Here is a 139,045-nt window from a genome sequence, read left to right as displayed (position 1 = left end):
TAACTACGTATACTTCTTTATTTATAGCAATAGCATATTAAACTAAAAACTTTAATATTTGACCATTCAAATAAACTTGACTTTTCAAATATTGGATCTATATTTTGAAATTTTCCACTAAAGAATGTGTTATGACTTGACACCCGTCGGGATTTGATTATGAAGTTTTTTTTTTTTTTTTTTAAGGAGATTTGTTTAATTATCAAGTTGATTTTTGGTTTTGGTGTCTCCAACTTTTTAGAGGTGGAAAGCTTTTATTCCTCTTTTTCTCGCTGTAGAAAAACAAGAGGGCTACATTAAAGGCAATATTTGGGGTAATGCAAGCTGCATTTTGAAAGGTTGACTTATTCGAAAATCTACAAAGCCAAAGCTTATTTTCATCTCTTCAAAGCATTTATATTGGCACAAATCTGAACCACTAACATTTTCAATAGAGTAAACCGTCGCCTTTCAATCCCCTGACTAACTCTACCATAGACGCCAATAATAGGCTATAACTCTCTCCCTAACATAGCTTACAACTTTTATTGCCGCACTCCTAAAAGTCTGATTGAATCATAGCTTAACTCAACCCTATCAGAACATTAATAAGACATAGGCAGCTAAAAAAATAAAAATAAAAAACCGCAGCTGCACATTTTTTGTGAGCCGCAATGGCAGGCACTTTCAAAATCACATCAGCTCCACCATCGCACTGCCACTACAGTTGCGCAAGACATCTTTTTTCATTTCTTGGACTCGCATCGCATGTGCAAGATGGCTCTACCACTGAACTATCATAAACAGCTTGTTAGCCAGATAATAAGATTGAGTGAAACTGTGTCCTACTCCAACTCAGCAATCTGGTCAAGTAGATTTCAAGGCATAAATGATGGTTTGTCCAAAAAAGGCATGCTACCCATATCCCTTTGTCCAAACAGGTACAGAGTATATCAATGTCCCCAAGCCGAAAGAGCTGCAAATGGTAATCCAGGCATATGCATATGCCCTCCAAGGGTGCGTGCTTTCTCTCATTGCATTGAACTCGGCAATGAAGGTAGAAACAGTACTCAGACAGCCCAAGAATCCAAGTTGTATGCCAGAGGCTACAGTATCACAAGTCTGGGTATTCACCTATACCAAAATAAACCAAGATTTTGCTCATCATCTATTCAAGGCATGTTTGTATAAAAAACGGACATTGAGACATGTAAATTGACCTCATCAAAACCCGTGTCATGTTTGAACTTGTGTTAGACACTAGAAAGTGAAAAAAAAGTGCAACACCTTACCGCTTTCTTCACAGTAGACAGTGCTGCCATGATACAAGCTGCGGACACATTGGCGATTAGAGTCCCAATCGGTACCCATTTAAACAATCCGGACCTTCCTAACCCACGCCCGTTGAGTCGGGCTAAGAACCACCTGATCCACACACCTGGAGGTCCAACAATGCAAGCCAACCATAGTTGAGCACCACTGCCGCCACTGCTAAACTGTTCCTTCAATAGCTCTCCACTTAAACCCCATAACAAGACTAGCATTAAAATCAACACCACCATGACTGCCAAGTGACGCCTGCTGCTATCAACCCTCCAGTTGCTGCTAGAGCTACGGATGCCACTTCCCGAACTTCCGTTTTGTCTTGTTAGAAGCCACTTAAAACCCTTGGCCGTTTCAACACCAACAATAACAGAATAGGCCGCAAGAAACAAGCCTGCGAAGAATTGTAAGGATTAAAAGATCATCTTGCTCTTTAAGTGCACAGAGGCAGGCTGGAGACTGTTTGTTGTTAAGTTTTGAATAGGCTCAAGCAGGAGTCCTGCCTGAAGCAATTAAAATCAAATCTGTTACGCGTCTAATGAACCAAACAATCCGTACATCTATTGTAATATTGTTCTTACCTAAAAGAAAACCAAGCACAGTAAACACCCAGTGGCCATCAACACTAAGCTCAAGCATTTTCTGATTCCAACCACTGAAAGTTGTAAGACTACCTAAATAACCAGTCGTCAATCCGATCGCTAGATAGTCTGAAATGCGGGATATGTCTGCTTTGAAAACGACACCCCACCATCCCATCAAGAAAGAACCAACCTAGAAAAGTGCATAAACCAATTTGAATGAGAAGATCTTCTAATTGAAGTCTTTAATGGAGACATATATATACATATATAAAAGAGGGAGAGGAAGGCAAAAAAGATGGGAATCTCAAAGCTCTTAACCCCAACATCAAGTACGGAAGTTCTATCACGCAGCCTTTACCAGAGCAAAGGCATCACTACGAAGTTCTAATTTCTGAATTGTGACAGGCCACTATAATACATTCCAGTGATAGGTTGAGGTGTTTATTCAGAGCTAGAAAAAACTCGCTTAAACACTCTCATAACCTCATCCATAAATTGTGTGCACATGCATTTGAGAGAGAGAGAGAGAGAGAGAGAGAGAGAGAGACCATATTAGAAGGAAGGTCTAGGTACAGAATGTTTTCATTGTTGGTCAAGCCAACAACTCCAGGGCCGAACAATTTTTGCAGTAAATACCTTGTTAAAACCTGCACATTGTGGCATGTTACATATTAGAATCTCGCTAAGTACATCTATTAACTGGAAATTTACAATTAATGAAATGTAGAAGTGAAAATTCTAGAATCCAGAGAAGACAGAAGTTCCAAGCAGCCCAAGCCAAAAAATAAAAAAAATCTATGATAATGTTGGTTCCAAATATTTGATACAAAATAGAGGGGTAATACGTCAATGTTATATGACATGAAGTTGAGCCCTCTCCCACTATTGTCAAAAATTAAGTTTTATTTTCTAAGGACCTTCGGACTTCTTTAAATGATCAAGAAAACTGTTATTTCCATGAGGTTGCCAGGTTGGGTTGCTCAAAACTCCTGTCCTATGCTCTTCATCTGGGTTTGTCAATCTTTGATAACTTATTGACAAGATGCTCTTAGGAAACTTCCTATTTTGTTGTGAGATATTATATCCTTTGCTCTTGAAACATTAGGTTAAAGAATGTAGTTTCTAAACATATATTATTGGGCAACACAAACAAGAATCCCCATGAGAATTACTCTAGAAAGAGTACAAAATACCACACTTGAAAAAAAAAAAAGAAAAAAAAGGTAGCTCAATGGCATTACAAACTACAGGTGTATTGCAGTTTAAAACCTAAATAAAAATCAAAACTAAAATGGATGAGAATATATATCTCTATATCACATCAAAAAAAAAAAAATTTTAAAAAAAAGGCAATTCTTATGACTGATAGAGATAAGGATGGCATATTACCCCAAGAATCCCAAAAACAGCTAAATGAATGAGACATAAAACATAATCCCATAGCTTTGGCAACTCTTCCTGCATATAAAAAAATGAATATGTTTTCATTGTTTGTCAACAAACAAACTACATAAGTTAAGGAATTTCTGTTAACAATGACAACTAAATGAGAAACTATTAACTGAAGGCTCACTTGCTTTTTGTCTTTAGAGAACACCATTGCATCCACGGAAAGGGGAGATATAGTTTCCTCTGGCAACGGAGACACTGGAGAGATTGTATTCAATGCTGGATCACGAGACCAATATCCATAAGGGTGCAACAGAGTATCCAGGGAAGTGGGGGCAGCTACTCCATTCTGTGATGCATGATCAATAGAAAAGCACAGGCTAGCATCCTCACTGTGCCTGTTGCTCTGAAGAGCCCGATCCCCAATATCTCCTGCCTCCGAAACAGTCTCACTTTCAATTTCATCATCTATATGAAAGGGTACAGCTGCTGAAAAACTTATAGAGCGCCTTCTACATGAAGAACTGGCACTTCCCGTGTGACTAAATGATCCACTTCGTCTGGGTTCAGAGTCAGTAGTTCCATGATCCATGACTTCCCCACCAGAACTTCAAGCCTCGATACCTCTTGGAATAACTTCAAAAGCCACATTAATAAATGAGGATGTTGATTCAGGGATCAAAATTATATGAAAGTAAAAATAATCTAGCTGCTGCTGACAATGATGATATCGTTATATTTCTAATTTCTGTAAGCAAATCCAACTACTCTACCTTTGAGAAAACTAATTTATGTGCACATAGGAACAATTGATGGGACTCATTTTAGCTCGTCCTACAAAAAGTCAAACTGAAATGTATTTACTAAAAATAAATCCATTCATATCTTTTTGCATCTAAGTTCTGCTAGTCATGACATCACAGAGATAAAAAATAAATAAATAAAAAATAAAAAAACAAAAGTAATTACATATGACCGTCCAAACGTTTCAATTTTTTGAATACTATAGAGTATACCTTCTCCCTCAAACAACTCCACTCAGACCAATATCTAAATTTTTTATTTTTTATTTTTATTGGTAAGTTTCACATGCACTCGGCGGGACATGAACCCACAACCTCACCCTCCACCTTGCTACAAAGGGAGGAAGTACCATCTGAGCTAATGCGCATTGGTCAAACCAATATCTAAATACTTATGCATTAAGATCATGGACTTGATAAATAATGTCTTTGATTTTAATTTCAAAACAATTTGGAACATCTAAACTGTCTGCTCTATCAGGTCCATCACAAAGTTATTGCGCATGATTGCCATAAGGTTAAGACATAAGAATCTTCTAGCACCTGCCATAATTTAAAGTTTTCTTTCAATACACAGTAAAGAAAAAAAAAATAGATAAAGCACCCACTGCAAGCAAATAGAAGTCACAAATAAGTTGCTATTCTGCTAGGGAGCAAAGTAACATGAGATTATGCCACTGATACTGATTTCTAAGCGCTGAAGCAGGGTTAGAGAAAACAAATGACAATATGCTAAACTTTTTCAGCAGGACTTCTGAATTAGATCTAAAGCTCGCCAAGACCATGAATGATATTTTATTTTCTTATGTAAAACAGTTATATTTAAGCAATAAATAAATTAAATAAAAGTAATAACAAAAAGAATAGGTAACATAGAAACAGAATAAAAATGACCTTCCTGTCACTTGACAAGAACCCTAAGGCTGACAATTGGAAAAGGCTCCAGGAAATTTGTTAGAACTAAGAGCAGATAAAAAGATTTAGTCACTCCAAGTGAGGCTCAGCAATCACTTGTACCAACTAGGAGGAATTTAGAGTCCCTTCTAAGAGCAGGAATGGCCAAATAATGGTAAATAATGGTAAGTGTTAGTTATTCGAGGAACATTGTACAACCATAACATGTGCATTAACTGGATCTCCCTGCACTCTGAAAATGATCAAATCTAAAGATACAACGTCTAAAAATGGTGCGTGTAAAAGGCAACACCAATTTTCCTAGTTTTTGATGCAATCTAACAGACTCGGCAGATTGCAAACCGATCCAACCATCAAGAATTGCAAAAAATCACTAATTAGCATAATATTGTACTAATTTTAAAAACAGAAATCTTTTTATTATCCGCTTCACAATAGGAGGGATAGTTACGGCCAAATGGGTCTTCATAATTTCATAGATTTGAGACAAAAGGTGCAGCTGAATATTATATCAACCAACTGATCACAACTAAATTAGAAAATTCTTGCTCCACAACTAATGACTGATGTTTCAAATGAACTGGATCAAGTGGATCCCATCTCCAAGAACAATTAATTAATTGTTTAGGAACAAACTCAAACGTTAACAGGCAATTTCATCATATTTCTCAGAGCCCCTAGTAACTGGATGTGAAAGATATTTGTGCAATCAAACATGTGAACAATTAGCAATGAAAATAGTAATAAAATAACAAAATGAAAAGCTGAACAGGAAGAACCAGAAAGTGAAATTACATTGTAAAAAAACTTTAACTTTTTCAGTCTTTTTTATGTAAAATATAATGCACGAATTTACATATATACGAAAAAAAAAAAAATACAAAGAAAGTAGAGGGAGATAGAAGTACCAGGAACATTAAGAGTCCTGTGAAAAGTACAAAGGCTAAAGAGATTCAAACCCAGACCAACATGTCTAAAAAGTCTTCCCAAAATTTCATCTTCAAACCACCAGCACAGGGAAGATATGTGAACGATAAGACTTTTTGGGTTCCCTAAGCTGTAAATACGACTGGAGTTTCAAGTTCAAGACATAACGAAAAGCGAAGTTATGAATACAACAGGACTAAACTGTAAATATTAGGCGTTTCTAACTTTCTATATATATAACAAAAAGTCAAGACTATAAATTTTACGAAAAAATATAAAATTAGTAATAATTGTTTCCATCTAATATCAGTATAATTGATTATTCACACGTCATTTTCTAACACTGTCACCGTGTCACGTATTACCTTAGCCCTCATAATATATTCCATTGAAACCACATGGGAATAGGGAAGCTGTAGTCGGTGATCATCAGGTGGTGGAGCCATCTAATTCTAACACGACATAAATATAGTTTAATTATGCCTTAGCTCACTGGTGCACGTAAGATAACAACTACATTTTCTCTTTTTAAATCATCTTTAGGATTATCTCACCTGTTACTCTGTCAGATCCCAGCAGCCTGCAATACAAATTTAACCCTCTAGTACTGCTAATATGACATAATTAAGTAACCCATTTTTACCAATTTATAAAAACTAAATCAAATCAAATCAACTGAATTTCCTCTTGCCACCAACACTAGGAACTAAGGACGCTCACGGCCACAAAAGGGTTTTCATAATATCATGGATTGAAATACAAAGCAGGGACAGAATATGTACAAGTGACAATTTGTGCTCTCGTGTTCGGTTTAGGTCGTGTCGAGATAGGAATATAAGACTATATAAGTTAATCTTAATTTGAATCGTTTAATTAAACAAATAAGACCCCTCAACCATAATTTGCTAATTTCATTTTTGGTTCGTATCGAGTTTGCGGGTCGTATAAAAAAAATATCAACCCTATATGTCACGTGTCAGGTTTGAGTCGTATCGAGGCATGGACATAATACTATAAGTTAATCCTAATTCGATTTAATTAATTAAATGGGTTAAACTCTCAAACTCTAACCTTCTAATTCCGTCTTGAGTTCATATCGAGTTTACGCGTTGTGTTAAACATTGTTAACCCTAATTACATGGTGGCAATCAAAATTTTATTCCGCTAATAGAATAGTTTGAATAGACTGCACCACAATAAAACGAATCCCATGTCTAAGCACAGTTTGTAAAATTCTTCAGCTCAAATCGCTTAATGGCATTCCAATCATGTACTCAAATTAAAGAGCTTAAAGATGTGTCCTCCACTAACAGATCATAAATAAAGAAAAGCAACACAAACCCCCCCACTTGAAGTCTACTGGACGTGAGGTAAATTTCCTAAAATTAAATTTTTGGCACAAATAAGCCAAAGTGAACCTTTTCAGTGCCTTTTATAAATTAGGCCATGCATCATGCATGCATTTCAAGTAATTGGGCGTGAACAATAATCGACTAGTCAAATCATGTGAACGACGAGCACAGAAAAGTAACGAAGGAAACAACATGAAAAGCTGAACAGAAACAATAAAAAAGTAATTGCACTGTTAAAGCTGAGCAACTTTACAGCCCATTTTAGTAATACGCTAAACATAATCTAAGTTTAATATACTCTAGAAAAATATATAAAATTATATGCGAGAGAGACCAAGAAAAGGTCGAGAGGGATACCAGGAAAGTAGCGAAGGCGGCCGAGGAAAGTCAAACCCGAACAACTGGCCCGTCAAAATTCTTCTCTAATTTCTCGTTCAACACGCCGAGGAGTTTCAGAGGGAGAAAATGGTGGTGAAGATATGCCAATGGAAGAGAAGCGGATGTTTGAATCGCCAAGCAATGAAGAGAATCGACGGACGGGCTGAGCCTCCTTGAAAAACCGGGTCGACAAACGGGCGGGGATGGGCTGGGCTGGGCTTTGGGTGATTGACTGGAGGTGGTAGCCTTGTAGGGAGGTTTGGGGATGAAAGAGAGTAAGAGAATGATGGCTATGGGCCTATGGCGGTTTGATGGTGAAGCTCTCAAACTGACCAACCGTCTTCTATACGACACCGAGAGAGAGAGAGAGAGAATTGATTCATAAAGGATGACCTCAAATTTATAGCACCATGAAATAAAATGAGTCGGAAATTTTATTGTCTTTCTACACTTATATATATATATATATATATATATTTATATATTTTACCCAGGTACACTTTGAAGGGGATGCAAAATCTGTGATAGATTCTGTGAACACGGAGGAGAAGGATTGTAGCTGGATGAGGCATATCATTGAAGATATAAAATTGAAATCGGGTGTTTCAACAGTGGCAGCTAACTTTTATTAGGAAGGAAGGGCATTTACTAGCAAAATATGCGGTGGAACATGCCCATAGTTTTTGTTGGAGAGATATTCCCCCTATTGTATTCGTGACGCTTTATTACTTGAGCAATTTGCTATAGTTTCTTGAATTATAATCAGAAGTCTTTTTCTTATATATATATATATATATATATATAACAGTCGTTTAATACTTATGTGAGGCCGTTAAGGTATAGAATAAATCTTTTGACATAATTGGGTTCTTTAAATATATAACACTTTTTTGGATGGTGTGTTTTTGTTTTTTTAGTTTAAAAAAAAAAAAGATTATTTTGATGTCATATAAAATAAAAATAACTCCAAATGTTTTATAAATGAAAAATATTTGTTTTTCATCTTTTATTAATCTTTTGTTTATTTTTGGAGGGCTGCAAGGTGTTCCAAAATCCTTCACAAAATTCTTCTCTAATGAAGTGGAAAACATTATTTTAGGAAGGAGCGGAAAACAAAAGAGAGAAAATGAGAATTTTTTAGGGAAAATAATGCATGCCACATCATTTGGGAACAGTACAAGAGATTGGCAAATTCATAATTAAATATATTTATTTCACAAATTGATATGAACAATAGGCGTGTTTTGTTTAAAGTTGTTTCAAAATATTTTGTACTTTTGTTAAAGAAGCAAAAGAAACTTCACCAAAAGATATTATCAAACATGCCAATGTAACTTTTTGTTTACATTTCTTCGGGTTGTGTAATGATTAACTTTTTACATGTAAATGGGTTGATTTCTTAACTCAAACCTTCATATTAATGCATAAGAGTAGAGAAATAGTCAAATTTAAAAAAGTAAATATAGATTAATCGATATTCACGTAGTTATTATGGGAAGGATTGCTTGTGCATATTCCCATTCCCAATGGGTTGTAACATTGATTAGAGTACAGAGTACTCACTTGCATCACTTTTATGCAGTCCAATCCTAATATCACTTTTTAAAAAGTAAAGGTTCATTATTAACTTTAGCCATTAATCGTTTTCCCTAATCTACTTTAGATTTCAATCAATAATAAAAAGCAAAGAAACCCATTGGAGCACTCCAATGAAAAGCCCGCTGCGTTTGATAGATGCACGAGCGGTTGGAGAGGAAGCGTAGAAGGCCAAAAGCTGAACCGCGAAATCTCTTAGCATGATAGGCTGTATACGCATGTGACGCACGTCATCTCAATATATTGCGCGACATTGACCAGGCGAAAAGACAACGCTCAACTCCAACGCCAACCATCCCCTGTGTTGGAGGTGGAAAAGAACCATACATAAGTTACGGCATCCACTCGTGGAGCAACGTGTGGTGATTAGCATAGGAAGAAAAATAAAAAGGTAAAGACATTACTCATTGACCCAAGGGATTGGCTTGTGTTGTAGGTCACTTCGGTGAAAACTCCAGCTTCACCTGATTAAAGTGGATATGTTTTGCATGATGTCCTACAAATTTAGTCGGGTGAAGCTTTGAATATCTCAATTTTATAAAACAATAACACAAAGGGTGAAGTAAAAGAGAACGGCATGCCAGCAAATTTTTTTTTTTTTAATATTAAAAAATTAAAAAAAAAAAAAATGGTCTGACGTGCTAAGCACGCTAGCGTGGCGTGCTTAGAATCACGGTCCTAAAACAAATGATTTAGAGGTATATCGAGGTGAGTTGGGAGGATATCTCCAATGCCTCTCTCTCTCTCTCTCTCTCTCTCTATATATATATATATATATATATATATTGCATTAATCATTTATAGCACCAAGGAGGACCTAAAATCACTAATGAAGCGGAATGTCTTCAATACCAAAGTCAATAAATAGCTTGGAAAAAGCCATTCTCCCTCCAAAAAGAGAGTTCTTGAATTTGTGTGTGTTTTAATGAATAAATTGCTTCCGCCCCTTTTGATTCTTTTTCCCACAAGTCAAATGCCATTTATTCATTGTACTACTCTACCATGTGTTGTCTTTTGCCTAGCCGCCTATGTTGTGTGTGGTTAGTCTACGAATCAAGATTATTGGCTATGGCCGGGCAAGTGGTATCCCCATTCCCCAATAACCCTCCATTTATGTGTTTTAATGAATAAATTGCTTCCTTCCCCTTTCTTTTTCTCATTTATGTCAATTGTCCGAGAAAGACAACGGGAATTGAATCATCTCAAGTTCAAATAAACTAGATAATATACGATTAGTTATATTTGAAAGGTATTTTTATTATTTCACTTTTTGATGGAACAAAAATACTTATCAAATATAACTAACGGAATATTCTATAATTCAAATGAACTAAAGAGGGTCATAATTCAAGACAACGTGGGTTCTAAAAAAAGCTACTGACAAGTTTAAGCCAACTTAAATAAAAATAGTGATTTAAAACATGTTTAAGATTACGTTACAGGCCTTAAAAAGTAGTGTCAAACAAAAGTTTGCATGTTTGGTAAAAAATTGCAAAAATATTTTTTTGACTTTTTTATTCTAAAAATGGTCAAAACACATTTTTGTCAAAAGCTAAAAAATGAATCTTTTGTCAAAAAGCGATTTTTGACTTAAAAACTTTATTTTTCAAACATAATCTCAAACATGCATGCTTTTAGTGGTTTGCAATCTAGTGTAATTATTTCTGCCGCAGTTAAAATAATATTGTTAAGAGCATGCTTGAGATTGTGTTTTAAAATAAAAGAAAAGGTCAAATAAGTACTTTTAAAATTGTTTAACCAAACATGTCAGTTTTTGTTTGACACAACTTTTTAAATGCTAAAATTACTTTTAAAGCTATCAAACACAATCTCAAACATGTTTTTAGTGGTTTGCAATTTAGTGTAACTCTTTCTACCGCAGCTAAAATAATACTGGTAAGCCAATCTACATCTGGGCTGGTCAGCACCCAAAATGAACTGCAGGCCCAAGGCCAGAGCAATAGAATGAATCCACACGCATCCTTTTACCCCGTTTGGTCTGATAATAGTAGACACCTTCCAAATCTTGAGAAAGAAGAAAAAGACGAAAAGTGAGTGGGCTTAGGCCGTCTGCCACGACAACAGCCTAAGATGTTACAAACGGAGACCCATTGAACATGGTCCAGTGAGTTTCCAAAGTGTTCAAATGAGTAAAGGGCCTACTGATGACTAGCTACAACTATTAATTATTACTAAAATCACTTGCAAGCATGGACCTGCATTGGGGTACCTTTAAAATTATGATTTTGTAAGAATAATTTATGTTTTTAAAAGATATTGTAAAATGTAAGGTATTTGACATTATCATTTAAAAACACTTAATTTAAAATTGAAAAAAAAAAATCTATGCTTTCTATAAACAGGTTAAGAGTACTTATTTTAAAAAAGTGTGAATTTGAACCAAAATTACGATTTCTCATAACAAATATTTAATAAAAAGTAATTTTTAATATATTTTATCAAACGTCTTTACGATTTTAAAAAGTAACAATTTCAAAAACATAATTTTTAAATACTAAATTTTTAAGATCACACTTATTGAAATTACAATCTCAAATTGACCCTTAACCTCACCCGGGTGTCAAGCTAATACATTGGGCTTTCTCTGTTTTAACTGAAAGTATTGCGTCTTTTGCGGTTATAAGTGGATAATATTTTTTGAGTGATGATATTACGCACGCCAATGTAAGTGCACAGTGCCACACATTGGTGTGAACAATAACAAAAAGTTATTATTTCAACATTTTTTAAATATTTTTTAGTTACTGCATGTTCATACCAACGTGAGGTACTGTACACTCACACTAACATGCGTGACGGTTAGATTATAAAAAATCAATAAATTGTAGACGATATTTACAAGTTATCAATATCACAATTTGGTGTTTCAAATATATATATATATATATATATATATATAAAAGATTGATTTGCAGGGGTACGTACCACGAAAAAAAAAAAAAAAAGACAAAATCAAAGAAGTGGTGAAAACTCACTCATCCAAAAGAAAGCAAACACGTGGTCTTGCTGCCGACCAATTCTGCAAAGTATATGACGTGGCAAGAAAATGCCTGAGTGGATAAGAAAGTTTGTTGTTTGGAACCTTTGTACCATAGATACGATCCAACAGTAAAGCAGATAGCCCACTCTCGACCGTCCGATCCCTACCCGTCGGGTCCCACCCGATAAATGCTATTCAAACTATGACGCAATGACGCCCAAGGAAGACTTGTTGAGAGCTGAGCAAGCAGAACGCGAAGTCTGGCACACACTCACATTTCCTCGATGGCAAACCGGTGCTAATAGAAGCTTCTAGAAAGAGAAGGGACTTCTTCTAGAAGATTCTAGATCATTTGCGAATGGCCCAGACCAAGCGATCCACGGGTACGGTGAAGTGGTTCAGCTCGCAGAAGGGGTTCGGGTTCATAGCCCCGGACCAGGGTGGCGAGGATCTCTTCGTCCACCAGACCTCGATCCGTTCCGACGGGTTCCGGACCCTGTCGGAGGGTCAGCCCGTGGAGTTCTCCGTCGACTACGGAGAGGATGGGCGCGCCAAGGCCGTCGATGTTGCCGACATCGGTAGATCTCTTCGCCCGGGGCCTGGAGGGAGGGGCAGAGGTGGTAGTTTTGGCAGATATGGTGGTGGTGGACCTGGTGGTGTCGGTGGTTATGGAAGGTTTGGTGGGCAGAGAGGTGGAAGGAGTGGTGGAGGCTATGGCGGTGGTGTTGAGTGTTACAATTGTGGGCGAGTTGGTCATTTGGCTAGGGACTGTTATCGACAAGGTAGTGGCGGCGGAGGCGGAGGCGGTGGTATGAACCGGAGATATGGCGGTGGTGGCCGTGGATACGGTGGTGGCGGCGGTGGCGGTGGAGGGTGTTTCAATTGTGGGGAGGAAGGGCATTTTGCGAGGGACTGCCCTAACGTTTAGGATTTTGTGAATGTGAATTGGGTGTTCCTCGGTAAATTGGGTTTGTTAAAATTTTATATTTTTGGGTGCTTGGAATCTGGAGCTTGTTCTTGGGTGTCGCCAATTATTGCTCGTTGTTGGGTTTTTGGGATAAGCTTGTTTAGCAAGGTTTGGTAAATGTGATTAATTGTTCTCATAAGATATAATTTTTTTCTTCTTCCCTTGTTGGGTTTTCATCGTTTCATAACCTTTACATGTTCATTATGGGATTACTGAAATGTATTTTTGTTGATTCTTCTTGTGTTCACCATTTGTTTTTGGCTTTTTGGGCTATTTCAGTCATTGTTCAGTGTTCTTTTTCATTGATGTTATCAATGTTGATCAGCCATTGTTGGTCCTTGTAGATTTTAGATTTGGGGTTCTGGAATTTGCTATCAAAACCCAAAAAACTTGTTTTTGTATCTCCGGATAAAATTGGGTCCAATTTTTTTGAAAGAGATGTGTGTAGTGCTTTGGACTTTCTCAATTTTCTGGTTTTGTGTGTGGATAGAAAGATGGTACTTGCAATCTTATCTTAAAGAAAGATTGTGGATGTTGTTTTTTCCAGTGCATCGATGTATGTTAAGTGTTAACTACATACTCTGTTTACTACATTCAAAAGTTCACGTCCAATCACAATGACTTGTATGTTTCTAATGGAGCTTGTCATCTCATACACCTTATCCTTTTCTGTAGCCAGTGGGAGGTTTGTGTACTTTGGTTTTAAGATTGCATTCCACCGAAAGGTCTGGGAACTTGGCCTTATCTTTTGGCTTCTTTTTGTTTGCCATATTCAATCTTCTTCTTCATTGTCTCTGTTCCTGATATTTTTGTTGTCTCGTCGAAGTTCAATAATAAGTTGTTGACAAGAGAAACGGAGTCAATCATACAATAGTGTATGTTTATCATAAAAACAGGGGAAGATTATGCGTTAAATCATGTGTGGCCGATATCATCTTAAGTATTGGTTGAAACTGTCGTACTAGTAAAGTGGCATAAAAGTCTAGTGTATTAAAAATGACATAAAAGTGTGGTGTATAAATGAACTATATATTTATTTGTATGATTATGATCATAATTAAAGAGCCTTTTAATGCGGAAGCTATCTTTGCTCAATTTGAGAGGTTCTATGATTTGCTGTATTTAATTATCCGAATTGTTAACAATTTAGATAGCTTTACATAATAGGGGATTGCAAGATTCACTTGTTTGGGTTTCTTTTTAGGGCAAGTGGAGACTGCACTAGATAAGTGAGTCTCGCAACCCTTTTCTTTACGAAGATTCGGATTTTGGATCCATTTTACGGTTTTAACCAAGGATGTTTGAACGATTAAATTCAATTAACTCCTTGTTCGCTATTGTCGAGTTGGAGTATTTCTTGGAGTCCCACTTTTAATCTCGCCTTGGTTATTTTTGTTGGTGCATCAAATGACACTGAGAAGTAGCTCTTGTTGCTATCTTTCTTGAGGAAAACAGAAAGCTTTAATACTCTAAAAGTAATATGTTTCTCTTTGGAAATCACTATTACGTGAGGAATCAGTAAGTTGTATGAAGTGACGCTTAAAGCATAGGAGAATTTGTTTGAAGAAACTGGGCTGATACCAGTTGTTTACACTTTACAGCATAACAGAATTGGGCAGTCATGGGATGGCCCAAAACCAACCCATAGGCCATATCCATATTTCTAATCTCATTGGGCCCTAGCTTACACATGCAGCATAAAAAGGAGATCCTTTATCTTGTTCTTCCTATAGTTGCGTGCAAGCATGCCAATGATAGGGATTTGGGCTTTATTTGACAAACCATTTTTCTTAGATACCGTAGTTGAAGTAAATTGATTTGAAAAAAAAAGTAAAAAGTAGTATAAAAAAGTAAAAAAATTTTGTTTTGTAGTAATTTTTTATTTATTTAAATAATAATAAAAAGTTAATGATGTGATGTAAAAAGTGAAAAAAGAGTGTTTTGATGTTAATTTTTTTGAAAAATTGTGATAAACAGTAACAAATGAAAAAAAAAGGCTATGCCAAACGAAGTCATGGATTTGGTATTATTGTGTCGAGTGCAATACTTATTATTTGGATCATAAAATGAACGATTCAAATAACGACACTTACGTGCCACACCTAATGGGGATTGGTATGGCCGAACCACCACGTATTGATTTACCAATACTCCGTACTTAACCGTCTAGTGCGAATTAACACTGTACAGTGTAAAGGGTGTAAACATTTTGACTTGAGGGCAGGTCCTGAAGAAGAAGAACCAGTTTTAGCTTTAGAAATAGCAGCCTTATGCTTTGAAAGAAATTTCTATCTATGGACCATGTGACTTTTGACCAACAACCCCACCACCCTTAGGGTCACCTTTTCTCTCTCCATCCCCTTGATTGAGTCCATTGAGCCACTGAGGGGAACAAAAAAAAGGGGGGGTATGGTATGGGCATTTGGGTGTCTTTTTGCGAGTTGGAGGCTCTTTTTCAGTCTTCATGAAGGGTATGTCAAATCGCATATGATACTTGCTTTTCTTGGCCAGTTATCGAATATTGTCACTTCACAGCGTTGTGGTAAGGTGGTTTACCAAATGAATGAGAGAGAGAGAGGTTTCAATAATTTCTTATGTGGTCCAATTTTAAAAAATCTTGAAAGGAAAGATTGATAGGTGTATTTGTTAGCGTTTGTTAGAAGTCTTTTTGTTTTTGGTTTTAAAAAATATCATGATGTCTGGAAAACTCCAAGCACGTGTAGACACATAATAGCCTCACATCACACGGATTGTGTCAGACCGTCCAAGTAACATTAAGACCCACACACGTGTGCCTAATCGAAGCTGTAGATTAGGCCGACCTTTGGTCAAGATATAAAGGATTATGAATGTGTATACAAGATTATGGTCTCTGTAAGAGTCCGCATGGTGGCATTCCTGGTATTTTATTTATTTTTGGAGAAAATACATTTTAGCTTTTGAATTATTCATTTATTTGTATTTTTAACTCTAATGTTTAAAAATGACACTTTATTCACCCAAACTTTCAAATTATTACAATTCGACTTCCTTTTTTTTTTCTTTTTTTTTTTTTAAATGCCTCAATCCCAAGTTAAAAAAAAAAAAAAATTAAAAACTAAAAACTAAAAATTTAAAAAAAAAAATTTAAAAAAAAAATTAAGGGGTGGCCGACCTAGGGGTGGCTTCGGCCACCCCTTAATTTAAAATTTTTATTTTTTATTTTTTAACTTGGGATTGGGACATTTTGGAAAAAAAAAAAAAAAAAAAAAAAAAAAAGAAGTTAGAATGGTCGAATTGTAATAATTTGGAAGTTTTTTGGGGGGCGGGGGGAGATAAAGTGTTACTTTTTAAACATTTTGATTAAAATTACAAATGGGTGGATAGTTCATGGGGTAACGTGTATTTTCCCTTTTTTTTTATGATCTTAAATGTATGTAAAGGATTCTGTTAAGCGTTGTAAAAAAAATTAATATAATTTTTTTAAAAAAAATAATTAAGATTTAATTTTAGGGAAATACTTGATTTCATTAAAAAATCCATCTTTAATTTTAATATTTTAAGAAATAGATCTTGGCTTGTGGATTTTAAATATTTAATGATAAATTTGAAAAACATATGGGTGTAGTATGGAGATAGGTGGAAGAATGCAAGGAGATGGAGGGATAATATTTATTTTTAATTAAATATTCAACGTACAATAAGGAGTTCGAGCCTACAAGCTAGGTGAGTGTTGGAATATTAATTACATATTTTATATTTGCTTAAATTTGTTGGACAAGTGATGATTTATAACAAAAACGAAAACTAATATTATAAATGAAATCAAGATCACGTCATAATCCTAAAAATCTATAGGATCGTAACATGATTTTGATATTATAATTTATATCTTGTTTGGTCCACAAAATTCTTATCCTAATTAAACACCACATATTTCAAGAGTGTAATTTGATTAACAATAAAATTCTTTTTTTTTTTTTTTTTTTTGTCATTTGACATAAATACAACTTCTTTTCCTATCATATAAACTGCTTATAAATGATCATCTTTTATGGTCTTCTTGAGTTTTTTAATATAGCAATTTTATTGGCTATCTCCATCCATACTGCAGAATCCATGTGAGCCTCATTTATGCCAATATTTAGTGGGATCAGGGATGCATGTTCTTGTGGTCACATAAGCTATGAGCCTATGAGTCATGGCTTTTTACCCTACTCCAATAGATGGATTTGAGAGCTATCTATTTTAACATTATCTTTATCATCTATTTTTCAAGTGCAAAGTTTCCGCGTGTGAGAGAAATTTTCTCAAATTCAATATAAATTACAATCATTTTGAATATAATACATTAAATTTGAAACTTCGTAAAGGATTCCTAAATTACTATACGATTTGAAAAGATTTTCAAATTTTAAAACCTTTTAATTTTATCTCTCCGAACTTTCAATTTAACACAATTTACCCCCTCCGTCATGTTTAAAGTGATAAAATGACTGTTATACTCCTAAAACTTTTATAAAATTACAAATTTACCCTTAATTTCAAATTTCAAATTAAAAAAAAAAAAAATGAAGAGTAATTTGATCTTTTTAGTGGTTTCCGTTAGGGTTTAACGGCAAAAATTGACAGAATGAATCAATTGAGTCTTCCTAAAACAGACGGTAGTTCACAAATCCGAAGTGAAATTATTTTATTTTATTTTATTTTTTCTTTCTTTCTTTCTTTTTTTTGAGTTTACCCTTTAGCAAAGAAAGATGGGAGTTGCGTTGGGTCCTATAAATCTAAGAAGATCAATAATAGGTGGTCAAAAGTATTTCTCTTTGGCAGATTCATTGATCTTGGAAAGCACAAGAAAATCATTGAAAAATTCCACGAGAATGACTGAACAGTCCCCCTTTTTTGTTGGGCTAAATATCCAGACAGCCCTGATAATGGAAAGTTCTTAAGAGAATGAAATGGTGCCCACCAAAAGACTGGACCATCATTGGTCAAAGTATGGCAGTCGGTAAGAGACGATGATATCAAACACAAACTTTTCCCCGTCACCCTTCACATTCAATCATATCCGTTGAATTGCCTTTTCCTTTTTTCTGGGTTAGGTGTACATGTTCTTCTGCTTTTCTGAGTTTCATAGGTGTAGTGTCCATCAATGTTGTCTGCTTTCCTGCATTTTTCTCCATGTTCTGACCCTTTTTTCTTTATCAGATTGAATGTCACTTTACTCCACAAACAAGGAAGTCATAATCTAAGCCCACCAAGCCCATGGATCCTATTTTCTGCACCGACTAACCCAACTGTTTTTTTTAGAGCTTGCTATATGGGCTTGGGCCTACAGGATTGCTTAATACTTGTCTCTTTCTCACACAGGAACACCAATAATTAATCTTCGACAAATTTTTTTCTAGATGAAAATTTTTAGACGTGGTTTAATTTTATAGAATTTTTTCTCACCCAATTTGAACGGAACTTTTTAGTGTTGGGGTTTGGTTTTCCATACCAACTACTTCAAGCAAACGATAAATATCTGAGTTTGCAATTTGGTCATTTTGTTTGTCGTTTAAGACAAGTCCAAGAAAGCACATCAAATTAGGCAAATAGTCCAATATGAGTTATGCGAAAAGAACCAAAAGTACGTCAAATGACCAATGTTAGATTAGCTACCCAAATAATTCGTTCCCTACATGCATCATTGGGTTCAAAAAAATACATCACCCTTTATAGCTACACTTTTCACAGCTGCCAACGATAGATGGGTGGTGTGGCATTCTTTTCGTTATCAAATACCAACTACACAAATCATTTCATATAAGAGTTTTTATTTGTGATCGCGTGTTGGGTTTGAGTAGTGTCAAGATATAGATATAAGATTATATAAGTCAATTATAATCTGATCAAATTATAAACTTTAACGCTCTAATTTTGTGTTGGGTTCGCAGGTCATGCCAAAATTGTTAGCCATTATATTGTGTATCGGGTTCGGATCATGTTGAAACATTGGTATAAGATTATATAGGTCAATCATAACCCGGCCAATTTAAATAAACAAGTCAAACTTTACAACCCTAAGTTTCTAACCCTTTAATTTCATGATGAATTAATGTCAAATTTACGAATTGTGTCCAAAATTTCCGGCACTAGTTTCACATCATATGAATCCTTTTTAATCACTCAGACACATAGGATGTTTGATGAATCCTTTTAATCACTAAGACACACAGGATGTTTGGTGTTTGGTGTTTGGCGGTGTGAATACGATAAGAACCTAACGCCTAATGGGCATGTGGAAAATTGAGGGTGAAGTTAAAGTCCTTCGGCGCTTGTACGTGGACCATTTCATGCGATGTCCAAATCAATTAGGCAAAAGAATGGTATAGAGAAGACCACGGCGAGATGGTGTAAAAACGACAAGATATTCAAGTAATCACCTCCATCTTTTACTCCAATCATGAAAATAAGTGTAAAGTTTAGGTATCCCACATGTTGCAGCCACACAAAAAAAAAAAAAATGGAAAAGAGGCAGAAGAGTTGCTTGGGTTGAATTAACCAGCTGATTTAGACAAGAAAGATATGGTATTAATTTTTTTTTGCTTACCCTTCATTATATATAGAGAATACAAGAGGATAGGGAAAAAAAATAAAAAAAAATTGAGCAAATACTACAAGGGTTTATAAAAATAAAATCATCCCACCAAAAAAGGAAAACCAAAAGGGAGTTGCATGCATTTAAAGAAGAAAAAAAATTAATCAGCACACAAGTTACAATTGTAGGTCTGTATAGGGGTGGCCATGATGGCCATCACACCTCTTCGGCTCTTCTGAAATCCATCGCTTTTACAAGGAGAGAGAAATGGAAGGAAAAGAAGAAAAGGTTTCAAGTGCCAATCTCTTTACACGCTTACATATATATATATATATATGTAACTTAATTTGTAAAACCTTTTCAAAAGTAGGGAATCTACTCATCAAGCCTTGTGGGGGGGGCACTGATAGCACTTGGTGAATAGACCAAAGGTGTCAACTTGGCGTATGAAATTGAGCATGCTTGCCCATCCTCCAAACCCAAATCCTACAATCAAAACCCACACCACTACAAAGATGTTCATGGTGTATAATCCTGCCCATCCTCCTAAGCATGATGGTGGCCTCTCCACTGCATTCTGCGAAAAGAACAAAAGAGGAATTATATAAGTAATCAATTTTTTGTATATTAAAAGTACTTTTTAAAGACGAAATTAGTAGAACTTATTTTAATCGAGACCGAACCTCTCGAGCCGGCGCGGACGCGAAGGTGACCATGTGTGCTAGTGCAGGAATTATGTAAACGGTGAAGCTGACCAGAAGAGATCCAACGGTTGAGTTGATTGGGCCAAAGAAAGGGAAAATGATTGCAAGGAACCATATTGGGATCACCACAGGAAGCCTAGCAAGAGCTCTCTTTAACATGCTCTTCGTTTCATGCATCCTAAGGAATTTCTCCCACACAAAGTACAGAGGGGTGCAAGCAAATCCAAATGTTATGAACTGCAACAACAACAAAAAACCGAAAAATCAGTCATTAATTAATTAATTTATATTTATTCATATATACATATATATGAATATGATGTTTAATAATTAACCTGGTGAATAAGCATAAGGACGACAGCAGTGTCTCTGTAGCGAGTCCTTGGGAGCAAAGAGAGAGCATTGGAATGGGTAAGAAGCATGTCGCCAAAAGCCCAATAAACAGCAGAAGCTGAAGGTAAAGTTAGGGTGAGCACATAGAGTGTGGCTATCAAGTATATGAGCTTGAACTTCTGTGGCTTCCACATCGCATGCATAATCTCCCTGCAAGATAAAATTAAATTAAAATTTCAGTTTCTCAGGAAAAAAAATGTTTGAGATTTGTTAATTAATGTAACGATATATATATATATATCTCTCCTTAATGAACCCTCACACTGTGACAGCATGTCCGCCAAAGGTGTAGAGAATGTTGGTGGCCCCAGTGAAGTAGAGAACTATTTTGGTTGGTCCTGAGTGCTTCACTCCCTCAACCTTCAATCCCATAGAAAATTAAACTAAGAAAATTAAAATTACAAAAGAATATTAATTTTACATTTTACAGTATGGTTAAGTTTACCTGGCCATGGATAAGGGAAGCAATGGTGAGATACCATGCAGTGTAAGTAGTCATAATAAGGCCCAAGAATGACCAAATTCTGTAATTATGGAATGAGGGGATGAAGACAGTTGTTGCACAGCAAGCGCCAAAGATATAAGTCCAAGTTCTCTTGTCAAGATTGTCGTTTATGTAGTATATATTACTGCAAACCAATAATATATATTTTAATTAAGTTACAATATTGAAAGCAATATTAATTGTTTAAATTTTAATTTAATTTATTATGTATATATATACCTTGCACAGGCAATTAGTTGAATTACAGATCCAAACATAAGAAAAGTGCAGTTGAAAAAGAGGCCTGCATTCCTCCAATGTTTCCCCAACAGTCCATCAAGGACCTCAAACCACTGCAAATTAACAATCAAAATTAAGTAAGAAAATTGGAAAAAGAAAAGGAAAAAGGATATATAAGAAGAACCCAATAGAGAGAGAGAGAGAGATTATAACCTGAATAACATGATTCCTGAAATCAACTTTTTCTCTTTCTTTTCTGGTTCTGTACTCAACATAAAGTACGCTGATAAGGTAAGCAGTCCAGCTTCCCATCAACCCATAAAAAAGCTGAAAAAGGATTCCAGAAAGCATCCCCAGTTGTGAAAATGAGTACGGCAGCGTGAGAAGCACTTGTGCAACCTACATTTCATGAGGAAAATAGATGTAAATAGCATAATTACAAATATGAGTCCAGAAACAATGAAGATAATAATTAATGATCTATGATCAACAGCAAAGTGCCTGCCTGGTTAGAAGCACAGCTAAACCACGCGTCATAGACGGAGCCACCATGCCACAACAGCCTTGATAATTTGCTCTTGCCCATCTTGGGATCGCCTTCTTCCCTCTCCATTTCCACGTAGTTTCCTGCAACAACAGTCTCAACCTTCTCGGAAGCCATTGTTACAGCTAGCTTTGTGATGTTGGGAGAAGCAATGGACTACTACTGGACTAGTTTGGCGTCCTATAAATAGATAAAACTGCTTTTCACTCTTCGCTGCTACTTCTTTTCTTTCCCTTTTAAAAAGACTAATTAACCTTTTTTTATGAGCAATAATTGAATCACCCTACTGAGAGCCTATCTGGGTCACCCTCAAGAATGTGATTGCAAATTTAGTGCGTGTAAAATCTGATTTTTACACTCCACTTTTTCAATAAAAAAAAAAAAGAAAAAAGCAGGGGTGAAGTATTTGTTAATGTATTTTGAAGGGTAATTTTTGTTCTTTATTTTAGAAAATGTTCTAACTTGATCATATAAAAAGTAAATTTTTTTTTTTTGGTGTGTTTTTTATGAATGTTTTGTATTTTGAGTTATTCGTTTTAGTTACTAAAAAATTATCATTTTCTACTTTACCTATTTCTTTTTAAATACAAATTTCAACAATTTTTTTTTTTATTGCATTGGCTATATATATATATATATATATATATATATATATATATATTATTTTCATTTTTTTTTATTGTTTTCATAAACTAGGAGTGTCAATCCGGTCAGTAATAACTGTCCACCAACTAGTCACCGGCCAACGGGTTGAAAAAAACCGGTAATCGGGTATCCCAGTCCGGTTTCTAGTTTTTGTATTTTCATACATCTGGTTATAACCAGTAATCAGGAGTGTATATATATATATATATATATAGTGTTAATGAGTTATTTTTATTATAAGAGGTTATTTCTTTTGGTTGTTGGTTTGTAGACATTTTTTTTTTTTTTTTCTTTGGGGTTTTAGGACACGTTTAAAATGTATTATGAAAACAAAGAACAACCATAACTAAGCCTAGCTTATTGGGCTAAAAAAATCATAATTATTTTTTAAAATGCCAAAATTAAGCCCAAAATAGGCTCAATGTCCAAAATGCATAATTTTTTGAAAACCCAGTTACCGGTTGGGATAACTAGGTACCAGCCGGTTATTACATATTCGGGTAACCGGTAGCCAGTTATTAGTTCCAGTTTTCTAAATTTAATAACCGGGTACCCCGGTTACGGTTACCGATTTTAGCCAATAACTAATAGTCGGAACCGGGTTGACGAGATAAACCACCAAGACAAGCTATTGAAGAAATAAATTTTTTTATTGTAAAAAAAAAAAAAATGAGAGAGAAAAATGATTAAAAAATAATACACAAGCTTAAAAAATGTTAATTAAAAAAAAAAAAAAAACTATTGTACATAATTTTTGCCTCGTATTAACTAAAATATACATAATGGGGAGGTTTTAGAGCATCCGTTGAAAAATGATTTTATATATAAATTTTTTTAAAAAAAAACAAACATAACCTCCAGCTTCATAGGCCGGTGGTACAGCTATGTCCACTCTAGGTAACACACACAGTCTACTTATTCTATACATTTTCGTTTTCTTTTGTACGATTAGTTGCATGTTAATTAAATAGTTAAATTTTAATTGGTGGGCTTGAATGGGCCCGGGGTAGCATGCACTGCACGAGCGGGATGGCCCCCCATGGGCATTTTTTTCAAAGAGAAAGAGCCTAAGATACACAGTGATGCCGATGGATCATGAAGGGGAGGGGGGGTTGGGGGGGGGGGAGAGGATAGAGGGAAAAAAGAACTTTTTTTATAGTGAGAAGGAGATTGGAAAAGGTGCATTGGTGTGAGTGAGATGGAGTGAATGATTACATTGTGGTGGGCTTTGGTGCTAAACATGATCAATAACACACGTGTGCCAACCGGCTTTACAAAAGATGTATCTCTATCTATTTAACCTTTTTTAAGGTCTTGGGCCATGGATTTGGCACCCCTAATCATTATCCTAAGTGCCTCCTTAACTCATTATTCGGTGGCAAATTCGTCAAATTTTGGGATTGGGCCGACATGCCCAAATTAAAAAATTCCAAAATTATATTAACGGTGAAAACATGGTCTACGACTTTCCTACATCTCTATCTCACCTCTATTTTATTGGGTTGATGAGTCGGTGTTCATCAATCTCTTTTTTTATTTTTTTAATTGATGGATTAGAACGAGGGTGTAGTATGTAAATTACTCATCTTTTTGGAGGTGCTATTAGGAGTATTATAATTTGAGCAATACTACATGCTATACCCTTATCTCATTAGGCTAATGTGACAATACCCATCAACCCTTTGATCAATCATTGTTAAAAAAAAAAGAAGTCGAAAAACTAATAGGCACTGTTACATTAACCCAGTAGAATAGGAGTGGAATATGGGTGTAATATTTACTGTTTAGATTTTAGCATTTCAAAGTAATGCTATAAACTACAATTTTATTCCACCATTATTTCATCCTGCTAACGTGGCAGTATTAATTAGTCCATAGATTAGCTTAAAAAACAAAACAAAACAATGGCTATAAGATAATTGCCCATTGTCCATCTCCGTACAAGAAATGTACAAATCTACCATTAAACATGTGGATTCCACAGATTCAATAGTAGGTTTCTAAAAAAAGATGGACATGAGATGTGTAGTAGAATGATGCCAAACATGGTTCAAATGATAAAAATTATTCTCTCAACCATCTCTATATAGTGAATAGATGAATATACCATTAAATTTTTGTAGGACTCACCTCAAATCCAATGCTAAATTCATTATATTTGCAAAAAAAAAATGGTTAAAAAAAAAAATTGAGAGAATGATGTGTTGCATATGTAGCATGCCTCTTTATAATTTTACTCCAATTTTTATTATAAATTAACGTGACAAACACTTATCATATCAACTATTAAACAATTAAATTTGTATAGCACATAAATTTATAAAAGGTTGTTGAAAAAGTTGGCGGGAGGCAAACATCTCCCTTTCTTTTGATAAGTGAACCATTATTTCTTAATCTACACTATTAAATCGCTAAAGTTGAATGAGAGAAGAAGTTGAAAACAAAATAATATTCTGGGTAGTTAAATTTTGTTTAAGATAAGCTTACACCAGCAATGGCCTAACTACCTGCCCAATAGGCCTTGATATTTGTGCCATGGGCTTCATTTGAGTTGACTTTTCTAGATTTTCTTCCCATTCTCGAATTTCTAACTCGCAGGCTCCATCCAATTCATTTATCATCAGTCGAGACTCTGGGAGGGGATGACTTTAATTAGTTGAGTAGATATTTTCTTTAAATTACCTTCTTTTTTCTGGTTTTATTTTTTATTTTTTTCTTTTAGAAAATGCTCGTAAGCACCTTGTTGGGCTTTTCGTGGTGGCAAAAAACTCAAGAAAAAAAAAAAAAAACATGTTTTTCAAAAAAAACTTTTCCTAAACTCAAAATATTTTTAAAAACATAAAACACAACATTTTAAAATAATAATAATAATAATAATAATAAAAGTGTTGTGTGGTGACTGGTGAGTGGCCTCCAATCAAATCTAGACTTCTAGTACTTTGCAGCCACCGCGAAACATTACAAAAGTGGCGGCATGTCACTGCAGTGCAACACTCTCTAAATTTTTTATTTTAATTCTTACAAAACACTCTTTTAAAATTTTATCAAACTAATTTTTAACTTTTATAAAAATTAAAATTCACAATACTTCTCATAAAAGTATGATGGTTTTCAACATCTCTCGTGCTATGATCCATATAAAATGGGCATTGAGTGACTCAAAGACCAACCCCATTTGTAAAATTGATATGAACAAATTACATTTGCTTTCTCACAGATTCTAGATAGGCCTTACAATACAAACAATATCACATCTCACCAAAAGTAATGCAAATGATGGATAGATAAATCGAAGTCTTTTTCCTACCATGTAGCCTGATTTTGACTCTAGATGATAATTGATAGCCTACTCGTTACCAGTCCAAATGGGTAAAGACCAAGGACGTAGGGTCTCACCCCACCTTGCATGTGCAAAGTAATGGAAAATTGAAAAATGATATACCCAATTTCAATGGGGGGCCAAGAAGCCACCAAAAGGATCAAAACCCAATGAAATACCCCACTTTGACTCCCCATATTTATTACCCATCCATCATTTTCTCAAGTTTCTAATGATCAATTGATGATTTTCAATGTTTGATTGGTGAGCAAAGCTATTCTAATCTACAATAAGAAGTAGGAAATTGAGATGAAATCACCATTTGTTTTGGGATAGATCAGTTATTCAGTATTCTCTCATTTTGTCAAGCTCCAGCGTAATACTCTCGCTCAAACTCTTCTCAAAATATCAAGTTCGGTCGATCGATGGTGCAACCTGCTAGAAGATCATGCCAAGCAGTTTCCTTACACCTTACAGGTTTACTAGCCCGTTGTTTCGTACACAAGCCAGACTCTTTGGTACTATAGAGAAGGTCGGCAAGGACCAAGCTAAATTTAGGCCTTAACCCACCCATCCCAAACTGATTTACCGGCCGATCGATGCACAATAGATGAGCTTGCCAAATTTCAATCATGGGCGTCTTTCAATAAGCAGTTAAGCACACATTTTGGGCTCTAAACCAGATACCCAAGATTTCAGGCCATATGCCAATTACCCAAAGTTTGAACTAGGCTGTTCGAAGTCCCCATAGAGTCGGTGGGCTAGTGGCTTTTAATTATTGGAATTTTTTTTCCAGCACATACCTTTGTTTGCATATGATGTTTCAACTACATGTTTGGGTGAAATTGATTTTATATATATATATTGGTTGTTTCTTGGAAGAATTTTTGGCCTTGTGGCAAAAGTTGGGTTAGGAACAAAGATAATTTTTCTTACCCATTTGATGTGATAAATATATGTTGATGTGGTATATGTAAATATGGAGTAATGCTCGAAGTCACTTTTGTATTTTTTTTGTGTCACTTTAAAAATGATGTGAATTTTAAAATCATTATTGCATGGACTTGTAAATGATCATTATTGAAAATTTGAGAAATGCTATGGGTCAATAAGTTTTCCATGTTTTGCCTATATTCTGCTATAAATTCAATAGATAAACTATTAGATTTGTGGGGTTTACCATTGACTTATGTTGGGTCGACATAAGTTCATAAATCTAATGATTAATTTATAATATGAGATGGGCCAAATATGAGAAAAATATTGACTCTTAGCATTTCTCTTAGTTGAAATTAACTGGTAACAATAACATCCAATATGAAAATTATTAGGATCGTTAAGGTTAAAAAGTTATCGATGTCCAGAAGCCCCTTTACAAGAGTGAGAAGCCATGTGAGGACTAATGAGATGTCCATATGAGTGATTGGTTGGGCTTGTATTGACCCAGTCCATATATCCCTCCACAAGACTCAGAAGCCGTCAGAACCTCAAAGGAGTACTTCATATCATAACCCATTTGAAAGGTTAGCTTTATCCGCGACGTGTCTTCAACTCAAAACACCATTTGTGGGAAAACTTTAACCTTGAGATGTGCTTCACGTACTCGGGCATCAAGGGACACTCGCTACTATTGGCCAACAAAGATACATTTCTATTAGAGCATGCCAAAGTACCAAAGAAGTTGAGAATTTGTCATAGGCGTTGTCAAAAATAAACCTACAAAAAGATTTTCTTGTAGATTTCTTGGAGGTCAATTATGTCCGGCTTCAGCCTCTAAAGTGTCGAGGGTAGAATTAGGTATACCCCGTCTTCGTTGGAAGAGGATGTATTGTCTTGGTCTTGTCACATGTTATTAAATTACTAATTATTTTAAAAAGCTTAAACTAATATAAAATAATAAATTTAATCATGTAATTAATATAACTCACAAATTTTGTTATGATATCATATTAAATTCTCAGTTTTCAAAAAAAAAAAAAAAAAAAAAAAGGGCTTTCACCCACACCTCTAAATTTCGTTGGAAACAAAATGAATCTTTACCTTTGTTCTTGCTTTGCTGTTGAAAAATAGTCTTACATTGTCGGTAGACAAGATATTAGGCATGTTTATAAGGAATGAACAACCTTCTCTTATTAAACCGGTTCTATGAGATGAGTTAAGTCTGCACATGAAGAAGGGTGTTGATGAATGATCTCACATTGCCTGTGGATAAGATCTTGAGTATGTTTATAAAGAATGTGCAACTTTTTTATTGAACCGTTTTTATGAGATAAGTTAGGCCCACAAATTTCTTCACCTGTAACCCACGGGTGAAAAGCAAGTTGATTATTGAAATCTTTGTGGCCTCCACGGCTCTTAAGAATAAATAAACTTTAATCCATGATATATCCCCCAAGGGTTTTATCCAATCAATGTCTCAACCCCTATAAATTAAGTTCTCTGCTTTAAAGTAGGTCTTCTGACGGCAGTTTAAAGCCTGTACGTTCACTACAACGTAGGAAAACTGGTTGTACTGTATTGTAGAAATAGGAAGTTACCTCTTGCCAGCCACAAGGGAAACTGAGATACAGGCAGCCACGTGGCCGACACTGTCGGCCCACTGTGACATTATATATAGAGCAACAAAAGGTTGGAGGAAAAGAATGGAACCCGAATAAACTTGCATCGGTGGATGAGGGAAAGAATCCTCCAAGTCTTTTGCCGAAAAGTTTTCCTGGAAATAGACAAGTGATCGATTCACTGCTATTCCTCCCTTCACACGTATTCCTACTCTTCTCCCCTGGCCTACCTTTTATATAAACACCCATCTGCGCCGCTCTTCCCACACCTTTCTTTCTCTACGTACCCCACAAATAGAGGAAATCATATGGCGCCATTTCATATTAATCTCCCTCTGCCAGTTCTTTGGATTCTAATTATTATTTCATCAGGTATTTATTTCTCTTAGTTTCCTTAATTTTCCTCTTTTATCCATGTATTACTATGTACATTATATCACGTTTTGCTTTCTTTTATTTAATTAGGATGGCATTTAGTGGTTTCTTTTCCCTGCTTGAACAGTGAGTATAATCTTAAACGTTGGAGTAGGATTTCTTGGGATTTTCTAGAATTCGGGCAGTGTTAAAATGTAAGAGATGGTTCCATAATAGGGATAATAACCTTATAGGCTTATTGTAATCAAGTTGGATATTATATTTATCTTGGGTAAAGTTCACATACTCCCATCAAACTTTTAATTGTGACAATATCTTCCAAAACTATCATTAACTTTACTTATATCCAAATTTCTACAAATAATACAAGCAATATGTAGCCCTTTTAGACTCTTATGTGGTGGGCGTATGTTTTTACACTGAATCATTCGTAAATTTATGTCTATGTTTTATTTCTTTATTTTGATTTTCTATTTAATTTTCATTTTATTGTAACTTTCTTCAAAGAGAGAACCCAAAGTCACCTTTCTCATTTTTTTGCCCGAATTCTTGGACAAATAATTGAAGGAAATTCAAATTCGATTTTGATTTTCCATGCAGGAGTTTCCTAGATGAATTTTCAGACAAAGAATTTAAGGGAATCTAAATACGAACTTGTTCTCTAACATATTCATTGTTTCTTTACACTTATAATTGCAGGGGCCAACATAGGCGAGTCCGCAAGAGTTTTTACCCTAATAAATAATTGCAAAGAGACAGTATGGCCGGGAGTTACCCCAGGTGAGAACTTTAACGGTGGCGGTTTTACACTAAAACCCGGGCAGTCCATCGAATTTACTGCACCAACGGCTTGGTCGGGCCGTATCTGGGGTCGAACCGGGTGCAACTTTGACAAGAATGGGCTTGGGCAATGCCAAACCGGGGCATGTGGTGACACCCTCAAATGCGGAGCCTCAGGAAAGACCCCAGCTTCACTTGCCGAATTTACCCTTGCATCGCCTGACTTTTACGATGTTAGCCTTGTGGACGGTTTTAACTTGCCAATAGCTGTGAAACCCCTCCACGGTACCGGAAACTGCAGCGTTGCTGGTTGTGACGGGGACTTGAGGCTCAATTGCCCCAAAGAGCTCGCCGTCAATGCCAACGGTAAGGTTATTGCTTGCCGGAGTGCATGCGATGTGTTCGACACCGACGAGTACTGTTGCCGAGGAGTTCATGGGAACCCCTCTACATGTCAACCGACATATTATTCCAAGAAGTTCAAGGAGGCTTGCCCAACTGCCTACAGTTATGCATACGATGATCCCACCAGCATATTTACGTGCTCAGGGACGGATTACGTGGTCACTTTTTGCTCCTCCAGGTAAATCCCGCCACCTTAATTTTATGAAATATTTGTGTACGATGTTAATTTGGAAAATAAACATTTAACCAATTTTCTTGTAATATTAGCAACTGACCAAAAACCTCTTGCTGTACTTTAGGAACCAACCGGTGTGCACGTATCATAACAACAAGCTCGTCTGCAGCGATTCGAACGGTGGGTTAAAGTCTCTGGTTGGAAGATGGTGGGCTTGGAGCGTTGGAGCTTTTACGTTGTATATAGTACATGTAAATATGGGATACATTTATTCGTTTATTTAATTATTTCATCTATATATTCAAGGGAAATTCTCAAGGCAACAAGGGAAAGACCGAGCAACGAATTACTTTTAGATTAGAATTATTTAAAGATAATTGGAAGGGTTAAAATATTAATTAAATGATTAAATTTATATTTTTTAATCAATTCAAGTTTTTTGGATAACATACATGTATTTTAATATGGTATAATTAGAGCATTCTTGAGTTCGAACCCAATCTCTATATTTCACCGTACATTTTAACTAAATATTTTACCTATTAAGTAACACTTAATAAGAGAAGGATCATCTCTATTTCATAGTGAGAATTACATTTTTTTTTTTGGTAAGATAATGATATATATATATATATATATATATATATATTATTAAAAAATTTAATAATGTACCGTTAAATCTTCAAATATTCCGTGAGGGTGACACAGTGCCGCACCATACTAAAAGAAAGCAACGGTTGGCGGTTGGGTTCATTTTGGGCCAATATAGGCCTCGACAGAACCTCCCAAGATACAAGTCTCAGTGTACGGTTCTGGGATTGCCATGTGTGAGACTGGGCTAGCACCCAAAATAAAAACCTGGCCCTGCGTTACTGTTCCAGTCCAAAATCTATATCAATTATTTTCCTTTTTTAGAGCAATTTCCTTTTTCTTTTTCTTGGACCAACCAAAACGAGTTATTAGATCCCAAGAGTAATATTATAAGTTTCTCGTGTTTTTCTTGTATCACTCAAAAATAAGGTGACTTTAATGATTATTTAATCAAAATTTAATAATAATCAATTACGAGCTCTATAATATAAAAATCATATCATTTTTAAAATGACACAATATGAATTTCTAGCATTATTCTAAACTCCACAAATCTAATAATAACTTTGAGCAAAAGAATGACGATGGAAGGAAAGGAATAATTTATCTTTTATTTTTGAGTTTAGTTTATTGGTTTAAGTAAATTTTAGGTTTTCTAAAGTTAAATTTATTATTGATTTTATTTTATAGTTTAATTTTAATCATTGAAATTATGATTTGTCATCAATACAATCGTACCTATGTATTATTTTAGTTTGTAAACTTTCAGTTTGTTAGGGCAGCGTTTGACAAAATTGCGATTTAACTTTTTAAATCACTATTTAGCCTAGTTAATACTAAGAAATAGTGGATCAATACATTGGCCTCAAGCTCGACTTCAGAGTAGGACCTGGAGAAAGTAGGAGGAAAAGGGTTAGAGAGAGTCGTTGGAGGTGTTCCGACGAGCTCGCTCCAACACCTTAGTTAGTGGTTTTGTAGTAGAGTGGTCCGAGAGTAAAATGCAATAGAGTTTCGGGTAGAGGATGAATTGTGTGTACCTTTTCTACAGTGTCAATGCTGTCTTTTTATAGCGTGGGGGTATGGGATGTTCTGATGACAAAATGGCGGCCCTCCTAGTAATCTTGGGTCGTTATTTTGTCATCTTGTTGTTTTGTGTGACCTGGCAGGGGAGGCCATACATGAGGCAGAGAAAGTGGCCGTCCCCAGGTCTTTGGCTTGGGCTAGCAATTTCGATCCCCCAACCCAAGTGGCCGTCCCTTGAGTCTTGGGCTGAGAGCGGCAACTCTGGTCGTTCAAAGCCTTTAAAAATAGCAATTTCAAATAATTTATTTTATGCAATTTAATTTAAAATCACACTATTTATCGCCAAACGCACCTTATTTAGCTAAACAACATCGATCACAATTTAGTGAAAAATGGTTATTGAATTTTTATATAAAATTATAAATAGAAATTTCAAAGATTCAAAGAATAAATTTTTAATTTAAAAATTAAATGGAATACAAGCTCAAAATCCATAGGCAATATTACCATTGAGCCTAAATATACAAACCAATTGCGTTATAAATAGGCGAAATAAGCACCGGTCTCGCTGGCGCTTCATACGAAGAACGAACAAAGCGCTTAGTGATAGTAGACTATTCGGTTAAGCTCACAGAAATGGCGAGCGGCGGTGGCGATGGTGGTGGTGGTGGAGGAAAGGTCTCCTTCAAAGTGACGCTCACCTCCGATCCAAAGCTCCCGTTCAAACTGTTCGTAAAACTAAACCAAACCAAACCCTTCTTCATGTTTCCTTCTTCTTCTTGTACTCTCTGATTCTGATTCGCCGATTCTCTCAATGTTTCTCGCAAATCTCTCAGGTTTAGCGTTCCGGAGGCAGCCCCTTTCACCGCTGTTCTCAAATTCGCCGCCGAAGAGTTCAAAGTGCCTCCCCAGACCAGCGCTATCATCACCAACGGTTATTCCATTTCCCTCTTTAGTCTTTATCTAGGGTTTGCCTTGCATGTTCTTTTAGAGATTTATTTTTAGTGATTACTTATAAAATTGTAATTTACACGATGAAATTTGGAGCTATAGGTGTCGTTTAGATATGATATATCATATATATGTTGCGAAAGATCATGAATTATTTATCTGTAGTAAAAAGACAAAATCTATAGAAGAAAGTTACAATTTGTTTATTTGTTGACATTTTTTTTATATGACGGGTAACCTCGATATGGCCCACCCCTCAATGGTAAAGCGTGCACCGCACTTTTGCTAGTTTTCCTACACGGATCAGGCTAGATTTTACATCGGGGTGTGCCCTAAGGGGTGTTTGCACCTAGCAAATCTTGAACTTGGGATCTAAGGGGTGATACTCCCCAAGACCACAAGCCTCAACCACCTTATGATATACTTAGTGAATATGTACTACCTTGAACAATATGTTACAATTTGCTTCTTGAAAAGAATGTCATCTTCTGGTGTTTCAAGTGGGATATCTCAAAATCCAAACTTTTGCAAATTTTGATCATTTTCTATTTTTCTCTGAAACTCTGGTTCTTCTTTCGTAAGATATGAGAGGGATTTCTTGGCATACTAGTCCATTGTATTGGAATTGAAAAAGATTGTTTGTTTAGTGTGATTGTTTCCTGACCCTCCAGACATTAAGTGACACCTACACAGTGATGAGGCTGAAAATGCACTGTTTTATTAATAGATTGTAGCCATGTGGTATTTGGTAGGAATTCAATGCAATTATCTATGATACCAAAGTCTGCCAATATCTTTGGTCTAAATTTTTCTGTGATGCTTCCAACATCCGTGTTGCTGTTCCAAAGAGTATTTGACTTTCTAAGGCGAATTGCAAAGGGGATTCCATTCCATTACACATGGGTATGGGACATCTTAGATTTTTGGAGCCACATAGTTGCATCTAAATCCTGGCACACTTTAATGGATTAAAAAAATACATATATATTTTTTATTGTATTTGACAATTTGCACAAATGCAATAAATTTGTTTGGATACTTTTGTTACTTTGGGTTTTGGCGGTTCTAGAATTTTTATGAGGAAAACTGAACAGTGTGATGATGTGACTGAGGGAAAATGGCTAAATTGCCATTTGGTGGCAAACTTCAAACTACAAGTCTACATGTAAAGGCTAAATTGCAGTTATGCTAATTAGGGTGTATGCATGTTATGCATGCCTGTGAGATGACATTTTTTAGTTTTTTTTTTTTTTTAAACATTCCCAGGGAATCACCATAGCCATTTTCAATGAGGGATTTCTATTGTGTACAATGCCCATTACCCAGTATCTTGCCTTCATAGGAAAACAAACCTTGTCCGCTTACTCATATGATTGTGCTTTTATCCTCTTTAAGATCCAATGGAAGAGTGTCTGATATTTTTCCATCTATGTGCCACAAGTCCGTTTGACCTCTTTCCTATTCTTCTCTCCTTTTAATGCCGAATTTCATTTTAGGAGAGAGAAAAAGGTATCCAGGGGCACTGCCTGCCCGCCCTTTTTTGACCCTTCTCATTTTGACTGCCAGTACTACCATCTATGCTTGCCTTGGCATTCAACAGGGTTGGCTTCCAATTTTGCTGAACAGAAAGGGATTAAGAAGTAAAACTAAAAATAGTGTAACGAACGAACGTTACAGAATTATAGATGGCAGCATTTTTAAGTCTTCCTCACTTTAGCCTGTTAATAAACCGTTTGAAGTTGAAAACATTCAGTATTACGCTTGCTCATTTACTTTTTCAGTATAGGAAATTCGCTCCTTTAACTGGTTAAGTCTCAATTAACAAGATATTATTAGATTTAGAGTTGCTACAGTCTTAGATAGACTTGCCTATTCATCCTGTATCATTATTTCTCACTTTTTGTTCTTTGCATGTTTACATCTTGATATTTAATGCGTGCAGATGGTGTTGGAATTAATCCTCAACAAAGTGCAGGTATGCCAATGCTTTCTCTTTTGCTCAGTTTTGGTTCTTCCTGTCAATTGCTGTTCTTGTATTGTTCATTCTTGCATGTTATAGTTCTAAGCGACAGTATTTGTTTTCTCACTCTGTCGTAGTTGATTGAATTAGAAGCATGCATTGTTAGAATTACAACTCCATCAGTGTCATGCTCAGTCCTTTACATTTTGATGTAGAGCACTCCCAAGCAAGATTGGATATTAGGCCCAATTATAATCAAAATGCTTTTCTTAACTTTCTTAACTTCATTATGCATTACAATCCAGCAGTTATTTTATTTAATTCAGTTGTGTCTATTACTCAGTTTATGCTCCCTTCTTGTTCACTGACTGCTTTTTTGACGTAACATGAAGAAGTGCCCTTTTATGCTTCTGGAATCTAATAGTGTGATTTTAATAAAAGTTATTTGTTGAAAAAAAAAAAAAAAAGAAAGAACAAGAAGAAAAAGAAAAAGAAAAAAGGAATAGTACAAGAAATTAAAAATCATGTTGCAATGTTTATGTGCCCGTGACAAGCTGTTGGAAAATGTTATTGTGATCATTATGATGATGATTTGAGCATTATAAATTTGGATTGGTTGTTTACAATATAGATCTTGTTGTAAAATTTAAGCACTACATCATGTTGCAATATTCATGTGCCAGCCCCCCTGACAGTTGTGAAATTGTTATCATGATAACGACTATTGGCTTGGGCACAATATAGATCTTGTTGTAAAATTTAAGCACTACATCATGTTGCAATATTCATGTGCCAGCCCCCCAGACAGTTGTGAAATTGTTATCATGATAACGACTATTGGCTTGGGCACCATAATTTGCATATATTTGCAATTTAGATTCATTAATCTATTTAAAAAAATGTGTCTTTCTTTGTAGGCAATGTCTTCCTCAAACATGGTTCTGAACTACGCCTCATACCTCGTGATAGGGTTGGAGCTTCTGGGATGTGAAATCTGCATTATCATGGCCTATCCTCTCTGGTTAATTTGGGTTCACTTGAGTTTTTTTTTCAGTTTTCTTAATGAGTTGGGAGGAATTTTACACTTCAGCGCTTCATACTAGTGTAACTTGCATAAACTTTATTTATAGAGAAGTATGGTGTCTACAATAAATGGTCTTAAATAATTGTGGAAGGATTTAAAAGATGTCAAGCATGAATAAATACAAAGAATTAGCAGCCTGGGCCTGGCAATGTCATCAGAGACCCATGTGCCAGTATAGTTGCTGTTTCAATGAGTTGCCCCATCCAGCTTCGAGCTATGACCAATGCTGCCATTTGTGGTAATCTAGCAGATGGATATCTTGAACACTTAAGGTTCACTTGCCCTACTTTGCTTTTCTCGTGGGTCATAGAGAAAGCGTTGATAAATGCTTATAATCAATTGACTTTAGTACTGTCACCATAGCGTCCTAGGCAAAATTCCTTCCGCTGTAAAATGTGTAAGAGAAGTGGGGGCTTACAGTCAATCTCACTTCATTGGACACATCACTTGAAGTATAAACATGAGATGATTAAGCCCCTCTTCCTCATTTTATTAGGAAAAAAAAAACGTGAGATGGGTCAGATATGACAGATCCTCCACGTAAACTGGCAGCCATGTCAATTGAACTCCGGCATCATAAAATGCAGAACCAACCCCACCTCTATCTTTCCTCCAAAAGCAAGCAATGGAGCAAGCTTTACATAAAGATGTTGATTCGCCTGAAGTCCATGCAATTCCAACAAAGTGGGGATGCCAGCCAAAACATTTGAGTCCTCTGTCACTTGTTTCAAGTCATGTGGCTATGAGATGCCATGGCACATGAAGTACGGCAGGCGGTCATCAAAACTATATGACATGTCATTGATTTCTAGCCGATTAATAAGATAGCTGGTGTAATGAGGTGGAGGTAAGGGAAAGTGACTACAAACGCACCTAGATTCCGTATCTTACAAAAATGGCTCTTTAATTGAATGTTGGAGTTGAATCTCACTAAACTGGCCCCATCACATTTACTGTCACCCCAACAACCGTTCTTCTTCCATTGCTAATGGGTGGTGGGTGGCAGCCCCATCCTCTCTCCCAAGCTACTTTGAGTTCATTGACATGTTCTCGAGTCCTCGATCATTGATGAGCGTCAGTTTTTTTCCTGAAGTGGGGTTTTGTGGTATCTTTGATCCAATGCAGGTATGTGAGTTAGCTGGGAGGGCGTGTTGGATTGAGATCTGGCTTGTATTGCCCATTAGTGGGCCTCATAATGGGACCTCTCACAATTAATTCTCTGGATTGCTGCTAACAATCTGGTTCATCAGCAATCCGAACAGCTAATTATTGAAAATCTGAATCCATGTTGCTTATAAGATTGAAGTATTTTCTGGTTGAAATTGGTGATAAATTGGGTGATCAATTGTCCAAAGATCAGAGTAAATTTTTCAATAACACAAGGCCAGATCCAGAGATCTTTGTAACAACCTTAATATAAAACCCAAACGCAATCCTCCGACAAGATGAGATGAAATTTAAACTTGGTCTGCCTCCTGGAGTCCTGGGGGTTATTTAGGGCCAACTTTTGCATGAGTGTGATGAGCACATAAGGCAACAGTCATAGGTTCACACATAAAGCAAGGAATAAAGTCTTAAAATCAATACGAACTCAAACTTAAACAAACAAGTTATCAAAACAATGAAATTAATCGATTAGAATACAGGCTTCTTTTTCTTTGGGGAAAAACAAAAGCATAAGGGCTCAAGTACATATTTTTCCAAAGGCTCAAGTAACGTTGATTGACTATCATTCTTCTTCATTCAGTTCTTCACATGGTATCATAGCATCATTTTCAGGCCAAATTCCATTCTTCATTCAGTTCTTCACATGGTATCAAAGCATCATTCTCTGGCTAAATTCATGTAGGCTCTACAATAACTCAATTACTCCAAAGATTATTTCTCAACAACTTTCTATTATTTCTCAACCACCTTCCATTATCTTTCAACCATTATCTGAATGTGGACAACCCATGATCTATCAACTACCTCTATTATCTCTAAACTACCTCTCACTATCCATCAATCACCAGAAGATAGAAGGTGGAACATAGAGAGAACAGTTATATGTAATCCAATAAAAGGGATGCAACAATGGAAGGAAAGGGATCGAAAAATCATTTTAAAAAATCCTTAGTGTCTGCTATATTTTGACTCCACATAAGAGTACTAACTTAAGTATTGAGAGTCTCTGGACAAGGCCGAGATCCTTTGAGGCTCTTGTTATTTTGCAGGTAATCGATCGTAGCTCAAGCCGTACCAAAAACTACATCAAGACTATGATTGATTGAGATTCAACCTATTTCCTTCTTTGAATCCCAGATGGCACAATGGATCCTTCTCACCCCTATTATATTCATCATTCAGATCACTTGAGGATGCTTCAATGGTGATCATTACAGTACTTGAGTCGTGCTATGAGTTTATCCCTTCATTGATGGTTCAATCCAAAAACCATCAGAATATGCGTTTTGGAAGAGATGCAACCACACAATTTTGTCTTGGGTTCTCAATTCCCTAGAAGCTCATCTCGCCAATAGCGTTATTTACGCAGAATCTGTGTTTGAGATCTGGACAGACCTCCATGAACGATTCTCTCAAATCAATGCTCCAAGAATTTTCCAAATTGCGAGAGCTATAGATGCAATTCTGGGATGAATTGGCTTCCTGCAACGATCTCCTTACCTGCACGTGTTGTGCAATCAGTGCACACACTGACGGAGAACAAGGTGAGAAAGGAATGGGATTCCCGCCGTTTAAATTGCTGGGTAATTATTGCGAGAGAGGTGACTATTCAAATAAATTTTGAAAAAAAAAAATGTAAAATTAATTTACGATGATTATCTGATTCATAATTAGTTCCCAACTCAGAAGTTTTTGAAATATGTTAAAAAAACAACTTACTGCATATGTTAAATTTTTTTACGTCATGCAGGTGGAAATGGGCACTAAAATGGGCACTTCCGTAAATGTGAACAGCTGAAATGGAAAGCCCGCATGTCTCGGAAAGATTTCGGCACCCTTTTTTATTGGTCCCTTTTTCCCGGCGTGATGGCATGCCACCGCCTGTTTTTCTTGTCACATTTGACCATTTTGCCCCTCCGTAGTCCGTACTACGAGGAAGGAGCGTGCCAAGGCAATGTGCGGCGGAGTCCTCACCCTCGTTTTGCCACATGCGAGACTCGCTTGGTGAAATTGGGAAATCCATTTTTTTGATACAAAAGAAGATACTTAGAAAAATTATTAAATTTATTAATGAAGTTTAGGTTTGTATCAAATTCGATACATAGCTTATTCTGGTAAATTTTGTTGTATTTTGTCCATTTTTTATGGAATCATTGTAAAATTACAATTTTATATCTGAATAAAAAAAAAAATACAAAATGAAATTTTTTTTTTTTTTTTATTAAGGGAAAAATACATTTTACTCCTCGAACTATTAACTCATTTGCACTTTTAATCCCAATGTTTAAAAAAATGATACTTTACCTCTCCAAACTTTCAAATTGTTGCAATTCGACAATTCGAACCTTTTTTTGTTTTTTTTCCTCAAAATGCCCCTATCCCAAGTTTTAAAAAAAAAATTTAAAAATTAAAAAGTAAAGGGTTGCCGGTCTGGGGTGGCTTCGTCCAACTGGGGTGGCCGGCCACCCCTTAATTTTTATTTTTAATTTTTTTTTAACGTGGGATGGGGGCATTTTGGAGAAAAAAAAGTTAGAATTGTCGAATTGCAATAATTTAGAAGTTTGGGGGCGTAAAATGCAACTTTTTAAACATTTGAGTTAAAAGTGCAAATGAGTTGATAGCTCATGAGTAAAATATATTTTTTCCTTTTACTAAAGAGGACGAGGTGCGTCCTGCCTCGCATTATTGACGAGGAGTAGCCTCTCTTTTTTTGTAATGATAAAATTAAAATTCCACAAGGACTCCATTAAAGAAAAAAAAAATAGAAAGAATTAAACAAAATCATCAATTTGATACAAAATGCTTATCACAAAGAGCATTAAGATTTTTCATTCTTACCCATTTTCTTGAAGTGCTTTATAATCCATCTCTCCAAAGAAGTGGAAAATAAGAAATTGTAAAAAAGTTATGAGAAGATACTCTCTACTCAAGCACGGGAGGTCTTGCCCGAGCAGGAAGGAGTTTCGAGTGGGCCTTTGCTCGAAAAGAAAAGCTCACTCTCACATATTCTTGTCCATTTCTTTACGTGTGTTAGCATTCGTAATTAGGAGTCCCGAGTGAGCCTCTTCCCAAAACAGAAAAGCTCTTTCTCACATATCCATATCGATTTCTTTAGGTGTGATAGTATTTGTGATTGGGAGTTTGTATCAACAACTGAAGACAGACGACAAGGTTGTAGCAGTCCACCTACAGCTATCTTCCAATGTATGAGTTGGTTGGAACCAAATGGTCGGCATCAGTGAGAATTTGACAGACACAGATAATTAGAGTGACATAAATTAATTTCTTCTTCAGCTGTCTACTCAAAATCAAAATTATTGGCATGTCCTCTTTGTTCTATTCATAGATTAAAGATAAATGGTCCCCTAAGAAGATTCTTATTTTGGCTAGTGGCCCTTTCTTATGATTTGTTTCGTTCTGATTTCATCTGTTTTTTTTCTTCTTTTTTTTTTTTTGGGTGGTTTTTTTGGTTTTTTATGAGCAATATATAGGACGGGGGAAAAGGGGTTAATTTCATAGGTTAAAAAGAATAAAACCTAACCTATTTCGTAGTTCCACTGTTTGATTCCCCGTATGTCTTTCATAGCTATTAATATCTAGCTTGTTCCTCGAGTTAGGGAGGAAATGACATTTAATTAGATATGGACATAGTCACATAGGATTTGGGTGGGAGAAAGAGATGTGATTTAGGCTTTAGGCTTTGTTTATTTTGATATAAATGTTTTTCCTCGAAAAATATTTTTAGTGAAATTATTTTTTACTCATATGAAAAAATGAGTAAAGGTGAAAAATGGTCGGTGACTTTCGGCGAAGGTCTAGTGAATTCTTGTAGTGGTCTGGCATTTGTCTAGCAGTACAAACTTCAAAGGAAAGAAACTCAAACACAAAATTTGTTTTACGAAATTTAGAAACGAAAACCATTTTTCAAAACTAAAGAAGCTTTTTTGGTTAAACTAAAAATGTTTTCGGTCGCACTAAACACCGAAAAATACAAAAAATATTTGAAAAAATATATATAGTTTAAGCCGAAACAAACGAAGCCTTAATTAGACATGGATAAAGATTTTTTAAAAATTGAGTTGTCTATAAAATTATAATATATTTCTTAATATGTGAGAAGCATGTATCTTTTAACTCAAATAGCACAATATAGTGATTTTTAAATTTTCTAGTTGAATTTAGAGAAAAACTCAATTCTTAGGATAATTGTTTCAAGTCTATGTGAGTGGCGCACATTACGTATTCACGCCAATGTAATACGTATATATTTTTTTTTTCAAATTTTAAAGTAATTGTTAAAATTAATATTATTTTGGGAAAGTTCACATACCCTTTTAAATTACCCTTCAATTAATAATGTTCTCTCAAATTTTCAATTGTGACAATGTCTCTCAAACTATAAAAAATTCTCAAAGTTCTCTCCAATAACGAAACTACCCTTAATAAAATAAAAACAAAAAATACTAAAACTTCTAGAAAAAACCTAAAATAAATAAAAAAATCCAAAGGGTGTCAAATTAAATTTTTTTTTTTAAAAAAAAAAACCCTTTGTATAAGAAAAAAAATTAAAAAATTTGCGATGAAATTTTTTTTTTAAATAACTTTTTAAATAAAAATTTATGTTTTACAAAAATTAACAATTTTCGTTTAGGAAAATAAAAAATTTTGTTCTCCTAGAACATTTTTTTTAAAATGATTCTTTTAAATAAAAATTTCTTTAAATAAAATTAAAATTTTCATTTAAAAAAAATATTATTATTATTATTATTATTATTTTAATTTATAGGGATACGTTTGTCTTATTGAGAAATATATAGGGACATTTTTATCTTTTTGCTAGCCTTAGGAGGAACATTAACAATATTTTAATAATTTAAAAGAGACATTGTCACAATTAAAAATTTAAAAAATATTATCAATTAGATTATAGTTTAAGAGCATTCCCAATGGAAGAGCCATATTTTTATGTAAAATAGCTCTTTAAAACTCACTTTTATCTAGTTTAGCTAAGCCATTTTTAAGTGTCTCCACATTCGATTAGCTATATTTTTAAAAAGAAGGTGGGAAAAGATTTGAGAAAAAGATAAAGTAGGAGAGAGAAACACTAAAAAATAAAATGGCTCCCTTAAAAAGTGCTGCTACATTTAACTTTTTTTTTAGCTCTTCTAATCAAATATCTATTTTACATATATTTTTGGCTCATCCAATGTAAGAGGTTTTTTGAACATTTGAAGAGCTATTCTAGATAAAAGTAACATTTGGCTCTTCCATTGGGAATGCTCTAAGTATGACATGTGAATTTTACCCTATTATTTTTTATATTTATTTATCACACTCGTTTTGGAATCTTGGATCCTCTAATGGTATGTTTTAGATGACTTTTAATGTTACTTAAAAAATGTACTTTAAAACACACCACAAAAATCAATGTAAAATAAAATAAATGATAAATAAATGCAAAGAATAACCTATCTCAAATACCTTAAAAATCTAGTTCTTAAAAATGTTGTGTTCAACTGATAAAACGTGAAGGGTATAAAAGTCACATCGATCTAAATAAAAATTTTAAGGGGAAACTTCACTAAGGCCCCCTGAACTTCCGGCCGATTTTACAGACCCCCCCTGAACTTCAAAAACTCTCATTTTGGACCCTTAAACTTCTATTTTCTCTCACTTTGGACCCTTTTAACATTAAACTACGTCGTTTTGGATGTTTTATACCCATTTTACCCTTCCCCAAAACTACGTCGTTTTGTGTCCTAAAATTACAACACCTACCCAGCCCAAAACGACGTCGTTTTATGCATTAATTTTTTTTTTTTTTTTAAAAAAAAAAAAAGAAAAGCAAAATAAATAAATTAAAAAAAAAAAAAAAAAAAAAAAGAAAGAAAAAGAAATCGGGGGTGGCTTCAGCCACCCCCTTGGCCAAAATGGGGTGGCCGGACCACCCCATTTTTGGCCAAGGGGGTGGCTGGAGCCACCCCCTGGCCGATCTGGGGGTGGTTCGACCACCCCCATGGCCAAGGGGGTGGTTCGGCCACCCCCGTGGCCCAAAAAAAAAAAAAAAAAAAGGGGATCGGGGTGCTTTGGGGGTGGCCGGACCACCCCCAAGGGGCTGGGGTGGTTTCGACCACCCCATACCGGCCGTATGGGGTGGCCGAAACCACCCCCAGCCCCTTGGGGGTGGTCCGGCCACCCCCACGATCCCCCCCCCCCCCCCCCCCCCCCCGCGTTTTTTTTTTTCGGCCTTTTGGGGGTGGCCGGACCACCCCCATGGCCAAGGGGGTGGTCCGGCCACCCCCAGACCAGCCAGGGGTGGCTGAGCGACCCCCTTGGCCAAAAATGGGGTGGTCCGGCCACCCCATTTTGGCCAAGGGGGTGGCTGAAGCCACCCCCGATTTCTTTTTCTTTTCTTTTTTTTTTAATTATTTTTTTTAATTTATTTTATTTATTATTATTTTTTTAATATTAATGACCAAAACGACGTCGTTTTGGGTTGGGTGGTGATGTAGTTCTGAAGCTCAAAACGGTGTAGTTTTGGAGTAAAAACGACGTAGTTTTGTTTAAGTCCAAAACGGCGTAGTTTTAGTCGAGGGTAAAATGGGTATAAAAAGTTTAAAGGGTCCAAAGTGAGAGAAAATAGAAGTTTAAGGGTCCAAAATGAGAGTTTTTGAAGTTCAGGGGGGTCTATAAAATCGGCCGGAAGTTCAGGGAGCCTTAGTGAAGTTTCCCCAAATTTTAAATTTATGCTCCAATAACAAAGCCCGAGGCGACGCAGTTGCTGACTTGCTGTAACTCGGTATACCTCTGATCTGTCCAACTCGCTATCACATTCCAGACCACCAGCACCGTTCAACACCTTTATTTAATATTCTTCTTATTAAATTATTATTTTTTTTTTTTTTTGAAGTGTCTTACTAAATTAATTCACTTACTCATGTAGTTTTTCAAAATTTTATAGATACTTTGAAATTAAACAATTTAAATGTTAAAATCTTAATATCTAATACCCATAATTTCGTTTGTTAATTCATTATATCCTTTTTAATTAGAGCAAAATGATATTGTAAAATTTGAACCATTCAATTGTATTATGATTGTTAAAAGTTTGGGAAAAATATATTTTACCTCCATGAATTATCCATCTATGTGCACTTTGACCTCAAATGTTTAAAAAGTGACACTTGATCCTACAAACTTTCAAATTGTTGCAATTCGATTATTCTGACTTTTTTTTTTTCAAAATGCTTCCATCTCAAGTTAAAAAAAAAAAAATTAAGGGGTGGCCGGCCACCCCAGTTGGGCCTAGAGGTGGCTTTGGCCACTCCAGACCAGACACCCCTTAATTTTAATTTTAATTTAATTTAATTTTTTATTTTTTTTAACTTGGGATGGAGGTATTTTGAGAAAAGAAAAAGAAGTTAGAATGGTTGAATTGCAACAATTTGAAAGTTTGGGAAAGGTTAAATGTCATTTTTTAAATATTATAGGTCAAAATGCAAATAAGTAAATAGTTCAATGAGTAAAATGTATTTTTCCCTAAAAATTTAATTTTACTGCTAAATTACCTTATTGAAATTTGAGATGGGGGTAATTAATTCAAACTTGTTGACTTTTCTTTCTTTACTAATATATGCATAGAATTATTATTTATTTTGAAATGATATGCATAGAATTATATGATTATATCATGTTTGTTGGATCGAATATCATCTATTACCATGTCTTATTAGCTATAAAAATTCAAGACACAATCTAGGGTGAACCTGCATGGGGCCGTAGCTATGACCCCCCAAAGACCTAATTATCTTAAAAGACAAAAATACAAAAATTTGGATTTTTTTTTTTTTAAATGTTTTTGTAATGATGCCTCCAAAATTCCAGTCCAATTTATATTCCAATAAAACAAATTAAAACGGCTGTAACTAATATTCCTTAACTTCCCCTGTTTACGTGACAAACCTATTATTATTTAACATTAACAATAATTTACTACTTCTTTGTCTAAAGACTCATTAATGCCCCCAGTTTCCATAAGCTTTTCTTTTCACATCACGTGAGGTCATGAATCATCATCTTTTCCCCGATAAGGAAAGAAAACAGACGACATTATATTTAATGATATAACGAGAATTATAATTATTTATATTTTTCTTAAATTATAATTAAAATTTAAAATAGTTATTATTAAATTTTAATTTATCAGTAATTTTAAAAGTCATATCACATTTATATACACTAATCGCAAACCTCTCTAGGGGAGGATTATCTTCTTCTTTCATCCCCTCTCCTCCCTTTTTTTTTCATTGCCATCAGGCCCATCACAGTGGATTTGATTGGGTTTTAGATCTATTTTCTTCAAAATCAGATATAGTTTTCTCTATCAGTTTGGTCTATCCACGTTACCGCTCACTAGCCACCATTCTTCCAACCACCGACCTTCATGCATCAATCTACCCGCCACGCGCCGGTGTGTCAACGATGTCGTCACTAGTACAGCTTTAGTCTGTCAGATCTGCGCCTTCACAGTCCTACCCGCTCGGCACCAATCGCCAATCCAGCTTCTATGTCACCAATGAGAGTGGAGTGTTTTACGGCTTTTGTTTTTGTTTATGTATTTTCGTTTTTGCTTCTAACCTTTGAGCTAAGAATGAATAGTTTCGATATGAGGGGTTATCTCTTACGGCCGGTAAAATAAAGTTTTAAGAAAATTTGAACTATCAATGTCACAGATCTAGTATGTTTTTGAAAGTCGGAGCAGATGTGTTCCATAAGATAAGTTATGCATGGATTAGTGGAGTATGCTGTCATAGATAATTTTTTATTGCGATATTTTAATGATTGTATCCAATTTTTTTTAAAACATATAACAAAATTTTCATCATTTAATTTTAGAATAATAATTAAAATTTTTAAAATTCACTCCATAGACACATCCAAGTTTTTTTAAAACATATTATGCCAAATGGTTTGATTTGCGAAAATATTTTTTACATTTTGACGTTCATCTCCAGAATGAAAAAAAAAAAAAAAAAAAAACAAGAAAAAAGAAAAAAACATTTCCGTTCGACATGATTTATGGTAATTCTGTAGAGAATTACCGGGATATTCACGACCCTGGGGACGCTAATGTCTGTTGTTAGCGCGGGAATCCCAAAACGCTTTAACTAATTCCCTTTTCTTTCTAATATTATAACTCCCAAAAAATAAAAAGCCACAAAAGACGAACCCACTGTCACTGTCATCGGCTCCAGCCCATTCTCAAAATCTCTCTCTATTCTTACCAAAAAAAAAAATCTCTCTCTATTGACTGTAACTGTGTCAGTGTCTGTGTGTGTGATTTATATCAGACCGTACAGTCGGATACAGCACTAACTTTTCAGCACAAAAGATCTCTCTCTCTCTCTCTCTCTCTCTCTCTCTCTCACTCTCACACGCACACACGCACTGAGACGGTGAAAGATGGCAATGAAGCCCAAGAGCCACGCTCACGACGGCAATGGCAACGCAAGCGACGCCAGCGGGAACAGCAGCTCGCCGAGCCCGCCTCCATCGCCGCGCCGGCACGCCAGCATCTCCCAGTGCCGGCGGCGAGTGCGGTCCAAGGCGCAGTACGCTCAGTCCCTGAAGGAGAGCTTCGGCGGCGGCATTCTGTTGCGGCGGAACCTGCGGTACCTGCTGGTGCTGCCGCTGCTCTACGTGTGCGGGCTGCTCATGTGCGTAGTTGGGCCCTTCTCGGCTCTCGTCGGCGGGCCCGCTCCTCCTGGCTCGGTCTACCTTAGCCACGAGATGTTTCGGAGGCTCTGGCGTGACATTCAGGCTGATAATTCCTCGGCTCTTGAGGTTCGCTTTACCCCGTCGTTTTTTCCTTTTTCTTTGAGGGTTTTCCGTTCCGCTTCGGAGAAAATACAGGAAAAGTTAAGGAAAATAAATATTTAAAGTTTTACTAAGTTTAAGTTTTGACAAACCCAGGGAATAAATACTTTTTTGTTTGTTTGTTTTGTTTTCCCTGTTTTTGGAAGATATGCTTGTCGATCTATAGTCCAAAAGTAAAGCAAATTACTTCCTTCTGATCTTGTGATTGTTGGAGTATACACACTTTGAGTGTGATTGGTTGACTAGTCGCAAGAATATATGGTTGATATTAAATAACTGGTCCCGAACCTAAAAAATTGAGTTCTGACATCTTAACAAGTCCTATTTGTGTATGGATTCGTCATTGGCAGTCTTCTTTTGAAAAGTGTAAGATATTACTGTTTCTAGGAATGGATCATCATATGGGTACTTAATTAGGGTAAATGTAAGCAAGATCGGGTGTTCAGAATTTTGGATTTGACTGCCGCCACTTATCGCCATTAGCATCCTCTTATTTTGCTTCTTTTATTGCACTACATAACAAGCTGCCTTTTTATTTGTTTGATTATTACTAGTTTTTCGTTCGGCTAGAATTAAACTGCAACATTGCAAAGCAATCGTTTTGGTTTGTGTTCTTTAAATGTATTCATAATATATGAATTTTGCGTGATCAGGCAAGATGAAAACGTTGTTTTCCTGTTGCAGTTATCCTCTGTTTGGAAATACAAAAGGAGGCAAAAAGAGCAGAGACCTTGTTCAAATTCAACTGCTGGCCGACGTTTTGGTATTTATGAAGTTAGCATGTTTACTTATTAAGACAGTTTACTTCTGTAGTTCTCCAGTTTTTGTTGTGGGATATATTACAATTGTGGTAACCTGAGAATTACACATGTATTAAGAGTACATTAGTATACATATTTGAACACCACCTTAATCTAAAAGTTTAAGCTAATGGGCTTAAGTCCATTTAGGTATATTAACTCCTCACTTTATTTATTTTTTCTCAATGTGAAAAACAACACTGATGTGCACTCACAACACACATATATTCTGGTCTATGGACCAATTAGTACACCGGAATATATATACATTAATACACACACATATATGTGTGTGTATTAATGTATATATATTCCGGTGTACTAATTGGTCCATAGACCAGAATACTGCCTTCCTCCTTTCACCTTCAAATGCCTTTAGTCCTTCATTCTTTTTCTTTTTAGCGTGACTGAGAAGGAATTGCATTAAACTGACATTTCTCTTTGAATTTCAGAGTCCTCTGGCCCTGGCCCTAGTGGTTACTTGATTGTGGAGGCTAATGGTGGTCTGAACCAACAACGCTCTGCGGTGGGTTTAATTTTTTAAATTCTTAACCAGCTCTCTTCTTTAGTACTATTTTCTGATTTTCTAGTATTTGCAGAAACTTGAAAAAACCTAAGCCCTCCACACCCAAACCAAAAAAGGAAGCAGAAACTAAGAAAGGCATTGACCAAAGAAAAGGATTTATTTTATTTTATTTTATTTTATTTTTTTAAGAAAACAAAATTATATGCAGCACTAAGGCATGCTAGTTATCAATAGTGTGACAAGTTGGTACCCTTGTATCTTCTCTTTTTCGCATATAAAATTTGTTCTTAATCTTTTATCATTTTTTTGGTAGATCTGCAATGCAGTGGCTGTAGCTGGACTTTTGAATGCGATACTAGTTATTCCTCGATTTCATTTCCATAGTGTCTGGAAGGATCCTAGGTGAGTAAATAATTACTTGCTTATAACATCTTACCATAGAGGTCCTCCAGCAATCTTTCAACGACATACCTCGTCACTAATATCTTGAGTGTCTACTGTTGGTGTAAAGATGAAACTTTACCTTTATTGAAGACTGGATATTAGCGTTTAAAAAACGTTATTACTCAGATATTGTAGAGCTATATCTAGGTTTCAGATGCCATTGGAGTTCCAGCTTAGTGGTACTCTGGTAGATTTATAGGTGGGCTGGGGTCTTAGATTTAGTAGGGGACGCTTCATAGATGGAGTGGGGTATTATATTTCACTTTTAGTACTGGCTGAAAAAGTAAATGCTACAGCACACAACATGATTACATTCTGTATCTATATACTGCAGGTGTTCTCTCTGTTGTCTTCAATTATTTCTTATGTGAATTTCCTTTGTAGTAATAAAATTGCCCAGCGAAGTGTTTTTCCTTTGTGGCTTTCTAGAGACATAAGCTAGTTTTTTGTAATTATATCTCTATCAGATGATTGAAGCTGTAAGGCCACTTGCTGTGGGCTCCTCTGTGCTCTATACATAATTTAATTACACGTCTAGTTTGTTATTTAACAAATTAATATGGACCTGTGTGTGCTCTACGATCAAGTTTGAAGTGTTGGAATATCTGTTAAGCATGTATAAATGCCTAGTACTGTGCTTGGAGCTGAAATTGAAGTTGTATGGGTTGCATATGGACAATCAAATGGCTTAGAGCATATGTCAAAATGCATGCCAGAAATGCACTATGTCAATGTAGAACTTATACAGCATAATGAGGGTGCTGGGTGCCTGTTGAGGCCTCTTCATTGCCTTAACAGTAAATATTTTCTCTTTTTTCAAATGTACTGTTGTGTGCATTCTCTCACCAAATTTGACAATATAATGATATGTTTTGCAGTGAGTTTGGTGACATATATGATGAAGATCATTTCATATCCACCCTTGAGGGCTATGTGAAAGTGGTTAAAAAGCTACCTGAGGCACTGATGGAAAGCTATGATTACAACATTACTGACGTACCAACCTTCCATGTCCAAGCTTGGGCTTCTGTCAGTTATTACTTGGGAGAAGTTTACCCTGTCTTACAGAAGCAAGGGTATGTGTCAAACCATCACATCTTTTCATTATGTACTCTATCAAATGGAAACTTTGAAAACTCTTCTATGTGATAGTCAATGGTATTGACAAACTGAACTATAGCACACCAGTTTTTTTATAAGCCCTTGTAAATGTGATGAAAATCTGATTTCTTGAAACTTATAGGGTTTTTTGGCTTGATTATCTTTCTGATGCAGGGTTATTCGCATAGCCCCCTTTGCTAATAGATTGGCAATGAATGTCCCACCTCATATTCAATCTCTAAGATGCCTGACCAACTATGAAGCATTGAGGTTCTCTTCTCCTATTTCAATTCTTGCCAAGAAACTGGTAAACAGAATGATCGAGAAGAGCTCCAGAACTGGTGGGAAGTATGTCTCCATCCACCTCCGTTTTGAAGAGGTACTATTGCTTATTTTCCATTATATTCTGAGCAAGTATTTGATTCTTCTAATGTTAAGTAGTTAAGAAAAATTAAGCCATGTGTAATTGTCTTCTACCTGTAGGACATGGTGGCATTTTCTTGCTGTGTGTATGATGGAGGAGAGGCCGAAAAAGTTGAAATGGATTCAATTCGTGAAAAAGGGTGGAGGGGGAAGTTTAAACAAAAAGATCGTCTCATCCAACCTGGTCCCAATCGAATCAATGGAAAATGCCCACTATCTCCCTTGGAGGTACCTCAAACACAAGCTACTTTTTATTTCTTTTTGGACCTTAAAACTTGAAATTTGAGCTTTTCCTTATAATTTGACATTTCACGTTCAGTTTTTTATTTTAGCATTAAGTGCTATTTAGAACTAGTTCTATTAAGTTTTTTCCATCTCGTCTTCCCTTGCAGCTTCAACCCCACTTGTTTTGGACCTTCATCTATTCCTTGTAGCACATTCAATAGTATTTGGTTAAAGTTAGAACTGCAACTGCTACAGGGCTAGGAGAGTGCCAAACAAAATTTGGGCTGGGTTTGCAAGAAAGAACATAATGGAATATGTTTGAGGTTAAAAGAAAAGAAAAAAAAAAATCAAAGGTTCTTTGAACTCTGAAAACATCTTAAATTTACCTAACATAATCGTCTAAGTTGGTCATAATCTTTTTTCTTGTTGGTGTAGGTTGGGATGATGCTACGTGGTATGGGTTTCGGTAATGACACTTCAATTTATGTGGCCTCAGGGAAAATATACCAGGCAGAAAGACATTTAGCTCCTCTGCTAAAGATGTTTCCCTATCTTTATACAAAGGAGTCTCTTGCAACCGCAAATGAGCTTGCGCCTTTCAAGGTAACTCTTTTACAGTGTGTGATCAAGTCTTTTGCAATTAGTAGTCCTGGTGACTTGGCAAATGTTCAACACCTTTAAATCACAAATTTTGATTTTATATGATGGTAGTGATATTTTCAGGGAGAAAATTGTGGCAATGGCCAATTACTATTGCAATGGTGTTGTGTTAGCCTCTGATTGCATAAATTTCAACGACCTTGCTCTAAAACCTGTTTTCTTGTTTGGTAGGGATACTCTTCAAGATTGGCAGCTTTGGACTACACAGTATGCCTATTTAGTGAGGTTTTTGTGACAACTCAGGGCGGAAACTTCCCGCATTTTCTGATGGGTCACCGGAGATTCCTCTATGGTGGACATGCTAAGACCATTATGCCTGATAAACGAAAGCTTGTTGTTCTACTGCAGGACATGGGTCTCAGGTAATCTCCATACCATTATTTGCTGATTTCTCTTTACTCCATTGATGTATCTGACCACATTTTTAGGAATATCCTAACAAGAATGTGATATAGTATTTGTAGAATTTATGCCTGAATCAGCTCTGGTTGTGTTTGGGTTATATATAAACTGTGTTTTTTATACTGTTTTTGCAGTTGGAAAGCTTTCGAGGATGAGATGGAAGAAATGCTGAATGAAAGTGACCGCAAGGGGGTGATGGTTCCCAGGGTGAAAAAATTCAACAGAAAAACTTCCGTTTACACATTCCCTTTACCGGAATGCAGATGCATTCAGAAATCGCATAAAAACCTAAACAATCCTAATTCTACATTCTTCAGTTACCAGCCGAGATCCATGAGATAACAAATCGACATCTCTTTAGCAGTTTCTCTCTCATTTGTGCAGCTGCCAAACATATGACTTTCTAGTATATTCTTGGTTTTTGGTTATTTTCTTCTGTAGTTTTTCTATAAGCTCATTGCAGTTCTTCAGGCGTGATAAAGGGTTTTCCAATTTGATTACACGAAGAATTCCTCCTTCCATGTCGTTCATTTGCCTTCCCTGATCTCTTTCTTTGGTACCGGCATGTCGATAATTGCTTTGGCTGGGTCTCTTCCCGTGGCAAGATATTCAGGGCTAAAGGTTGGCACGATCCTTTTGCAGTTTGATATATATGTATTTGTTGACCTAAAAGAGTATAGGAATGAAGTGTTAATTGCATTACGTTTTTCCCTGGCATCACAGGTTTGGCGATGAAAATTTTGATGCAACAAGAGGACCTCTATACGACATCGTTCTCTGCATGAAGTGTCAATAACATGACATGTTAGTCCTATATGCAGAACATCTGATTGTACCAATTTCGTAATTCTCCATCCTCTTAAGTCTTATCATAACTCTTATATGTTGATCGTAAAATTTTACTTATTGAATTTAGTGAGGAAACATATCCAATGTATACAAGATTTGCTTGTTAGATGATAGAGCCCCTCTGACTGGATGTGCAAGGACAATAAGATTAGATGGTTTAACCTCCAATAAGGAAAAAGTAAGCTTTCACCTTTAGACAACACCTTCGGTGGTAATTATTAGGGTACCTTCTTATTGCCCACGCGAGTGCCTAGTGGGCCTATGTGCTTGGACAAAAACCATAAAGTAGCTAGAGGATTTGCGCACTAGTTCGGTGGTATCTTCTATAAGCAATGCTAAATATCACGTAAACACCCACTAACATTTGATTAAGTTGATGTAACAGCAGCTCTAGGATTTTTTTTTTTTTTTAATGGAAGACTAAAGATACAGAAAATTTTAAAGGATTTTATTGGATTTTGTCTTATCGGGACCAACCCAATAACCATTAGATCTTATCGGATTTTGTCTCATTAGGGTAGAAATTTAATGGAAGACTAAAGATACAGAAAAATCTATTACGTTATGACTCCTACGTTCTGTTTTTCCACACATACGTCGAACTTATCACATTTCATGGGGATGATTGAGTGTGGGGATGACCACACCAATTATGGTGTGATCATCCCTACATCTTCAACGTCAACTTTGTGAAATATTTATGTGAAATGTAGCATTATTTATCTTTTATTGGATGATCAATTCACGGGAAGAGGAATGTTATTCTTTACACTCATTTTTCATTGATTAATATGATGCATTTTAGGTGGTTTTTTTTTTTTTTTTTTTTTTTATTTTTATAAAGTGATTGATATGAGAAGTTACTTAAAATATATCATGTCAACCAGTGTGAACTAAATTTATGCTACCCTTCACAAGAAAGTTTTATGTGGGTCGTGAGATTTATCTGTTTAGGCATAAATAATGCTAGAAATTAACTATATTTTTATTCACAACTTTCTCACAATGTTGAGTCTCAATTAACCCTCGAAAAAAATATGTTACATTTATCAAAAATTTTCCCCAAAAGTTGGTTCTCACATTTTTTTAAATAATAGATCATGCATCAGTGACATCACTTTGTAACAAATTTATGGAACTTTGTTTTTGGTAAGTGCAAGGTTTTTTTAGACATTATTAACGAACACTGTTGACATGACATGATTTAGGCATTCTTCTGTGGAAAACTTGTTTGGAGACGTCAAATTGGGATCCCCAATAATAGTTGGGAAATTTTCCAAGATTTTTTTTTTTGTTAATCTCAACCTTCTAATGTTATCCAACATGCCATGTGTCCCACCAAAAAGAAAATAATAAAATATTATTTAAATTTAAAAAATAAACATAAACTAAAATAATAAACAAATAAAAAATAGAAAATAAATTATTAGGGAAAACTTCAAAAAGCCTCCCTGAACTTCCAGCCGTTTTGACGTACTCCCATGAATTTCCAAAACTCTCATTTAGGCCCCCTGAACTTTGGTTTTCTCTCACTTTGGACCATTTTAACGTTAAAGTCAACAATTTGACTTTTTATACCTATTTTACCCTCCCCCAAAACTACGTCGTTTTGTGTCTTAAAACTACAACACCTACCCAGCTTAAAATGACGTCGTTTTAGGCATTAATTTTTTTTTTTTTAAAAAAAAAGAAATGCGAAATAAATAAATAATTTTTTTTTTTTTTTTTTTTTAAAAAAAGGGGGATTGGGGTGCTTTGGGGGTGGCCAGACCACCCCCATGGCCAAGGGGGTGGTTCGGCCACCCCTAGACCAGCCAGGGGGTGGCTGAGCCACTCCCGATTTAGTTGTTGTTTTTTTTAAAAAAAAAAAAAATATATTATGCTCAAAACGACGTCGTTTTGGGTTGGGTGGTGATGTAGTTTTGAAGCCTAAAATGGTGTAGTTTTGGAGTCGAAAACGACGTAGTTTTAGATGAGGGTAAAATATGTATAAAAAGTTAAAAAGGTCCAAAGTGAGAGAAAATCAAAGTTCAGGGGGCCTAAGTGAGAGTTTTGAAAATTTAGGGGGAGTATATCAAAATGGCTGGAAGTTCAGGAAGATTTTCTGAAGTTTCCCCAAATTATTAAAAAACCCATCTTAGCCTAGGAGGTGGCCGAAGCCACCCCCATGGTCTTAGGGAACCACCCCCTAGGCCAAACCCCAAAAAAAAAAAATTGGGTTTGGCCCTTCGGCCACCCCCAATGGCCGGTTGGGGATGGCCGAAGCCACCCTCACGGCCAGCCACCCCCTAGGGCTAAATCTAAATTTTGTTTTTTGAGGTTTGGCCCTAGGCCACCCCTTAGGCTGAGATGGGGTGGCTGGCCACCCCTAATGGGGTGGTTCGGCCACTCCATCCTTTTTAATAATTTATTTATTATTTTAGTTTATATTTATTTTTTAAATTTCAATAATATTTTATTATTTTTTAGTGAAACAAGTGGCAAGTTGGAAGCGGTTGAATAACATTCGACAGTTGAGATTAAAAAAAAAGGGGGAAACTTTACTAAGGACCCCCAAACTTCCACCCGTTTTGAAATATCTCTCCTGAATTTCAAAATCTCTCAATTTAGTCTCCTGAACTTTCAATTGCTTTCAATTTGGACCCCTCAGTCAGATTTTAAATGTCACATGATGTTATAACTTGTAAAACGTTTTTTTTATTTAAAAACAAAAAACAAAAATCATGGATATTTTGGTTTTTTTTTTTGAATTTTTAACGGCTAAAATTAACGGAAGTGTCCAAATTAAGAGCAATTGAAAGTTCAGGGGACTAAATTGAGAGATTTTGGAGTTTAAGAGAGGATATTTCAAAACGGGTGAAAGTTTGGGAGTCCTTAATGAAATTTTCCAAAAAAAAAAAAAAAAAAAAAAAAAAAAACATGGGAAATTCCCCAGCTATTGGTGGGGATCCCGATCCGGAGACGTCGTGGTATATGCTTGGCACGTGTTACCTCTGAGCGCCAACTGCAGAGGGCACGCAGCTAGAAATTGCTGACAGTCAAAGTGCCCGCCGAAAGTTTGAGCTCTCTAGTCGGTAATCCCACACTTTTTGCAGATCCAAGACATGGCAATCAAGGGCATTTTGTAAAAGTTCAACCTTCCATGGTGAATCATGGATTTAAATCGTATTGTAATCGCTTTGCGCCAATGTGGAAGAGTTCAAGCTTCTAATCATGGGAGAACACTTCACTCTAACTTGATCAAACTTGGGGTTTTGAACAGCGTGTTCCTTGCCAACAATTTGATTGCCATGTATGTGGACTTTTGTCATCTGAAAGATGCACACAAGGTGTTCGATGAGATGCATGAGAGAAACGTGGTAACGTGGACCACTATGGCTTCTGCGTATACTAATAGCGGAAGACCTCACGAAAAAGCTCTCAGAATATACACCCAGATGTTGCAGTTTGGTTCAGAGGAACCCAATGGTTTTATGTACTCTGTGGCCCTTAAAGCGTGTGGTCTAGTGGGTGACCTTGAATTGGGTAGATCAATTCATAAAAGAATTTCTGGAGGTGGATTCCAGTTTGACATTGTTTTGATGAATACCCTTTTGGACATGTATGTCAAATGTGGGAATTTGAGGTGTGCCAGGAATGTTTTCGATGAGATTTTGTGCAAGAATGCAACTACATGGAACACAATCATTTCGGGTTACTGTAAAGAAGGTTTAATGGAAGAGGCAGTGGAGTTGTTTTGTCAAATGCCAGAACCGAATGTTGTATCCTGGAACAGCATCATTGCTGGTTTTGCGGATAGTGGACGCCTGCAGGCATTAGACTTTGTGCATGTGATGCACCGAGAAGGCCTTAAGCTTGATGGATTCACATTCCCTTGTGCTCTTAAATCCTGTGCTTGTCATGGTTTCTTAACTACCGGGAAACAAATCCACTGCTATGTTGTTAAGTCCGGTTATGAGTCTAACTGTTTTACTGTATCAGCTCTCGTTGATATGTACTCAAATTGCAATGCATTAAATGAGGCAATAAAGCTATTTAATCTATATTCTAGGTGTAGTGCTTCTGTTTGTGATAGCTTGGCACTTTGGAATTCCATGCTTTCTGGATATGTTGTCAATGAACACTACGGAGTGGCTTTGAATCTGGTTTCACAAATCCATCGGTCAGGTGTATATTTTGATTCTTACACTTTCAGTGGCGTTTTAAAGGTCTGCATCAACTTACTTAATTTCAGACTTGGGCATCAAGTACATGGTTTGGTTGTCACCTGTGGGTATGGGTTAGATAATGTTGTTGGAAGTATTCTGATTGATCTATACGCAAAGCATGGAAATGTTAAGGATGCATTAGGATTGTTTCATAGGCTTCAGAAAAAAGATATCATAGCTTTGTCTGGTTTGATCACAGAGTATACAAGAATGGGATTAAGCTCATTAGTCTTTTCCCTCTTTAAAGATATGATTAATATGGATCTTGAAGTAGATCATTTTGTTATTACAAATGTTTTAAAGGTCTGTTCAAGTTTAGGATCTATTAGAAGTGGCAAACAGGCTCACGCTTTCTGTGTTAAGAGTGGATATGACACAGAGGAGGTTACAGTTACAGCTCTCATTGACATGTATGCAAAATGTGGTGAAATTGAGGATGGGTTAGCTTTGTTTGATTGTATGCCAGAAAAAGATTCTGTATGTTGGACTGGGATCATTGTGGGGTGTGGACATAATGGAAGGGCAATGGAAGCAATTAAATTTTTCTATGAGATGGTAGAATTGGGTTTAAAGCCAAATGAAATTACCTTTACAGGTGTTCTTTCTGCCTGTAGACATGCTGGTTTGGTGGAAGAGGCGTGGACCATATTTACGTCCATGAAAACTGAACATGGAGTGGAACCTCAATTGGAGCACTATAATTGCATGGTTGATCTTCTTGGCCAAGCTGGACGCTTCAAAGAGGCAGAAAAATTGATTGCTGACATGCCGTTTGAGCCAAACAGAACTATATGGTGCTCGTTGCTTGGGGCCTGTGGAACTCACAAGAATATTGAACTGGTTAATATTATTACCGAACACCTTCTTGCATCCTCACCAAAGGACCCTTCAGTATATGTGACACTTGCAAATGTTTATGCAACATTGGGAATGTGGGATAGTTTAAGCAAGCTGAGGGAAGCAGTCAAGGAAGTGGGCATGAAAGAAGCTGGAAAAAGCTGGATTGAGATCTCAGGTTAAGTAATCCTGCTTCACTGCTTGGTGCAACTGGTTTGTCTTATACTTGAACTAAGTGTTTCCACCTTGGTGTGTGATGGAACAGAGTCCATCTGAACTTAAGACCCCTATATGTGGCAAACACTGAATCACATTAACGAGATTCAGAAACATCACGATGTATGCAACTTTCATAAGGATCTTGAAAAGGAGATAATGCTTGGCAGCAAGTTTTACAGAGATGTTGCATTTCAGTTAATGGGTATGTTGAATCACTTCCTCTTCATAATTAAACCCACAGCTCAATAGATGTGCTTTCTATCTCTATCATTAAGTTTGGATCCCAGCCAATCTGTTTCCAGTTCTTACTCTTTGATATTCTTAACTTTCTTAATTATTTGATGTTTCTGTTCTCTGCAGGTGATTGATATGATTGGCTACACTACGTGTGCCATGGCTGCTTTAAATTATAGGTACCCAGACACTTATCTCTACTCTCAATGTATAGCTGGGTAGTACCTTGTTATCGCTATATTCTATTTTCCACAAGTAAATGAAACATCATTTTGGCATATCAATTTCTGAGACAAAGTTATGCTTTCTGCTTGCTGAAGTAATTTTCATAGATTTCTCAATACAAATATAGCTTTAGATGATATTACCTTGAAACATGCTGGAGTACCAGCCTGTTTTAGGCTTTTCTATGGATTAGCAGCAGCTCGAATTTAGAAGAATGTATTTCCAATTGGCTTACTATTACCATGCTTTTGGTTATCTATTCAATGTTATTGGGGCAAGTCATTGCATCTTTTTATGGCATTATACAACGAATCAACCCCTAGTTATGCATTATAAACCAGTTTTTCATCCCAGCCCGCTAATCAGGTCATTTAACTTGAAGCAAAAAATGTAAACCTTGCTTGTAATTGTCTCTCCACGTTAGTATAAAGTGGGTGGAAGACTGCACTGATAAGGGCTAAAAGGTTGGAATAAGTTATCAAATGTCTGACTTGACCAACACGACAAAGGAAAAAAAAAGGATGACTTGATATGTTCATGTTTGCTATCCTGAATGTGAACTGTTCCCAAACATATAGATAGGGTCAGCCAAGTCCAACTCAAAAATTTCAACTATAGTCATCTATAGTTGTCTTTTCTAAGAATTGTCTAATTTGTCTTATTAATGCTGTATCATGCTTAAGAACTTGTAGAGTAAAAGTTGATGGATTTGAATACCGACAACGCAGCACATGAATAAACTGTGATCTGGTTCAGCCCCTGTTGTTGCTCAGAGTTTCTTTTCATAACATCAGAGTTGAGTTTCATAACTTCAGAATCTTTTCTGGTCAGGGATCTGTGATGGTGAAGCTTGAAGGGTTGTGGGCAAGAATAATTATTAAGAGAAGATTTCTGGAATTGAGGGCCAAGAGAACAGGAGGTTAAAGAAGAGAATCAGGGGAAAATGGTTAGTTCTTCTCTGGTGCTTTTACTTAGTTGATTCGCATGATCCATTTACATCCAGCATAATTTGAAACTACTTTATGAAGGCTAGATGTTATTCCTTAGTTACTGTCATTGCTTTATTGTTTCCAGAGATTTGGCTTCATAATATTCATCTGGTTATCTACTATCATCAGTGCTAGTCTTTTAGACCTCCTAACTTCCTGTTCATTGATTTGCTTATTCATCTTTCCCTCACTTCATCTGATATCATGGTATTATCATTAGAAAATGGTCGCACAGTGGTTCAGCAGGTTGACCATTCTGATGTTCGTATTGAAAACTTGCCTTAAAAAATTTTGTTTGAAGAGATCATAGAGGGAAAGAAGGAAAAGCAACAATGGCTTCAATTTGCTGATGGCAAAATAACAATCAATAAGATAGATAAAAAATTATAGTAAATTATTTGAGTGAAGCTCTCCACTAATTCTTATAGAATTCAAGCCTTGAGTAACTTTACTAAAGACATAATCAATAATTTTCTTTTTTCAAATATCTCAAGTCTGTCGTTTTCTTTTGCTTTCTTTCCTTCTTTCCGGAAGAGAGGAAAGAATGCCTAGGCTGCTGCTTGGTGGCACTTCAGTTTGGTCAGCCAATTTTTACTCTCGTTTAGCAAGCACCAATAGGCCCTTTAAGTCCTCCCAATCTCTATCCTGTAATACAGTTAATATGGTTGAGAAAAATTATTTCTCGTGTCCCAAACAAGAAAGGTCCTTGAGGAAAAAGATATTAAGATAAGCTGGTCCTAGCAATTAAAGCCCCAGTCCAGCTAATTGAGCCCGACCCAACAACACAATTCAGCAAAAAGGAAGAGATAACATGGTGGGTCCCACCAGGGGTCACACTGCTGTCGCCAATCCCTTGCTGTCCAAGTCCTCCACCATATGCTATTTACTTGCGCCATTGTAGTGGCAGCTGGCTGTTTTTGATGCATCTCTTTCTTGCATGCTACGTTGCTTTCTTCTTCAATCATTTCACTGGCTGTGTCTCCCTCTTCAATCTTGGTCATAAGAGTGAGTTTCTATTTGTTTCAAGCATCAAATGGTTTATTCTTTCCTCGCACCATTTTCAACGACTAGAAATCTAAAACACTCTGCAAAAGCTGCAAATAAACCCCCTTTGGCCCATTAAGCTGGCACCAAACTTGACTCGACCTAAGATCTACCAAATCAAATAATAGCCACTTTTTCAGTTTTCATTACGTGGCGTAACATGGCTAAGTGCGAGGCGGCTATGGGTGCTTACAAGTTACAATTGTGAGATATTCTTGATGGAGCCTACTTGCATGCTTAGGTATTATTTGGGCAAATGTATCTCGTATGTTACTTTTCACAATTGTCTGCCTGATTGTCGGAGTAAGTGATTGCAAGGAATTTTTAAAGGGAAATGCTATGTATTCTTTTCTTAGTGTTCTCTTGGATGGGTATTATTTTTTAAAAAATCGGGTAAAAGAAATAAGAGTCACTTTTTTTTAAAAAAATAATATCCACCTAAAACTAAGAGAATACCCAAAAACACCTATCGATCCCTATTTTTAAACCATTAGCAAAGAAAAAGAAGGTGTTAGAAGGGTTATAGGAGAATCTTTGGTGTCTCCACTCCCAAGAGTTGGTGCTCGATCATTGCTATTTAAAATAGTTTTGGTGGAAGAATTTTATTGTTTCTAATTATGTAGATTGTAAGTGCTAGTTAAGTTAAGCCCATGCCGGGCTGCTGAACTGTTGTATTTTTTAATGATCAAGAAAACTCTCAGATCATGAGGCAGTGAGCGAGTACAAAACAAGAGTCAAAAATCAGTAAAACTAGGTCGGAAACGTACCACATAAAACCAACTCCTCACGCCCGACCGTTAATTCAGGCTAAAAAACAAGACTAGAGAACAAATTGCTGACGCACACTGTACCAAAGAAGGCGGCCACGACGAGAGGCGCCAATTTAAACCGTTAGGTCTAGGGACATGTCATTGTTGTGTGCTTGAGCCTTGAGGCCCGAGGGAATCGCGGGTCAAAACTCAAAATTTTAAAAGTTTATAGAAAATGGTAGATTTTATATTTAAATTATATTTTAATATTCTTCTTGATGTGTAGGTTCAATTTTTTTTTTAAACAAGTGAAAATTTAACACGTAATTTTTTTAATTGAAATGAGCGGTGAATAATAGATAATGTTAAAACTCAACAAATTTGATTGTTACTTATCCAAAAGAAAAAAAAAATAAATAAAATTAAGTAATAAAAAGGAAAATAACTTCTATAAGGTCTTGGCACAAATCAAGCCTTTTATGCCCTCCACTGAAAGATTGACAAGTTAGCTTGGAACAAAAAAAAAAACTGTTACCAAAACACACGATTATATCAAATCTACTATAAAAAAAAACCCTTCATTAACCTTTTATTATATCTCACCTCTCTTCAAACAATTTCATAAAAAAAACCCCTACTACCTGAAATCACCACCGCCATTGCCACCCCCACCCCTCCTCCACCTTGTAGATAAACGAAAACGCAACTTTACGGTGTCATACCTTGTAAAATTACTTGTTGTCTCTGGAAAAAGGCTATTTTTGCATCAAAAAGCCACATTTTGAAACCCTTGAGAGAGCAGACTTGGTTGATGATCTTCTCAAGAATTATGGATTCACCAATGCCTAGATCTCTAAACTTGTCATGAGAGGGCCTCTGTTGCTTAGGATTATGGAGCAGAGTTTTTATTTGAGGATTATAGAGCAAAGTGAATGATAGCACTTCCTTTCCTTACCAAAAGACCTCACGAGAGTCCCCAATGGGTAGCTCAATCGGTTATGGACCACGCCTAATTAAGCGGAGGTCACTAGTTCGAATCCCCCCTCCCCCTTCCCTTGTGTAGACATGTCAAAAAAAAAGACCTCACGAGAACTCATAGCAAAATCTTTTGCTGGGTGTTGAGTCTCTTTGAAGGGGCAGCGGCAGAGTTGTGGGGGCGGAGGAGAAACAACAATGATTTTCTATTTTTCTTTTGGCTTATTTAATGTGTGATCCACTGCTTCTATTTTAAATTTTCTTACTGCTTTAAGCTGATGTGGTCTATTGTTATTGGATGGCATAAAAAACTTGATTTGTGCCAAGACCTTATAAAAGTTATTCTCAATAGAAAGTGGTTGACGTATTAATTTAAGGACATAAATTTCTTCCAAACCAGTCTGGAGGAATTATCCTCCAACACATGTAAAATAATGCCAAGTGTCTATAAACATTTAAAATGTACATTAAATTCTTAATCTCATTAATAGTAGTTTACTAACTTAGACTAAATTTAATGTGCCTTTTTAATATTTAGATATTTAGTACTATTTTATATGAGTTGAAGAATATTTTCCCAAATTAGTTTGGAGGAAATTTCTGTCCTTAATTGTAGGAAGCATAAAATAAGTAAACTTGCAAATTAAATATGTGCAGGTCAATGACTCCTCTTGTCCCGCACGTGAAAAGGGATAAGATGGTCCTAGCAAGTAGATGGATCTGTGACATCTGTCTCAACACCTAGACTTAATGCAATTCCCTTAAAAATTTAAAAAAAATTAAAAAAAAAAAAACAAAAAAAAAGAAAGTACATTAATTAATGCCTCACCATGAAAAATTTATTACTTGTTCGTCAAATTCAAAACTGCCTAGACTTTAAAAAATTGTACAAATTTTTGATATTTATGATGAATTAATATATTGTGTTTAATCACATTACTTATTCCTACATATTAATTAACTCACAAAGCATTTTTAGGGTAAATTTGTAAGTTCATGATAATGACCTTATTGAAACAATATTCAGAATTTATTATACATAAGTAATTATTTGTTACAACTTCAAACCACAATTTTTTGAGCAATTTTACATCTTGTATGTATAATATTACAAATGGTGGGGAAAAAAAAATACATTATCCTTTATTTAATAAATAAATAGACATTGTGATAAATAATGATAGTACTGTGTTATGTGCATGTGTATTTCCCGCTAAAACGCTCTTTCTCGTGCTTTCTTTCTACCCTTCTATCGTTTCACCATCTCTCTGCCTCTCTCTCTCTCTCTCTCTGTGCGTGTGCAGAGTTATGATGAAGCTTGCTTTGCTTTGCTTTGCTTTGGGGGTCCTTCTTTTAAGCATGTGCATGTGGTGTGATGTCTTTTTACTGTTTTCAAGGTCTAAAGCCATAGAAAAAGGCCTCTGTAAAAGTCACTGAAACCTTATAATATGTGGGAGAGAGTCAGCATTTCCGATGACTCACTTGTTTGGCGCCAAAATTAACTCTACTCATGAGGAACCTGCTGGGTTGGTTGGTTATGTGTCTTCATCTTCACCCTTTACTCGCCCATTATCCTTTTATTTGGTTTTATATATATATATATTTCAAAAATTCGCATCCAAATTTAAAAGTGCAAATTCCATAGGTTCAGGTGTCATTGTATAAATCCCACTTTAAAACATAATTAGTTGCCACCATAATTCGGAAATATCACTATCCCTATATATCATGATTGTTATTATGGCCACCACATTCACCAATATCACCACTATTATCCTCTCCATATCATTACCATTGCCAAGGCCTATTGCCCGATTCCAAGCCAATCCGCCATTTCCAAACACACAAGCTAACTAGTTGACTCCCAACATGTGTTGACTCTGTATCTATAATGATTTTGAAATTTCAACTCGCCCTAAAGGAATCATTTTCCATTCATTCTTTTTTGTAAATTCAATAGTAGATTTACATATTTATTGTACGGAGATGAGTGAAAGATGGGATAAAGAAAATTTTTTATCATTTTTCTTTTTCTATTCTTTCACACCATTCTCGACCATGCTGGTCCTCTAATCTTTAGAGCCACCAATCAACACCCTATTAAAGACGATCCGTCATGTTTTTTTCTTTTATGTGCTCCACTTCCATATATATATATATATATATATATATATATATATATATATATAATTTCTCTTCATTTTTTATGTTTGTATACATTTTTTGGTTAGTCCAGGCCATTCTCTTCTTCATGGATCGATCATTTGTTGACACATCGAGGGTGTCTATTTATTGAGTCCTCCCTTTCCTCCCTTTTTCTCTCTCAAAAGATTTATGACCTTTGTCTTCTATGTTGTCATTCTCTTCAATAGTTGTTTTCCATTTTGCTTGTTTTGTTGTCTTTAGCTATGTTTGGTTTTGGGGAAAGCAAAGGGAAAAAAAAAAAAAAATTGGAAAAATTGAATTCCAAACCGAGCCAGCCCCCTTCGGCTCGACTCGAAACACCAAATACCTAAATTCAACTTAGAATCGATTTTTCATTTCCAACCCCAGGTCGGAATTTAGAAACACCAAAATTCCAACAGGATCCTATGGGTACCCAACCCTATTGCCCTTAGAGCATTTTTTTTTTCCCCTAAACACACTCAAACAGATTCTTTATTCTGTTGTGTACTTTTTTTAAAATATTATTTTCCCTTCCTTTTTTATTATATTCCTCCCCCTATTGGACATTGCGAGAGAGAAAGAGAGAGGAAGAGAAAAGATGAAAGAGAAACAATAAAATAATTTAACATTGTGATACAGATAAATTGCTAGAGGTTGCTATTTACTGTAGCAAAAATTCTATTTTACCTAGTCTGTGTCTATGGCTAATCTGTTGGAGAGCAAAAACTCCTCATATTAGCTAATGAGGAGTTTAACTATACTGTTGAACAATGAAGTTGCTTCCTCTCTCCACGGTCGCCATTATTTTCACAACCATCATTTTTCTTCATGTTATCTTTATCATTTTCACCACCCTCACAATTACCATTTCTTCCTGCTACCTTTATTTTTTGCCATTGTTGTTCTCCATGCCACCATTATCATAGCTATCTTTGTCGCCTTTTATCACTGTTATTAACACCAGAATATCACACAACCACAATCATCATCATCATAATCATCTTATTATCATTATGATCACTCATTGTCACTACTAGTATTTTAATTTGTCATTTTTTTAATATACTCATCAAACAATCAAATACTAGTTTAATAACATTAATGTGAATTCCAGATGGAACTGAAAGTGGCAGTCGAGTAGCTACATGTACCTAAATATCAAGATTCCCCACGTGCATACAAATCTGTGTGCATGTGGACACCTCACCTAAACATTAATTTTCCAACTCAAAAAAAAAAAAAAAAAAAAAAACCCTTAATTTTCGGCCATTGAAATCCGATACAGAAAGATGCGATCGTAAGAATCGAGAAAAAAAAGGTGCCGAGACGGTGAGACCATTGTGAGAATGAATGAATGTGATTGGGGTAGATGACCTTCACCCACTTCCAGAGGCTCCCCAGGATCTTGGTGCCCAAAAACGCAATAAAAATGTTCAGTATTTTTTTTACAATTTTTTCTTGAAGAAGTGCGTACTGATAAAGCCCATACCGAGTTGCTTAAGCTTTTCACCCAAATACCAAGTAAATGCAAATCATTAAGGCAATGAGTACAAAACAAGAGTCAAATGATTGTAGAAGTGGGATGAAACTTGCCCGAAATTCAAGAATCCACGCCCAACTCGGTTCAGGATTTCCGGTAAGTAGTTCGTTTCAGGCTACAAAAGAAGATCCGGGAACAAATGCTGAAGATTTTAATCTCTACGCCACAATATTTTTTTTTTTTGGCATAAATATACCAACAAATCACTTCGAAATTTGAAGAGAGCCCAAGATCCATTAATATTTAATGGTCCATCAAACCAGGTTTAACATTAACCATGAATGTTCATGGGAGAAAAAGAGTTAGGCTAAAAACTACATTTTTATTTCATTGTTATTTTACAATGCTGATGTGATAGGTTCGCTTCAATTAACCATTAAATCAGTCATTGTTAAAAAAAAAAAAAAAAATTAATAGTTAGTTAAGATTATCATAAGCATTGTGAAATATGTGCACACTACAGATAGGAAGAAGTGAAGAATTTTGGCAACCACATTCCTTGCATCTAACATTGTCATAACCTAGATGGATCTGATCCATTTCAGTGATTTCACTTCAAATGGTGATAAATTATTTCATAACTCAAATTAGATTATATAGATTTAGAGGTGTATATGTTGTCACGTGTTGAATATGTTATTATAAACACCATTAAATGCATCAAAACAAAATCTAAACTATAAAACAATTGATATTCATTTAAAGTTAGACTGCCATCAAAATTTAAAGCTTTAAATGGGCTATTCATTCAAATTCCAAACAAATGAACCCCACATATCAAGGTACAATTCAGCCCCAAATGTGCTATTAATGCTCAAGTACTATTTGTCCCAAATCTTCTTCTCAAAGTAAGGACAAAGTTTTTCTCCAAGTTGAATTAGAAGAATTTCTTTTTAACTCCTTATATCAAATTGATATATGGCAATATATAAACTTGGCGTTACAAGAATTTTCTTTAGAAAAACTTCGTCCTCCAAGCAATATTTACCAAGTTCTTGAGTAATTCCTTTTAATTTTTATTTATCTCTTGCCCTAAATTCACATCTCACACTTCCAAACGAGCGCCAACAGAGCGCGGAGGATCTTTTCCCACCAAAAACCACATATATTAAAGCAAAGACCCGAACGATTTCCCAGATATTAATAAAGCAAGAAAAGATAACCCCAGGCCCAGGCAACAGTGTTAAATAAAGTTACATTTAGAATCCTCTGTAGATGACGACAAAACAAGGCAAAATAGCCTTGGGATTAAACACATACAGCTCATCCAAATTGGAATAGAGCCCCGCAGCCCCAGCAACCGAATCGTACTCTTCCATGCTCCCCTCCATGTTCTTCTTCACTCTGCCGGCAATCACCCGGCAAACCAGCATTGCCCGCCTGTCGTTGTTGTCCTCCGCCGCCGACACTCCAGCTTTGTCGTGCGCCTTCCCACTCGTCGCAGTTGTCAAAATTCCCTTCTCAGCAACTCCTCCGGCTGATTCTCCGGCGACCCTGAAGCCATTCTTGATGATGCTGCATACACTGCATTGTGGGGTCGAGTTGCAGAGGTTGGAGGACCCGTTTAGGCCCAGCGAGCAGACAAAGTTGGTGCAGTGGAATCTGAGGAGCTCGTTGCCGTCTGCTATGCAGCGTGGGTGCTTCTTGGGGAGCTTAGTGGCTTTGGCTTTGATGGAGTCTCTGTATTCCTCAAACTTGGAGATGGTCTTCTGGGTGTTGTGGATTTTCAGGATGCGGTCAATTTTGCAGATGGGTGTTTCTTTGTTTAGCCAGCTTGACTGGAATATGATTTCCACTATGTTTTTGCTGGTGTCTTCAGGACCCAGTTCAGATACTGTGGATTTTGATACCCAGAGAGAGATATTGAGAAATCGGCAGCAATGTGCATTTATTTGGGTAATGGGGAATGAAATGAGACATAAACAGTAATGGTGCATGCAGAAAAGTAACCAAAATGAACATTATGTGAGAGAGAGAACTTGAAATTTGATGGCTGAGAGCATTCTATTAACTCAGAATTAAAGGGTGTCGGATCAGGAAATCAAAATGAAAATTTGACAAACAAATCAAATACAGATTTGGACAGGAAGAGTACAATAACAACAATTACTAATTCCAAGGATCACATTAATCAAATTCGAACTTTATGGGTCAAATTAGCAATAAATTAAGACATTAACGGACCAAAATGAATTTTTGCCTAAAAAAAAAAAAGAACAGTGAAAATACCTGCATGCCTTACAGCCTGATGGAGCTCCAAATTTTCAGCTTTCATGAAGATCTCACCACATTCAGGGCAAGAACAGATGCTACTCCTGAGAGAAGGGTCTCTGGTGAAACCAAGTACAGGATCTATCACCATTCTACACTCATAGCAGCCAGAGAATCTCCTGAAAGGCATTCCTCTAAAAGATCCACCAGTGGACGAATTAGATGATGCAGAGAATGAGGAAGCAGAGGAAACAACTCCATTGAGTTCCTGCAGAGGAGCTTTCATGGATCTGCTAGAAGTATCATTGCTGCTTGAACCCATTGAGGCCTTTTTCTTGTGGACTTCCGGGGATCCCGTTTCAGGTCTATGCATGACCTTGGTGTTGCTACAGAGTGAGCCAGAGCACTTAATTTTCTTGCATTTCTTGGCATTCTCCTCCACGGCTTGCTCATGCTGTTGCTTTTGATGCTCCTTTTGTTGCTGTCGCTTTTGTTGCTGCTTTTGTTGTTGTTGGTGTTGTTGTTTTTGTTGCATTTGGAGATCTTTACAGGTCAATAGCCCTCTTAAAACTGACCAAGAGGGTGCTTTCTCAGATTTTATGGGCTGCTGGTTTTGGTCTTGGTGGATTTGCTTGGTAGGTTTTGTTTGGTTTTTGGGTTTAGCCATTGAAAATGAGATCTAAAAAAGGTACGTATGAGTTAAACAAATGGTGAGTCTCTGGGGTAGAGTTTCTGTCTTCCAGAATATCACATCAGATGCTTTATAGACATGAACCGAAGAAGAAGCTGGTGGGGGAAGTGCGAGGTGCAGAGGAGTTCCCTTGTGGGGCACTTTGACGTCTTCATGTTTTGATTTATATATTTTTGGCTGTTTGCAAGGGCATTGTTAATGATGTGCATCTGACGGTTGAAATTGCGAAGAGAGATTCAGAGATTGTTGTATCGACCGTAGGAGAAGAAATCCATATGGGTCCCCCACCCATTAAAATTACCCAGTGGATTGTCTTTATTGCCCGGTAACATACGTGATGACTGTCAGGATAGAGCGCTAAAAATTGTATGCATCCGATGGTTGTGATCTATTTTAAAAGGAGTCAACTTTTGGTCTTAATTTTTGGGTCAGCCTGGGTGTCATTTTGTAACTCGTCCTTCTTTTAAGGGGTCAATTTATTTTCTTTCTTTCTTTTTATTTTTTTATTTTTTTATTTTTGTCATGGATGTTAGAAAATTAATAATTAATAATTGATTTGATTTAATATATTATTGGGATATCATTTAGGTTTAGGCTGGCGAAATGGTAAGTGAATCTTTGCATTATCAAAATTTAGGCTGGCGGAATTGGGTCTAGAGTTCCAAGTACCCAACCTTTCACCTAATGGATCCGATAACCGGATTGGAATCCATCTCCTAAGCCTAATTGGGCCATAATAAGCCCATCCCCTCTCTCTCTCTCTCCCCTTTTTTTTTTTTTTTTAACAATTATTTAATATAACTGTTATTATTATTATTATTTTTTTGACATGAACTGTTATTTATAAACGTTGATAAATTTGACATTTTTATTCATATACCTAGTTCAGTTAAATATGGGACTGAGAGTTTCTCAAAAAAAAAAATATGGGATTGAGAGAGAGGAAAAAGAATCCTCTCCATTTTAAATTTTTTCCATTTCATCTAGTTAGTACATATAGAAAGGTAGTGTTGTTCAAAAATTTGAACCTCAAAAAAATTTGGACAATTTTGTCATTTTAAATGCACTAACCGGAGGAAATGAAGGTCTCCAAGAAGTAGTTTAATTGGCTGGAATCATGTCTAATGAAGTGGAGGTCACTAATTCGAATCTCCTTCTCTCATCTTGTGCGGGCATGTTACACAAAAAAAAAAAAAAAAAAAGCAAATGAAGGAAATTTGAAAGGAAGATGATACTTTTCTAGGAGGGAGAGATGGGAAATTTTAATGACTTACTTTTCTTTTTTCTCTGTCAAATGTACAAGTTGATAGGATTTCTGATTGGTGAATAACATTCTCCCTTCCTTTCATTTTTTTTTTTTTTTTTTTTTTTAACTTCAGTTAATTTTCCATTTGATTTGAAAAAAAAAAAAAAAATTCCACGAAAGCCTCTCTTACCTAGTTTTGATAAAAGTAATATTAACAAACCTCACTTTTATCTTCCTTGTCTCATCTATATAAAAGTACCAATCATCTCTTGAATATTGAGATCCATTGCAGCACTGCACTGCACAGTACATGCAACTGAAGTTATTTTATAGTCGCAATTTTTTTTTTTTTAATATATATATATAATTTTTGGGTGGGTGGGGGGAAACATTACTCTCGAACTCCAACAGCAATTAATGGTGAAGTGGGTTAGCAGAGAAAGCAGGGCTGTAATCGAAGGTGGGGGGGTTTTGGGCTGAGCGCAGGGCACAAACATTAAGGTACACACTAATTGCGCCATAATGGTGCCTCTTATGGGTAAAAGCTGCCTGGTTGATTCCTTTTGCCTCAAAATCAGATTCTCTGTGGAATAAAGCTTCTACTTTAAGAAGCACAAAAATTCACACTTATCCCACTAAGTTGGTGGATATTAATTCACCATTTGAAGTTAATTACTTTTCATATTCTAACCCATGCACAAAAGTTAACAGAAACATGTTTCTTGGTTACCGTTACTCAGTGATGTGTATGTATGTGTAGTAGAAGTTGAGATCAGAGTGACTGGGATAGGAATTCAAATACCAATTGAAAATAAAGGAAAAAGTATTAAAGATTAATGCACTTTGGAATTTCTTTGTTAAAAAATGCTTTCAGAGAGGCATTAGGAAAGAATATATCGGTTACTATGATATAAACAATGGGTGTATCAGAAACAGTGAGCACTAGCTTTACATATTTGAATTCAAATGATCTTATGCAATCCATAAGCTGTACTTTTTTACAATATATATTTCAAAATGATGGAAGAGAAAAAAAAAAAAAAATTGTTACTGTCAACTGCCTATCAATGCGATCATCTAGTTAGGAGCTCAATTCCAATTTTTAGTTTGGGCAATCTAATGGTATTAGAAGTGCCACATAAGTTGTTGAAAATTTGAAAGTAATTTTAGTTTTCAACGTGCGAACTCACTTGCCTCGATAATACATAAATTTTTGCATTTATTTGCACGGTTAGTGTTCCGTCCAAATATTATAGTTAATGTTCCGTGTGTCGTATTTATGACATTGGCAAGGCTTTTAGGTTAACCAGCCTAATCCTAGCGGGTTGGGGTGTTATAACCATGGTCCCCCGAACGCAATATTTAGCTAAGAGTGGTCTAGGGCTTATCGAAAATGGGCTTGTGGTTATATGTGGCTATGACTATGAGCTATCAGATGGTGTTTTAGCCCAGAGTCCTTGTGGAAGGGAAATGGGCCGAAGCCTATACAGCATGTCAGGCCTTGTTCTTCCTCCTTCGCCCATTTTAAACTTCAACAAGAAAAAGAGTAGGAAACTTTGAATTTTGTCCTCCTCCATCGGGATCCGGGTCCTTTCCGGTCCAAAATAGACGGGAGAAATTCAAAGGCCACAAGTGAGTTTAAAGTTAAAAAATATTTTTTCTTTTCTCTTTTCTTGCTCTTCTTGCCAAGAGATATATGCTTTTTCACTAGCAAATGGCAAGGTACATGAAAGCACTGCGTGTTATCATTTTATTCTTATTTTTTGCATTAATTCAAGAGAAAGCATACCCATGTCATACTGATTGACGTGTCATGTTATTAAATTGATATGTATAGCCACTTAAAACATGCTGCATTAGTCAATGTGACATGAGTGTTGTAAGTGAGTGTGAATAGTAACATTACTCTACGGAAAATGTAACATGGATTAGCTTTAAGGCGTACTGCTACTTTTTACACAAATGTACTACACTCATGCCACTGGCTAACATAATGTGTTTTGAAGGGGACATACTTTTTGTGTGAACATTCAAAAAAAAAAAGTGGTTGATTACTCTAAAAGACCTGCAACATGGACCAATATTAAATATTAATGTTACTATTTACATTTATTTCACACCGGTTGATATAATAAGTTATTTAAAATACGTCATGTTAGTGGATGTCAAATGAATATGCATTACTCAATTTTAAAATAGAAAATGGGCCTAATATCACCCTTTGATCGGAGAAGAAAGAGGTCCACTTAGAGATTGTTGTTAACAGGCTCCTGGATGGGTCCAATAAAATAGAATAGAGAAAAAGCCCAACGAAAGGCCCAATGCTAGCAAAGCGTAGGCACCAGGAGGAGCGGCAATAGGCCGTTCAAAATTTTCACGCTCTCCCTCTCTGACACACTCATCAGTGAGTGGCGTGAGTGTCACCGAGAGACCCATCGGCGAGAATCACCCTCAACCTGATTCCGAAAACCCTCATGCCCATGGGGCACCTTCGAGGCCTAATCTGAACCCCTTCCCGCCAGTTGTATCTCATATATTATTTTCCTGTATCCCAATAGAAATGCCGTTGAGATCCTGCCATGGATGGGGAGGCTAACCTTCCGGTCCGACCAGCGTCGGAGAGGATTCTGATCCGTCCAAACACCGTGAAGCCACAGGATACGACGACGTCGTCCTCATCGTCTTCTTCGCCAGACTTCCTCCGCAATGTCCAGGCCGCCTTCAAGCGCCACCGCCCTATTGGTCTCTCTCTCTCTCTCTCTCTCTCAAGGTCTAATTGTTCCTAAAATGTGAAACACTTGGCCTTTTTTTTAGGTCGATAAGTTGAAAGCTGAATTTAGGGTTTCTTCTGCCTTTTTTTTTTTTCCTGTATTTGCGTTAGTATCATTCACTGAAAAGTTAAAACTTAGGGTTTATTTGGGTGGGTTTCTCATCAATTTCGCTATAAATTAACTATCTGTTTAGTTTTATTGCTGAAAAGTCTGTTAAGTAAGTGTCTGCGATTTATTTTGGGCGGTGAGTTTTTCAATGAAATATGAACTCAAAATTGGGAGTTCTCTTAATGTTTCCTGTATCTGCATTTAGAGATAGACAGGTGTGGGGTTCTTCAATGATTTAGAGTTAAGAATTTGCCGTCTTTTTGAAGCAGCCTCCGAGTTTGATTTACTTCAATTGAACCTTTTTCTTTTCTTTAAGTAAAGTATATGTACTGAAAGCTTTGCTTGTTACTATATGATGTTTAGTAATGTTAATCACTGTATTTTCTCCAGTAGCTTTTGTGAAATGCTATTTCTTTTGGCTTTCTGTCTGAAGACAAATGAGGATTTTGCGGTTTAATTAAATTCATTTATATGATTGTTTAACCTTTGGCCATCACTTCTGATCCTTTTGATTCTATGCATGAACGAAAATGACATTTTTGTAATGTTCATTTCTGAGGAAATTTCAGGCCCAGCGCAGTCCAATATTTTAAGGCCTAGGCGGATGTTGGTTCCCCAACGGGAAGTGTCAAGAACTTCAGATTCTAGCGTGGGTCCTATGGTAGATGCCAAGAAGTCTCAAGATGTGGTTTCACTGAGACAGGGTCACATGGCGAAGGGTTCAATTGTAGCGACTAAGAGTGCAGCCACTGTTCTTGGGGAAACTCAAGATGATGCATCAATTACTCCACCTTCCATTTCAGGCACTATTACCAAAACCTTTGATGAGAGCTTCAATCAATTTGATGTGCAGAGAGATCAACCTAAATTCGTTACTGGTTGTAAGGATGACAGAGCGATGCCTTTGTTGCATGGAGAATCTCAAAACACTGATGGTCACAAAAAGGTCCAGCTTTCCATTGGAAGCAATGCTGTTTCCCAGGGTAATATTCAGTCCCTTCTCTTTTAAAGTGCTAGGAATCCAGTTTCTGTTTTTTAGTGCATTTGTGGCAGCTTTCCAGGTGACATAGTGAATTTGGTAATGCTGTAGAATTCCTGAGTTTGTCACTATGCTCCACAATATATTTTTCTCCTCTTTCAACATGCAGGGGCCGATGATGGAATGGCCACTGGATTGGAGAAATTATCATCTCATATGGGTTCACTTGCATTGACAGAAATGGAATGGATTGCAAGCAATCAAATTGAGGCATCAACAGTTGTTAACGATGACCCGAAGCACCGGAGCTTTCATAATACAGATTCCGAAAGGTCTGCTGCTGGGATTACTTCTTTGTTGGCAAAGAGAACCACAGATGTCCAGGATCAGCTGCACCAGCTTAGAAACTTCTTAAGCCAGCCTGCTACTCAATCTTCAGTTGTTGGGCCATCATGTGCTACCACAACATCTGTCCACTCAACTTCAGCACCCATGCTGAATTTAACAACCTGTAGCTCTCATCTGCATCGAGATAACAGTTCTCACGTGGCAGTAGAACCTTTGGTAGATATTAATATTAATTCCCAATGTAAAGGTCAGGGAAATGTGGTCCAGCTTTCAAATCCTTCACCAAAGGATGTTGGTGAAATGATAATTGATGAGAAAGCTATCGCGGGCAAGGCTTCTAACTCTGCTATTGATACCCATGTGAAAGTGAAGCAACATGACCTTTCTAAGGAGCAACAGGGCAGAGTGCCAAAGGAAATTGACATTCCTGAAAATCCATCTCTTCATGACAATAAGTCAACTAAGGGGAAAGGATATGCTGGTGATGTTACCAATGTGCAATCTCAAGGTCCCTTGTCCAAAAACTCATCTTCAGATGTGAAGTTGGAACCTTCTAAATCAGAAAGACAAGAGAGGGCTGCAAGTGGGAAAGGGGCATCAGCTCCTCGTAAAAGGAGTTATGACCCTGACTTGTTCTTCAAAGTTAAAGGCAAGCTTTATCAGAGGCTTGGAAAGATAGGTAGTGGGGGAAGCAGTGAGGTCCACAAGGTTATTTCATCAGACTGTGCGATCTATGCACTTAAAAAAATCAAGCTCAAAGGTCGTGATTATGCCACTGCATATGGGTTCTGTCAAGAAATTCAATATTTAAAAAAGTTGAAAGGGAAGAACAACATTATACAGCTTATTGACTTTGAGGTACTCACTTTCAACTTAAAATTATTAATTACAATAATATGCAAGTCATTGCTTTCAGATAATTTCTTTATTTAGTCTACTTTAGGGCATCTATTATCATGTGTACAGAAAAACATGCTACTTAAATTTTGACATAGCTGTTTCTAAGAGAGAACCCAATATGATTCCAAAGTGTAGTTGAAATGTCTTTAACTTGCCAGCTTAGTCTTCTGCAGTAAGGTTTTGATGGTTAGATGGCACTTAAGCAGCCAGACAAACAATTGGTCTTAGAGGGATGCTTTTTAGGATACCCTGATATTTAAATGAGTCAAGTTTGTTTAAATTGTCCAACCAAGCTGCCTCAAAAAGTCCAGCAAGGGGGCTTCAGATGTCAAAACTGTGGTCTACAGAAGGGCATGAGTGAGCCAAAACTATTTAAAGATGAGGTTGAGTTTCTGGCCAGACATTCAAAACAGTCAAAACTCAGATGGGGTTGAGTATTATTATGTTTTTTTTTCTTTGTATTTGTCATATAATTTAGGTTATTATTAGAAATGCTTTTTACAGTCTAATTTGTCTTTCTTATATACTTGAGTGAATCTAAACCCAATCTTGCTCTTAGGTGACAGATGAGGCTTTGCTCCAGGAAGTCATGAACGGCTCCATGAGTAATAAAGATGGCAGAGTCAAGGATGATGGATATATATACATGGTACTCGAATATGGGGAAATTGATTTGGCACACATGCTATCCCAAAAGTGGAAGGAAATGGATGGCTCCAATCAGACCATAGACGAGAACTGGCTCCGCTTCTACTGGCAGGTACTCAAGCTATACCTTTCTGTGATTGGTACTCCCTCCCCAAAATAGATGAAAGTTTAAAAATAACATGTATTTTAATGAAACAAATACTCTTTTTTCTAAAATGTTCTTGGGCCAAGAAATCACATTTGAAAATGGATAATTGCTTTTTTTTTTTGTTTTTTGTTTTTTTTGAGTTTTTGTTTTTGTTTTCTTCTTTTTCTCCTTAATATGGGGTTTCTTTTGTATACTTCCTATGTAGTAGGGTTGCGCCCCTTTTGCACTACTCTAATGAGATTACATTACTTATAAAAAAATGTTTTTATTTTTGGAAACTTTTATCTATTTAAGACAACAGAAAAAAGAAAGTACTTCATCTATTATGGGACAGAGGAAACAATTGCTAGTTTATCTATTGCTTTGTATCTGTATTTGTGCTTACAATTGCGATTGCCTAATAGTTGCATTTGTTTGCAAATTGTTTAGAAGTTTGGTAGTTCTTGGCTCTTTGTTTAGTGTTATTGTTTTGTGATAGTCCACAAATCCACAAATATCTTCTTCTACTTGCCCATAGTGAAAAATTTAAAAATTGTTTTGTTATGTTCCACAAATATCTTCATTGCCCAAGAGAAAAAATTAAACTGATGTAAACTTTTTAGATAAGTTGAATATCATTTTTTTAATTTTAGACCCATAGAGAATCAACCCCCCCGGCGTGTGTTCCTTGAAGAAATTTGCAAGATCTTACTTTTTCATTTGTTAAATAACTCCTGGACTACCATGTTTTCCAAGTGGGAAGTTGAATATCTGATTGAAGTTCAACCAATTCATTATGTTGATCTGAAATTTTGCAATTTTTTTTTCCCTGAGTATTTGTATCTTTAAATATATTTTCTGTAACATGTCTTAAAGCAAGGGTATGTTGTGGTTAAAGGTGATTATGGTGTCAATTTCCTTATTTGAGTTCCAAATTGTCAAACCCACAATTGACTAGTTCACTTGGCATTGTACAAGTGAAATACCTTCATTTGCTTTGACTTCTCTTGCACTTGTTGCCACTTTTCTCCATATTGTGCTGCTGTACAATTCAAGGGACCAGGATCTGGATTACTGTTTTTGCACTATGCTTGAAAGATGTGCCAAGGTACTGAGGCATGTGCTCCCTCAGTATAAGAGTATTTGTGCCCTAGTGTGTACACGAACTAGTTCACTTTAGTTGCGACAAGGTAACCTTGCTGATTGTTTTATATATGGAAACTGAAATTATGCTGTTGAAAAACTTGGCAGCAAATTCTTCACGCTGTCAGCACAATACATGAGGAACGGATAGTGCACTCAGATTTAAAGCCAGCTAATTTCCTTCTTGTCAAGGGTTCCCTAAAGCTAATTGATTTTGGCATTGCCAAAGCTATAATGAGTGATACCACTAACATCCAAAGGGATTCACAGGTAATTTTTATTTATGCCCACAAATAGGTTATATATATATATCATTTAGTTTGTGTTCCTCTCTGGTGACCGATCATATGTAGCCACATTTAGAAGGATGAGTGTCTTCTTGCTTTTCATGCTGCGGAAGTGCAATAATTGGTGGATTGCAAGTTTATAATTATGGTTGTTTCTTTTTGCTCCTAGCTAACTGCTTTCTCTTATATACTTTATGTGTACTTAAGGGCGCCTTTACACTTTTAATGATATTTGCTGATTACTTATATAAAAAAAATGATAATAATAAAAAAAAATTATTGTTGAACACAGTGCATATTAGTCAATATATGTATTGGCATTGGTCCTCCAAGGTACTGACTATGGCTCCTTTAGCTGAATTCAAATATTACCAAGTAGGTCTGTAGAAGTTCTCTACCATTCTATATGCTTTTACTTTGCTTCTGACCCTACTCGATTTTTAGTATAAATATGAAAATTTTGAGGTCATTTAGTGTTACTAATAATTTATGTTCTTGTTAATTTTTTTTTTTTTTATAGTTATATTATTTGAGTTAATTTGGGACTTTTGATAGGAAATTTTATTGAGAACGTTATTCCCAAGCTCCATTGTTTATTATAGAATTATTTTTGTTTAGTGATATAGGATTTTGAGTATTCAAGAATCAGACAAATGTGAGGTTATACATTACTCCAACACGGGTAATTGTATTTCTACGATTAGGTTAACATTATAATATGATTTCAATTTTTTAATATCATTTTTCTTACTGTTTGTTCAGAACCTTTTGCTTTAATCATCAAAACATCCTTGACTTTGTCTGCATCCACAACTGACATTGGTATATGCTGTACTGTTTAATCACCTGATAAACCAGAGTGCTTGGCATAAATGAATAATTGTTATGTCGTACTTTTGCTTAGTTCTCATATTTTGAGCACCGCAGGTGGGTACACTGAGCTACATGTCTCCAGAGGCATTTATGTGCAATGAAAACGATGCAAATGGAAACATCATAAAGTGTGGTCGGCCATCAGACATATGGTCCCTTGGCTGCATTCTTTATCAAATGGTATATGGAAGGACCCCCTTTGCAGAGTACAAGACATTTTGGGCCAAGTTCAAAGTTATAACAGATCCAAACCATGAGATTACGTATGAGCCAGTTCCTAACCCCTGGCTTCTTGATCTTATGAAGAAGTGTCTCGCATGGGACCGTAATGAAAGGTGGAGGATCCCTCAGCTGCTTCAACACCCTTTTCTTGTTCCCCCGGTTCCGCCGGAACCTCGGCTATCTTCCTCTCAAGACCAAAGCTGTAAACTGCTCCAACTTATTGCTGAAACTTGTGCCGGTGACCGGGAAGCTTCAGCTCTATGCTGTCAGCTTGAAGAACTGCTCAAGGACCCAGTTCAGAAAATAACATCTCCATTATTAACATCACGAGACCAACAATGCAAGTTGCTTTCCCAGATGTCAAAACTTTGCTTTCAGCTCCAGGAACGTTTAACAAACTCAGAGAATTAAGTGAAGATCCGGGAATGTATTTCAGTATATGTATGTATTGAGTGTTTCGACCTTGGTCAGTTCTTTTCGCCCTGAAAGAAAATCATGATCGGCTATATATGCTTCTTCATCTTTTGAAATATGTAATCAGCCTTGTTGTGTTGTTGTGTTCTCTTAATAGGAGAAAACTAATATATGCTATCAGCCTATCAGGCATCCATAATTCACTCGTATTGATTTCTGCAGTGTTGATCATAGCATAGCAGGACAAGAAATTTAATTTAATTTCTGTAAACAATTCTGTACAGTGAGATTGTATTCAGTCCATTTTCAGATTTAACCAAGCTGGCAAATCTGATATCATGGTCTTATGATGGAAAAATCTTGAATCATCCCTTGATATATTTTTTCAATATACGTCCTTGCTGTAAGAGAGAAGTAACCTTCTTCACTACCACTGCGTTGGGGTCATGGCACAGAAAATCGTATAAACTATCACTCTCTTAATCTATTTGGCATGCTGCACGTGTCAAAACTGTCCCAAAAACATCGATTAAGAAAATAGTAATGCTACATACAACACAAACATCTCATAGATATTCCACAAAATTGACGTAGCAAGGCTTAATTTGACCCTTGGATATGTCACAAGATTAAATCCTAGTACTCATGCATTGTAAGAATGAAGCCAGATTACAAATATGTAATGACTTTGTTTTTGATAAATCTGTGCCTTGGAATTTCCTGGAAATGAAAGAACTAAAGTTACATTACAAGTAAAAGGCTACACTATTTAACAATTTGAATATTAACGAAAAGACTGGAAATGACGATAAAGAGAACACTAAATCCAATAGGAATGGGGGTGGCGGGGGGGTTGGTATTATTTATAATGCATCAGTGCAGGGTAGAAGATTTTTCGGAGATGACCTGTACCAAGAGATCAAGATGAATCCAAGATGGTTGTGGCAACTGAATAGAGATGTTAACTGAATCATTCTCTACTCCAAGCTCATGTATTTCTTAGGAATGGCTCAGGCATGGAATGACAATTTAAGGTAGATCTTGTAACTCATCTTTAGATGAGAGTTTGTAAGAAGCTTCGGCACGTGCTTCCTCCAACTTCAGCACGAGGTCCTTCATGAAAGACGTATTTGTCCCATGAGTAACTCGTAGGATATCCACTGCCTTGGAAAGTGATTTTATAGCACCCTCTGTGTCTCCCAGTAACCTGTGACATTGATGAAAAGTTCAAGATGAACCAGATTGTTTACCAGGAAAAGGGTGGAAGGTTCTCAGATATGTAATATTGTTTACAATCGAAAGGGGTGCAGGCTAATCCCCTACACAAGCATGTGGTTCAGACTAATTTAGCAGCAAACTGGACTTATATAACAAGAACATTTACTGCATTCTAGAAGCACCGAGTGGAAGTCCTGACATGAACCTGATCTGAATTTGGGATGTCAACTGAATGTCAGCGATTCAGTAGGTCAACGGACTCGGTTCACAGGCATCATCAAACTCTAACAGCACATGGGGAACCTTTCGCAATCAAACCTACTTAAAATACCATTTTTTTAATGGCAAGTTCACCCACCTCGTGGGACTTGAAAGTTGAACCCACTTAAAATACTATGCTCTAACAACCAAAATTCTAATCCTAGCTCCATAAAAAAAAAAACTAAAAAAAAAAAAAAAAAAAAACCTAGTAATATATGCCAACTGATGGAAATTAAGAAAATATGTCTCCTCTCTCTCTCCCCCCCCCCCCCACACACACACACACAAAAAAAAAAAAGAAAAAAAAAAAGAAAAAGAAACATTGAATTGAGAGCTGGGACAAATCCTGACATTATAAATCAATTGAGTATAAGTAGTTCAGATTTTGAACAGCCTATAGAAGTCTGAAGTGAACACGGAAATTTGTCAAACATGTGAATCTTGGATCAACTAAAACTTCATAAAATGTATTCAATTTATGGGACCCACATGACCAATTGGACAATCACAGTACTGCAACATATTTGCTTTGTGCCTGCAATGCAAGGCAAATGAAGATAAAAATCCAATACTTCTATGGCCCCATCATAGCAATCTATGAAAACTTCTATCATTAGTTTAAAGAAGATTCTTCAACTGAGGGTTTCTATCTTACAAAGTAGCACGTCAGTCACTAAACATCCTATAGTTATAAGTTTCCATAATATAAAATTAGAAGCACCCAGCTGTTTAATAGTTAATACCATGATTTCACGTGGTTTTCACATTCATGCTTATTCTATATGGTGTGAGTGACAGTGTCAGTAAGTTCTGAATACCAAGGAACAAACTGTGGACAGAAAACCACAACTTTGTCTTTGTTATTTAAAAAGCATGCGTTGTAAGGATTCAGCTAGAGCATCTTGAAAAACAAATAATGAAAGAAACCATGACGAAAACTAACAAATGTAAGCAAAGATTCTAACCATTCAAGCTTCCCACAGGTATAATATTGCAGTCCAAGCAAAGGATGGAATCCCGGATATAATCCTGCAATGAAACAGTTGACCAAATTCAACAAGAAGTGGAATTCGTAACTTATATCCCCCCTCCCCCCCTAACAAAAAAAAAAAAAAAAAAGAAAAAGAAAAAGAAAAAGAAAAAGAAAAAGGAAGAATAAACTGGATTATGTGGATGTCATAAACATGAATTGCATAGTCCAGGCACACATGAAGCATTATATACGATGATTTATATAACAATGAATAACACTGAAAATCATTTAATTAAGAAGAATTTTGTGCTATTTCTTGGTAGACCTACCACAAATTATTGCACTTATTTAGTATGGTAAACTAATCATGTCTTGAATAAAGAGTAGAATTTCAAAACGTGGATAGAAAATGTCGTAGGTGTGGAAGAACGATTTTGGAGGGCCTATTTATCATAAGAGCATAAAGCCTTCAGAGAAGGTAATTAAACTCACCAGGTGGGACTAGTGTTGTAAACAGGTGACAAATGATTTAAGAAATCAGCCTTCCTGCGAGGATTTTCATTGTAGGTGAAATTTATTTGTCATAGCATAATCATGTTTTTTTAGAGATCTATTCAGATGACTTTATTCTTTCAATCTTTATGCAAAAGATCTATTCACACTTTTTGGAGAATATGAAATGAGAGAAATCATCCAAGTGTCTAGGGTTTTCTTTCTTTTGTGTGTTTCTATAGAACTAGTAATCAATGTCTCCAAAACTTATGGTGTGCATCATAGCCTTCTATTTTATTCCACGCTGCTATCTCATCCTGTGGGTAGGTGAACTAGTAATCAATGCCTCCAAAACTTATGGTGTGCATCATAGCCTTCTATTTTATTCCACGCTGCTATCTCATCCTGTGGGTAGGTGAACTGATATCAACATACACACATAATCTTGGCCCTGCCTTCTCAATCTTTCTGTTTCCAAGTAATTCCAAACTTCTTTCTTGTACAAAATTTTATGCCATGTCCTTAGCATTTTGGCACATGTCCATTTCTTGAGCAAATTGAACACACTCTTCTGATGATTTTTGAACTAAAGAGTAATATGATGAATGTCATGCATAATATTTCAGTTTGAAACCCAGAAGCTCCAACAACAGTTAGAACAGAAGACAAACTTGAATATATCTCTAATTGTGGATTCGAGTTGAAATGTGACGTACTTTGATACACTGGAATGGTCAATCTGCAATATGCTAGAGCTTCTCTCCAATCTTGCAGCTCCATCAAAATCTGAAAAAAGAAAAAGAAATCATTTTATTTCAGGGAGTTTGGAGGTCCCATAAAAAATGGATTCATATCATTTTGGTTCAATTGGCATTTAGAGGCACAAGTCCATGCTTTAGAACTGAAGGCATTATGAAGTAACAAAGAAGATTTGGCAAAATTTGGGAGTCATCATAGAAAATGAGAAGGAAACATCATAAAAAAAAAAAAACACACATACAAGCTTTAGTAGTAAAATTACAGGGGACAGACTCACTCTGTTGCTAGAAAAATCAGTAAGGATCACTTCAATGAGATGTCGAATAATTTCAAGCCTTTAATCATATTTCAATCCATTAAGCTACCTCAAAATTACAGGTATAAAGCCTGCTAGTTCGAGTTTTAATTCTTCACTAAACCACTTTTCCCATAATTGCTAGTTTGCCCAAGCCTAAAAGAAAGTTTCAGCCAACAAAAAATTTGTTATTTGTGCCTAAACGATGCAAACAAGATATGTTTTGCATAAATATGCACAAAGATCCAGCACAATTTCACTAACTAAAACATGTGTCAGTAAGATTGCGCTCCAATATAACTTGAAAATAACAGAATAATTAAAGTGAAGGAAAACAAAAACCTAGAAAAGCCACCTTTAAAAGCTTTTCTCGAGTTTGCATCAAACTGATTGAGAAAGGATGGCACAATTTCCTCTGGAGTTTGTCAATCTTCTGATACATAGAAACAGTTTCCTGGTGATCTAAGGTCAGTCAAAGACAAATTCTTTCTCAGTAATCATAAATATGGGTAAATTATGTTTCTACATTACTAATTTTTTATCAAAAAAGAGAAAAGAACTATTTAAATCAAGGCAGTGGAAAGGAAATTGAAGACGATTCATTATAGAATCATATTATCAAATTGCCACTAAAAATTAGTAATTCTCAGCGCAAACAATCGAGGAGGATACTGCCAGATGACGAAGACATAAGAACCTTGTCGGACATCAATTTTAGTTCACTTGCAATCTTTCTTATCTCTTCCTTGTCCCTAACAAGTCCACATTGTTGGCATACAAATCCTTTGTCATCTGCATATCCAAACAGCAGAAGACAAATAGTAACTTTGGCCAACTAACTGATCATTTTCTTTTGCAATAAACTGATTGATTACAGGTTATCACATACCAGAACTGCGGAGCAGGAAACCATTGCATCGATCATCCTTACACTGATAACCTTCTACAATTGCACTTTCTTGGATATCATCAGACTGACCCTTCAATACAAATTAGCTAAATTAAACAGCAATAGATCTGGTTTTCCACTTTTAAATGACATGCTACAAGTTCAATGAGAAAAAAAATCCTAAGAAACATAATGTAGCAAGTACCACTTTTATGCAGCGGGGACATGTGCAAGTGAAACGGTACTGTTCTTTCAGAGTCTTTTGCCGAGTCATAGTGCTTCCAGCAGTTTCAATGTAACTAATCAACACCTTACAAAATAGAACCATATTAATAGCATTTACACTTGAACTGAAGAAAAAGGGTATGGAACCATACCCTACATTTAATTAACATCAAAGAATTTTGGACAACATTAAGATGGCCTATGAGATAGCAAGTTCCTTAGAAGAGACCAAGGAAAATACGCAAACATAATGGTGGGTGTGGGTTTTGTGAATGATGCAATGAAGGCAAATGTATAGTTTTAAAATCATCCCATACAACTAAATATATGTTGCCTCTGCAAAAGGCAAAGGTATGGCTATTAATTCCATAATTTCTCAATATTCCTGAATTACAGAAATACTTCATAAGGAACACAAACATGTATTTTGTTAGGTCCATGCCCAAACCATGCACATCCAGCTGATACACCCATGTACAGTTCATGCAAGCAACTGAACCTTCTAATCATGGAAAACCCACGGCCTTGCATGGACAGAAGACCAAAAAGTTAATTGACCGTTGCTTGATTCTATCCAACAATATTTCCCTCCTTAAATAAATCCTATTTTATTTAGCAACATATCCTTAAATAAATCATTTACCAAATAAGCTTAGTCACCGAATCTCTTTTTTTCATAATTACAATGTCCACTATTTATGTAATGACCATGCACTGAGACCATCATGAATGAAAAGTCTCTTGAAAGTTTCTCTCATTTACAATCTCAATCTCTTTTCCTTAGTTAACCAATTGGTTCTTATCATTTTTCCTCCCCAAACATGCCCCCCCTGTATCCTCCTCAAATTCATTCTATAATCTATGCCAAATTATACTAAAAATAATTTTCTGGGGGTTCATTGACTGCTAGTGTCACAACCTCACAATATTTTCCTGATTTTAACTTTGAATTGAGAAGAAATTTCCACGCCTCGAATGGATTCTTGAATCCTTAAAAAATCACTATAATGCAAGGACCACTTTGCACCAGCAGTATCTCCTGGTTTCCTGTCACATTCATATTATAAGCAAAAATAATGGTTCTTCAAAAACAATATATATATATATATATATATATATATATATATATATATATATATATCTCTGTGTGTGTGTGTGTGTGTGTGTGTGTGTGTGGGATACTGAAGAAAGCTTACACCAGATTGAAGTTAACAAAATTCATTATCATGTAGATTCAATTAAGCAGTACATGCAAAAAATTGACCAGGAACATAATGGGAAATGAATTCAATTCTTAGGCCAAGCTCTTGCTAGCTATGAGTATGAAAATTTGTAGGAGATTAGCAAGTTATATGTGCATAACAAGCAGTGCTCAGGCTTATTACCCCTATAATATGCAGTATCTCTTAACATGTCAAGTATTTAATATAAATTTTCATTTAGTTAAAAAAACATAAAGATCAAGGATTTTTCAAAAGAATATATACCTCGTCTCCTTGTGGAATATGTTGCACAGCACGTATGACAGCCAACCTTCCCTCAAACAGCAAAACAGAATTGGGCAAGCAGCTACAGTACCAGCACCATTTAGCAAACTAATAGCAAGATGTTAAAATTCAGAAAACACCAATGCACTAAAGTAGTTACCTATGGTTAATAATGGAAATGACAGGATACAGTCCTGTCCCCAAGGGTCTTAGTTCACTGTCGCAAATGGTATGTGCATTGCATGCAAACTGCATTAGATTAGAAGTAACAGAATTCATAAACATTTTATCAGAAAATCAGTCTTCCCTACAGAGATGAATCTTAATTTAGAAATCTTGCCTCAGTGCGATAAATAATTTGTAAGATCAACAGATAATGCGATTTGCAGCTGAATCATAACATTTTCTGGTTAATTAATTACAACATGCCCTGTTTTTGAATGAGTAGTTGGGCTAGTACCCACCAAGTTCACAGCATGAATTATATAATAATAAAAATAAAAAATAAAAAGAAATGAATTTGAAAAACTTGAGGTGGCTTGAAATAAATCTGCTTAAGTGAAAATAATAATAATAATAATAATAATAATAATAAATCTTAAATCTTAAAATAATATTTTAGAATACCTTGGAAAAGTTTTCAGCAATCTCTTTTATGTTGATCTCAGGCCACTGAAGTATAAAATTGACAATGTTAGCCATTTGTGCATACAGCACCAATTGCTTCTCATCAATGTCAGACATGTCTTCACAAAATCGAAGGTTAAATAAAACAATTATTTGTGGAGATGAAGATATAACAATTGAAAGAACCTCTAAATGGAGCGCACTGAAAGCAAAGAGTAAAAAGGAGAAGGATACGAGACACCAGTGCCTCCACCAAGTTATAATTGTCCGTAGCAGTAGTAGGAATGACCTAGCAATAAAAACAAATACACAACTTATGGCATAAATTATCAAAATTTTAACAACCAAAACAAAAATTGTTCTGTATCTAGCTTCTTAAAAGGAAGAAAAAAAATTAGCAGGACTATGCGGGGCACAACATTCAAATGTACCTAACCAAGGCCTTTAGAAATTCAAAAAATGAAAAAAAACTAGTGTGATTCACATTCTACAACAACCTCTAAAATTTAAGCCTCTACAGAATGTTTGACCATGGACCCTCTTCTACATAGTTCTTAATTTTCACCCAGCACCATATCTTACAAGAGATAACGGTTAAGCCATTAATTTTCCAAATCAAGCCAGGATCTATCCTACCGGTGAAGCCAGGATTCAGTTTTCATAATATCAGTTGACAGCAGCACATGCATGGTACAGTAAGGAACTAAAAAGAAAGCGGTGTATCCAACTCTTCTACAATTGAATCTCCTTTGAATCCATCACGGTGGAAAACCATGTTATTCTCTCCCCTACACAGATAGAACTACAAATGCTAGTCCAAAGTCTTGCAACCCCATTCAACAACAGACAAACTAGACCATCCCCACTAAAGTTGTAGTGAATAATCCTAGGGTTAATTATGCTTTTCCCATTGGTTTAAATGAGTTTAATTTACCAACACATTATTTAAAAAGTTTCACTTTACCCACCTGTGGTCAAGCCTGTTAATATTCATTACTATCGGCCGTTAAAAAACTTGTGCACAAATCACATGACTCCAAAAACAGCCCCAATAATTACCTGGTCTCGTGGGTCTACACAATGCTACCCCAATCTTCCATGCACCACCACCATTCTTCCCCCAATTTCCAGACAAAAAACAATGTCTACATTCTTCACATTACCTCCAGACCCACCTTCTTCACCAATACTTCTACCACCATCCTTCAAATAGCAAAACTTTCAAATCTGAGCCTAAAACTTCCATCATCTTCCTCATTCAACCACCAATATCAGAAACACCATACAAGCCCACCATCCAAATCACCATACCTATATCATCAAAACCCGCACCATCAAAACTTCATCATTAGCCACCATCTTTATCATCACAAGAGCCCCCAACAACCATGCCCCTCTCAACCATCTTTATTGTCCAATGAGGGAAAGTTAGATAGCAAGCTATGACTTAATGAACAAGATATAGATAGAGAGGAAGAGACTGGAACGTGAAGAATGAAGACCTTGATTTTTCGGTGGGGATGGACGGAAGTTGGGGGAAGAATGTGGAATTGGGTTGCAATTGGAGGAAGAATTGAGTTTAAGTATTGGAGCTATCTTTTCATGTCACGTGATTGGGACTGACATATATTAACACTTTAACTTCAGGTGGGTAAAATACAATCTATTGGGTTAATAAACCTCATGTAATATATTTGCTTCAGTGATCACTAACAGACATCTATCCTCCCTACAAGTTGTTCGCTGATACAGATACATGATGTCCAGTAAGTATCCAACCACTCATAATTTGAGGAACATATGAAGTGAAAAGAACCAGTTCTTTTAAAATTCAAGTATTAAAAAAATGTATAGAAATATCAACTGCCAATATCATTACCACACATCTTGGCCAATACATAGCTTGATATCAGCATGATTCTCGCTCATCCAAATATCAGCTAATCAAAAGTTTGCTGAAGAAATTTCTTTTCAGTGAGGGGAACATCATATGGATGTTTATTCTATTTGCTAGAGACCTCGAGCATATGACACACATATCCAGATCAGTTTCATAAACAAGCAGTAGTTTATTGAGTGGTTCAAATTTTATGTTGCAAATTAATTTATTATATTTTTCATCATCCTAATATCTCTTCTCTTAGTATTTCTCAATTCTTACCTTTTGGTTTTTGCATTTTCATACACTATTCTGTGTGTAAATAACTAAAACAATATTGCCGGTACCACATATATCAAGATCCACCATTACAGAGAGAAGAAGCTACCTATCTGATTACATAAACAGTTTGAGCCAAATCTAACAGTCAGATGATACTGAGTTAGACAGGCCCTGCCTATGGGAGAGTAACTGCTGGACAATGAGAGACAGACCTACTTGCAATCCAAAAATTTTCATATCTAGGCTCCACATTGTGATGCTTGTAATTTGACAAATACATGGTAAATGGACTGAATGGGAAGCTAAAAGTAGTGTCCAAATAGAAGTAACCAAACTGAAGCAAACAATTATAGATTAATAGCAACAAATATAAAGAAGAACAAATTTTTACCTTCTCACTTTGTAGTTTCCTCCGTAGGTAGAGTTTCACCATCAGAAGTATGGAAGGTGTAACAGATTTTCTCCTATCCTTGTCGAGCCTTGACAGAGCTTGGCATTCAAGACGATGCAACTTCCACTCCAACTTCTGAAAATTTATAAAGCACAAACCAATGTAGGGAGAGGAAATATGTATAATGATGTATTAGTTATATTTGCTGAATGCTGAACATTATATTGCTTTAAGCAGAGCTCTAAGTCATCATAAGGAGAAAAGAATTCCAATATTAACTCTTCTATATTCATTTTTTAATCTTTATAGAAAAATATTGTTGCTCCTACCAAATACCATTTCTTATGAAGTTAATATTTCTCCATCAGATATTTTCATGAACTACGTACACTGTGCCAAAGATCGATGATGATAATATGTCAAGCACAGATAAATAGACAATGACCTTTACTTGGAATTTTATCTGCTCAAACGAACTGTTTGAGTAGAAAGATGGCAAGTGAAATACAAAAACATTTGATTGGGCATGATGCTGCACAACATATCCACAGTAGATACCTGGCATGTGCTACCACAGTACCATACAACATGACAAGCTGAGCACTTCTTAAGATTACTTGATGTGAAGCATCCATCACATCTCGAGTCAACCGATGACTTGTTCGGTACACAGACATAAGGCTCTTGGCTTATAATTACTTCTCCTGAAATATTAAAGCTGCATTAAAATGAATTAAAAACAGATAGTATACACCAATAACATTTGAATAGCTTGTCATTGATTTTCCAGAAAAACTAATTTTATCTTCACCTGTTCTCAAAGCTTCTTAAATATATACTCGCACAACAATCTCAACAGCAATTATTGAGAAATGTATCACAGATTGGGAAAACTACCATGCATGATATGTACAACCCAAACTAATTAGTTGCCTACATGGAGTGAATGAATTATAAAGGAGTTCATAGGTGCTAAGTGAGCTTTATAAGTGATTATTGTCCCAATTACAACTTAACTAGTTCTTTTAGAATGATAGTGTAGAAATGGCTAACGCTTTTTCCGGTAATTACGGTGGACATCAATGTACTAACACTCAAGTCCTCCGGTGAAAGAAACAAAAACCTAAGCATTCAAGATACTGAAAATTGCCCAAATTACATGCACGATCACCGAAATGAACTTGAAACATTGACAGAGCTCATAATTTGCTGGCCAAAATTGCAAGCAAGTTGCATATTTTGAAAAATAAACCAATTCCACTCTATTTCAACGTCGACAAGACCTATATACAGAAACTTTAACCAAGTAAAAAAGTTCGAATCGTATATGATTGCGACGCAGAAATTTATGAGAGAGAGAGAGACCTGGATAGAAATCTCTGGCGGTTAAAAGGCACCGGCCTTTCTCCGGGACAGTAGAAACAGTTAGACCCTGTTCGTTAAGTGCACTCTGCAAGTCCTCCATGGTTGCTGCTCTCGCATGCTCTAGAACGAGAATGAGAATGCGCCTTTTTTTTTTTTTTTTTTCTTGATTTCGCCAAACAAGGTGCTAGAACCACATGAATCATCACCGTTGATTTGAGAGAAAGATCTCGGGCCCACCACCACAAGTGACGTGTCATTTTACAACTATATTAATTTTCGAAACGTTTCAACTTTCCTCTGTAGCTACAAAGCCTTGGCGAAAGAAACGAAGCTGCAGTTTGTAATGCCCTACACTTCGAGCTCGCTGCGATTTTTCTCTGTACGGAACTCCCTCTGCTTTCTCTCTCTACGCGAAGTCATTTGCGCATACAAACGGTCTTTCGGTGTCTCTATATCTATGGCATCGCCAGGTTTGTTCAAACTCGTTATCACAACATATCAATCTTCTACTGACTGTTTGGCTGCCGATAGAACTGATGAAAATTCTTGCTGAACCACCTTTATTTTAAGAAACTAAACAGAGAATTGAACTTGTAAGAATTATTATTATTATACCTTTTGTTTATGCGCAGCTATGGATTCCAGTTCATCTTGTTCGCTGGTTCTATGTGGAAAATCGACGGTCGAGAGTGAACTTGCAAAATCTATAAAGAACAATAGTGCCCTGAAGCTCCCTGACATTAACGACGTTTCAATTCTTTTGCAATCGGAGCTGGAGAAACCGCTCCAAGAAGACTCGGACTCTATTGGCGTCGATTCTTTCATGAATTCTCTTTCAACGAATCAGTTTGGTAGGTTCCTCATTTGGTCTCCGTGGTTGCCTTCCACGCACGACGTCGTTTCTCAGTAAGTTTCAGAACGCCCGCTGCTTTCCTCTATTTTGATTTTTCTTTTTCTTTTTTGGTTACTAAATTGTGTGTTTTAGTTTTCGCCAGCAATTTTTGTCAGCTTCCGGTCGGTGCGGTTTGTGTTGCCGATGCTCAGTCAAGGGGGCGAGGTTTTGAAATGCTGATTAATAGTTTTTGTGATTGTTGGTTGCAGCTTCGGAATTGATGTTTTTTGTGTTTGTAATTACTTATAATACGATATTTTCTCAGGTCGGTCGAGGAATGTGTGGGAATCTCCTAGAGGTTGCCTTATGTTTTCTTTTACCATACAAATGGAGGACGGGCGAGCCGTGCCTCTTTTGCAATATGTCGTGTCTCTTGCTATCACTGAGGCAATAAAGGATGTCTGTGACAAAAATGTGAGTTGGTTGTTTGTGTATATTGGCGTTGTCAATGTTTTAAACTGAGCTTTCTGCTTCTGATTATTGGCATCTCTCGTGCGTTGGTAGAATTGGTAAAAATAATGAACTAAACAACTAAGATAAATTCAGCATCAGAGAACAAGCAATGAAATTGCAAATGTGATAAATTTAGGCACTTTTTGATCGACTCGAATAGTATTTGAAGCGTAGCATAGTTAAAGATGAATGTCACTCTTGCATAGCATCGAAATTAGTATACATGAAAAGGTGATTATTCACCTCTTTTAAAGATTCCACTCTGTAAAAAGAATTATATCTTGTATTTTTGTTGTATCAATTATCATTTCAACGTTCAACTTCTCCCATAATGATATCTATGCTACCTAGTATTGTCATAATATCAGCCAATTTCATTCTTTTAACAAACAAAGGAAGAATTTGCAAATTGATAAAATCCGGCAGGTGAATTTTTTTCGGGTTGTTGTGGTATGCAATAGTTCAAGAACGCCACTATTTTATATCGTTGACTTACTTGGGACTGTGTACTCCTCGCATGATTGTAATCTTGCAAAGTGAGTCAACGGGTGATGCTGAAGGGTAAATATTGATATGCTAATTTTTTTATTATGGTTTCCATTTCAGGGCTTGCCATGTGTTGATGTTAAAATAAAGTGGCCAAATGATCTTTACTTTAATGGCCTTAAAATTGGAGGCATTCTATGCACCTCAACATACAAGTCGAAGAAGTTCAATGTCAGTGCTGGTAATAGACTTGTTCTTTGGGTAACAATACACACTTGTTGTAATCAACCATGCTTCTGCATACATAATTGGCTGGACTGTTTCCTTCTAAGCGCAGTTCTCTTTCTAAATTTAGAACTCTAGTCACCTATAATTGATCTTGAATTATATACTACTTTGTGTGTGTGATAGATAATATTAACTCATTCCATGTTCTTGCAGGTATAGGTTTGAATATTGATAACGAGAAACCAACAACATGTTTGAATGCAATTCTAAGAGAATTGTGTGTTGGGTCTTACCAATTCAGTAGACAAGATATTCTTGCTACCTTTTTTAATAAATTTGAGGAATTGTATGATCTTTTCATAAATCAAGGTAAATATGTGTTTTAATAATTGTTACAATGTTTTCATTATAAATAGTATGTCATTGCAATGGTCAATGTGTCATTTCCTTTTGTTGAAGAAGGAAACCTTTTTTGATATTTGACTGATTTTATTTTATTCCTAGATTTTATCCCCATTATTTCTAGTTAATTACTTTCTATGTTAGATTGTAATACTTTTCTATTTAAACGCAAGTACTTGTATTGCTTAGAAAAAGAAAAAAAGAACGCATGTACTTGTATCGTCGATCACCAAGGAAAATAAGATTGTATTTTCCCTTCTTCTTCCTCCAATTTTTTCTTTTGCTCTTTCAACTTGATATTAGAACAAAGGTCTTGAGTTCAAAACTTGTCTCCATCATTTAGTAAATTATTAAATTCACCATTTTCTATCAACTTAAACTTTTGTGACAATTGATGATTTATCGTGCATGTTGAATATAATCTTTCTCTTACAAGTTGGCTTAACTATGCAATTTGATATTTCTTTAACTTTCACATCCCTCAAGCCATAAGTATTACCATATACTTGTAGCATTAACATAATTTACTTAGGTGCAGATCATTAATTAGTTATTTGAAAGGGGAAGTTTAGAATGCACTTTTTTGCCTTAATATCTACTAAAACTTGTTAAATGTAAATCAAATACATTGGATAAAAATTTCAGATATGAAGAAAGCTAAATCAGAAAGAACTGTTTCTGAATAAATTCTTGTATTAGTGAATTTACATTCCTATTGCTCACTTTGCATAGGACCAGTTGGAGTTGGCATCTTTTAGTAGTTTTTTTTTTCTTTCCCCTTCCTGGGTACATCTTTCAGTTGTTATTGGGTATGTAAATGTGCTAAAGCCTGTTAGGCTTTCCGAGTGGTTTGGAAACATCTTCCATGATATGTTGATGATGATACCCATCTGCCAATTTTTAGGCAAGTGCTGCTCATTGTGCATTAGAGGTATTGTCCATTTTACCATCCGCTGTGTAGTTCATAGGCACCATAGGCTCTGGTGACCAAGAAAAACACATTACTGTTGGTGGTGGTAGTTCTTGAAAAGTGTATCAATTGCCCTGCTCTATATATTTCTGACTAAAATATATTAGTTTATTCCTTTTGATAACAAGAATAGATTTTGTTATGCTTTTAGCAGTGCTTAACAAGCTGGCTCCCAATTCCACCCTTATAAACAAGGGGTTGAGGGTAAGGTAACCGTTCAATACTGTGCATGTATATGGATTGCATTACCCATCAAAAAATTGCATGTTTGATGATATGCTTTGTCGTTCCATGAGTGCCATATTTTATATCAGAAACTATGTACAATATATAGAAAATGCCAAGTTCTTTTGCTGCATATTTTGCAGGATTTCAAACTCTTGAGGAGCTATATTGTAAGACATGGCTGCACAGGTGACATGTAGATCTTAATTACTTTTTTCTGTAATTGACACTGACAGTCTCTTTGTAATGATTTATGGTCATATTCTTTAAGGAATACATATTCCCTTTGCTTTTGTTGGCTATTGGGTGAAAATGTCAAAGGTTTGGCATTATGGTTTGTTTCCATGCATGTGTTAAGTAGAGAAAAGTCTATTCCCACGTCCAAATTACTCCACTTTCCCTGCATTATTCCTTTATGCCAATCTAAAACAAAAGAAGACAATTTTTTCCTTGCTTACAATTTGGAGCTTAAATAAGAGAATAGTAACTCTACTCAACTATCTAACTTGCCACCATACTGGCCTTCCTTGTAGCCTTTGTTTTTGAATCTAATTGTGACGCTAAACGTCAAAGAGATCAAGGGCTACCAGAGAAAAGCAATTTTAATTAATTAATAAAATCACTTTACCAACTATTTTTACATCATATGTGGCCGTATCTTTTGTTGAAATCATAGCCAGTCAGTTTACAGCCACAACCCCCTCCTTCCCCCCCCACCCCCCTTTCTTTTCTTCGTTGTGGGTTCAACTTAAATTATGCTACTCCTTAATCTTTGGAAACGTTGGTCTTGGTTTCTCATGACTGATCCATTTTGGCCTTTTCTCTCTTCATACCCTCTATTGGTGCTACCTCCATCTTCTCACAACTGTCTTAATTTACAAATGTTCTTTTTGTATTTATCACCATTCATCGATCTCAACATAATTACTCCCCTCATTCCATCACTTTTAAAGTTCAGACTTGCTGAAAGGACCCTAAATAACAGTCTCACATCATTAATAACAAACGAGCTGGAGAGTGTTGGTTTATTAGTGAAGCCATTATGAAGTTTTAATTTGTGTTAGATAGTCATCTTGTGCATGCGTATTTTTATTAAAGCTTTAGTTACCAACAGATTATTTTTCTCTTTGGTAATGTGCATGTAGTGGGCAAAGAGTAATTGTACAGGAAAAGAATGGGGACCAAGTGGTTGAAAATGTGGTAACTATTCAGGTATGATGAATTTAAAGGCTTTCTACTTGATAGATAAGTTGCAGAATGAAAAATGGGATATTCATGCACATGCATATGGGAATTATGTATTTATTTATGGAGAAAATACACTTTCACCCCCCAAACGACCGCCACTTTTTCATTTACACCATCAAACTTCAAAAAATGGCATGTCAAACTACTATAAATGTCAAAAAGGCCATTCCGTCACCATTGGATGTCAAAATGGATGGAAAATTTTCTTCCTAAAATACCCCATTTTTCTTTTTCTTTTTTTTTTATAAAAAAAAAAAAGAAAAGAAAAAAAGGTGATTGAACCACCCCCCCTTTTTCAGTTTTTTAGTAAGTTTAATTTGTTATTATTTTTAAATAACTATAATGGGGGCAATTATGGTATTTCAAAAGTAAAAAATTTGAGTATTATGGGAATAAAGAGAGAAAAGTTGTCACGTATGGCGCATGTAACCAGTTTTCCATCCATTTTAACATCTAATATTGACAGAATGGCCTTTTTGACATGAGATAGTTGTTTAACTTATCCAAATGTCACTGTTTGAAGTTTGGTGGCGTAAATTAAAAAGTGGCGGTAGTTCATGGGGAAAAAGTGTACTTTCACCTTCATGCTATCCCATTTCAATGGAGATCTTGGTTGTTCAGAGTATGTGTTGTTGATGCTTGAAATAGGAATACTGTTTTTTTTTTAATATTTAAATTCTCTCAATGTAGGGTTTGACATCCTCAGGATATTTGTTAGCTATTGGTGAGGACAATCAAATGTGTGAGCTTCATCCTGATGGCAATAGGTAAAGTACTTGAATGGTATTTTCATATTGAATAAAATAATATTACAAAAATTTGTAGAGATTTTTAGCAACTGATTTTATGGGAGTATACTTGAGTCGGTACAGTGTATATACATTGTCTTAAATGGTCATTTGCAAATTGAACTAAGACAACCATTACCCATCAAGAAAAGAATGTGATTTACAAAAATGCTTGGGATCCATGATGGTTTTACAATGTGGACTCCTCTAAGATGGGTATCTAGAAACATTATGAAAACACCAGCTGAGTGTCCCAGCAAAAGTGATCATGTGTGTAAAGCAGGTTTCCTCTTCACCCAAAACCAAGCGCTCCCTCAAAAAAAAAATTATCTCATTTCTTCCTTGGAGACTACAAAGCTTCAGAATGGAGCATTTCTTACAGACTCTAGCTTGGAATAGTGATCATGAATAATCCTTGACAATCCAAATTCAAAAAAAAAAAAAAAAAGATCCCAAATTGGTCTGTTGTGCACCAGTGATCTACAAATTCTTACTCTGCTATGCATAAAGCAAATATTCCTTTTGGGTCCTGTTTCGGTGTTTTAAGCATGAAAAGGGGTAAATAGGACACTAGAATTTATCAGTCTTCTTAAAGGCATTACATTCCCTTTACTGTATCATGTTTGAAAAGTGAACATCAACACCCCCACAATGGTCGGCAATTTAATCTATGTGGAATTATGTTGAAGAAAATATATAATTATGATGGAAATATAAGATATCATGAATTTTTTTATTTATTTATTTTTTTTCATTATTGTGGCTGCAGTTTCGACTTCTTCAAAGGACTAATTAAAAGAAAACTTGAGTGAAGAAGATTCCTTAGCACCTTCAACTGGAAACAACTATCGTGCTTGGAACATGTGCATACTGATAATGTCTCTTGTCCTTTCTTTTAACCTCATTCGTTCAATTCATTTAATTACTTCTTTTTTTCTTTTTTTTTTTCTCAGCAGACATTAGCGATGAATGACAACCATTGTACATATTTTGTACGGTTGTGAACCATAACCAAATATTCCAAGCGATCTATTGACATTTAATACATGTTGCGTCATGGTCATGTCAAATAATCATTCAGCTGTAGGGCTTTTCGTCTCTTTTGTTGCCAGCTATAAAAGCCTAGGATTGGTTGGGTGACATATAGCATTAGGTTATACTTATGTTTCAAAATGTACTTAATTATATGCTTAATTTGGTTGCGGCCACTGATTGGTGAGGCCCATTATGATTTATGACCCAGGTTGTCATAATCTTATGTTTCTAGGTGTTGTCATTGAGCTGCCATGTATTATTTTTTTTTCACTTTTAGAGAGATTGAAACTTATTCTCTGATTGTTTTGATCTAAAACTTCTTTTAAATTTTTTTTTCTTTTACTTTTTTGTGTTTGGTACAATAGAAAAATCTTGGTCGAATCAAAATATTTTCGGTTGATCAAGAAAACTTCGTAAATCATTTTTTAAGTTTGAGCTTATGTCTCGATTCACAGTACTTGACTTCTTTCTGTAGGGACTCGCTCTGATTTTTTTCTTGGAAATGTTTTTCCCCATAAAACATTTGGAGACTTAGGCAGATGATGATTCTTTTTTGGCACAAGTGGTGTGACTGGTGTCGTAATGCAGAGTATGTTGTATGGATTGGGGCCCTTGCTGTTTGCGTGTGTGTTGTGTGTTGGGAGAGAAAATGAGTGCCCCACCTCCACATGCGCATCCTAGTAATGGTGCAAAAGATCCAAATCATAGAGGAACATTGTCTCTATCGCAACGGGGAACTATATTGAGGTGTTGTCCTCGAAAGGCTGCAAAAGGGGCTTGTGAGAGGGAGTTTATACCAACTTTGTCTTTCACCAAATCTTTCAGATTTCATTTATTTCTCCTGGGCTTTTTTTAGGTTTCTGGGCTAACCAAATTGCCAAACACATCAACTTACGGTCTTCCACTTGAATTGTAATAGTCCCAATAGGCCACATGCAAACTTACGTAACATCAATTTGCAAGAAATTTATAATTATAATATCCTCAAGTAACTCTTTAAAGGGAAATGCTACCATTAGATGCTACATTATGTACTTTTATTTGTTATTTTATCTGATAATAATTTTTACTGTCAGGTCAAAAAATAAGCATTTAGCAATATGTGTATCACTCCTTTTTAAAGTAGGTGGATCAAATGAGATGATGGTAGGCAGGCAAGGTGCAATTCATGAAAATGAGTGAGCATTGTAACATATATTCTATTGTGAGGCTCATTTGGCAATGAACTTACCACTATACCTTTTTTTTTTTTTTTTTAACTCCAATATTCTTATTTTTTATTACTATTTAAATAAAAAATTTACAATAAAATAAAACTTCCAAAATTTTTCATACAAAAAATTTAAAACTTCTATCTACTTTATATCACATTAATCACTTCTAAACCAAAAATCACCTATCAAGTCCATTCCCAAATAAGCCTAATTACATATGGAACAAGGAATAAGGAATAAGGATATAAATTAGGGGTTCAATTAAACGTAGCCATGGTCATGGACGATTATCTTCTAGGAAAATGGAAAAGAGAAATGAAGATTAGTCAAAGATCCGTTTGGACGATCACATGGCAAGCAGACATCGGGGGCCAAGGTGGGTGAGAGAGAGAGAGAGAGAGAGAGAGAGAAGAAGAGGGTACAAAGTTGTTACCCCAAAAAACAAGGGTATCAAATCTGGTTAGTGGTGGAGGCGAAAAGAGATGCTTCAAGTTGTGGAAAATGGAAATCTGAATAATTTCCATTCACACCTCCATTCCCACCTCCATTCCCACCTGCAAGCAAGGTCCTAGATAATACCCAAGAGTCTTACGTAGACTTTTTCCGTAGACTTGTTCTTCCTTTTCTTATTTCCGGCACATTTATATCATTTAATTCTTCAATATCATATAACCCAAAAAATAAATTGATTGGGCACATGCAAGTCAAAGTGGAAACACTAACCCCTGAAGAAAAGTTTTTTACCAACACAAAAAAGTAAAAAGTAAAAAGTTAAAAACAGTGGTCTAGCAATGTTGATTTAGACAAACTAGAAACACTTTAATTGTGACTTGCCCCCATAGAAAATTTACTTACCCCAAAAATAAGAAAGTAGAAACATTAGTGACGGTCAAAGATCGGGGTTTTATAAAATCATTAAATTTATAAGATTCACAAATTTAATATAAATTTAAAAATAAAAAGTAGAAGAATAATAGGTCTCTTTTTATTTTTAAAATGTTCGCTTTTTTTTTTTTTTTTTTTTTTTGCCCACTCTATCTCTCCAGAGTTGATAGATATTCATCTGTTAATTTTATAAACGATAAATTCTCTACCAGGAAAAAAAAAAAAAAAAAGAAAGAAAGAAAGAAAAGAGAGAGAGAGAGAGAGAGAGAAGGAGAAAACAATTTCAGTCCTCTCCCCCGTCTCTGTGTGTTCGGACAAAACGTACGTACGCATGCAGTAACGCAGAAATGCAGGAATGGGTTCTCCAGTCACGAGGACAGTTCCAGACGGAAGACGCATGACTACCACGTGTGGTCCACGTTAACTCCCCACGTCTTGACCATATTTTGGTCAAAGTCTTCTAGAAGGGGGAAAAAAAAAACAAAACAGATTCATAGTGCTGTCCACAGAAATTTGCTCTTTAACTCTTTATTGCCATGTTCAGAGATGCAGGAGTTTCACAAGTGGCATAAATGGATTGCATTATTAAAATGATGAACCTGATCAGGACCAATATTGCCCACTACACAACAACCCTATACCATTTACTTCCAATGAGATATGCAACTGTGGTTGCGGCTGTACGTTGGACAAGTATCCACCGATGGAACCATCTCCAGTTGGCCGGCCACCCTTCATTTCCGCCATTCTTGTTTCAGGTTTATTTTATTGATAAATGCTTCAGTGCAATATAATGTTCACATTTTGCCCATTTTTAATGCCATGGCCAATGGACAATCATATAAAAGGGATGATTGAAATTTAAAATTTGAATTTTAATCTTTTCTCCCTCAATAAATATGGGCCAAATGTGGGCATTATATTGCATTGTAGCATATCTCTATTTTATTTTATAAATGACACGTATAGTGAGATATTGACGCTCACTTGGCATTTGATAGTTTTTAAAAGTTGTGTGTTAAACTATTTATTATTTTTGCATATCTTATAAAGCTAGCTTTCAGAACATTTATAACATTAAAACCTTATTATAAATCGGTGTAAATTAATTGACTTTGTTTTTTTTTTTTTTTTTTTTTTCCTAAAATATATCGTACAATAAAATCAAATTGAAGCTGCTAGAGCGCCGCACGAGAGGAGGAGGGGGAGAACCTTTGATCTCCCCCCCCCCCCCCCCCTCCTTTGCTGCCTCCCCTCCCCCTCTTTACCTTATGAGCTAGACTATTTACTTGATGCTTCCTACCTTCTTGTGTGATGTTTTTTTTCCCTTCATTTCTGCCTCTTTCCCCTCCATTGTCCCGTTTTTGTTTTAGCCCCTCTCCTACGGCCCCTAAGCTCAAATCCGCCCAGTCATTTTCCAGTTCTAGCTTGGCTCTTGGATCAAACTGGTCTAAGCCTAATCTACCATCCACCATCATACCCTGCGCTCTTCCCATTGGCTCTCCGACTCCGTCTGTGTCCATTGTCTCCTTGCGTCGCTTTCCAGCAGCCTTGCTCTGAGGCCTGTTTTCTTTCGGTGTCGCTTTTTGTTTTTCTGTTTTTGTGGTTTTTTGGCTTTTGTCTATTTTTTTCTTGTATTTATTTTCCAGTTTTTCCCTGTTGTTTCTTGCCTGTTTTTTCTATTTTCTTGTGGTTTTTTGTTCCTGTTTTTGTTCCTTGTAATAAGGCTATGTCCTCTCTCTTGATCTGCCCGCTTGATGATCTGTGGAGTATTTGCTTTTGGTCCAGACCCTTGGGTTGTGTACGTGAACGGTATCCTGGCTATCGGGTCGAGGATGATGAGTTTCAGCATGCAGGTTTTCTCGTCTCAAGGTTGAGGAATAAGAGCGGAGCTACCTATATATTGGATTGAGTCAGATCTATTGTTAAAATTAAAGAATAGTCATGGGTTAGCGGATGTTAATGTCATTGATAGGTGTTGAATGTTAGATTTATAATGTATATATGTATCTTTGATGTAATCTCGTAGCTTTGGTTATGATTTGCTTTAAAGTTTTTTGCTCTATTTGTAAGAGCTTTTGCTCGCATCTTTATTTATTTATTTATTTTATTTTTTTTTTGACATGTTCACACAAGGGAAAGGGAATGAGGGATTCGAACTAGTGACCTCCGCTTCATTAGGCGTGACTCATATCTTTTTATCAATGAATGAGTACGAAATGTCTTCCCCTTAAAATAAATAAAATATAATAAAATTGAAGACTTCGCTGAAGTTGAGGCATGCCGCATGCGGATCTTCTCTAAGGAAGAGTCCAAATTCTTTATTGCCATTGCTGTCCTACGTGTGTGACACTTCCCAAATTATGAATAAATTAAGTGGCCTGATGCGAACACTAACAAAGATAGACTCAAATAAAATCTTAAAGATTGACATATGTTATTTTTCTACGTTTGAAAGATGTTTCTTATACTCTCATCTAGGTTTTTTGTTTTTTTTTTGGTGAGTCACTCTCATCTTGTATTGGTGCTTTCATCCGTGAGGCGTTAGAGTAATTCTAGAAGTCTTTCCAAGAATGATGTAATTTTTAAAATTATCATTTAATCAAAATCCAATAATGATGAATTATTCTTGGAAGGACTGATCAAGAGAAACTTGTTGCATTACTCTGTTTTTTAACCTATAGATGTAATAAACGGCCAGATTTAAAAATTTGAAAAACTCCAATTATAAGGTAATTGTAGCGGATCTAACTTGCTATTATTTTAATACACGTTGATATCCCAAGGGAAAGATTCGAAATTCTCCTCTCGTTGCTTCCAACGTAACTTCGTGTGTGTGTGTGTTTTAATTTGTTATTTTCTTGTCTTTTTGGGGTAGCATTTGATAGTTTAACATGAATATTTTTCAATGTTTTCATTTCATGTATTGATTTCAGTGTATATATTAATATGGCACCTCAAAAGAGTGCATATATATGTTCCGCTCCAATTCAAATGGTGCTGAGTTTGGCTACCCCACCTCCTTTCTGTCCTGAATTGTCATTTTCTATAAATTGAGATTTTTATATCATTACCGCCAGGGCCATCTGCGCAAAAAAAAAAAAAAAAAAACTCCACAATTAAAATATTTTAATGTTGAAATAAGTGGTTTATATTCCCAGAGAAAGTAATATTGAAATACTAGTGATTGGCTGAATAGTTCAAAATACGTCGATACAATTATGATTTTCTTATAAATATGTTATAGTGTAACCCTAAATCATTAATAGTAAAATATAGATGCGCTTTCTTATAGACATGAGTACAATGTCTAACCACGTAAATATGTGTTTTGATTTTCGATCTCCTTCTCTCCCTTTCTCTTTTCAATTCCGTATTATTTATCACTGTTGTGTATAGTAACAACACATAACCATTTCGTAGGATTGTCAAGTTTTGATATGACGTTTGAATTTGATATAAAATGAATGGGTCATAGTTCAATGATTTGACCCACTAATTATATGAGTTATGTTATGATTAATTAACTAATATAATCTTATATTAATATCTTAACACGACATGAATTCGATATGTCACATTTAGGGTTGACAATTTTTTACATGACCTGCAAATTTAATACAAAAATAGCAAATTAATGTTTAGGTCAAAGTCTAACTCATTTAATTAAATTAATTAAGTCAGAATTAACTTATATAGTCTTATACCCATATACCATACTATACCCATATACCTTGACATGATCACTCCAACTTAAATTGTGAAGTTTATCATTGCCGTTGGTTTATACCAAAACCTAGTGAGGAGACTTTATCTTGACAATTCAAGAGGCCTAAAACAGTAACACGCACAAACATTGCAAAATAGTTTGAAAGCATGAACATAATGTAAACACACAAACAAAGTCTAAAGAACAAATTCTTTCTGAAAAGTAAACTCAAACACATAATATTCAAATTCCTTGCCTTTTTTTTTTTTTCGTTGTGGCCAACCATGAACATATATTCACATTTCACTGTCAAAACTGAATTAGGATCCTCTCAATTTCAAATGAATTGGATAATATCCAGTTAATTATAATAGTTATTCAACTGAATAATATCTAGTTAGTTATAATAATTATCCAGTTAGTTAGTTATAATAGTTATTCAACTGAATAATATCTAGTTAGTTATAATGATTATCCAGTTAGTTATAGTAGAAGGGTATTTTTGTCTCCTCAAAAATTGAAAAGACGAAAATACACATCTATTATAACTAAATTGATAATTCATTTAAAATGGAGAGGATCATGTTCCGTCAAAACGTGCATGGTTGGAACACATACACCGAATTAGAGGGATTACACAATAAAGGATTAAAACTTTTTTTTTTTTTTTTTCAAATAAATGTAAGGGGAAAACATCTTCCTTTACGTAAACTGGTTTACTCTCCCATTAGTCTCCCTAGAAAAAGGTTGAGGGTTTGCGCGTGCGCGTGCGCGTGCGCGTGAGCGTGAGCGGGTGACGACAAGATTGTGTTATGAAAATTGTCGAAATAATTAAGTCTTATATATACGTTTGCACTATTACCCGTATTTCCGTATATTATTTAAACTTATTATTAAAAAAGCAAATCTATTATTAATTTTAAATGAAGGTTACTTCTTTGTTAACGCAAAAAAGAAATTAATTAAGCATATAATTTGACTAGAATAATGCCACACATATTCTTATTTCTCCACACTCATTTCTTTGTATCTATATACAGAGAAGTGCTAGTGAATTAAACAAATAAATTTAATTTTTTTTTAAAACTGACGTAGCAGACCGTGAGTGACAGACAAGAGAAAGAGAATTGCATTTTTAAAAAAAAAATTTGAAAACCATTGCCACCTCAGTTTAGAAATTTTTCTGAATTTTGACTTCCTAACACTTCTCCTATACACAAGGTGGAATTAGAACGTTTTTTTTTTGGGAGGCAAAAATTTATTTTTCTTTTTTTAAAAAAAATTTTTTGCAGACCATCCTATCCCAGGCCAATGAATGGTTTTACTCTTGTCTATACATAACTTTTAAAATTACTATTCAATTTTGAATGAATCAAAATATAACTACAAGTATTTGTGATAATTGATATATTTGATATATTAGGAGCAATAGTAGGTGATATAGATATATTAGTGAGTGTATGTATCATTACTTATTTGGTTATATATGCCATATTTATTCGGAAAAAATTATTCGTTGTGTTTCGACAGCAAAAATGCTGTTTAAACAGCCAAGTAATCACATATATATGGTCATGCAATGAAATGTCACGTATCAAAAGAAAAAGGTTGGGGACATATCGAAGTTAGAAGGAAAAAAGAAAATGAAAGGACAGCTAGATCCCAGTGTAGCAAGTTTAAAAATCAATAATTTAACAGGCGTCCGAGGCCTAGGGAAGATATCCGCGCCGCGCGTACTACCTACCTACCACGCGGACCTCTCTCCTACGGCCACGTGGTAACCACGTCACACCTGGGAACATGCAACGCCGTTTTTTTTCTCTTTCTTTTTTTCTTTTTTCCGGTCGCGACTGAAAACGGGACCTGTAAAATCCATTATCAGATTGATGAGGACGCACACCGTACTCGTCCACGGAACTGCGACACGTAAACGCGTACGAAAGGCATACCCATACGTCCAGTCCCCAGTATAATCCCTTCCCTCCCGCCAGTTTCGGTTTTCGCTACGATCTGCCACGTCGGCGTTACACACAGGATGGCTGGGCTGGATCCCACTGGAGCAAAATGTCAAATTTGATGACCTTGTTTGAATTTTTTTTTGTTCTTTTTCTACTGGTGTGATATCCATTAGATTCTTTTGGAACTTTTAGGAACTGTCCTTGATTTGGTTAATCATGAAAGTGAAGAACAAGGTGGCATGATTTAGAGGCATGCAAAAGTTGATAAAGAAAGAAGCATTTCCTTTTACTATTTAGTTAAAAAAAAAAAAGAAAAAAAAAAGAAGAAGTCAAATTCTAATAAATTCATCTTACTATAAAATGGTTTTCAATCCACTGCTTCAAAAGTTAGGTTGGCGGCTTGTTGACTCGAAATGTTTTTCTATATTGAGCCACATTATTGGATTTAGAAATATAGTCAAGATTGTACCATTACTCTAATGAGTATTTTTAAATGAGTTTTAATTGGCTTACATTTATGGTGATGGGTTTGTTATAAAGAACCTTGTAAGTAAATTCCACACATGACCCGTTACATGACTTATTGACATGTGTTTATTGACTCTAATCACATGCTCATACACGTCAGCAAATTAAATTGTCAATAAATTGTAAAAAAAATTAGATGCTAATTCGATGAGCTCGAATAATATAATAGCTTTCGGCTATCCAATTTATATCAACTTAACATGGAATATTTCGTAGCTGGTATAAGAGGAGCGCGCATTTAGGACACGACTTGATCGAGGCGAAGGAAATGTCTTTTCTAATAAGAAAGGAACAAATTGAGTTCGAGTGCTGGGCCATTACGGCATTACTTTGAGGAATTGTTGTTCTTTTTGGTTCTCGGACCGAGTCATTCGATCCACTCATTCACTCACTCCCAAACGTGAAACCCATTATTCGATTCCTCCTTCGCACCCCCATCACTCATTCACGCCGCCACGTTTCCTGATCCTAACTCGTCTACGTGTCAACCTCAGGCGCATTCTCCTGCACTCTCTCCGCACCCAACCCGCGCCCTTCAAGAAAAAGTTGAGAAGCCAACAATGACAAAGTTCACACAGACGCAGGACAGGGACACAGAGTCACAAACCCACCCAATCATAAACTCCAACCAACCGCCTCATATTTAAAACCTGACGTATTCTACTGGCAGTTCCCTCGAAATCAACTTTTGTTCATTGACCGCTCTCTGCCACCTCATATCACCGGATTCCTTCCCTCTCCGGCAACTCCACCGCTTAAATTTTTTCAAAAATTTCTCTCTCTATAACCAAATCCATAACCTTCAATTACCGCTTTGAATATTAACGGTTTTTTCTTAGAGTTTATCCTTTACCCCATTCTTTCAGTTTCCGTGTTATACTCATCTTTACGACTATGAAATCCATCTCTAGCACCGGAATCGCGGCTCTCCGATTCCACGATCTGACCGGGCTTTCATATTAATTCCATATGCATCCATTCTGCTGCGTCTCCACCGTGTCCGACCACTCCCCGGTGCTCCACCACATGGCGCAGGTACCGACCTCCACGCCAGCCAGATCCGATCCAATAGCCCGGACTGCTAATAACCACGTGCACAGCAACAACAACGGCGAGCACGGGCGTTTGAGCCAGCCGGCAGCGGCTCAGTCGGTGCGGGAGCAGCCGGTGGATGTGAGGATCACTGACATAGTGGGGAACGGGATCTCGGGGATACTGTACAAGTGGGTGAATTACGGGAAGGGGTGGAGGCCGCGGTGGTTCGTATTGCAGGACGGCGTTTTGTCGTACTACAAGATTCATGGGCCTGATAAGATCATGGTGAACCGGGAGACCGAGATGGGATCGAAGGTCATCGGCGAAGAATCGAACAAGAGGATGTCCAGGCAAAAGAATGGGACCTCACTCTCGCCACAACAACAACTCCTTCAACGCAAACCCTTTGGTGAAGTTCATCTCAAGGTCTTAAATCTCAATCAACCAACCCAACAGTAATCCTTTTTTTTTTTTTCGGTGGATAAGTAAACCACAAAGAGTAATTTGCTTGCTCTTTGTTTAAATTTTGGTGTTCATTTCTCATTTCGATTGGCCAGATATGTATATATTAGAAGCATTTTTTGGTCGTAATCTGATTCAGTTTCAATATGCATATCCATTTTGTGGTCGATACTTTTAGATTAAAGTTTTTCATTTTTTTACTTGCTATTTAAGTTACATATTTTTCAATTGCAAGTTCAATTTGTTTAGCGTCTTTTACAGTCTAATAAGTAGGAATAAAGTTTTTAATTTTAATTTTTTTGATAAATTAAATTTGATTCGTATTGTAGGTTTCCACAATTCGTGAAAGCAGATCAGATGACAAAAGATTCTCGATTTTCACCGGCACAAAGAGGCTGCACCTAAGGGCCGAGACCCGCGATGATCGAATGACGTGGATGGAAGCATTGCAAGCTGTGAAGGACATGTTCCCGCGGATGTCCAATAGCGAGCTAATGGCTCCCTTAGACAATGTCACTGTGTCAACTGAGAAGCTGAGGCAGCGGCTGTTGGATGAGCGTGTCAGGGAGGTAGCCATCCAGGAAAGCGAGCAGATCATGAGGAGTGAGTTTGCGACGCTGCAGAACCAACTCGTGGCTCTAAAGCTGAAGCAGCGGCGCCTCATCGACAGCCTGCGTCACTTAGAGGTACATATAATGAAATATAAAAAACTCCATGCCAATCGAATTCAGAATTCTTCTTCGGTTTCTGCTTCTACTACTGCATAGAATTCTGTGCCTCATAGCCTCTCAAATAAGTTGCTAAGAGGCTGGGGGTTTGTCATGCTCTGCTTTTGTAACGATTGGCAGAGTTGTAATTTATCTCTATTTTTAGTGTGATTCTTTTGTATCGAGTATCAGATGGAGTCAGGTTTTTTGAACAACTGTGTATCCATTTTGAATAAATTATAATATTTATTAATGATTCTTGAACTTTCTAGTTTGATATGAGTATCAATTTGATGTTGGGAAACATTTGGACTACGTTTTATTTCATTGATTAATGGTAAGGCCATTATATGATTGTAGACGTTATCGAGTTCAAGTCTCTCCTGTTTACTTCCTTTGTTTACAATTGTATACCCAGTAGATTTCTTTTTGAGGTTCACGTGAGAAATGATATAGCCAGTGAGTTTCCTGTAGATTGTCAGTTTATCCTTGAGCATTTTCTTGTAAACGGGTTGGTTCTCTTGTATTCTAGGTTTCTGAATTGCTGTTAAAGCAGATAGTGGCAGAGTCCTTCCTCATTTATACCCAGAATGTAGAGTTCACGATGTTCTCCATTCTCTCCTTGGCTTCCATAAAAAAGATTCAAATATTAGTTTATGTTCTTAACAGATTTTTATTGTTGAAATGTCCTTTCGAATTAGGAAACAATATACAACTAGTAGGCACTTCTTCCATAAGGATGTCTTTATGTAGCATGTTCTCATTTATACCTCCAGTCAGTACATTGAAGCATTTGGATGGAAACTGTCAACAGTATAGCAGTCTTCTTGTGTCTCAGGGTTTTGAGGGAAATTACTAGAAGTTGCTAGCACTGTGATCTCTCTGGTAGCAACGAATGTGGTTAAATGGTTGTTGTGCTGCTGCTTGTAAACGTTGATGACTGTGTACTGGTTGTTGTAGTGGGTATTGAGAGTGAGAATTAAGATGCTTGATTTATGTTCGGGTGCTTTGAGTTTTGCTCTTTGCAAAGAATAAGTTTTGTGAGTCACTCTCATAACATACAAGTCCCAGAATAGGCAAGTTCATTGGCTTGAGGATTTTTTTAGATTAGTATATACTTGGGTAGCAATGTTGCATGCGTGCATTCTCAGTAATCGCGAAACAGATATTGTCTAGACATAAGCGATCTGTATTCACCACATGAGACAAGTGGGACATGGTGCCTTATGTAATTTGGTGCAGTGTTTGTCAGTCACTTACTCCTCACATTAAGCTTGGTTTGCTGATAGTTGTCTTGTTACTGTTATGGAATTATTTAAAATTAGAGGGTTTTCACAAAATTCATGTGAATACTTGCCTTGCTATTGCAATCAGCTTGTGCATCCAGTAATACCACTACTTGTTTTTCCAATTTTTAGTGTTCGTCAGTCAAGTGGTCTCTCCCATTAAACTAGGTCTTCCAGTTATTCTCTTTTTGCTGTTAGGGAATTATTTGAACACTCATGGTTATCACCAAAAGTCTTTATGCTTATCTTGTAATAGTAATCAGCTGGTGCATCAAGCATTATCACTTCTCAATTCCTATCCTGCTAATTGTTCTGATTTTATAGACATTAATTAATTTAAAAGAGGATTGCTTACTTTATTGCATTCAGGGGAAAGTATGAAAAAGATTTTTTGACACCCGAAAACTGTAATGCAACATGTTACTTTTAGATGCTTTAAGTATGTATTGTAGTGATGGACACTTGATGGAGCTTTTAAGACTCAGGGTATGATTAGAGAGCTCTTCAATATTTTATGAGTCTGATACTTGACAGTCTCCCAAGTACAGAAGCAGTTCCTTAGGCATACATCTTAGTTATGTTTATTTCATGTAATGAAAACTCCTTCTGCCTGGAGAGCCTATATTCCATCATATCCACGGGAAACTTTGCTTGATTTCAAGTCTTGTTTTTTCCAATGTAGTGAGCAATACTTAATGAAATGTAATTTGGTCAATTAGAGGTAGATGATATTCTCGCATTTGTGGTATATGCTTCAAGTCAAAGGTGGAACTAGGTGATTTTATACTTTCTATTTTTTAGCTAGAAGGGCAGAGGGGGGCAACCAAATGTGGCATTCATACCTGGGTAGAGGGGGACAATCGCATCATGATTATATCAGGATTTGAGCACTTAGATTTCAGACAACTGTCAGGCTCATGCATCTCAGCATTTTACATTTTTTTTTTTTGTACTTGCTTTGTGTTTTATGAAAATCAGTATATTTTGCTGTTGTAGCGACTTGCATTGAAGTTTTGGTTAGTGGTGGGTTGACAGTTACTTTAACACTAAAAGTTGGAAAGATTTTTGTCTATCTATAAATTATTTCGTAGATTGTAGGAGAATAATATTAAATTAGTATGAAATACTCTGAATTGGGCAAGAGTTCTTGACTTGTTATTTTAAGAAGCATATCCTGTGTCCATCTGAAGGGCTTATTGGATCTGATTGTCCTTGTTAAAATGAGATTTTACCTTCCGGTTCAACGTTCAAATTTGTAATTTTTATCCTGCTAAGAAACTGCTATTGTACTGTATGATGTAGACAGAAAAGGTTGATCTGGAGAACACAGTGGTTGATGAGAGCCAAAGACAGTTCAATGATCAAGGGGCCTCTTCTAGATCAAAAGACAAATTCAGTGGTAAGTTGTTGTGCCTGTTTATTAGTTTTAAAGACCAACATGACCTGGACCGTCTGGTAATTGTACAATTACATGGTGTTGCCTTTTGGTTGATGTTTGAAATTGACACTTAAAAAGAGTTTTGTCTTAGTCCAGGGCATTTTTGGATTATTTTAAAAGATAATGTGATGTGTCAAAATCTTATAGTGGATTTGTCATTGAGAGTCAGAGGACACGATGTCCCTGCCTTTTTGATTCTTAACTAATATGAGCCAAGCATCTTTATCAAGACCTACCTTTTTTTGGAGAGTCCATGATTGCTTACTTTGGGTTTTTTGAGTCTGCTAAAGGGAACAAGATTTGATATTGAACTTTGCGGCATCTGATGTGGTTCCATGAACAAATCATAACCAAATGGTTACTTGCCAATGTCGTGTTAGGAAATTAACTTGAATGCCTAAAACATTACACATCATGTTTCTGCACTAGAATTGTTCCTTTTTTTTCCCGGTTTTAGAGGAATCATTCCAATAGCTGCCTTGATTTTGAACAAGATATGAGGGTGCCCCTTCCCTTGAGATTGGAGTGGATTGGCATTTATAGGTAGCTAAGCTTGATCAGGACTATAAATGTACTCTTTCTGGCCTTGGGGGGGGGGGGGGGGGGGGTGTTGTGATACGTATTCTTTCAAAGTTTCTGCAGTTGTGATTGTCTGTGACCTGTATTAATTTATGTATGTTACTGCTGACACAGTCTGTTTGTCCTCTTAATTACATTCTTATTTATGCCCTCAGTCTTTTCTTCATTACTGTTGATTTTGTGATATTTTTCTTGTTTTCTCTCTTCTGTGTTTTGTTACAGTAATTTAATCGTTGAATTTTTTTCCCCAGAAGGAAGTGGTAGTGAATCTGAAGATGATAATGAAAGAGTTGATGCTGCCGAGGAAGAAACAGATGAAGAAGAAAATACCTTTTTTGACACTCGCGACTTTCTGTCATCCAGCTCTTTCAAAAGTAATAGTTCTGATTTTCGGGCATCATCCTTCTCTTCAGATGATGAAGGTCTTTATGCAGTTGACTCTGAAGATGATATTGATCCTTCAATTAAATCTGCTGGAAAAAACTATCTGCATGTTAAGCGGCGAAAGAAATTGCCTGACCCTGTTGAGAAAGAGAAAGGTGTTAGCCTTTGGTCAATGATTAAAGATAACATCGGAAAAGATCTCACGAAAATATGTCTCCCTGTTTACTTTAATGAGCCTCTCTCTTCCCTGCAAAAATGTTTCGAAGATTTGGAGTACACATATCTCCTTGATAGAGCATATGAGTGGGGAAAAAGGGTACGTATGTGAGTCAGGACTTTATGGTATTCGTTTGGTTTCCAAAAGGCTAGCAATGTTTGCAATACATGCTTTCATATTTCTAATGTCATTTTTGGATTACTAGACAGCTCTTTTGCTTTTGAAGGTATCCTTGTAAATCATGGTTTTAGTTTTCACATAGTTTTACTTGTCCTACATCCTATTCATCCTTGGTGGTATTTCTGGGGATCTTAGTTTTAAGTGAGCTGTTTGTTGTAATTATTTGGCTCTTCAAATTTATTAAAATCATGGAAATGCAAGGAATATTTCTGTATTTGATGATGTGTACTGTGTTTCCAGCAGGCTGCAGCTAAAGAATAATTAAGTAATTAGAAGAAAAGAATAAAAGAAAGATAGAGAGAAGGCTTCTAATAACTCATATGGATATGAGGTTTTTATACATGGAACGTCCATCTATTTAGTTTATGGTAACATTGGTTTGAAACGAGCATCTCTCTCTCAATCTTTGGAGTGGGTCAGTATGTGTTTCTAAAACTGTTTAATTATGGAATTTATTGCCTTGGCGGTCATGACGATTTGACTGATGTCTGCAGAAGAAACATTTTTGCATGGTCAAATTTTATGTGAGGCATCTAACACTAGATGCTTCTCTAGTAGTGTCCGGAAAAGATTATTAATACCGTGGGTTTAGCCATTGGGATGTCTTGCTGTATGTTAAAGATGCTTATGAAAATGTGATAAATTTGTGAATGGTTTTTCTTTGTTTGCATATGATTTTTAGAGATTTAGGAAGAAGTTTATGTTTAATTTTTTTTCTTTAATTTATTTATTTTTTATGCTTCCCACTTTGGTACACTGCCCTTTTTTTGTTAAATTGTTTAGTTGAGAGTTATTTATGGGAAAGCCTTTTTATCATTTCTATTAGCGAGTCTACTCCCATTATAAGTTTCTTTTGATGTATTATGTAATTTGTTCAGTAATTCCGTTTCTTTAACTTTCAGTTTTCTCTTTGATATTTTGCAGGGCAATAGCCTCATGAGGATTCTTAATGTGGCTGCTTTTGCTGTTTCTGGATATTCTTCAACTGAAGGAAGAATATGCAAACCATTTAATCCATTATTAGGAGAAACCTACGAGGCTGATTATCCAGATAAAGGCCTCCGCTTTTTCTCAGAGAAGGTTTTATTAAAATACATTATCAATTATGTTCTCTCCTTTTATTTTATTTTTTTCATTATTTTATACAAATTATTTTTTTTACCATAATGTTTGTTTTCATTACCTTAAGATAGTAAAGACAATCCAATAAAGTGGACTGGTTTGATTTGGTGATTCCTGCCTGTTGTTCAACCCAGTTTGGCAACAATATGATTAACATATTTAAAATCTTAAGAGTTTTTTTTTTTTTTTTTTTTCAAATGCTTGGAAAATTGAGACTATGAATATGAACATTACGATACACATTATTTTGTCTAAATTGTGGTGTGACCTAACATGATCATAGAGATTTTTCACTGGGTTAATATAAAATATAGCAAAATATAACTTTACCCTTCTATTTGTAACTTACCAATCAAAAAAAAAAAAAAAAGAGGAAGAAAGAAAGACACAAGTGGCTGCACGCAGCATATTTGGGGATAGACATTTTCTGATAAATTATACTGGTCTTCCTGTTTTTTTTTTTGGAGGAGGGGGGAGGGAGGTTGTCTGACAATAATTCTGATTTGACATATGGTGACATTTAATTTAAAGTTGTTGAACAAGCTTACCCTAATATGAATTCTTTCTGTATATGATATAGAAAAGAGGATGTACCACAAAGATTGATGATACCTTTGAGAAAAAAGGGGAAAAAAAGTAAAAGAAAGAACTCAGGACAATTATGTCAAAAGCAGAATACTAGTGGGGCAAATGTCTTAAATTTGAAATTTACGGTAACGGCTCCCTTTTTGGAGAAATTGGCGTTACCATTATCACATTATAACTTGAGAAGAATGGCTTCGATATATGAATAGCTGCATTTCACAAACTGTTGCATGTTCCATACGAGATGATCTTTATATGGTCAAACCTTTCAAATCTGTACAATTTTTTTCTAATTTTTTTTTTTTTTGGCGGGGGGTTGCTTTGAAGTTTCTTGCTAAGTTCCTCTCACTTTTGGTGTCAGGTCAGTCATCATCCTATGATTGTTGCATGTCACTGTGAGGGCACAGGGTGGAAATTCTGGGGAGATAGCAATTTAAAGAGCAAATTTTGGGGTCGATCTATTCAGGTTGATCCCGTTGGTATTTTGACTCTGGAATTTGATGATGGGGAAGTTTTTCAGTGGAGTAAGGTATTTCTCCAATGGTTCAAGTGATATTCATTCTATTCTTGGTTCCAGTTTGAAATGGGCTTTCTCCTCTCAGGTCACAACATCAATATACAATCTCATATTGGGAAAGCTGTACTGCGATCACTATGGTACAATGCGTATACGGGGAAATCACGAGTATTCATGTAAGCTGAAATTCAAGGAACAGTCTATCATTGACCGAAATCCTCACCAGGTGATCTTGTAGTCTCTTTTGATAGATGATGTAAACATTTAACTCTGTTATATAAAAGAGAGTGATGGTATTCGATTTGGCTTTTCCACTGTTGCAAAATGTATTTCTCTACATTCTGGCTACTGAAAATTGGAGAGAACTGTATCTTCTAATATCTATGCTGTTAAGATAGGCAGAGAGGAGGAAGCTGTATCTGCAATTTGGTTATCTGTACCTAACATATATTGCATCATCTTAGTTCTGTTACTGATATCAGTGTCATAAAGAGCAGTACTCATGGAGCATATTTGAACATTTTAGACTTTAATACGAGTGTACGGATTTAAGAAGGAAATAAATTTAAATGAATGAAAAAGAGGAGAAATAAGTGAATAGAAAAATAGAAAGGCTTTTTTTTTTTTTTTCTTTTTTAAAAAAAAGAAAAAATTGTATAACACATGTATACATATATATATTTATGTGTGCATGTGTGTATATATATATATATATCTGTGAGTGCATTATATATATGTGTGCCTCTATATATATATACACGCACACACACACACAAAAATAACCTCTGCTGTCGGAGTTCCAAAGTGATTGTGAATGAGTCCAATTTGTGGATAAATCGCACCTTTCGTGAATCCCTTCCAATTTGGTCTAATTACATCAGATGCCCATATCTGCAGAATATATGCCCCAGAATTTTTCAATTTCCCTTGTTATGAGCACCATAGCTGAAAGCTAAGTTATCTTGCAAGTAGAAAAAGTCTGGTTTATTTTTGGCTCATTCTTAAATGAAAGAAAATTCCATCTCAATGTATTTGGAACTGGGTTATAAGTTATCATAATAATACAAGCTTGGATTGATGTAATCATTATCATCCACCCTGTCGTAGAACACAGGAGAACTTTATAATGTGGACTGAGATTTTCTGGATTTTTTTTTGTGAATTTCATTACATCCTTGATATATTTTCCTGCATCTTTTCGAAATTAACGGTAACTTAAGAGGAAGGACTTTTGAATTCCAGATTCTGCTGAGTGACTGCATGAATTGTCCCATAGAACCTAGGACTATACAGTAAAAAGTAAGATTAGGTTATGTTGATTGTGTTGACCCATCCAATAATATGTATTAAAAGAAGACATAAATAAGCTAAGAGGTAAGCTAAAGTATCTTGAAATACTTTCCTAGTAAAATCCTAATAGGTATCTAATCATCTCAAATCAAATTATAATATTTACTGATATATACTCTTAAATTGTCAAGATTGTGATGCGATTAGTTAGTCGCAATCTAGTGCATGTTATTCCATGTTGTAATCTTTGTAGTTATGATAGCCTCAGTAGAAGTTTCTTAAGAAAAAGTAGCTTGCATTTGCAATGGCCAAAGGCTTGGTTCCCTAAATACTAGATATTGCTAATTTGTTGCCTCCTTCTAGGTAGTAGGTGCGGAACTCCTTTTCTTATCTTTCTGGTTTATGTTGCTTGCTGTTGTAAAATGTTTTGGTGGAAAAAGGGAGTATTTAGCCAGGGTTTGTTGTTTGAGGATACATAGAATATCACTTTGTTATGTTGACGTTTTATATTTATAGTATAACAAAGAAATTTTCACTAAAGATGTAATTTTTATCTCTGCTGCGAAGTAACCTCGCATTTTGTGGTTATTGTTCATGTTCTTTCTGAGCACATAGTTGACCACTTTGGCTGATCAACTGGATTTCAATACTCTTATTCAACAGATTTTTTTATTCAAGTTATAGATGATAGCATCATTGAATTGGTGACTTTAGTGTGTTATTGGATGATATAATTTCAAGTTCCTGCTATTGTTGCAGTGTTTGTACCTACTAGAATTGTTGTCAAGAGCATTCTTGACTGATACAAACATGATTGTTCTTTCAGGTACAGGGTATAGTTCAAGACAGGAATGGAAAAACAATGGCAACACTTTATGGAAAATGGGATGAAAGCATGTATTTTGTAAATGGAGACTCTTCTGGGAAGGGAAAAGGATACGAGTCTTTGTCAGATGCCCGTCTGCTCTGGAAGCGAAGCAATCCTCCCAAATTTATGACCAGATATAACTTAACACGCTTTGCCATCACTTTGAATGAGCTCACCCCTGGATTGAAGGTACTTTTCGAAGAGTTCACTGAAGTTTCCAATTTGATGCCAATCTTACTTGTTTAATTTGGTGGTATAAAAACACTGCACTGAAGGAAAGTTATTTGATATAGTTTCCATTGCATTTTTGTGGATACATGTGGAAGAGATTTGTGGAATGGTTAATAATAACTTAAAACTAATAGTGATTCCTGGAATCCTAAAACACATATGAAATGGTAATGATAAAATTTTGCAATTGTTAAAACCCATGAAATGGAAGTGGTGCAATTTTTCTTTGGTCTACTGCTCAGAAGCCCTCCCACTTTCTTTTTCATTGGCATATTTATTTCTATCTTACATATATACAATACATGTATATTCAGGAAAAGTTGCCACCTACGGATTCAAGGCTAAGACCGGACCAAAGATATTTGGAAAATGGAGAGTATGAAATGGCAAATTCAGAAAAGTTGCGTTTAGAGCAGCGACAACGGCAGGTAAACTTTATGTTGCATTTTTATTGCGTTGTCAACTCCATGAATAGATATTAGCACTTGGGTAATTATGTATGTGGGTAACACAGGACTTCCATTGGCCACCCATTAACATTCTCTTTAAATTGGTTAAATTGAGCCAAAAGGCTGTGCATCATGGTGAATTTAGACACCCAATCTGTAGGTAAATCATTAAGAAAACCATTTCCTTACATGATATCTTTCTGAGTCTGGCTCGAGTTTGCCATGCTTCTAGATATCCTGTCAATAGAAAGTTGTCTACGGTGATCTGGGAAAGATGTCCACTGCCTGCAGTAGTGAAGACAGTTGTCCTCTCTCATTACTTGCTAAGTGCAAGAGTATACGGAACTTGATAAGATCCCCTGTTGATAGATAGGATCTAGTATAAATGTTTAACCATGAAGATTGAATTTTCATTTGGAATTTGCTATTTCTGGCAAATGACCCACTAGTCGGGTGTTTCAAGGTGTGAGGTTGGATAAATTACTTTCACAAAGTTGTTCATCTTGTAATCCAGCATCCAAGGAAAATCATATCTAGTATTGTAGATGGACAATTCGTATGGGAGTTTCAATTTTCATTACACTTAACCACCTGTCAAAAGTCTGAAGGGCGGTTGGTTAAACTGCAGAGTGTCTTTGACAATATTTTTCTTCTTGAATCTGGCATTCAAATAAAATCCTAACTGGCATTGTGGATGAATAAGTTATGCTACAAAAATTCCCAGAAGTGGACTCTCTCTCCCTCTCTTTCCCCTTTACTTTTTGTTTTTTTGGTGGAAGGAGACCTAATTGGTTGCCCCTTGACAGGAATGTATAGTTGCATTTACTTGAGCTTGTTCTAAATCTTTCTCGAGTGAATCATATATATGGTTCATTGCTTGTTTCAAGTGGTTGTTACAACAGTTCAATTGAATTTAGTTAGTTCTTTTGGATTTTAATTCCTTTAAGCATGGTATCTGATAAGTAGTGCGACATTTCTTTGACTACTTTAGCTTTGTAATCTTACATTGTTTTTTTTAATGTTTCGGTTATACACAAGATTTTGCTCTAAATGTATGGAAAATGCAATGCTGACCGTGTCACTGATGACATGTAACAAAATTTCCGTTGCCCAGCCACTAAGGCAACTATTAAGTCTGTTAAATTAGGTTGCTAGGTTTTCAGGTTTGGATGTTATGTTCATTATTTTAAATGCTTCCAAAATAAGTAAGTTGGCTTTGATGGTTATTGATGGGATATTGTTTCAATTGGTATTCAGGCCCGAAAGATGCAAGAGCAGGGTTGGAAACCACAGTGGTTTGCGAAAGACAAAGGAAGTGATTCATACCGCTACATTGGCGGGTATTGGGAAGCCAGAGAACGGGGAAAATGGGATTTATGTCCTGATATCTTTGGCCAAATCCCATCAGATCCGCTATCTGAGTAAGTTCAATTGTTGTTCTCTTGGTTTGTCGATTCTTTCTCATTTTTCTCCAATGGGTGCTGGGTGGCAAATGATTGCTATCTGAGCAGTTTAGGTGTCCCATGACGTGCATGTAAATTAGACAAAAGGTAGTTCAAGGTAATAATAGATTTTTGTTTTCTTCCCAATCTGTCTTTAAATTGTGTATTCAAGATATGGGCATGATCCTGGTGTAATAGGAATGTTGCTACAGTTGGGTTGATTTAGCAAACAACAACCCAGAATGAGAGTTCATAGAATTGTTGATACAATTCATAGGCAATATTTCCAATGTTTGGATGGCATTCTTGCAGTTTCTTAAAGATTTTCATTCTGATGGTCAGAAATTGTGCTTGGTGTTTTTTTTTCCCCTTTAAATATTGAAGAGAAGTGGGATTTGGGGATGAATTGCTCACATTTAATCCAGTTCACGATTGGAAAAGATATTTGCTGAAGCCCTCTGTCTGGAGAACTGAAAACTGAGTTCTGAGCGGATAACTTTTAAGGTTTTTAATATGCAATGCCAATCATACAGCTTCGTTTCCCCCCCTCCCTCTCAAGTATAGGGAGGGGGAGGGGGAAATGGGGAATTCAAACAACAGCTTCAAAACAACCGGAATTGCAAGATGGTGCTAAAACAATGTAGCATGATAACCGGCGGGTATGGGTCAAATAAATGACCCGGCCCATGACAATCGTACAGCTTGTTCGGTTCTAAATTAAAGCATTTCCATGTTAGAGAGTGCGGACACCAAGTATGTTCAGGTATCTTATAAAATATAGTGCTTCTTATAGGTGAGAGGAGCTTTTTTATAATTCATTATAAAGCCCTGTTCCATCTAGTAATTAGGCAATGTGGGACTTAACACCCATGACTATCTATATAAACCACCCACTCTATGTAAGCTTCTTCTTATCTTCCCAATAGGAAACCGGGGTATTACAGATTAGGTGTGAGCTTTCTGGATTTGGCTTTATGATAAGTTCATATGGTTGAATTTAAAAGGCTATGAGAACGTTATTGTCCATCATTTGATTAATTCTTTAGTTTTGTCTCTTATTTGGAACAATTCTGATCTTGATGCTGGTCCTATTGATGGATAACGGATTAAAATTGTAAGTAGTTGTTTTGTTCCAATATTTTGGGAGACAACCTCATGACATGTTTGGTATGCAGAATAGACTCTTGAAATAGAATGACTATTCCATAGAACAACCATTCCTTTGTTTGGTTGGATACTATACCTAGAAAAGCTATCATCATGGGAATGACTAAGATATTCCTTGAGGAACATAATAGATTTTTCAAAAAACCCATGATTATTTTTCCAACCTATTTTTTAAGAAAAAAAAAAAAATCAAAACATAATATTGGTGGGCTGCCACCCGTGCAAAATACCGGAGGTGGTTGCGGCACCCCCAGTGTACAATGGTTGTGTGATGCTTGTCTGAAAGAAAATCTGTGAATGCGAAGCTATGACTAAAGAGAATATACAGATTACTTGGAGGTGGCTGCACCACCCCCGGTGTACATGGGTGGTATGATGCTTGTCTGAAGGAAAATTTATGGTGCGAAACTATGACTAGAGAAAATATACAAACTAAATTTGTGTTGCAGAACATTTCCCCTTATTTACATGTATCTCATCACACATTTGTAAACAAGGTATAACAGAGAATCTACATCAGACAACATAAGAATCAAAGTGAATACATGCATAAAATACAAAATCATAGCGACTACTTCCCCCCTGTAAATCAATCTTCACAAGAAGCAGGGTTTTGCTAGCTCTGTACACTAGAAAGGAGGTAACATCCACCCTGCAGTCCATCCCACGAGTAAGCCAGCACCAACAAGACCCAATCCCAATGCAAAAGCAACAGCGTATTTTGTGAGATCATGTTGTGGTCGCCCTCGCTTGACTCTTTTCCCCCCTGTAGCCTTCTGCCAGCTCTTCTGTTGTTTCCTACCTTTGTACGGCATCCATGGAAGGGTTTTTAGCTGCAGAAGTTGGAAGCACTGCTTATAGGCAAAAAGTTGTGCAGTTTGTCTGAAGAAGAGTTTAAGAATGTGCTCCTTCTCAGCATAAACCTGCTTTGCTGTCTTTTCGGCTTCCCTTGCACGCGTTTGGCAATGGTGGAGTGCTTCCATCAGCTGAGCTTTGCCAGTGTCACCTTCAGAGACTTGCTGCATCCCTGTCATATCCTTGCTGTTTGTACTAAAACTGCTTTTAAATTGCAAGTCACACAAAAAATCTAAGCAAACGAATATAACAAAATGTACATAACATGCGCAAAATATATCAAGTTCTATAAGCTTGACTAACAAACTCAAAATGATGTCATGCCGGAGTAAATTGACGTTAATCTGAACCAATACCTGAATGACTTCTCAGAACCATATTGCGAACACCCTTCTTCACAAGAAACCCCCTGGTCTACATGTGTTTCCCCAGAAACAGGACAACCCTGCGCATGAGTTTGGGCCTTCCGATCAAAAGATGATGCCAATGCATCATCATCGTCAAAGCACCCAATATGCTCATATGGGTGTCTCCTAACATACAATTTCTGTGGTGGGGGAAGATCACAATTCTCAATATGGTTATGTGACTTCTTCGTGACCAATGAGGCCAATTCGTCTTTATCTGTTGTTCGCCACCACGGCTCTGTCTTATCAGCCCCTAACCACTCTGGACCTTCGCAAACCTCATTGCCTTGTTTGGAAACTGGAAAACCAACAGGATCTATATGCATAAGTTCATATTTCTCCCTCGTGTCCAGTAGTTCAAGATATTCCTCGGATTTCTTACCATACAGAGCCTTTACCTCTTGTTTTCCGACTCCAGGAGTGTTTTTCATACAAGAAACAGAGAGACCACATTGCATATCAAGAAAAGACTCACAGTTCTTGTGATCATCAACATGAACAATGTCCCATTTTAGCGACTCGACCTCATCAAACTTAGTTGTTGAATTTTCAGTGCCAGCTCCTCTTGAGATTTCCACTATTGCCTCCAATTCATTTACCTGAACATATGTTAAATCCCTTTGGTACCCATAGCTAGAATGCACTTGGAGCCACCATTGTGTGTCAGGGGGTAGATTTGAAAGCGAAGGATTCCTATTAAGAGGCATATAACCCAAGGCAGGATGATCTGGCCCATCTACTGCATTGGTAGGTTCAGCATCAACCTGTTTAAATGCTGAAGATGATGACTGGGAGCAAGCTAACTTGGGAGCTCTTTTGGCATCTTCTTGGACAAAGCACCGATTAGCTGTTCTCTGCCATGCAGCTCTCAGTTCTGCTGCCGCCATCACTCTCCTTTTCTTTGACACATTTTACTCTGTAAAACTATAATTTGTTAAGATTTGATAGCGACCATCCAAATAGGAATATAATCCCTACAAGTACAAAACATGTAAGAGCTTCTTCCTTAATTAGAAAAAAGTAGAAAGTTACTCGTCCACTGAACATTTAGACAAAACTTGCACTAGGATATTTGCTCTCAGTTGTAGAGGACAAAAAATGATCCTACTCCTCGAATAGCCCTAATCCCAGAAGAATTAAAAAATAAAAGGAAAAAAACAATCAAAATGGAAAAGAAAGTATGAAAGGTGAGGTTCTAAACTTAGGTGAAAAAATAAGAAAAGGTTTTAGCACATGGGAGAAGTCTTTAGCTTATTAGTTAGGATCATTGTCAGACCACGCCAGAACAAATTGTTTTTTAAATGCTTTTGACCGTGTGTCTATTATCATTTAAACATATTTGATGAGTAACTAAGAATAAGATGTGCCAATATTCCACCTTTTCTACAACTTCTGGCTCTCTCAGAGTGGATAAGTCTATATGGTGACGGGTGAAATTGAGAAATTAGAATGAAATCCATAAATTTTTTAATCACCTTCAAAGACATGAGTTCTCCAGTTTTCTGTTCCTATTCCCTAATGATCCAGTGCTCAAGAACAAAACCATTCACTCTACTTCCTGTAGAGTATAAGGTCTAGAAATTGGTAAACAAACTACTAGTTTAAATTTACCAGATAGCATCCTTCATTACAGATGATGCTTTCATCAGAATATGTGCTAATCAAATTCTGAACTGTTAAAAGAAAACCTCAAAAGCATAAATCAAGCATAAAGAGATTGATGAGAATGATTAGGTATAAGTTTAAAGGAGTTAAGCTTTTCCAACCAGTGACTTACAATGCTCGGCCTTATGAAGCTGGCAATCTTTTGGCATCCTGGTAAGGCTGGCTTTTCTGGCCAACCAGGGACGAACCAGTCACGCTAACTACAGCCAAAATGCTTCTTTAGTGAAGGATCTGCAACCCCACCACCATACCCTTGTCATAAGTCTTGTGCAAAAACAATGAATAAGAAAATCTCATCCTTAACCTTTACCACATAAAGGAGAGCCAGGTGCATACTTCACTTATGTGACATTCAAACCAACTTCTAATACAGGAAACCCTGTTTACAAAAGTTTCTCTTTGCTATACAAGTGACAGATATGCTGTCTCCGGTTACTAAAAAGGGCATAGAAATCAAAACGAGATATCATTAAAGAAAACATCAAATGAATCTGCCAACAAACTGGAGAGCAGCATAAGCAGAAGACAAGCTTCTTAATGTCATTTGCAGTTAATCCAAAGCAAATAGAAAAAACATATATTAAAAAACTTAAAGATCCAAAATGGTTAACAACATGGTCAAGTGCACAGCACAAGCTAGCATATTATTAAAACCAGCTCTAATGGGCATTGCCAAAAAAAAAAAAAAAGGAGTAATTAGAAGGACTTTAGATGCATGTACTTCACACACACACACACCAAAAGATGCATGAAAATTCATAGAGAACCAGTATTTCCCCTGAAGTACAAGCCGACTGTAAAATATACTGTTAATTAGATATCAAGAAATAACTGAGGGTTGAGAGAATACATTGAAAAAATTAGCTCGAGAACTAGAAGTAACTATACAATATAAGAGTATTTCCAATAGAAGAGCCAAATGTTACTTTTATCTAAAATGGTTCTTCAAATGTTTAAAAAACCCTCTACATTGGATTAGCCAAAAGAAAATGTAAAATAGATATTTGATTGGAAGAGTTAAAAAAAAAAAAAAAAGCTAAATGTAACAACACTTTTCAAGGGAACCATTTTATTTTTTATTGTTTCTCTTACTTGTTTTTTTCTTTTTTCCAAAACTTTTCACACGTTTAATAATATTTAAATGATATAGATAAAAATATAGCTAATTGGATGTAGGAGACCTTTAAAAATTCATTAGCTAAACTAGATAAAGTGCGTTTTGAGAAGTTATTTTGCATAAAAACATAGCCCCCTCTATTGGGAATGCTCTAAGAACATTCCCAATGGAGGAGCCATATTTTTATGTAAAATGACTTCTCAAAACTCACTTTTATCTAGTTTAACTAAGCTATTTTTAAATGCATCTACATTCGATTAGCTATATTTCTATCTATTCTATTAAAATATTATTAAAAACAATAAAAGTTTTGGAAAAAAGAGAACATGTGAGGAAAAATGAGAAAAGTTTTGAGAAAAAAAGAACATGCAGATAAAAAGTAGGAAAAGATTTGGGAAAAAGAGAAAATAGGTGAGAGAAACAATGAAAAATAAAATAGCTCCATTGAAAAGTGCTGTTATATTTAGCTTTTTTTTTAGCTCTTCCAATCAAATATCTATTTTACATTTTCTTTTAGCTAATTCAATGTATAGGGTTTTTTAAATATTTGAAGAGCCATTTTAGATAAAGTAACATTTAGCTCTTCCATGGGAAGGAGTTCAAAATAGGACTAAACAAGTTTTTGCCAGAGAAGAAAATGAGCCATCAAATAATCAGATATAAAGAAAAAGAAGTATATTTCCCTGGAAGAAAACTTCAAATCTTCAATTCACGGTAACCCTCTTGTCATGAGAAACCCCAATGCAATTACTAAATCACATGATAACCCACCTAATACGCACAGTTCATAGATCTTGTAATGAAAGCAAATGAATTTTTCTGATCATAACAATTGGATAAAGTTATCCAGATCTTCGTGTCGAAGAAAGAACCCAATCGATGTTATAATTACTGTTGCTATCTACAAATTAGAAACAGACTCAAAATAACCAAAACTCAGAAGCAACCCAAGAAAAGAAAAAAAAAAAAAAAACTCATGAGAAACTAAAATAATCCCACAAAAGCTAAGAAATAAACAAATGGAAGACAGAGAAAGACAGAGAACAAACCAAAAGAGAGATACTGAATGAGATTGGATTGGTTTGGATAAAGTTTGATGAAGATGGGCAAGTACTGGGTACCATCGATAGGATCAATTTGAAGCTATCTGACGTAAAACAGCACCGTTTCGGAGGGTTGGAGAATCCAATTCCAGGACTAAGGTAGAAGATGAGGCATGTCAGACAAGGCCTTGGCTTTGGCTTTGGCTCTCCTTTTGTTTGTCAGTTATCATTTGCTTCTCTGTCGTGTGGGTTTGCAGTTGCATGGATAGCGTTTTATATTTCACCAACACTTAAATACCGTGAGAGAGAGAGAGAGAGCTCGAATACGGCGCCGTTTCCGCATTCGACTTGTCATGGGCTGCATCTGGCATGGACCAATAAGGACCATGGTGGTCCCATTTTGTATATACCAACAAACGCCTGATTGACACGTGTCAAGTGGGAAATTAAAAGTGTGAGAGTGGGTCCATTAGGTTGCTACGAGATAAGACCCCTTATCTTTCCTTTTTAACAACTACACCAACTTTACAAATATGGCCACTTACGAAAATCTTATAAGGTCACGATCAGGTATTCAACCACTATTTTCGGCTTCTTCTATGAAATTGATAAATTAACAATAAAGAATGCTAAGCATTTTGCTTTACATTTTTTTTTTTTTTCATAAATTGAATCTAAAACAATTATTATTAAATTTTAATTTATTAATAATTTTAAAAATCACGTCACATTTGAGAGGACTCAAAAATCACGTCCTCCTTCTAACTAATGCACGTTAAGCTCCTCTTCCTTGTATTTGTCATATGCTCTTTCATGTTCCAATTAATTTTTTTTTTTTAAATGCCATAGGATCTCTCTCTCTCTCTCTCTCTCTCTCTCTCTTTCTTTGAGTTTGGGCTGGGATGAGCTTTCTCAGGATCTATAGCCCAAAGTTCAGCACGGGCCGAGCTGACTGGACTTAGCTGACTTAACTTGGACCATGCTCAGCTCAGCTCAGCCCATTTAATTGTACAAGCCTTACAAAGTGTTTCAGTACTCTGGGCAAAAAAAATTCAGTAAAGCCAGTGGGGGACGCTCACCACAAGCCGCCACTTCGAGCTACCACTAACCTCCATCCGGCTACCCTCTTACCGGCTAGGACGCCGGAGTTTTAGAAAATTAGCGTTACTTCAAAATCTAAGGTAAATTCAACGTTCTTGATTATTTTGAGCTTGTTTGTGCTTACATTTAATTGGTATAATAACGAAATCTCTGTGCTATCCAACATTACCCCAGTTAGTTGGTTATTGGGTTTATGGTTTTTGGGATATTTCTAGTCCATGCTCCATTTGATTGCTGAAAAATCAACAGAAGATTGTGTTTGAAGGGTTTGCTCTTACGTTTTAGGGGTTCTGAAATTACCTTTGGGGGTGTGAATCATAGTTCATTAAGCCCTTCCCATTTCCCTCTTTGTTTTCTACGTTTCGCGGGTTCTGCTTTCCCGCACCGCAGGTATCTTTATGGTTTGCTTTTTGGCTCAACTGATGTGTTAGATGCTAAATCTTTATTGTGGTGCCATGGCCTTGAGAGATTAATTTTAGGTACTTTTTCACGGTAAAATTAAAATGTCTATGACCTTCCGTAGAATGCATTTCATTCATGAAAAGAATGACAGTAAATTAGATTATAAGTTCCTTCTGCTATTAGCATAATTTGGTATGATGCACACCATTGGCTTAGATGTTGTGAATTTGGAGAGGAAAAAAATTGGTATGTTTGAGGGATATGAAAGTTCAATTTCGGCTGTGAAGCTATATGATTGGATTGCAAACCACCCTCCCGAAGCGTAATACAAGAGTTGCCGGCGCTCCCTTTGATCTTGTGGAGTTGCTAAACTTCAAATCTTAATTTTCATTATTTTTTTTTTAGTACTCTTGGATGCTTCCTATATACTAGGGTGGCACAACTTCTTGTGCTTTTCTAATAAAATTTGTTACTTATTGTTAGATTACCAATTGTCCTAAAAGTTGAAGTTGATAGAAATTTGTGAGTTTAATCATTTAATCGGTATTATATTACTCTCCTTCATGTGTGGAACCATAGATTACATGGTATATTTAATTGAAATAGGAGATACATTATAGAGTCAGGGTTTGAACTCATGACTACTACTCTTATTCCATATTAAATCAATATTTGTCCTAAAATTGATAGGAAATGGTAAATTTAACCCTTTAATTAACATTCTAACAATTTTTTGAAAAGAAAATTTTCAGCTATTACACCTCTTGTATCATCTTAAATCATTGTTTTTCGCAAAAGTTTAAACTAATAGGAAATAATGAATTTGACCATTTAATTATATTTTAACACTTATCCAAAAAGAAATCCTTCATCTATTACAGTTATTGCCTTATAAAGTTGCTGTTATTGGGCAAATATGCTGCCAGCACCTGCCCATTTGTGTGTGAATGTTAACTTTGAGTTTCTTTTGTCACTGTCATAATCTCTGGTTCTTTTTATGCTGTGTTTCTATCCCACCTCTGTTTCTGGACTTCACATATGATTTTATGGCTTTGGTTTTGCAGACTTGAAAGGCAAACTACGGGTTACCATGGGAACTGAAGAGGCAAAAGACCCGTTCAAAGGGGTTGACTGGAAAGCCGTTGGTAGTGACATACAGAAAGATCCTGGTGCTAAACCAGTTATAAAGAAGCGGCTGCCAAAAAAGATTAGACAGATTCCAGAATGCTATTTCCTTCCTCGAAGGTCCCTACCATCTGCCATTGCCTTCTATGGAGCATGTATTGCGGGTGGAGTTGGTGCCGGTATGCTGTTGGAGATCTGGATAAACAAGAAAGTCAAAGGTATGCCCCTGACTTATTATTCTCTGCATTTCTAGCATTAGACACCAATCTGTTGAGAACTAGTAAGAGGGTATTGCTGCATTTGGTAGTTCATAAATGCTAAGTTGAAATTTTGAGAAATAAGAAAGTAGAAAAAGAAAAGATGACAGGTGGTGTTAATCTTCACATTGTATTGCTTAGAATTACAGTCTTCTTCTGAACTTTGTAACAAATAGAGACATATTCCTACTATAAGAATGGCGATATGATCTGCTATATTTGTTCTTTGTTAATCTTCGCATTGTATTGCTTAGAATTTCATTGTTCTTATATTGTAGAGGATGGAGGCGTCATATGGGAGTTCGACAAGTAGAGCCTGGATAGCATTCCAAGAGTCCCCTCTAGACCATCTTTTCTTTTTAATTTCTTCTACTTTTGTAGGGTTACTTAATGATACGACGGCTGTAAAGAAAGCTGAGTGTGGTTTTAGTGCTAAAGAGTTGGTCTGAGCATTTATATTTTACACACTTTCTATCTCCTAAGTTTGTCCATTTATTCACCTTGAAGCAAATTTGGAAAATTGAATTACAGGTTTTCCTTGATTGTTTTGGGGGCTTTATTTCTTTGTGCATTAAGTGAGAATAATTTATTGGTCAGCAATTCTTCCTCTCATGGTCTAACTTAATAACCTTCTCTATAGTGGAATATCGTATGGATATATATAATTATATTCCTTACTCATATGTTGGTGCTTTGTGTTCTATTTTGCATACAGTTGGTCAGGCCTGAAAAAAAGGAGGTTGTAATGGGTTCACAACAATGTAAAATTTACCCATATTTGAATAGGGATCCCGATCCCCTAGAATTCTTTGCTCGCTTCTAGCGAATTCGAGCATGGAATGAGAGATGAGAGTGTGAGATTCGGGGTACTTGGTAGGTCTCGACAGTCTAGGGTGTGGGGCTCACTTGCCCAAGGCACTTTGGGCCCGAGACCCCCTCTCTCAGAGAATTCCAAGCAATCTTATTCCCTTGAATAGATGTCCTGCAAAATAAGCTGCAACCCGCAACCCACTAATCCAATAACTATACCATATTTTAGGTTTCTATTTTGTGTACTAAAAATACAGATAAGATAAATTGATTTAAAAAATAATAATAGTAATAATACAAGTAGTCCATTTTGATTAATTAATTGAGTCATTTTTATTTTACTTCAAATTAAGGCAAATTTGAATTGATTTCTGTCCCCCCATTCTACTTTTTGGCAACAATAATGTTATATTTAAGAGGAAAATACTTTTAGAAATATCATGCATTTCCCCTAGAATGATTGATTGATAAGTAATACTATATTTCACATTTATTTTATTACACTCACTTCAAAAAGTTAGGGTGTCCTTAGTTAAATGAATGTAAAGAGTTTTGTTTGTTGAAGTAGCGGTTCAACTTACGCCACATCAACAATGTGAAGTAGGTGTGAATAGATCAGTGGCATCTTCATAAATACCCAAAAAATAAACGCCTAATTCATCATAATTGTAATTGACTAATATTATGGACCATCTTTTTATCATTTTAATTCTTAAAGCTGATGTGGCTTTTAAAATCACCATTAAATTTTATATGAATTATACTTGAATTTTGATCCAATGATAACTTTAAAAGTCACATTAACTTTAGGAAAATAAAAAAATGGTCCCTACATTACAATTGCAATTTCCACAACCGCCAAAACTAACTGTAAACTGCAACTCAAAGACCTGTTGAGTTCTCTCCCCAACTGCCAAAAATAAAACGGCAACAAGCTAATACTTCCCGATTCTCTGGAAATCTCAGCTGCTACAGAAACTCTCGCTGACAACTTCTCCCATCTCTCGCTAGAATTTGTAGGAGATTGCTTAGCTGCTACAGAAACTCTCGCTGACAACTTCTCCCATCTCTCGCTAGAATTCGTAGGAGATTACTTATACTTCCACCTACCTCCTCATCGGAGGAAGACTCTCTCCCTCAAGAGCCGGAATCGTCCTCTACGGAGGATGAAGACTTAGAGGCCTCTCCGCCTCAGGAGTGGGTACCGGCCACAACAGACTTCCTCAAGAGCCAGCCATCAGCCACAATGACAGAGAGTAATCTTCCTCCAGAGCTGGCTCCGGCACCGGCCACGACGGAGACTAATCTTTCTAAAGAGGCGGCACTGGTCATAATGGAGAGAAATAAGAACGTGGTTGAAGCTTGGGAATCCGATGAGGAATCTCTAACATCTGATTCAGCGAGTCTTCGAAGTCCGCTTGTGAAATGTGAAGCTTCTAATTTGGAGAAAGGGGAATGTCGTTCCCAATCGAAGGAAAACAACAATGAGGCCATGGCTGTGCCCAAGAATAGTGAAGAAGTGGAGAACAACAATGGAGCGTATTTATTCATCGAAAAAACCAATGGAGGGTATTTCGAGGACGAAGAAGATCAGAAAGAACCGTTTGGGTCTGATGACGAAGGTTACTGTATTGCCCTTGCTACTAGTCCCAAACCAATTCCTGGTAAACCTTTTCTGATTTTTATTTTTTTTCTTCTTCTTTTTAATACGCTTTTTTAGGTTATTATTATTATTAAATTATTTTTTCGATTAATTAGTATTGTGCGTAAATTCATTAATTAGGCTAAAAAAGATCGGATTTTCAATTCCCCTGTATTTTTTTTTTTTTTCACACTGCAACAATTTATATAATTTTTCTTGGCGACCCATAATTAACCAGAATTTATCTCATAATGAACAGTTTTAATGTTTTATGAAGGAGAGTTAGTCCTACCTCTTTTTTTTCTTTTTTTTTTTTCCCTCTCGGTCTAACTTATTTAGCAGCCTTCTCTATGTAATTATAACATTTTACAGACTTAATTAAATCATTTTCGATACTAATTAATTGACTGGCATAAGTGGTTTAATTAGGCTCACATAAGGATAAGAGGCATGTTAGACATATAATTAAGTAATTAAATAAAATTATTTTATTTTGTGACAGATTTAACATTTTTATCGGGGCTCTATGAGGTGAATGAAAGAGGCCGGCGTGGACACTCGTAGCAATGGATCCAACATATTTTTGCTCTTCTATTGCAGAGAATGGAGTATCTTTTGGACGATTACTTGATGATACCAAAGGCTGTAAATTAAAGAAAGCTGAAAGTAATTTTAGTGCTAAAGATTTGTAGGTCTTAGCATTAATTATGTTGCACACATTTTGCATCTCTGTTCTAAAGTTTGTTCTAAAGAGACGGATCGTTTTGAGGACTTGATTTCTTTGTGCAATATTAAGTGAAAAAAGATTTGTTTCTGTTAGCTATACCCTTACTTCTTATCTTTTAACGATTAAGGCTAAGAAGGACCGTATAAAGATGAGTATATTATCGATGTATTATGCATATATGAGAGTAGTTGTATAAACAAATTTTTCATGCAAAAGATATGATTTAGAGATGTGTTTGATTTTTTAAAGTCACATTGAATCTATGAGACTTATATGTAGGTCTTGTAAGAAATTCCATTTAAGTATGTCCCTTTATGTCACATATATTATTGTAATTATAAAATTACGGTGTTCAATATTCTATTCCAATTTGAAGCTTATTATGTAAATCAAATATTATGAATTAAATGACTGATTTAATTCTTGTGGAACAAGTATTTGATTTCAATCAAATATTCTGAATTAAATCACTGATTTAATTCTTGTGGAACAAGTATTTGATTTCATTAAAGATTTTATTTTGTGGAATCAATTAGCTGTATTGATTTGATTTTTATTCCTTGATGGGAGGAATAATTAAGGTAACAGCTCTAATTGAGGGTACCCTGACCTACCTATAAATAAGGCATGTGTATTCCATCAATTGGCACTCACTGGTAGGCATAGGTCAGAAGAACCTCTCAATAAAATTGTTTAGTTCAAATTGGTTGCTGTGGAGTCGTTCTTCAAGCTGCTTGAGCAAAGCAATGGCTGAAGGTACATATACATATATATATATTAAATTTCCGCTGCTAATTATATTGTTAATTAGCATTTATATATATTCAATATCTTACATGTGGTATCAGAGCCACCTCTAATCCATATTTGCTCAGTTTAATTTTGAGATATGCCTGCTATAAAATTTTATTTTTTGTTTCAATAATACTTTATTTTGTTTATTGATTATTGAAACAAAATTGTGGCGAGGAGCATAAAGCATTTAGTTTCGTACATGTTCTATTTTGGACTAAACCAATTTCTTTTATGGCCGGAGTTACTGGAGAAACTAACCCGATACGAAACCCACGCCAAAGTGCACCGTGAACCAACCTTGAGCCGTGGTTGAGTAGATGGAGTGGCCGCCAAATCTTTGGCCACTGATGAGCTCCGGTGACTGGGCATCTTGGCTGGAACGCCCGTTTCCCCTACCGTTAGTGGCGTTCTACCACATGCAAGTGAGGAGCGGCCCATCACGGGCCGCCCATAAAGGATCGGCAGCGGAGTGCGTTTTTTTTCGAACCCGGTGTTCGTAAGGACGCTGCTCCAGGCTGAGGACGACGGTAGGATCTCGATCTCCACCATCTGCTCGCGCCGGAATGGTGGCTCTTCGCTGGGATCACCTATAAAGGCAGACGGCGGCAGCCCTAAGGGGTTGCCTGTCGTCTGGTCGGAGCGCCGGTCCTTGGTGGCCGACGCATCAGGGAGACGGCTCTGGTGGCCGGCGCTTGAGGAAGAGGGCGGCGGCTGGGTTTGGGTATTTTCGGGTTGGAACTTAAGGATGCCGGGTAGGGTTTTCAAACCCATAAGGAAACCGGGTCTAGTGGTTTTGGGCCATTGGGTATGGGCTTTACTTTACCCAAACCCAATTCAGTTTAAAAAAAAAAAAAAAAAAAAAAAAACACCTTGGTCATTGAGTGGGCTGACCCTTAGAAGCCCAACCCGGATCAGCTAGCCTATTCCAGTAGCCCAACCTGGTTTAGAGTAGCTGGCCCATCCGGATTAAAAAAAAAAAAAAACAAAAAAAAAACACAAAAGGGGCTCAGGTGGGATTAGAACCTGGGCTCTCAAAGTTAAAGGGCCTAAGACATTCTACCATTAGGCTATGCATTTTCATATGCTTTTATGTTGCAATTTAATATATGTTATCATTTAAATTGTTTAGCATTGAAATTATTATTTCTTTAATGCATAGACTTAAGATTAAATATATTCTTTTATTTATATTGTTTAAATAAATTGTTTGATGCCTGGACCTGAGAATAATTAACTAAGCCTCATGTGTTGGTGAATGTTTATGGTACTATTCATAATTGCAATCGGAAAGCTCTGGCAAGGTAAGTCTTGGGACTTAAGTGTGCCGTTGTGCGCCCCCTCACTTATCTGGGACACTATCCGGTTGTACTTTGGAAAAATACTGTTTACCCACTAACATGATGGTTTTGTCTTTTATTCTTGGGAATTTTATTTTTTTGGCATCTATATAGTTAATGATGTTAATGAAGTCGTGATTATCATAATAATTTTTGGGAGAGCCACAGCATCCCGATTTTTATGATGATAATTGCATCAAGATCATATATGTGAACTTCATACAGAAAATTAACATCATGTTGTAATTAATTCATAAATTTAATTTGCCAATCCCCACAGGGACGTTTTTATTTTTATGAATTAATTAGAATAAGATAGTAAATTTAACATTAAAAATAAAATTTCTCTTAGGCCCACAGGTACGGAAAATTTTATTTATTAATGCTAAATCTATTAGTCTTATTAATAAAGAGTAAATTTCATGCATGATGCAACCTTTGCCCACAGGTAGGTTGAAATTTACCATTAAGTTAACATTGGTTAATTTAAATAAAGTTATTTCATAGCATTAAAATATTTTCCTTGGTTATTGCAGCTATTCCTACTGCTTTAATGGATGGAACTTTTCATGTTCCAATGCTTAATGGTAACAATTTTTCTGACTGGAAAGAAAATTTATTTTTCACATTGGGGTGTTTGGAGCTTGACTTGGCGCTCCGTGTGGACGAACCACCCGCCCTCACGGAGGAAAGTACGCTACAAGAGATTACTAAACATGAACGGTGGGAGCGATCAAATCGCTTAAGTCTAATGTTCATGAAATCTCATGTCTCTAAGGGCATCAGGGGTTCCATCCCTGAATGCACTAAGGCTAAGGCATTTATTAAGGCAGTTGAGGAACAATTTGTGAGTTCCGACAAGGCCTTAGCCAGCACCCTAATGAAGAAACTATCAAGCAAGTCCTTTGATAATTCCAGAAGTGTGCGTGAGCACATTATGGAAATGAGGGACATGGCAGCTCAACTCAAGTCCCTAGAGATTGACATATCTGAGTCATTCTTGGTGCATTTCATTTTGAACTCTCTTCCCTCTGAGTATGTTCCTTTTAAAATATCCTATAACACACATAAAGATAAATGGTCAGTAAATGAACTTCTGACCATGTGTGTTCAAGAGGAAGAGAGGTTAAAGCATGAGAAGCCAGAAGGTGTTCATATGGCTATTCATGCAAAGGGAAAGACCAAGAGAGGCAAGCATGCCCAAAACTTCAAAAGGGAGAACAAGTTGCCAATCAAGAAAATTGGCAAGAAGGATACTTGTTACTTTTGCAAGAAAGAAGGGCATATGAAGAAAGATTGCCAAAAATATATAAAGTGGCTCGAAAGAAAAGGTAATCTTATATCTCTAGTGTGTCATGAATCTTTTTTTTGTTGAGGCTCCTAATAATACATGGTGGATTGATTCGGGTTCTACAATCCATATTGTCAACTCAATGCAGGGTTTTCTCACAACAAGGAAGCCAGCAAGCAATGAACAACGTGTTTATTCAGGAAACAAACTATTTTCACAAGTAGAAGCTGTTGGGACCTTTAGAATAATTTTGAAATCTGGATATGTTTTAGACCTTGAAAATGTATTTTTTATTCCAGAATTTTCTAGAAATTTAATTTCAGTTTCCAAATTGGATGCTATGGGTTTTGGATTTTGGTTTATCAATTCAACTTTTAGTATTTTTAAAGGTGAACAATTGATTGGTGGTGGAATAAAATTGATGGTTTATTCAAAATTGATCTAGATCCCAACTTTGAAAACAATTATTTATCATTGCATACTGATGTTGGCATAAAGAGGAGTCTAATGGATCAAAACTCCGCTTTGTTATGGCACAGGAGATTAGGACATATCTCCATTGAGAGAATCAAAAGGTTAGTGAATGATGGAGTTTTAAAAACTCTTGATTTTACAAACCTTGGTACTTGTGTGGATTGCATAAAGGGAAAGCAAACCACCAAGACCACTAAAGGTGCCAAAAGGAGTTCTGAGATTCTTGAGATCATACACACTGATATCTGTGGACCTTTTCCTACTCCCTGCCTAAATGGTCAAAGATATTTCATATCTTTTATTGATGACCATACAAGGTTTATGTATCTCTATCTTCTAAATGATAAGGCTGAAGCATTAAATGCTTTCCAGACCTATAAGGTAGAAGTAGAGAAACAAAAGGAAAAGAAAATCAAGATCGTAAGATCTGATAGAGGCGGAGAGTACTATGGTAGGTACACAGAAAAGGGACAAATGATAGGTCCATTTGCGAAATTCCTTGAAGAGGAAGGTATTGTGGCTCAATACACGATGCCTGGCACACCACAACAAAATGGTGTAGCAGAAAGAAGGAATCGTACACTTATGGACATGGTTAGGAGCATGCTGAGTAAATCCCATATCCCTTTATTTTTATGGAGTGAAGCCTTAAAAACTGCTGTGTATGTTTTAAATAGGGTTCCATCCAAGGCTGTCCCCAAGACACCTTTTGAATTATGGAATGGGTGGAAACCAAGTTTAAATCATTTACACATATGGGGTTGTCCTGCTGAAGTAAGGATTTACAATCCAAGTCTAAAGAAATTAGACCCAAGGACAACCAGCGGATTTTTTATGGGCTATGCAGTTAACTCCAAGGGATTTAGGTTTTACTGTCCTTCGCATAGTCCTAGAATTGTTGAGTCTATAAATGCAAAATTTATAGAGGATACTGAACCTTGTGGGAGTGCTCATCCTCAAATGGTTGAATTAGAGGAAGCACGAGAGTTGACTGAAACTCCTTCACATGAAGGACGTTTGATTGTGCTTAGGGAAAATCAAAATGATTTCCTTGAACCACAATCAATTTCAGAACAGCCAACTCCTGAGGAACAGGTTCTGAATGAGCCTACTCAACCTCCTCCAAATGGGGAGGAAGTAGGATTAAGAAGATCTTCTAGAATATGTAGACCAGCAATCCCTAGTGATTATGTTGTATACCTCCAAGAGTCTGATTTTGACATTGGGCCTAAAGATGATCCAAAATCATTTTCACAAGCCATGAGTGGAGATAACTCCACATTTTGGTTCAATGCCATGAAGGAAGAGATGGAATCCATGGCTAAAAATCAAGTCTGGGATCTCGTTGACTTACCAAAGGGAGCTGTAGCCGTAGGCTGCAAATGGGTTTACAAAACCAAAACAGATGCTTCTGGTAAAGTTGAACGGTATAAGGCTAGACTTGTGGCCAAGGGATTTACTCAGAAGGAAGGCATTGATTATCATGAAACCTTCTCTCCAGTATCAAAGAAGGATTCATTTAGAATAATCATGGCATTAGTAGCTCACTTTGATCTAGAGCTACATCAAATGGATGTGAAAACAGCATTTTTAAATGGGGATCTTGAAGAAGAGGTATACATGAAACAACCTGAAGGATTTGATGATAACAGTCAGAAGGCTTGCAAATTAAAGAAATCTATTTATGGGCTAAAACAAGCCTCCCGCCAATGGTATATCAAATTTCACAAAGTTATTACCTCATATGGTTTTGTTGAGAACTTTGTTGATCAGTGCATATACCTTAAGGTCAGTGGGAGTAAAGTTATTTTCTTAGTCCTATATGTAGATGATATTTTGCTTGCAAGTAATGATTTAGGTTTGCTACAAGAAAGCAAACAGTTCCTCTCTCAAAACTTTGAAATGAAAGATTTGGGTGAAGCCTCATATGTCATTGGCATAGAGATTCACAGAGACAGAAATCAAAGAATATTGAGATTGTCTCAGAAGGCTTACATTGAAAAGGTTTTAGAGAGATTCAGAATGAAGAACTGTTCAACTTCTATAGCACCTATCATTAAAGGGGATAAATTCAGTAATAATCAGTGTCCCCAGAATGCATTGGAACAAGAACAGATGAAAAGTATCCCATATGCATCTGCAGTTGGCAGCCTATTATATGCACAGGTCTGTACTAGACCTGACATTGCAATGGCAGTTGGAATGCTGGGTCGATATCAAAGCAACCCAGGATTGGAACATTGGAAAGCTGCAAAGAAAGTGATGCGGTATTTGCAAGGAACCAAGGACTACAGTCTGACATACAGACACACTGACCATTTGGAGGTGGTTGGATATTCAGATTCAGATTTTGCTGGATGTGTGGATAGCAGGAAGTCTACTTCAGGATATATCTTTCTTCTTGCTGGAGGGGCTATATCTTGGAGAAGCAGCAAGCAGACTATAATTGCTACATCTACAATGGAAGCAGAATTTATTGCATGCTATGAAGCCACTACACAGGCATTATGGTTAAGAAATTTTGTTAGTGGTCTCAAGGTTGTCGATTCTATAGCGAGACCAATCAAGATCTTCTGCGATAATCGTGCTGCCATTTTCTTCTCTAAGAATAATAAAAGTGGAAGCAGAAGTAAGCATATCGACATCAAGTACCTTCGTGTGAGAGAGAACATTAAAAGGAATGAAGTATTCATTGAGCATATTAGTACTGAACTGATGATTGCGGATCCCATGACTAAAGGTTTACCGGTAAAACAGTTTAAAAGTCATGTGGAGCATATGGGGCTCATTGATTCATTTTGTACTTAGTTCTTTCTATTCAGTCTATAGACATCATGTTATTTTAATAAAGTTTTGTGCACATTTATTATCTTATCCATGAGGATAAAAATTAAGTTTGGACCCGAATGACTTATAGGAAGTTCGTTCATTAAGTACATTATCCATAAAGTACTCATTTAGGGAGGTATTAGACATCATGATACATGGAAGGGACGGCTTATTACATAAAAGCTTTACCGCCATGATTCGTGTGTAGTATTCCTTGAATGAGTGGGAGGATTCCATGAATGGTTGGAATAGATAAAGTATTGGCCAAATCATAGAACTGAACACCATAAGGAATTTATGTGTCATAAGGGCCAAGTGGGAGAATGTAAGAAATTCCATTTAAGTATGTCCCTTTATGTCACATATATTATTGTAATTATAAAATTACGGTGTTCAATATTCTATTCCAATTTGAAGCTTATTATGTAAATCAAATATTATGAATTAAATGACTGATTTAATTCTTGTGGAACAAGTATTTGATTTCAATCAAATATTCTGAATTAAATCACTGATTTAATTCTTGTGGAACAAGTATTTGATTTCATTAAAGATTTTATTTTGTGGAATCAATTAGCTGTATTGATTTGATTTTTATTCCTTGATGGGAGGAATAATTAAGGTAACAGCTCTAATTGAGGGTCCCCTGACCTACCTATAAATAAGGCCTGTGTATTCCATCAATTGGCACTCACTGGTAGGCATAGGTCAGAAGAACCTCTCAATAAAATTGTTTAGTTCAAATTGGTTGCTGTGGAGTCGTTCTTCAAGCTGCTTGAGCAAAGCAATGGCTGGAGGTACATATACATATATATATATTAAATTTCCGCTGCTAATTATATTGTTAATTAGCATTTATATATATTCAATATCTTACAGGTCTTACAGATTTAATAGTAGATTTGTACATCTCTTATATAGAAATGAACAAGAGATATGTAAGAGAACGAAACCAAACATTTCTCTATGATTTATGCAATCAAACAAAAACTTAAAAGATGAATATATTTTACATAGTTTTATTGGACACCAAAAACTACAACATTAACTTGCATCAAATATTGAATAGAATTTGAAAAATATAAAAAAAAAAAAAAAACTTACGTAATTAAGGCTTGCGAAAACTTGATTGATGATTTTTTTTTTTTTTTTTTCTAATTGAATAAGGAAAATGATTATATACTACTCTTGATCCGAAAGGAAGAAAAAGTGGGCCGGGGAACCAAAAACTGAAAAAGGGGTGGGCTCTCCAACAATAGACCCAAAACAAAATATCTTTAGTGTATAAAACCATTCAAAGGTTAGGAAATTGGTCAAACAAGTAATTCGGTCATCTCAAAGGGCAACATGAAGCGGTTACATGATGAAAAATTGTTGTTCGGGCTTCTCGAGATCGTGTGATGTCAAGAGCAAAGAGAATTCAAAGTAGGGGTTTGCTAGGATTTATTTTTCTTTCTCTCCAAAAAGAACTAGCTAGGATTAAGAGTTCAAAATAGTTTATAACCATGAGAATTCAATATTCTATCAATTGCATGAGACTTTCCTTTATATAGTAAGCCACACTATAAGAGAGGGGTGTCGTCTACCCTCCAAGCCACTGAAGTGTGCACTTTCAGACTTCTTGAATTCTCCTTTAACTGCCAAAACTGTAAACTGCAACTCAAACTTCTTGATTCTCCCTGACTGCCAAAACTGAAACTGCAACAAACTACCATGCTTCCTGATTCTCTCAAAATCCTAGCTGGCACAATCCACGTACGCACGTACATATAAATAGCCTTCTCTCTCTCCCTCTCTCATCGCTGCGAATTTCTTCCTGTAAACAGTACGGACACTCTCGCCGTGAATTTTCTCTCTCCAATCTGCACGGAGCCACTCTCTCCCTCTCTCTCGCTGCAAACTCTAATAAATTAAAGGTCTCTCTTTCATTATAGCTTTAACTAGAAACTCAGTAGAATATGTCTGTTTGGTATCTTTGTCCCTCTAATCTTCTATTTTCTCTCTCTAGAATGAATCCAACTTTCCGGTTCGATGCGGAGGAAGAAGTGGGCACTCGGCCTCCAGAACCGGTGACAATGCAAAGAAATGAGAACGTGGCCGTGTCCATTGATACGTCTGACAATTTTCAGGCGTTTAGATCAAACGGTGCTGGTGGTGAAGCTTCCAAATCCGTTGAGAAATCTCTAATATCTGATTCGGAGAAAGGAAGCGCCACTTCGGCTTTGAAAAGTCGAGATTCTTCTTCGGAGAAGAGAGAGGACAAGAATCCGAGTGTTGGCACGACCATTTTGGACTTGGATCTGAGCCTTTTGAACTTTGGTACGATGTTTGGATCGGACGGTGCGCATGCTGGTGGTAGTAGCAAGCTAAAAGTAGATTGATTTCTATCTTCTGTCTTTCTCCAGAAAAAT

The 139,045-nt window shown here is 36.1% G+C and overlaps 16 protein-coding genes across 28 annotated transcripts; 11 read left to right on the top strand and 5 right to left on the bottom strand.

The window, feature by feature from the left end:
• Positions 1 to 355: 355 nt before the first annotated feature.
• LOC132164980 (camphor resistance CrcB family protein) lies at positions 356 to 8,048 on the bottom strand. Of its 4 annotated transcripts, none has more exons than XM_059575497.2 (7): positions 7,630 to 8,048; positions 3,460 to 3,911; positions 3,276 to 3,344; positions 2,435 to 2,533; positions 1,884 to 2,076; positions 1,272 to 1,696; positions 356 to 1,113 (listed from the first exon to the last, which is right to left on the bottom strand). In XM_059575497.2, the coding sequence occupies exons 2-7, from the start codon at positions 3,865 to 3,867 to the stop codon at positions 895 to 897; spliced, it is 1,413 nt and encodes a 470-aa protein (XP_059431480.2). In that variant the 5' UTR covers positions 3,868 to 3,911; positions 7,630 to 8,048; the 3' UTR covers positions 356 to 894. The 4 variants fall into 4 exon arrangements, with proteins under 4 accessions (XP_059431480.2, XP_059431486.2, XP_088369557.1 ...); XM_059575503.2 differs by lacking the exon at positions 7,630 to 8,048 and adding an exon at positions 5,902 to 6,044; XM_088513432.1 differs by having other exon boundaries at positions 1,041 to 1,113; positions 1,267 to 1,696.
• A 4,399-nt stretch (positions 8,049 to 12,447) lies between these two features.
• Positions 12,448 to 13,447, top strand: LOC132187512 (cold shock protein 2). Its single transcript, XM_059601853.2, has one exon. The coding sequence runs from the start codon at positions 12,606 to 12,608 to the stop codon at positions 13,173 to 13,175; it is 570 nt and encodes a 189-aa protein (XP_059457836.2). The 5' UTR covers positions 12,448 to 12,605; the 3' UTR covers positions 13,176 to 13,447.
• Positions 13,448 to 19,834: 6,387 nt separating this feature from the next.
• Positions 19,835 to 22,316, bottom strand: LOC132182284 (auxin transporter-like protein 3). The gene is made up of 8 exons (XM_059595485.2): positions 22,103 to 22,316; positions 21,811 to 21,996; positions 21,598 to 21,710; positions 21,319 to 21,502; positions 21,136 to 21,233; positions 20,816 to 21,023; positions 20,460 to 20,717; positions 19,835 to 20,353 (listed from the first exon to the last, which is right to left on the bottom strand). Exons 1-8 carry the CDS (start codon positions 22,256 to 22,258, stop codon positions 20,159 to 20,161), a joined length of 1,398 nt encoding a protein of 465 aa, XP_059451468.2. The 5' UTR covers positions 22,259 to 22,316; the 3' UTR covers positions 19,835 to 20,158.
• A 6,642-nt stretch (positions 22,317 to 28,958) lies between these two features.
• On the top strand, positions 28,959 to 30,699 carry LOC132167146 (Pathogenesis-related thaumatin superfamily protein). The gene is made up of 3 exons (XM_059578048.2): positions 28,959 to 29,035; positions 29,738 to 30,401; positions 30,523 to 30,699. Exons 1-3 carry the CDS (start codon positions 28,972 to 28,974, stop codon positions 30,680 to 30,682), a joined length of 888 nt encoding a protein of 295 aa, XP_059434031.2. The 5' UTR covers positions 28,959 to 28,971; the 3' UTR covers positions 30,683 to 30,699.
• Positions 30,700 to 32,548: 1,849 nt separating this feature from the next.
• CCP2 (ubiquitin-fold modifier) lies at positions 32,549 to 36,200 on the top strand. The gene is made up of 4 exons (XM_059578827.2): positions 32,549 to 32,740; positions 32,849 to 32,946; positions 34,906 to 34,938; positions 35,841 to 36,200. The coding sequence occupies exons 1-4, from the start codon at positions 32,649 to 32,651 to the stop codon at positions 35,912 to 35,914; spliced, it is 297 nt and encodes a 98-aa protein (XP_059434810.2). The 5' UTR covers positions 32,549 to 32,648; the 3' UTR covers positions 35,915 to 36,200.
• Positions 36,201 to 46,586: 10,386 nt separating this feature from the next.
• LOC132166920 (O-fucosyltransferase family protein) lies at positions 46,587 to 52,586 on the top strand. Its single transcript, XM_059577778.2, has 11 exons — positions 46,587 to 47,017; positions 47,735 to 47,813; positions 48,303 to 48,376; positions 48,690 to 48,778; positions 49,699 to 49,896; positions 50,096 to 50,300; positions 50,405 to 50,572; positions 51,005 to 51,172; positions 51,401 to 51,591; positions 51,766 to 52,252; positions 52,355 to 52,586. The coding sequence occupies exons 1-10, from the start codon at positions 46,637 to 46,639 to the stop codon at positions 51,971 to 51,973; spliced, it is 1,761 nt and encodes a 586-aa protein (XP_059433761.2). The 5' UTR covers positions 46,587 to 46,636; the 3' UTR covers positions 51,974 to 52,252; positions 52,355 to 52,586.
• Positions 52,587 to 55,429: 2,843 nt separating this feature from the next.
• LOC132168017 (Pentatricopeptide repeat (PPR-like) superfamily protein) lies at positions 55,430 to 68,016 on the top strand. Of its 3 annotated transcripts, XM_088513819.1 has the most exons (4): positions 55,430 to 57,946; positions 58,105 to 58,157; positions 59,035 to 59,149; positions 67,935 to 68,016. In XM_088513819.1, exon 1 carries the CDS (start codon positions 55,633 to 55,635, stop codon positions 57,706 to 57,708), a length of 2,076 nt encoding a protein of 691 aa, XP_088369945.1. In that variant the 5' UTR covers positions 55,430 to 55,632; the 3' UTR covers positions 57,709 to 57,946; positions 58,105 to 58,157; positions 59,035 to 59,149; positions 67,935 to 68,016. The 3 variants fall into 3 exon arrangements, with proteins under 3 accessions (XP_088369945.1, XP_088369944.1, XP_088369946.1); XM_088513818.1 differs by lacking the exon at positions 67,935 to 68,016 and having other exon boundaries at positions 59,035 to 59,311; XM_088513820.1 differs by lacking the exons at positions 59,035 to 59,149; positions 67,935 to 68,016 and adding an exon at positions 58,932 to 59,004.
• Positions 66,505 to 68,990, bottom strand: LOC132168016 (uncharacterized). Its single transcript, XM_059579084.2, has 2 exons — positions 67,896 to 68,990; positions 66,505 to 67,500 (listed from the first exon to the last, which is right to left on the bottom strand). The coding sequence occupies exons 1-2, from the start codon at positions 68,542 to 68,544 to the stop codon at positions 66,866 to 66,868; spliced, it is 1,284 nt and encodes a 427-aa protein (XP_059435067.2). The 5' UTR covers positions 68,545 to 68,990; the 3' UTR covers positions 66,505 to 66,865.
• Positions 68,991 to 72,188: 3,198 nt separating this feature from the next.
• PPK1 (putative protein kinase 1) lies at positions 72,189 to 78,728 on the top strand. Of its 2 annotated transcripts, none has more exons than XM_059597928.2 (6): positions 72,189 to 72,556; positions 73,263 to 73,676; positions 73,911 to 74,878; positions 75,480 to 75,680; positions 76,947 to 77,108; positions 78,053 to 78,728. In XM_059597928.2, the coding sequence occupies exons 1-6, from the start codon at positions 72,394 to 72,396 to the stop codon at positions 78,629 to 78,631; spliced, it is 2,487 nt and encodes an 828-aa protein (XP_059453911.2). In that variant the 5' UTR covers positions 72,189 to 72,393; the 3' UTR covers positions 78,632 to 78,728. The 2 variants fall into 2 exon arrangements, with proteins under 2 accessions (XP_059453911.2, XP_059453903.2); XM_059597920.2 differs by having other exon boundaries at positions 73,842 to 74,878.
• Positions 78,729 to 79,014: 286 nt separating this feature from the next.
• SDG37 (SET domain group 37) lies at positions 79,015 to 89,941 on the bottom strand. Of its 2 annotated transcripts, none has more exons than XM_059597959.2 (14): positions 89,778 to 89,941; positions 88,971 to 89,116; positions 88,413 to 88,547; positions 86,095 to 86,149; positions 85,861 to 85,979; positions 85,394 to 85,482; positions 85,234 to 85,315; positions 83,727 to 83,831; positions 83,522 to 83,612; positions 83,305 to 83,424; positions 82,988 to 83,094; positions 82,295 to 82,364; positions 81,079 to 81,142; positions 79,015 to 79,841 (listed from the first exon to the last, which is right to left on the bottom strand). In XM_059597959.2, the coding sequence occupies exons 1-14, from the start codon at positions 89,875 to 89,877 to the stop codon at positions 79,664 to 79,666; spliced, it is 1,461 nt and encodes a 486-aa protein (XP_059453942.2). In that variant the 5' UTR covers positions 89,878 to 89,941; the 3' UTR covers positions 79,015 to 79,663. The 2 variants fall into 2 exon arrangements, with proteins under 2 accessions (XP_059453942.2, XP_059453931.2); XM_059597948.2 differs by having other exon boundaries at positions 89,814 to 89,930.
• Positions 89,942 to 89,979: 38 nt separating this feature from the next.
• On the top strand, positions 89,980 to 97,401 carry LOC132184356 (biotin--protein ligase 2). 4 transcript variants are annotated; one of them, XR_009440555.2, is made up of 11 exons: positions 89,980 to 90,247; positions 90,410 to 90,683; positions 90,773 to 90,834; positions 90,935 to 91,083; positions 91,729 to 91,849; positions 92,050 to 92,205; positions 93,577 to 93,622; positions 94,579 to 94,645; positions 95,372 to 95,448; positions 96,239 to 96,347; positions 96,980 to 97,401. XR_009440555.2 is itself a non-coding variant. In XM_059597970.2 (10 exons), exons 1-10 carry the CDS (start codon positions 90,121 to 90,123, stop codon positions 96,279 to 96,281), a joined length of 1,122 nt encoding a protein of 373 aa, XP_059453953.2. In that variant the 5' UTR covers positions 89,981 to 90,120; the 3' UTR covers positions 96,282 to 96,516. The 4 variants fall into 4 exon arrangements, 1 of the variants encoding a protein (XP_059453953.2); XR_009440554.2 differs by lacking the exon at positions 96,980 to 97,401 and adding an exon at positions 96,426 to 96,532 and having other exon boundaries at positions 96,239 to 96,332; XR_009440556.2 differs by lacking the exon at positions 96,980 to 97,401 and adding an exon at positions 96,423 to 96,532 and having other exon boundaries at positions 96,239 to 96,332.
• Positions 97,402 to 105,374: 7,973 nt separating this feature from the next.
• On the top strand, positions 105,375 to 117,886 carry LOC132179411 (Pleckstrin homology (PH) domain superfamily protein). Its single transcript, XM_059592142.2, has 10 exons — positions 105,375 to 106,259; positions 106,625 to 106,981; positions 109,591 to 109,687; positions 110,557 to 111,005; positions 112,011 to 112,166; positions 113,155 to 113,322; positions 113,396 to 113,536; positions 115,427 to 115,657; positions 116,014 to 116,127; positions 117,406 to 117,886. Exons 1-10 carry the CDS (start codon positions 105,768 to 105,770, stop codon positions 117,571 to 117,573), a joined length of 2,373 nt encoding a protein of 790 aa, XP_059448125.2. The 5' UTR covers positions 105,375 to 105,767; the 3' UTR covers positions 117,574 to 117,886.
• Positions 117,887 to 119,194: 1,308 nt separating this feature from the next.
• Positions 119,195 to 124,094, bottom strand: LOC132167166 (uncharacterized). 3 transcript variants are annotated; one of them, XM_059578068.2, is made up of 4 exons: positions 123,851 to 124,094; positions 121,797 to 121,915; positions 119,969 to 120,935; positions 119,195 to 119,816 (listed from the first exon to the last, which is right to left on the bottom strand). In XM_059578068.2, exons 3-4 carry the CDS (start codon positions 120,904 to 120,906, stop codon positions 119,387 to 119,389), a joined length of 1,368 nt encoding a protein of 455 aa, XP_059434051.2. In that variant the 5' UTR covers positions 120,907 to 120,935; positions 121,797 to 121,915; positions 123,851 to 124,094; the 3' UTR covers positions 119,195 to 119,386. The 3 variants fall into 3 exon arrangements, with proteins under 3 accessions (XP_059434051.2, XP_059434052.2, XP_088369154.1); XM_059578069.2 differs by having other exon boundaries at positions 119,195 to 119,813; XM_088513028.1 differs by lacking the exon at positions 121,797 to 121,915.
• An 801-nt stretch (positions 124,095 to 124,895) lies between these two features.
• Positions 124,896 to 127,206, top strand: LOC132167322 (uncharacterized). Its single transcript, XM_059578262.2, has 3 exons — positions 124,896 to 125,025; positions 126,412 to 126,690; positions 127,008 to 127,206. Exons 2-3 carry the CDS (start codon positions 126,438 to 126,440, stop codon positions 127,040 to 127,042), a joined length of 288 nt encoding a protein of 95 aa, XP_059434245.1. The 5' UTR covers positions 124,896 to 125,025; positions 126,412 to 126,437; the 3' UTR covers positions 127,043 to 127,206.
• Positions 127,207 to 128,753: 1,547 nt separating this feature from the next.
• LOC132175291 (uncharacterized) lies at positions 128,754 to 129,777 on the top strand. The gene is made up of 2 exons (XM_059587182.2): positions 128,754 to 129,203; positions 129,684 to 129,777. Exons 1-2 carry the CDS (start codon positions 128,786 to 128,788, stop codon positions 129,743 to 129,745), a joined length of 480 nt encoding a protein of 159 aa, XP_059443165.2. The 5' UTR covers positions 128,754 to 128,785; the 3' UTR covers positions 129,746 to 129,777.
• A 2,840-nt stretch (positions 129,778 to 132,617) lies between these two features.
• On the top strand, positions 132,618 to 133,514 carry LOC148587763 (uncharacterized). The gene is made up of 2 exons (XM_088512804.1): positions 132,618 to 133,371; positions 133,480 to 133,514. Exons 1-2 carry the CDS (start codon positions 132,618 to 132,620, stop codon positions 133,512 to 133,514), a joined length of 789 nt encoding a protein of 262 aa, XP_088368930.1.
• Positions 133,515 to 139,045: the final 5,531 nt, after the last annotated feature.

This window comes from Corylus avellana, chromosome 2 (genome assembly GCF_965113065.1).
Source record: "Corylus avellana chromosome 2, dhCorAvel1.hap1.2, whole genome shotgun sequence".
Taxonomy (NCBI): Eukaryota; Viridiplantae; Streptophyta; class Magnoliopsida; order Fagales; family Betulaceae; genus Corylus; species Corylus avellana.
Note: the sequence above shows the minus strand (reverse complement) of the source record. Positions and strands in the feature narration are given on the sequence as shown.

Excerpts from the sequence above, each read along its gene's own strand:
- LOC132164980 (XM_059575497.2), bottom strand. The coding sequence starts at position 3,867 with ATGGATCATGGAACTACTGACTCTGAACCCAGACGAAGTGGATCATTT. Across the intron at positions 3,345-3,459 it reads TCTCTAAAGACAAAAAGCAA|GAAGAGTTGCCAAAGCTATG; the intron begins GTGAGCCTTCAG and ends TTTTATATGCAG. Across the intron at positions 1,697-1,883 it reads TGTGCTTGGTTTTCTTTTAG|GCTTGTTTCTTGCGGCCTAT; the intron begins GTAAGAACAATA and ends AATTCTTCGCAG.
- LOC132187512 (XM_059601853.2), top strand. The coding sequence starts at position 12,606 with ATGGCCCAGACCAAGCGATCCACGGGTACGGTGAAGTGGTTCAGCTCG.
- LOC132182284 (XM_059595485.2), bottom strand. The coding sequence starts at position 22,258 with ATGGCTTCCGAGAAGGTTGAGACTGTTGTTGCAGGAAACTACGTGGAA. Across the intron at positions 21,997-22,102 it reads TTAGCTGTGCTTCTAACCAG|GTTGCACAAGTGCTTCTCAC; the intron begins GCAGGCACTTTG and ends CATGAAATGTAG. Across the intron at positions 20,718-20,815 it reads TCCTTATGCTTATTCACCAG|TTCATAACATTTGGATTTGC; the intron begins GTTAATTATTAA and ends TTGTTGTTGCAG.
- LOC132167146 (XM_059578048.2), top strand. The coding sequence starts at position 28,972 with ATGGCGCCATTTCATATTAATCTCCCTCTGCCAGTTCTTTGGATTCTA. Across the intron at positions 29,036-29,737 it reads TCTAATTATTATTTCATCAG|GGGCCAACATAGGCGAGTCC; the intron begins GTATTTATTTCT and ends TTATAATTGCAG. Across the intron at positions 30,402-30,522 it reads GTCACTTTTTGCTCCTCCAG|GAACCAACCGGTGTGCACGT; the intron begins GTAAATCCCGCC and ends GCTGTACTTTAG.
- CCP2 (XM_059578827.2), top strand. The coding sequence starts at position 32,649 with ATGGCGAGCGGCGGTGGCGATGGTGGTGGTGGTGGAGGAAAGGTCTCC. Across the intron at positions 32,741-32,848 it reads CCAAAGCTCCCGTTCAAACT|GTTTAGCGTTCCGGAGGCAG; the intron begins GTTCGTAAAACT and ends CAAATCTCTCAG. Across the intron at positions 34,939-35,840 it reads TAATCCTCAACAAAGTGCAG|GCAATGTCTTCCTCAAACAT; the intron begins GTATGCCAATGC and ends CTTTCTTTGTAG.
- LOC132166920 (XM_059577778.2), top strand. The coding sequence starts at position 46,637 with ATGGCAATGAAGCCCAAGAGCCACGCTCACGACGGCAATGGCAACGCA. Across the intron at positions 48,377-48,689 it reads TGAACCAACAACGCTCTGCG|ATCTGCAATGCAGTGGCTGT; the intron begins GTGGGTTTAATT and ends TTTTTTTGGTAG. Across the intron at positions 51,592-51,765 it reads CTGCAGGACATGGGTCTCAG|TTGGAAAGCTTTCGAGGATG; the intron begins GTAATCTCCATA and ends CTGTTTTTGCAG.
- LOC132168017 (XM_088513819.1), top strand. The coding sequence starts at position 55,633 with ATGGATTTAAATCGTATTGTAATCGCTTTGCGCCAATGTGGAAGAGTT.
- LOC132168016 (XM_059579084.2), bottom strand. The coding sequence starts at position 68,544 with ATGGCTAAACCCAAAAACCAAACAAAACCTACCAAGCAAATCCACCAA. Across the intron at positions 67,501-67,895 it reads TCAGGCTGTAAGGCATGCAG|TATCTGAACTGGGTCCTGAA; the intron begins GTATTTTCACTG and ends CAAAATCCACAG.
- PPK1 (XM_059597920.2), top strand. The coding sequence starts at position 72,394 with ATGGATGGGGAGGCTAACCTTCCGGTCCGACCAGCGTCGGAGAGGATT. Across the intron at positions 72,557-73,262 it reads CAAGCGCCACCGCCCTATTG|GCCCAGCGCAGTCCAATATT; the intron begins GTCTCTCTCTCT and ends AGGAAATTTCAG. Across the intron at positions 74,879-75,479 it reads TACAGCTTATTGACTTTGAG|GTGACAGATGAGGCTTTGCT; the intron begins GTACTCACTTTC and ends TCTTGCTCTTAG.
- SDG37 (XM_059597959.2), bottom strand. The coding sequence starts at position 89,877 with ATGGAGGACTTGCAGAGTGCACTTAACGAACAGGGTCTAACTGTTTCT. Across the intron at positions 85,483-85,860 it reads TTGCTGAAAACTTTTCCAAG|TTTGCATGCAATGCACATAC; the intron begins GTATTCTAAAAT and ends AATCTAATGCAG. Across the intron at positions 79,842-81,078 it reads ACCTGTGGGAAGCTTGAATG|GTTACTGGGAGACACAGAGG; the intron begins GTTAGAATCTTT and ends TCAATGTCACAG.
- LOC132184356 (XM_059597970.2), top strand. The coding sequence starts at position 90,121 with ATGCCCTACACTTCGAGCTCGCTGCGATTTTTCTCTGTACGGAACTCC. Across the intron at positions 90,248-90,409 it reads TATATCTATGGCATCGCCAG|CTATGGATTCCAGTTCATCT; the intron begins GTTTGTTCAAAC and ends GTTTATGCGCAG. Across the intron at positions 94,646-95,371 it reads AAAATGTGGTAACTATTCAG|GGTTTGACATCCTCAGGATA; the intron begins GTATGATGAATT and ends CTCTCAATGTAG.
- LOC132179411 (XM_059592142.2), top strand. The coding sequence starts at position 105,768 with ATGCATCCATTCTGCTGCGTCTCCACCGTGTCCGACCACTCCCCGGTG. Across the intron at positions 106,982-109,590 it reads ACAGCCTGCGTCACTTAGAG|ACAGAAAAGGTTGATCTGGA; the intron begins GTACATATAATG and ends TGTATGATGTAG. Across the intron at positions 113,323-113,395 it reads AAGTTTTTCAGTGGAGTAAG|GTCACAACATCAATATACAA; the intron begins GTATTTCTCCAA and ends TTCTCCTCTCAG.
- LOC132167166 (XM_059578068.2), bottom strand. The coding sequence starts at position 120,906 with ATGGCGGCAGCAGAACTGAGAGCTGCATGGCAGAGAACAGCTAATCGG. Across the intron at positions 119,817-119,968 it reads GGTTCTGAGAAGTCATTCAG|CAGTTTTAGTACAAACAGCA; the intron begins GTATTGGTTCAG and ends GCAATTTAAAAG.
- LOC132167322 (XM_059578262.2), top strand. The coding sequence starts at position 126,438 with ATGGGAACTGAAGAGGCAAAAGACCCGTTCAAAGGGGTTGACTGGAAA. Across the intron at positions 126,691-127,007 it reads GATAAACAAGAAAGTCAAAG|AGGATGGAGGCGTCATATGG; the intron begins GTATGCCCCTGA and ends CTTATATTGTAG.
- LOC132175291 (XM_059587182.2), top strand. The coding sequence starts at position 128,786 with ATGACAGAGAGTAATCTTCCTCCAGAGCTGGCTCCGGCACCGGCCACG. Across the intron at positions 129,204-129,683 it reads TAGTCCCAAACCAATTCCTG|ATTTAACATTTTTATCGGGG; the intron begins GTAAACCTTTTC and ends ATTTTGTGACAG.
- LOC148587763 (XM_088512804.1), top strand. The coding sequence starts at position 132,618 with ATGCTTAATGGTAACAATTTTTCTGACTGGAAAGAAAATTTATTTTTC. Across the intron at positions 133,372-133,479 it reads AAAGTGGCTCGAAAGAAAAG|GGTTTTCTCACAACAAGGAA; the intron begins GTAATCTTATAT and ends AACTCAATGCAG.